Genomic DNA, 144,179 nt, shown 5'->3' with positions numbered 1-144,179 from the left:
TCACTTTCTTCGGTGAAACGGGGGCGACCTTTGTTTGATCCTTATTTGGAAGGATTTCGTTGACTATCTTCGTGTTAATCCCTGGGTTTACCAGAAAGGATTGAGGATAGTGAGGAAGGAAAGGTCAGTGCCTTTAAGCCATTCTGTTTCGTGAATTCTTCGTGGGAAGTTCGACGTCGGGGATCAAAGTCAAGCGACGTGAAAGAGAATTTAAATCGTCCTATAAAGTCTCTTCTTTTTAAATGGACCGTGAGCATATCGAACTTTTGGCAATACCACTTTAAAGAACTGTTTTTGGCAATGCCACTTTTAAGAACTGTTTGGGCTGCTGCTCAGCAGCTGTTTCCGGTTACGGTAGTGTTTGTTTACTTTTGGGGGGTTTGTTTTCGGTGTTTAATAAACGTGTTGTTTGTTATAAGAAACCCTTGCCGAACTCATATATTTATTGTTGCCTGAATACATAACAACAGTTTGTCATCTTCTGCACTCTGGTTGATCTTTCATTGATCCTGTTACTATTCTATAGATTTGCGAGTGTGCCTTCAGGAAAAAGAATCTCAGGGTTGTATGCGATGACATATATGTACTCTGATAATAATTTTTTTACTTTGAACCAGAAAGATCCAATGAGGTTATCTAATAAGCTAGCTGATCCCTGCAGAGATGGAGGACCCAAATTCTGACTTTAATATCAATAGTCTTCAGTTATGGTTAATTCATATCTCTGATGATCCCATAAACTATGAGTTTATGGTGGCTCTCAAAGCATTCTTGTAAGTCATTTCTTTTCTTTCACATTTTGACAACTCACCTCCAACTCACCTGTCACCCACTTATGGCCAGGGTTAATTTAAAGTAGTCAATTTAAAGGTTCACAGGGATGATTCTGGGAGTTAACATATGAGGAGTGTTTGGCAGCTTTGGCCCTGTACTCACTGGAATTTAGAAGAATGTGGGGGTGGGGGTATCTCATTGAAACCTACTGAATATTGAAAGGACTAAATAAGGTAGATTGTGGAGAGGATGTCTTCTGTGGTGGGGGTATCCAGAACTAGAGGGCACAGCCTCAAAATTGAGGGGCGACCTTTTAGAACAGAGCTAAGGAAGAATTTTTTTTAGCCAGAGATTAGTGAATCTGTGGAGTGCTCTGCCACAGACTGCAGTGGAGGCCAAGTCTGTTGGTATATTTAAAACAGACGTTGATAGTTTCCTAATTGGTCAGGGCATCAAAGAATATGGTGAGAAAGCAGGCGTATGGGGTTGAGAGGGATCTGTGATCAATCTGGGATAGGTTGGCGTAGCAGATTTGTTGGGCTGAATGGCCTATTTCTGCTCCTATGTCTCATCATCGAATTAACCTACCAGTACATCATCGGATGTGGAGGGAAAGTGAAAAACCGAAGGCAAGTCCAAACAGTCACAGGGAGAATGCATAGGCATCCCACAGACAGAACGTGAAAGCAGGATCAAACCTCGAGTATTATCTGCTGTGCACTGTGCAGCCTCCAAATGGATGTGGTCCTCACCAGCAAGAACAGCCTTTATTGCCCTCCCCATCATGGAGGACACCTGTGAGGAGAGCTGTCACAGGAAAGCAGCATCCATCATCAAGGAACCCTACCATTCAGGCCGTGCTCTTTTCTAGCTACTGTATCAGTAAGGTGGTACAGGAACCTCAGGATCCACACCACCAGGTTCAGGAATAGTTACTGGCCCTCAACCATCAGACTCTTGAACAGGAGTGGATAACTTCACTCCCCCCAACACTGAACTGTTCCCACAACCTGCGGACTCACTTTCAAGGACTTTTCATCTCTTGTTCTGTCTACAGTACTTATTGCTCATTTATTTATTATTATTTTGTTTTTTCTTTATGTATTTGCACAATTTGTTGTCTTTTGCACACTAGTTGTTTATCTGCCTTGTTGTTGCAGTTTTTCATTGTTTCTATTGTGTTTCTTTGTATTTGCTATGAATGCCTGAAAGAAAATGAATATATGTATATGAAAGTGACATAGATGTACTTTGATAATACATTTACTTTGAACTTTATCCCAAATTTTCCCTAACCTGAGTTGCTTTCTTGGTTATTTCTGAGTCAACTATATTGGTTGTTTTACAATCACACAAAAGTCAAGCTAGGTAAGGACAACTGTTCTGCTTCTCTATAAATCACAAGCATTTTTGATCTATGTAACTAACCAGCATTTAATCCCAGATGTACTTATTTATCTGAATCTGAGTTCTCCAGCTAAAGAAAGGGATTTGAACTCACATCTCTAACTCGGTAGTCCAGATCTCAAATATCAATAGAATAATTTCACCATGGTGCCACTCTCCCTTTCATTAAATTGGCTGTCATTACTGCATCCAATTGTTGTGCCAAGCAAATTTTTCACTCTCTGATGCAACTAATTCAGTAAGAACAGATATTTTTTCTTAAGCATACAGTTAAACAGTCTTTCTCTGCCTTTTTATCCTTATCCTTGTTACATATGTATGTATGGCATCTTTGCACATTATCCCAAAGAGTTTCACTTAAGTGCACATGAAAGACATTGAGACAAAAAACTGAACATCTGGACAAAGAAGTGGGTTTTAAGGAGTGTCTTAAAGCCCCACTGAAAGTCTTCCATTTTTATTGTATCTTTGGGAATGCCTTTCAGGCATCTATTTCAGAACGTCCTAGACCACCTTCTCAGTAGTACATTCCAGATCAAAGACTTTGCAGGGTGAAAGTGTTTTCCTTATATCATCCAAGGTTCTGGTGCTACATATCTTAAATCTGTTTTCACTGGTTACTGTCAATACTCCCACTAGACACTGTTTCCCTCTCATTTAATTTATCCAAACTCTTCATGATCTTGGAAACATTTTTTCAAATCTCCCTTAATTCCTCCAAAAGAAAGAATCACACTTTTTCTGTTATCTCCATAATGATTCATTTCTGATATCAATAAATCTTGACTGTACAATGTCTTCCAAATGTGTAGTGACCAGAAATGAACATAGTATGCCTGTTTTATAAAGGTTGACTTAATTGCCTTGCAATAGATTTTATACCTCCTGCACTCAATAAAGTGGCCACTGAGGGTATGTGTGTGGTATTCTGCTTCTGTAACCTATCCACTTCAAGGTTTAATGTGGTGTGCATTCAGAGATGCTCTTCTGCACATTACTGTTGTATTGTGTGGTTATTTGAATTACTTTTGCCTTCCTGTCAGCTTGAACCAGTCTGGCTATTCTCCTCTGACCTCTTTCATTAAAAAGGCCTTTTCGCCCACAGAACTGTTGCTCACAGGATGCTTTTTGTTTATTGTACCATCCTCTGTAAGCCCTAGAGACTGTTGTGACTGAAAATCCCATGACAGCAACAGTTTCTGAGATACTCAAACCAACCCATCTGGCACTAGCCATCACTTCATGGTCAAAGTCTTCTAGATCTCATATCTTCCCCATTTTGACGTTTGGTCTGAACAACTAGTGTATCTGATAAAGAGGCCACTGTGTGCATATTGCCAACAAACACTTCTGCCCCAAGATAAATTCTATTACTGTAACAGAGCCACCACAGTTATTAAATTGTGTATATTAGTGTTTGCACATGCAAACATTGAAATATCTACAAATAGTATTATTAGATCTACAAACCCACATGTTAACAACACAGAGAAACCTGCCTGCCGTTGATTATAAACTCAATAAATGCAAGTATGCACAAATGTCTGAGATATGTGAGCTCTTGGACAAGAAGGCACTTATTTCAAAGGTTCAAAGGTCCAATTTAATGTCACAGAAATGTATACAATACATCCAGAAATGATTTTTCTTTGCAAACATCCACGAAAACAGAGAACTGTCCCAAAGAATGAACAACAGATAAACGTAAGAACCCCAAAGTACTCCCTACACAGCTCCCCTCCCTCCTGCACATAAGCAGCAGCGAGCAACCATCCGCCCCTCCCCCCACCGGCAAAAAAAAAGCAAGCATTGGTGCCACCACCGAGCACTCAGCGTGAGCAGATTTCACACCTGTTGTTGTCCTCACGCTAGTATTGTATAATTCTGCCATGTCGCTTGCAAAGACATTCCTTTGGCTAGTTAAGAATTGACCAAATTGGTGCAGGAGAAATATGCCTCATATTTCAAAGTGAATGTATTATCAAAGTACATATGTGTCACCAAATACAACCCTGAGATTCATTTTCTTGCAAGTATACTCAATAAATCCAATAATAATAGTAGAATCAATGAATGATTGCACCAACATGGCGGACAGCTAGTGTGTGAATGTCAATATACTGTGGAAGAAAAGATGGGGAAGGGGAAGGAGAATGGAAGAAGGGGGAGAAGGGAAGATGGGGAATGGGAAAAGGGAAAAAGAGAAAAAGAAAGTAAGAAAGAACATGAGATGAAGAATCCTTGAAAGTGAGTCCAGAGGTTGTGGGAACAGTTCAGTGATGGGGCAAATGAAGTTGAGTGAAGTTATCCCCTCTGGTTCAAGAGCAGCCTGGGCGAGAACAACAGATTTCCTTCCCATAAAGATATTAGTGGGCCAGACGGTTTTGTACAACCATTCAATAATTTCATGATATCTGCTTTTCATTTCTACTTGGTGGGATTTGTCCACAAGGTAATTAAACCAGCGACAATCACAACACCACTGCACTCAGTACATAAATAATGTCTTTCTCTGAACTGCTATCAACATTATGTTCTGTAGTTAAACTCAATATAGTAAATGTAATTTGCAGCCAAAAGCACTCAGATTAGGCCAACTCATATTGCCTCAGACTAACAACCTAGCTGGTGCATACTACCACCTATTGTTCACATATCAATCATGCAGCTTGTGATGTCTGCAGCAATACCTTCTGACCTGCATATCAAACAAACAGGAATAGAGACATCGAAACCCTCTCAATGTCTTCAATGGGAGTTAACGCAAAGTTGATTCTTAATCACAGTTTATGTAACTGTAGAATGCTGCAAGAATGCATCATCTGAGGCAAGATAATTTGGTTGAAATATATTGCTAATAAACATTCTATTTGGGTTAACTTTTAGAAAGTTACTAGTAGTATAAAAAGGGTAACTAAGTTTTAACTTCTGGAGATACAAAGAAGATATATCTCCTCAGCTTTTCCTTGCAGGTTGGTCCATTATCCCGAAATTATGCCTCTTCAATCCAAATCTGGGAAACATTCTCATATGCCAAACCTTTTCAGAATCTTAAATGTTAACATGAACTTACCTAAACTCAACAGATTCTGCAAATGCTTGAATCCTGAGGAAGACACACATAAAATGCGGGAGAAATTCAGCGGAACAGGGCACACATCTTTCTTCACCAACCTTCCCCCTTCACCTGGTTGCATCTATCATTGGCCACCTTGTACTCATTACCACCCCCACCCCCCACTCCACTTCCTTATTCTGGCTTCTTCACCCTTCCTCTCCAGCCCTGATGAAGGTTCTCATCCCAAAACGTCATCTATTTATCCATAGACGCTGCTTAACCTGATGAATTCCACCTGCACATTGTACTGTATGTGTTCTATGCGATTAACTCTCATCCTTCTAATCTCCAGATTATATGAGCATTCCTTTATTATAGGACAACCATCTCATTCCAGGGTTGAAATTAATTTGTACCATCACTAGAGCAAATATATTCATCCTTAGAGAAGGTCCCCAGCAATGATCTTTCCAAAATCCTTCTACTCCATTCCTCTGGGAATAAAGGACAACATACCATTTGCCATCTTAATTATTTTCTGTATCTGTAAGCTAATCTTAATTATTTTCTGCATTTATCTTTTTCTGAACACTATAAATTACTACTTTCACACTATTTGAATGCTACACTGCATTTCTATTCTTCTTGCCAAAATAGATCAGATTTCCCTTAATTGTACTCCACCCATTATCTTGCTGGCTACTCATGTAACCCAACCATATCACACTGCACACTTTTTAGAAGAGAAATTTGTCCACACAGCTCCAAAACAACATTGTGCATTTGAAATTCAGGTTAACCTGGAATGGCACAACTATGTGAATGCCTTTGAGGCCTGTCAGAAAGTTCATCTCATTTTAGCAGGATTTTCACTCACCCAAACACTTCATTTTCCGGCATAATACTTTCCCAAACATTGTCAAAGTTGTCTAACTAATTCTACTACCATTAAATTAGTGCTATTTAAAGGACCCAACAATGAAATTGAACACTCCTCACCCAAGGTAAGCATCTTCTTTGAACCCAGCCTGCTAAACCCTGTAAACGACCTGCACTCGATGATTTAGAAACTGTTTCTTCCGCTCCGCCATCAGATTTCTGATCTACCCATGAACCCATGAGAACTAGCTCATTAATCCTTTCTTTTGAGAAGTAGAAAATGAAACAATACTGTAATTATTTTTTGTTGCTTCAAGAACAACCTTGGTTTTAAACATGCAGCACAATTGCTTTCTTGTTTCACAAAACATAATGTCTCCTATGCCTAAATTTTTAATTGTTAAGGCCAAGAACATTATTGCTTCATGTACTGTAAGAACTTTTCTTCATGCATATTGCTACTGCTTAGGAACTGAACACTGGAACTGTGAAATAATTTAGGAATAATACTTCTAGCGGTCAAAGAGCTGAGATTAGGAACAGCATGCTAGCACCTGACCCAGAGATCATCTTAGACCTCTGCCTTTTGCAGTGTGCACATGGACATCTGAGATGCCTGAAGTACTCTTGTCTAGAATACAAGAGCGGGGATGTGATGCTGAGGCTTTATAAGGCACTAGTGAGGCCTCACCTTGAGTATTGTGAACAGTTCTGGGCTTCTCATGAAAGAAAAGATGTGCTGGCATTGGAAAGGGTTCAGAGGAGGTTCACAAAGATGATTTCAGGAATAAAAGGGTTATCATATTAAAAGAAAGACTGCCATATACAGCGGCCATCATCGTAGCAGCCATTGTCAGAGTGGACTGAGTCGGAGTGGGACGGCTTTGGCTCAATCAGGCTTCGGTGAGAAACAGGCAGAGGCGAGGGTAGGTTCCGGTAAGTTTCTGTTTTTCTTTTTTGTTGTTGTTCAGACTAGAGAAAATGCCAGGCAGGATGTTGGAATGCTCCTCCTGCAGGATGTAGACACCGATACCTGCAAAGAAGTGCATCCAGCTGCAGCTCCTAACAGACCATGTTAGGGAACTGGAGCAGGAGCTGGATGACCTCCGGATCATTCGGGAGACTGAGCAGTTTATAGATATTAGCTTCCGGCAGGTAGTTACACCTAAGGAGCAGGGCACAGGTAATTGGGTTACCATCAGGCGAGGGAAGGGGAAAGGGCAGGTAGTGCAGGGTTCCCGTGTGGCCATTCCCCTCCAAAACAGGTATACCAATTTGGATACTTTTTTTTTGGGGGGAGGGCTTACCTGGGACAAGCTGAGGCAGCCGGATCTCTGACACTGAGTCTGGTTCTGCAGTGCAGAAAGGAAGGAGGAAGAAGAGAAGAGCGGTAGTGATAGGGGACTCCATAGTCAGGGGTACAGACAGGAGATTCTGTGGGCGTGACGGAGACTCCTGGATGGTTTGTTGCCTCCTGGGTGCCAGGGTCAGGGATGTCTCTGATCGCGTACACAGCATTCTGAAGTGGGAGGGTGAGCAGGCAAATGTCGTGGTACACATCGGTACCAATGAATTAGGTAGAAAGAGTCAGGAGGTCCTGAAGAGTGAGTACCGAGAGCTTGGTCGGAAGCTGAAAAACAGGACCTCGAGGGTAGTAATCTCTGGATTGCTGCCTATGCCACGTGCCAGTGAGGGTAAGAGTAGGATGTTCTGGCAGATGAACGCGTGGCTGAGAAACTGGTGTAGGGGGCAGGGTTTCAGATTTCTAGATCATTGGGACCTCTGGGGCAGGTGGGACCTGTACAAGAGAGACAGGTTACATCTGAACTACAAGGGGACCAATATACTTGCAGGGAGGTTTGCTAGTGTTATTGGGAAGGGGGGTTTAAACTAGATTTGCAGGGAGTGCCAGAGTAGTTAGTGGAACGGGGGTAAAAATAAATGATGTTAGTAGTTCATGCAAAGTCACAAATAGTAAGGTTGTGTGTGGTGGTAATAATCTTCTGACGTGTGTATATTTCAATGCGAGGAGTATTGTGGGAAAGGCAGACGAGGTGAGGGCCTGGATTGACCCGTGGAATTATGACATCATAGCCATTACTGAAACTTGGCTACAGGAGGGGCAGGATTGGCAGCTCAATGTTCCAGAATTCCGATGTTTCAGACGTGATAGAGGCAGAGGGATGAAGGGTGGGGAGGTGACTTTGCTAGTCAGGGAAAATATTACAGCAGTGCTTCGGCAGGACAGATTTGAACGCTTGTCTACTGAGGCCATATGGGTGGAGCTGAGAAACAGGGAAGGTATGACCACATTAATAGGGTTGTATTATAGACCACCCAATAGTCAGCAAGAATTAAAGGAGCAAATCTGCAGAGAGATAACAGACAACTGCAGGAGACAGAAAGTTGTGATTATAGGGGATTTTTATATTCCACACATTGATTGGGACTCCCATACTGTTAAAAGTCTAGATGGGTTAGAGTTTGTAAAATGTATTCAAGAAAGTTTTCTAAATCAATATATAGATGTACCAACTAGGGAGGATGCAATATTAGATCTCCTATTAGGAAATGAGTTAGGGCAGGTGACAGAAGTGTGTGTAGGGGAACACTTTGGTTCCAGTGATCATAATGTAGTTTGGTTCCAGTGATCATAATGTAGATGTAGTGGTCCATGTAGGGACCAACGATGTAGGTAAGGTGAGTGAGGGGGTCCTGCTTAGAGAGTTCAGGGAGTTAGGAGTGAAGCTGAAAGGCAGGACCTCCAGGGTGACAATCTCGGGATTGCTACCTGTGCCACGTGCGAGTGAGGCGATGAATAGAAAGATTATGCACATTAATCCGAGGCTGAGAGCATGGTGCAGGAAGGAAGGGTTCAGGTTTTTGGATAATTGGTCTTTGTTCCAGGGACATTGGGATCTGTTTCGAAGGGACGGTCTACATCTGAACCGGAGGGGTACTAACATTCTTGCAGGAGTGTTTGCCAGTGCTGCTCGGGGGGGTGGTTTAAACTAGATGTGCAGGGGGCAGGGATCCAGATCCAGAGGGTTGGTCAGAAGGAGCATGGGGTTAAATGTGTAGAAGGTTTGGGTGATCTTGAGAAGGTCATCAAAATTCAGGGTGCAATTAGCCTGATGGAAGTTCAAGGAGCTGGGTTAGGTACAGTAGACAGTGTTTTAAGCAAAGAGAGGAGGGATGGGCTAAGAATTCTATACTTGAATGCGCGTAGTGTCAGAAATAAGACAGATGAGCTTGAAGCTCAAATGAAAATGGGGAACTACGATATCGTTGGGATAACAGAGACATGGCTGCAAGGGGATCAGGCCTGGGAATTGAGTGTACCAGGGTATACGTGCTATCGTAGAGACAGAAATATGGGAAGAGGGGGTGGGGTGGCCCTGTTGGTGAGGAATGAGATTCAGTCCTTAGCAAGAGGTGACTTGGGAACAGGGGAAGTAGAGTCTTTGTGGATTGAGCTGAGGAACAGTAAGGGTAAAAAGACCCTAATGGGTGTTGTGTACAGGCCCCCAAACAGTAGCGTGGATATTGGGTACAAATTGATTAGGGAGTTAACATTGGCATGTGCTAAAGGTAATGCAGTCGTTATGGGAGATTTCAACATGCAGGTGAACTGGGAGAATCAGGTAGGTGCTGGACCCCAGGATAGGGAGTTTGTGGAGTGTCTAAGGGATGTATTTTTGGAATAGCTTGTGCTTGAGCCAACCAGGAATGAGGCTATTTTGGACTTGGTGATGTGTAATGAACAGGAATTGATAAGTGATCTTGAAGTAAAGGAGCCATTAGAAAGTAGTGATCATAACATGATAAGTTTTTATCCACAATTTGAGAGGATTAAGGGCAGATCAGAGGTGTCAGTGTTGCAATTAAATACAGGAGACTACGGAGCCATGAGAGAAGAGCTGGCCAAAGTTAAATGGGCGGATGCCCTGGCAGGAAAGACAGTGGATCAGCAGTGGCAGATATTCTTGGGCATAATACAAAAGATGCAAAAGCAGTTCATTCCAATGAGAAGGAAGGATTCAAAGAGAGGTAAGGGGCCGCAGTGGTTGACAAAGGAAGTCAGAGATTGTATAGCATTAAAGAAAAAGAAGTATGACAGGGCTAAGATGAGTGGGAATACAGATGATTGGGAAAGTTTTAAGGAACAGCAGATCTTAACTAAAAAAGCAATACGGAGAGAAAAAATCAGGTATGAGCTCAGTCTAGCCAGGAATATAAAAGGGGATAGCAAAAGCTTTTTTAGCTATGTGAAGAGAAAGAAGATAGTTAAGAACAACGTCGGCCCCTTGAAGAATGAATTGGGAGAAATTGTTATGGGAAACAGAGAAATGGCAACAGAATTTAATGCGTACTTTAGATCTGTCTTCACCAGGGAGGACACAAGCAATCTCCCAGATGTATGGATGGGCCAGGGTCATAAGATATCAGAGGAATTGAGACAGATTGACATTAGGAAAGAAACTGTGATGAGTAGACTGGTAGGACTGAAGGCTAATAAATCCCCGGGTCCAGATGGTCTGCATCCAAGGGTTCTAAAAGAGGTGGCTCAGGAAATTGCGGATGCATTGGTAATCATTTTCCAATGTTCCTTAGATTCAGGATCAGTTCCTGAAGATTGGAGAGTGGCTAATCTTATCCCACTTTTCAAGAAGGGAGGGAAGGAGAAAACGGAGGACTATCGCCCTGTTAGCCTAACGTCAGTCGTGGGGAAGATGCTTGAGTCCATTATTAAGGACGAAATAGTGGCACATCTTGATGGCAGTAATAGGATTAGGCTGAGCCAGCATGGATTTACCAAGGGCAAATCATGCTTGACTAATCTGTTGGAGTTTTTTGAGGGTGTAACAAGGATGTTAGACGAGGGTAAGCCAGTGGATGTTGTGTACCTAGATTTTCAGAAGGCATTCGATAAGGTGCCACATAGGAGATTGGTGAGTAAAATCAGAGCTCATGGCATTGGGGGCAGGGTTTCAACATGGATAGAAAACTAGTTGGCAGATAGAAAGCAAAGGGTAGCAGTGAATGGGTGTTTCTTGGACTGGCTAGAGGTGACTAGTGGGGTACCACAGGGCTCTGTATTGGGAGCACAGCTCTTTACGATTTATGTCAACGATTTAGATGAGGGCATTGAAAACTATATCAGCAAGTTTGCTGACGATACTAAACTGGGTGGCAGTGTGACATGCGAAGAGGACGTTAGGAGAATACAGGGAGACTTGGATAGGCTGGGTGAGTGGGCAGATACTTGGCAGATGTCATTCAATGTGAATAAATGTGAAGTTATCCACTTTGGAAGCAGGAACAAGAGGGCAGAGTATTGTCTGAATGGTGTAGAGTTAGGTAAGGGAGAAATGCAAAGAGACCTAGGAGTCCTAGTTCACCAGTCAATGAAGGTGAATGAGCAAGTCCAACAGGCAGTGAAGAGGGCAAATGGAATGTTGGCCTTTGTTACAAGGGGAATTGAGCACAAGAGCAAGGATGTCCTTTTGCATTTGTTCAGGGCCCTGGTGAGACCACACCTGGAATATTGTGTACAGTTTTGGTCTCCAGGTTTGAGGAAGGACATTCTGGCAATTGAGGAAGTGCAGCGTAGATTCACTAGGTTGATTCCTGGGATGGCAGGGCTGTCTTACGCAGAGAGATTGGAGAGATTGGGCTTGTACACGCTGGAATTGAGGAGATTGAGAGGGGATCTGATTGAAACGTTTAAGATAATTAAAGGATTTGATAGGATTGAGGCAGGAAATATGTTCCAGATGTTGGGAGAGTCCAGTACCAGAGGGCATGGATTGAGAATAAGAGGTCAGTTATTTAAAACAGAGTTGAGGAAGAGCTTCTTCTCCCAGAGAGTTGTGGAGGTGTGGAATGCACTGCCTCGGAAGACGGTGGAGGCCAATTCTCTGGATGCTTTCAAGAAGGAGCTAGATAGATATCTGATGGATAGGGGAATCAAGGGATATGGGGACAAGGCAGGGACTAGTTATTGATAGTGAATGATCAGCCATGATCTCAGAATGGCGGTGCAGACTCGAGGGGCTGAATGGTCTACTTCTGCACCTATTGTCTATTGTCTATAACACCATTAGTTTCAACTTGATCATGCATAAAGATAGATCTGGTCCTCGGGTTGAAGTTCTGAACTGGAAAAAGGCCAAATTTGAAGAAATGAGAAAATGTCTAAAAAGCGTAGATTGGGACAGGTTGTTCTCTGGCAAGGATGTGATTGGTAAGTGGGAGGCCTTCAAAGGAGAAATTTTGAGAGTGCAGAGTTTGTATGTTCCTGTCAGGGTTAAAGGCAAAATGAATAAGAATAAGGAACAACACACACAAAATGCTGGTGGAACATAGCAGGCCAGGCAACATCTATATGGAGAAGCACTGTCAACGTTTCGGGCAAAGACCCTTCGACTAGTCCTGATGAAGGGTCTCGGCCCTGTTACGAAATCCCGTAACTGGATCACTTACCAGCAAAGATAGAGAGGTCCGTTGAAGTCTGATGGTACTATTTTTAAAAGTCTTTATTTATGAAAAGGGCACAAAAATAAGATTAATACAAACATTCAGACAGCATAAGTTGTCACTACTCAATCTAAAAGTGCAGGTCTAATAATAACCATCAGTAAGAAACAGCTCGATCGTTTGTCTAGGGGATAATATATTGTCCGATGGAAATATAAAAGTCACTCAATTCCTGCAGACTTCAGCCTTTTGGGGGGGGGGGGGGACTGCTGGGTTTTCACTTGTTGGAGAGAGAGAGAGATTGGTGAGAAAAGAAACTTGCCCGGGTCTTTTATGAAGCAAATCCGTTGAATCAGGGGAGCGGGCTTCCCCGTTGTTAGCTAAAAGCTGGTTTCCGTGGTTCCAGCCACGGATTCCAGGCACGGAATCCAACACATGTGGCTTCCTTCAAATGGCTTCCTGCTACTACGGGATCGTTAGCGTTTCTTCTGGTGCGTCTGAAGGGGGTGTTCCCCCAGACCCTCTTTTATACTTCCTCACGGGGTCTCAGATGTCAATCAGGTTGGGATGATGCAATCTCTCTCTCAACCAGCCCACTTTGCCCGAGTGCTTGCACGTAGCATAGTCCCCAATCCACAATCGTGGTCTCCAGGAGACAATGATCAATGTCCAATTATTTTGCGAGGTATTTGGCACGTCTCTCTCTCCCATTTCCTGGGTCTACTGACCCCCCCCTCCCTCAACTAGTGCTCTTGCGATTCTCACAAAGGAGGGGGCTGCGGACATAACAGCCCAAAACATCGACAGTGCTTCTCCTTATAGATGCTGCCTGGCCTGCTGTGTTCCACCAGCATTTTGTGTGTGTTGTTGTTTAAATTTCCAGCATCTGCAGATTTCCTTGTGTTTGCTCTAAAAATAAGGAACCTTGGTACTTGAGGGATATTGGAACTCTGATAAAGAAGAAGAGAGAGATGTATAACATGTATAGGCAACAGGGAGGAAATAAAATGCTTGAGGAGTATGAAAAGAATAAGAAAATAATTAAAAAAGAAATCAAGAGGACTAAAAGAAGACATGAGGTTGCTTTGGCAGTCAGGGTGAAGGATAATCCTAAGAGCTTCTGCAGGTATGTTAAGAGCAAAAGGATAGTAAGGGATAAAATTGGTCCTTTGAAGATCAGAGTGGTCGGCTATGTATGGAACCAAAAGAAATGGGAGATATGTTAAATGGGTTTTTTGCATCTGTATTTACCAAGGAAACTGGAATGGAGTCTATGGAAACAAGGCAAACAAGTGGGGGGGGTCATTGAACTTATACAGATTAAAGAGGAGGAGGTGCTTGCTGTCTTGAGGCAAATCAGAGTAGATAAATCCCCAGGACCTGACAGGGTATTCCCTCAGACCTTGAAGGAGACTAGTGTTGAAATGGCAGGGGCCCTGGCAGAAATATTTAAAATGTTGATATCCATGGGTCCGGTGCCGGAGGATTGGAGGATAGCTCATGTAGTTCTGTTGTTTAAAAAAGGCTCAAAAAGTAAGCCAGGAAGTTATAGGCCAGTAAGTTTGACATCGGTAGTAGGTAAATTATTGGAAGGAATTCTAAGAGATAGGATCTACAAGTATTTGGATAGACAGGGACTTATTAGAAAAAGTCAGCATTGCTTTGTGTGTGGTAGGTCATGTTTAACCAATCTATTAGAGTTTTACCAGGAAGTTACCAGGAAAGTGGATGAAGGGAAGGCAGTGGATGTTGTCTACATGTACTTCAGTAAGGTCTTTGACATGGTCCCACATGGGAGGTTAGATTCAGTCGCTAGGTATACATGGAGAGGTAGTAAGTTGGATTAGACATTGGCTCAATGGGAGAAGCCAGAGAGTGGTAGTGGAGGATTGCTACTCTGAGTGGAGGCCTATGACTAGTGGTGTGCTACAGGGATCATTGCTGGGTCCTTTGTTATTTGTCATCTATATCAATGATCTGGATGATAATGTGGCAAATTAGATCAGCAAATTTGCTGATGATACAAAGACTGGAGGTGTAGTGGACTGTGAGGAAGGTTTTCAAAGCTTGCAGAGGGATTTGGACCCTCTGCAAGGGATTGGAGGAATGGGCTGAAAAATGGCAGATGGAGTTTAATGCGGAGAAGTGTGAGGTATTGCACTTCGGAAGGTCAAACCAAGGTAGAACATACAAGGTAAATGGTAGGACACTGAGGAGTGCAGTAGAGCAGAGGGATCTGGGAGTACAGATACATAATTCCCTAAAGGTGGCATCACAAGTAGATAGGGTCGTAAAGAGAGCTTTTGGTACATTGGCCTTTATAAATCAAAGTATTAAGTATAAGAGTTGGAATGTAATTGTGAGGTTATATAAGACATTGGTGAGACCGAATTTGTGCAGTTTCGGTCACCTAATTACAGGAAGGATATTAATAAGGTTGAAAGAGTGCAGAGAAGGTTTAGAAGGATGTTGCTGGGACTTGAAAAACTGAGTTACAGAGAAAGGTTGAATAGGTTAGGACTTTATTCCCTGGAGTGTAGAAGAATGAGGGGTGATTTGATAGAGGTATATAAAATTATGATGGGTATAGATAGAGTGAATGCAAGTAGGCTTTTTCCACTGAGGCCAGGGGAGAAAAAAACCAGAGGTCATGGGTTAAGGGTGAAGGGGAAAAGTTTAAAGGGAACATGGGCGGGGGGGGGCTTCTTCACACAGAGAGTGGTGGGAATGAGCTGTCAGATGAAGTGGTGAATGCAGGCTCACTTTTGAAATTTAAGAAAAACTTGGACAGGTACATGGATGAGAGGGGTTTGGAGGGATATGGTCCAGATGCAGGTCAGTGGGACTAGGCAGAAAAATGGTTCGGCACAGCCAAGAAGGGCCAAAAGGCCTGTTTCTGTGCTGTAATGTTTTATGGTTCTATGGTTCATATGATGAATGTTTGATCGCTCTGGGTCAATACTCGCTGGAATTTGGAAGGATGATGGGGGGGTGGAAGCTCATTGAAACCTTTCAAAAGTTGAAAAGCCCAGACAGAGTAGATGTGGAAAGGATATGTCCCATGGTGGGGAAGTCTAGGACAAGGGGGCACAGCCACAGGATAGAGGGGCGTCCATTTAAAACAGAGATGCGGAGAAATTTCTTTAGCCAGATTTGTGGAACTTATTACCACAGGCAGCTGAGGAGGCCACGTGGTTGGGTGTATTTAAGTCAGAGATTGATAGGTTCTCGATTGGACAAGGCATTAAAGGTTACAGAGAGGAGGCTGGGGAGTGGAGCTGAGGAGGGAGAAATAAAAGTATCAGCCATTATTAAATGATGGACCAGACTCGATGGGCCAAATGGCCTAATTCTACTCCTATGTCTTTTGGCCTTATGAAGTGATAATGGCTACTAGATGGTGATACATCTCAGAGCTATCAGCTCTCAGTTACCTCAACACTGAACTTTTCCACTATCTACGGACTCACTTCAAGGACACTACAGCTCATATTTTCAATATTATTTATTTGTTTGTTAGTATTTTTGGTAATTGCACAATTTATCTTTTTATGCGTGTTGGTTGTGCATCTATCTGAGTGCAGTTTTTCATTGCTTCTATTGTGCTTCTTTTTATCTATGGTGAGAAGGCAATGTCCATCATTATGGACCCCATTCATCCAGGACATGCCCTCTTCTCATTGCTACCATCAGGAGCCTGAAGGTACATGCTCAACGATTCAGGACCAGCTTCTTCCCCTCAAGTTCCCCTTCAAGCTGTTGAAGATGCCCTCAATAGTAGGGAAGGTTATGCCTGAGATGGCTCCAGCTGAGTCTACAACCCTCTGTGGCTTCTTTCAATCCTGCATATTGGAGCCTCTTTACCAGAAAGCTTCCCCATGTACATCTGTAGAAATTTGCAAGAGTCTTTTCTGACACACCAAATTTCCTTAGATTCCTGATGAAATGAGAAAAGCTGGCCTGCCCTCTTCATTATTGCAACAATGTACTGGGTGCAGGATAGATCCTCTGAGCTGTTGATGCCCAGGAACATGCAGCTGCTCACCCTTTCCACTGTTGACTCCTCAATGAGGACTGATGTATATTCACCCGATTCCCATTTCTGAAGGCCACAATCAATTCCTTGGTCTCGCTGATGCTGAGTACAAAGTTGTTCCTGCAAAACCATTCAACCAACTTACCCGTCTCTCCCCCGTACCACTTCTCAACGCCACTGAGATTCTGCCAACAGTAGTCAGACAAGTTTATAGACGGCATTTGAGCTGTGTCTAACCACACAGTCATGAGAAGTTAATTGTAGTTAAGATTAGTTGACATCTCAATGTTAATGCTTAAGTTTTATAGAAGGACTTCTGGAAGGGTAAGACAAAGGAATACATACTAATTCTCGGAGGGATCAGAGGTGAGACTGAGCAGTTTCAAGTTCCTGGGTGTACTGACCTGCTTCCAGGGTCAGTACAGTCAACAATGATGTCTTAATGCGTCTAAGTGAACTATCGCTGCTTAAATCTGACGGAAACAACACCGACTGTGGTCGTAAGTGCCCAAGTAGGATACCACAGTGGAAACGTGGCTGCAGGTCAGAGTTACAAGTGCGTTTAAGGAAACAGAGTTTTAAACTCCCAATACCGACTATCTTGCTGGCGAACGTGCGGTCTCTGGTGAATAAAATCGATGATCTCAGAGCCAGGGTGCTGAATCAGAGGGACACACCACGTGTGTCCTTTGTTTCACAGAATCCTGGTTAACCCCTTCTGTACCAGATGCAGCAATTCAGATCAATGGGTTTACTATACACTGTCAGGATAGATCTATAGTCTCTCAAAAGCAGAGGTTTGGAGGAGTATGCCTCATGATCAACTTTTCTTGGTGGACAAATATATCAATGCTGTCTCAGTTTTTCTCACTAGACCTGGAATATCTAGCAGTTAAGCACCTTCCTTCTTACCAACTGTGGGAGTCCTCCAGGGACATTTTGGTAGCAGTATACATTCCACCTCAGGGCAATGTCAATCAGACTTTAGATCATTGCTACACCAACATCAAGAAAGCCTACCGTGCTATTCCATGCCCTCACTTCAGGATGTCTGATCACCTAGCTGTTCTTCTGCTCATGGAGTATAGGCAGAGACTGAAGACTGCAGCACCAGTAGTAAGGACCAAGCAGGTATGGACAAGGGAAGCACAGGAGCACCTACAGGACCGACTTTGAATTAGTCGACTGGGCTGTATTCAGGGATTCATTTTCAAAGCCGAATGAGTATGCTGCAGTTGTTACCGACTTCATTAAAACCTATGTGGATGGGTGTGTGCCTACAAAGACTTATTGTACATTGTCAAGCTGTGGATGAACCAGGAGGTACGTCGTCTGCTGAAGTCTAGATCTGTGGCATTCAAGACCGGTGGCCCAGGCCTGAACCAAAAACCAGGTATGATTTGCAGACGGCTAACTCAAGGGTGAAGAGGCAATTTCAAATAAGGTTGGAGGTGACATTGGATGCATGGCAGCTCTGGCAGTGTCTGTAAGACATTACTTTCTACAAAAGCGAAACCCAATAGTATGAATGGCAGCGTTGCTTCATTACCAGATGAACTCACCACCTTCTATGTCTGCTTTGAAAGGGAGAACATAACTACAGCTGTGACAATCCCGGCTGCACCTGATGACCCTATGATCTCTGGCACAGAGGCTGACGCTAGGCTGTCTTTAAAGAGAGTGAACCCTTGCAAGGTGGAAGGTCCCGATGGAGTACCTGGTAAGCTCTGAAAACCTGTGCCAGCAAATTAGTGGGAGTATTCAAGGACATTTTCAACCTCTCACTGCTATGTGCGGAAGTTCCCACTTGCTTCAAAAAGGCAACAGTTATACCAGTGCCTAAGAAGAATAATGTGGGCTGCCTTAATGACCATCGTCCCGTAGCGCTCACATCAACAGTGATGAAATGCTTTGAGAGGTTGGTCATGACTAAACTGAACTCCTGCCTCAGCAAGGACCTGGATCCATTGCAATTTCTCTATAGCCACAATCTCAATGGCAGACACAATCTCAATGTCTCTCCACACAGCCTTAAACCACCTGGACAACACAAACACTTATTTCAGGATGCTATTCATCGACTATAGCTCAGAAGTTGCAGAACCTGAGCCTCTACCTCCCTATGCAATTGGGTCCTTGCCTTCCTAACTGGAAGACCATAATCTGTGCAGATTGTTGATAACACATCCCCCCACCCCCCCACTGACGGTCAACAGTGGCGCACCTCAGGGCTGTGTGCTTAGCTCTACTCTCAATATACTCATGACTGTGTGGCTATGCACAGCTTAAATACCATCTATAAATTTGCTGACGATACAACCATTGTTGGTAGAATCTCTGGTGGTGACGAGAGGGCATACAGGAGTGAGATATGCCAACAAGTGGAGTCGTTCCGCAGCAACAATCTGGCACTCAACGTCAGTAAGACGAAAGGGCTGATTGTGGACTTCAGGAAGGGTAAGATGAAGGAAAACATGCCAATCCTCATAGAGGGATCAGAAGTAGAGAGTGTGAGCAATTTCTAGTTCCTGGGTGTCAAGATCTCTGAGGATCTAACCTGGACACTACCTCACTTTTTTTAATATATACTATTTCTGTGTTTTGCACATTTTTAATCTATTCAATACACATATACTGTAATTGATTTACATATTTATTATTTTTTTTCTCTTCTGTATTATGTATGGCATTGAACTGCTGCTACTAAGTTAATAAATTTCACATCACATGCCGGTGATAATAAACCTGATTCTGATTCAAGATCTCTGAGGATCTAACCTGGGTCCCAACATATTGAAGCAGTTATAAAGAAGGCAAAACAGCAGCTAAACTTCATGAGGAGTTTGAGGAGATTTGGTATGTCAACAAATACACTCAGAAACTTCTGTGGGATTAGGTAAAAGATATTTACAGAAGGCAAGAAAGGAAGGTGGATTGGCATTGCCTAATTTTAGATTTTATTATTGGGCAATTAATATTCGATATTTGAAATGATGGTTAAGGGATTGGGATTTATCTCCTAGCCCTCATTGGGTAAATCTGGAAACTAAATCCGTACAAGGATTTTCATTGGGTTCTATTTTAGGGACTTCTCTTCCCTTTGCTCTTTCTAAATTGCATAAATGAATTGACAATCCGATAATCAAACACAATTTATTTATATGGTTTCAATTTCGGAAATTTTTTGGGTTGAATCAATTTGCCTTAACTATTCTTATTGTATCCAATTTCTTTTTCCATCCTTCTACTATGGACCAAGCTTATTCAGCTTGGAAGACTAAAGGAATACTAGGATTTTCTGATTTATTTTTGGATAATTGTTTTATGTCTTTTGAGCAATTATCTAATAAATATAATTTGCCTAGATCTTATTTTTTTTAGATATTTACAGATTAGGAATTTCTTAAACACTGTACTTCCTACCTTTCTAAATCTTGATTCTTCCAGTATTTTGGAGATATTGTTAGAACTAAATCCTTTTCAGAAAGGTGTAATATCAAATGTTTACAATATAATTATGAAAATACATTCAGAGGCCTTTTATAAGATTAAAAATGATTGGGAAAGAGAAGTTAACTTTACTATCCCTATTGAGAATTGGGATAAAATTTTTCAATTAGTTAATTTATCCTCTATATGTGCAAAACATTCATTGATACAGTTTAAAGTTGTGCACAGGGCTCATATGTCCAAGGATAAATTGACTCGTTTTTATTCCCATATAAATCCTATATGTGACAGATGTCATTCTGAGATAGCTTCTTTAACTCATATTGGTCATGTCCGCTTTTGAAAAAATATTGGAAAGACATTTTCGATATTATTTCCACGGTATTGAACATTGATTTACTACCTCATCCTATTACTGCAATTTTTGGTTTACCAATGATGGACTCAATCCATTTATCTTCTTCTGCTTGTTGGATGATTGCATTTCTTACATTAATGGCTAGAAGATCTATTTTGTTGAATTGGAAAGAAATTGATCCCCCTACTGTATTTCATTGGTTTTCTCGAACTATGTTATATCTAAATTTGGAGAAAATTAGAAGTGTCGTATATGACCCTTCTATTAAATTTGAAAAGATTTGGAGGCCATTTATTCAATATTTTCACATGATGTAATTTGACCCTGTTCCAATCCTATTTGTTTTACTGGTTTTGATTATATATATTTTGAGAGGATCGGAGTTGGGGACACTGATGATTTTGTATTTTTTTATAGATACTATAAACAGCCATTTTTTTTTCTTTTTTTTCTTTATTAGTTAGTGGTTAGTTTGTTAGATTAGTTTTTTTAGGGTAATAATATTTTTTTTCTTTTTCTCTTTTCTGTTTTTTTTTCAACATGATATACCTAGTTTTTTTTGTTTCATTTATATGATATTTGTATCATTCATGATTTGGGAAGACAACTATATTGTACTTATTGCTTGTGTATCCTTTTATGTTCATTTTAATTTTGTAAGTTTGTAATCCCATTATCTATGTACTAATCTTAACATGTTGATATTAATAAAAAGATTGAAAAAGAAAGAAACTTCTGTGGATGTATTGTGGAGAGCATTCTGACAGGCTGCATCACTGTCTGGTATGGGGGGTGGTGGGCTACTGCACAGGACCGAAAGAAGCTGCAGAGAGTTGTAAATTTAGTCGGACCGATCTTGGGTATTAGCCTACAAAGTACCCAGGACACCTTCAGGGAGTGGTGTCTCAGAAAGGCAGTGTCAATTATTAAAGTCCTCCAGCACCCAAGGCAAGCCCTTTTCTCACTGTTGCCTTCAGATAGGAGGTACAGAAGCCTGAAGGCACACACTCAGTGATTCAGGACCAGTTTCTTCTCCTCCGCCATCCGATTCCTGAATGGACATTGAATCTTTGGACACTATCTTTTTTAAGGTGTGTTATTTCTGTTTTTTGCACGATTTTTAAGCTATTCAATATCCGCATAATGTTTTGATTTGCTTATTTATTTATTATTATATTTAGTTTTTTTTCTACTGTGTTGTGTATTGCATTGAACTGCTGCTGCTAAGTTTACAGATTCCATGATACATGCCGGTGATAATAAATCTGATTCTGAGTAATTTATTATGGTTTGTAAACCAAGATTTAAAGTTTGGCACATAACTTGTTATGTGCTAAATAAATACACTGAACAAATTCCTGAGGCAGTAACTCAAAATCTCTCTCCCTGGAGAGAGAATGGATTGCAATCAGGTTCCAGGTCAAGTGGTCCAGATGATGCAGTATGTTTGGCTAAATTTAAATACTTCATCTGTTTTTGAAAATTATTGTGGCTACACAGCCAAATTGTGGCATGTTATATAACCAATGCCAAATAAGAACACTTCAGACTTGCCTATCAACAAAGACATAATTTATTGAATTTGGCCAAAACATTATTCCCCTGTAGATAATCTACAGGACACTGAGAAATTAACATCTTCAAATATTCTTTAATTCTTTATCACAAGCAATTCGAAACATATGAAATGTGTCGTTTACATTAACAGACATCCCACCTCCCCCAGAAGTTCCGGGAGTCTCCCGCATATTGATAGCAGCTCTCTGATGCCTGTAAATTATATACAATATCCTGGAAATCCATTTTTTTTGAGAGGGAGAGGAGAGGAAGAGTGAGAGGGAGCATCCTGATTGGTCTCTCTTTGTGTTAAGTAGACCTATCAGTTTTCTCTGTGGGCGGGCTTTACAGTCGACCTCGCTCTCTCTCTCTCTTTCATTGTCCATCAGTTCAGTTTAGTGTCCTGCTGCGCCATGGCAGAGTGTTCCAGAAAAAGAAAATATAAAACATACTTCACCCCAGACTACACTAAAGTGTACCCCTGCCTAATAGGGGTCAAAAATAATGGCAGTGTTGTTCGCTGCACTGTTTGCAACAGTGACTATTGCCCGTGGTGGGTTAAATGACTGTAAAAGACATGTTCAGGTGAGTTTAACAGGTGTTATTCATTCATTAGCATAGCTAACGTTATTTAAACTAGCTGGCTAGCTACTAAGGAGCTACTCTATTGATGTGCTATGTGAGGAGGTCAAACTCCCTGTAGACTTGCTTAAAGTTGTACTAGAATAAAAAAAACTCCATGATGATATAAGTAAATATTTTAATGTCACATTTTCTGCATATACCCAACTTGGTTTACAGATTAGACAAAATCACTAAACGAAGTATTATATACACCCCTGGAGGTCGACGGGGTGTGGGGGGGGGGGGGGGTGGAGTATGGGATATGGGGTTGTGGAGGTGCTACCTCCCCGAAATAAGTTCTTGCACGGGGGGGGGGGGGATGTCTGCATTAACAACCAACAGACAGGAGGATATACTGGGGGCAGCCCGCAAGTAATTTTCCATTTTGGTAATTTGGTAGTTTCCCAACAGCTTGGTTTACTCTTCACTCTAGATTTCAGTGTCTCCAATCAATACTTGTAAAATCAATATCCTCAGTCTCCAATCAATATTTTAAGTCCTATTCAATTCAGCAATCGGCTTTCTGATCAATCTGTGTAGGTAAATTGTAAATTGTAGGCAAATATTCTCTATTAAGTTTGAAGAGTATTTTATATTTCCGGCAAATACAGTGTTTTGCATTTGTGCCTCTATTCAATCCAGCCCTTTGGTTTAGTTCCCTTCCCTCCACCCTAACTCAATAACCTGGGCAATTCGGCAGCAGTGTTGACAAGCTTTGCTTGGGGAGCGCGTATTCCGGCGTTGCTTGTGACGCCGGTTCCGGGTCCGAAGCGATGGCAGTGTGCGCTGGTTCTGCAGGCGCAGCCAAGTTGCTGCAGTTCATCAGGTTTATCGGGCAGTTGAAGGTTGGTGCGGGTCCCGGGAGGGGGTAGCTGCAACCCCACGCTTTGCTTCCCGTTCTCATTGCGTCCCACGGTGTCACCCCCACTCCCCGTTCACGTGGCGGTCCGAAGCAGTTGTTCACCCACAACCCAGCCCTTTCGCACGGCGTCCCAGATCAGCGTTCAACCCGCCCCCCTCACGGTTTACGTAGCCTTGCGAGGCACCGGTAACCCTCCTGTGCACTTGGCATTCCCACGCCCGCGGCACCAGTGCCACCCTGTCGGTACTCAGCCAAGTGGTTAAGGGGTTGGTCTGGTGATCTGAAGGTCGGTAGTTCGAGCCTCGGCTAAAGCAGTGTGTTCTATCCTTGAGCAAGGCACTTAACCACACATTGCTCTGCTAGACACCGGTGCCAAGCTGTATCGGCCCTTGCTCTTGGACAACATCGGTGGCGTGGAGAGGGGAGACTTGTAACATGGGCAACTGCTGGTCTTCCATAAAACCACACCCAGGCCTGCATGGTCGCTCCAGACTAATAGATGCCTATCTATTCGTACTCAACCTGTGGTGTATATTCACTCCTACCGAAGGGTCATTTGGTCATTTGGCCCAGCTATTACCACGGTAATAGGAGCTTAAACGATCTCCCCATGGCTGCATGGGTTTCCAAAGACCTACCGGTTGGTAGGTTAAATACGGATGGACAGTTTGGCGAAGATTAAATTGGTGATGCTGAGCTCTGTGGCAGGAGAGGTCCATTCCGTGCTGCATCTCAATACACAAACAGTAAGAAAGAAGCCAAACTCAGTAGATCATTTCATGATAGTGACAGTGTGTTACTCTTGCTAACTCTTTGCCAGCTGACACTTTACGCCTGAGGCACAGTCCTTTCATTTTGTAGGTCCTCTTTTAAGCTACTACCCTGTTGAAAGTAACATTTTGGTGTTTTAACTGGTGAGACTGGGGCAATGCTGTCGGTCAGAAATGTATAGTGTAGGACAGTAAAGCAGGTACCACATTCTAAAGTATCCATGAGTTCACCTGCTGGATTAACATTGGGTGAAGTGAAGTCCCTGCGGAGGCTTTTCCTTTATCTGAGGAACTTGGAGTATCAAGAGCATTTAGAGTAAATTGTAGATGTGTGTTGAATATAATATACTGAAATTAATCTGAAGAAAGTAATAATCTGTTTGTTTCTGCAGAGAGTATCTCGAACAGGTTGGGTTTATAGAAATGTGAAAAACCCAGAGAGTGTGTCAGACCACATGTACCGGATGGCTATTATGGCATTCTTAATTGAAGATCCAAACCTCAACAAAGAAAGGTGTAGTACCTCAGAATCATGTCTTCAAAGCATAAGTTTATTTAAATTCTAACGTTGAAATGAAGTTTTGCTATTTAAAGATTTACTGGTAATAGTCAGCCATTTTCAGTTCTTTTAAGTGTATATCAAATAGATGATACACATTCCAATTACATTAATTTTTAAAAGACTAATATCATAAATTCTCTGAATTTTAGAACAACTTTTTTTCACAGTAGCCCATTCTGGTGATTCTGTCATTGTTGTTGCTTAAGATTCAGGCCACAGTAACCCTTGTTTGTTTGGATATGAAGCGGTTGGAGATGTGTGAAGCAATGGCACTTTATAATGAAACCGTTTTCCTTGGATGGTTTTTCAATTACTAATTTATTTTCTAGTTCTTTGTTGATATACTAAATCTTCATAAAATCTGTTTTGTATTGGAGATGGTAAAGTTTTGGAGCCTCTTCAAGGGACCTGTTTATTTGTATGGAAAATAACTCCAACAGATTATGGTTATTTTTTGTTCAGAGGAATTTAAGGATGACATCAGACTGAAAAAGGCATAGAGTGTCAATCGCATTAGTGACATCCTTATCAAAGGATTGGGAAATTTTTAGAAATCAGTAAAGGGTGACTAAATTATTTAAAAAATGATATGACTGTCAACCAGCAAATAATAAAAACAGCGAAAACATCCAGCAGTTATAAAAGAATAACTAAATGTCAGTCACTTTGATAATAAGACTGAGAAATTAATAATGGGAAGTAGAGAAATGGCAGCGGTTCTGAAAATATTTTGCTTTGAGTTTGTTTTCATGCTGGAAGATACTAAAAAAATCTGATCATGGGAACTCCAGAGGGAGAATATAAAATATTCTCTATTGCTATCTAACCTGCACAAAATGCTAGAGGAACTCAGCATGCCAGACTAAGTTCCTCCAGCATTTTGTGTGTGTGTTGCTTGGATTTCCAACATCTGCAGATTTTCTCTCGTTTCTTTTGCTATATAATAACATACAGGCAAGATAATGTTAGTAGGTCAACAATTACCCCCAGTCCAATGGTCTATAAAGGTGCCAAAAGTCTTAAAAATTTTTTGACCTGCAGAGATAGAGATTTCATATTGGGTGATTAACCAAAATTCCTTAGATTCTGGAGTGGCCGGGTGGCCTCTTTCTGTACCCCAGGGAGGATGGGTTTTGAAAACCATTAATGCAATGCCTCTAATCAGAGTCCATAAGCAGGAAGCTTTAGGCTGGTTAGCCTAATGTCTGTCATTGGGAAAACCGGAACTCATTATTAAGCATATCTAAACTATTAAAAGATAATTGATCACTCTGCACAGTGTTATGATAAGGCAGTCATATTTGGCAGATGCTTGATTTGTAAAATCCGTGTGTTATGAGGATGAAAGGGAACTAGAAAATCCAGCGTGTCTGGATTTCCAGAAGGCACTTGATTAGTTGCCACAAAATAGTATATTGTGCATACAAAATAACACAGGCTTGGGAATAATCGATTGGCCTGGCAATGGGGTGACTAAAAACAAGCTGTGTCAGGATGAATAGATCAGTGTGAATTGGCAATCATAACTATTATAATGCTTGAGGGCCTCGGCTATTAATAATCTATATTAGAGAGTTAGGATGCTGGTGAATATTGGAGACTTGATTGCAGTCAAGCAATCTTGATGACTTGATGATACAAGGGTAGGGTAGGAAGTTCGTGAGGAGGTCACAAAGAATCTAAATGTAGTGATATGGCAAAAAGCTGTCAGATGTCATAAGGGAAAAAGTGAGGTCATCAACTGTGGAGGCAAGCATGAAATGAACAAAGTTGTTATTTAAATAGGGTGAGAACACAAAATCCTGCAGTTCAAAGCGATCTGGGATCTTGTCACACAAAGCACAAGCAGTTAGCTTGTTTGTACAGCATTTACAAGGGAAAGTTACTGAAATGTTGGTCTTTTTCCAAGAAGTATGAGGGATACAACTTTACAAGGAGTTGTTGAGACTGCAGCTGGAGCTCCGGATGTAATTCTGGTCTCCAGGTTTAAGGATACGCTCCCATTGGTAGTAGTGCAGAGAAATTTTGCAGTGTTAATTTCTGGGATGACTGGATTTATGGATGAAGTATAGAAGAATGAGAAACGATGATCACATTAAAACATGCCAGATCTAAAGAGTGGCTGAGGAGGGGATTCCTCACAGTATGACCCCCCTATGCAATATCTAGAACTTCAGGCAGAGTTTCAGAATACTTCAGGCAAGAGAGGAGGTCATGGACCTTTGGAATTGTTCAGTCCAAAGAGCTGTGAGGCAGGCTTTTTGAATATATTCAGTGTAGAGACTGACAGATATTTGTACCGCTCTATGGTAATGTAGCAGTTAGCACTACACTATTAAAGCTCGTGGCGTATCAGAGTTCAAGTCCGGATGCTGTTCTGTTGGAATCTCTGTACGTCCTCCCTGTGGAATGCGTAGGTTGTCCGCAGGTGCTGCAGTTTCCTCCCACAGTCTAAATACATGTCGAGCAGGTTAATCGGTCAGTGTAAGTCGTGACGTGATTAGGTTAGGGTTAATTGGGGCTGTGGAGTTGCTGGGGCAACGTGGCTCAAAGGGCCAGAAGGGCCTACTCCGTGCTATATCACTAAATAAATTAAAACTAACTAACTAAATAAATAAATACAAAGGAGTTAAAGCATTTGGGGAGAGATTGGAAAGTGACATTGAGACAGGAAAAGATCAGTTAGGATTGCATTGAATAGTGGAACAGTCTGGAGATTCAAATTCAGATGTATTTATCATGTGTACATTGAAACATACAGTGAAATGTATTATTCACATTAACAAATAACACGCAAGGACTTGCTGGGGGCAAGTGTTGAGCAGATTCCAGCACCAACATAGCACACCCATAATATCCAGTAGAACAACACAAACACTTACTTGATCACTTACTTCTCTCTTGTCTCTTATGTTCTTCTATCTATTATTTTGCAGGTGCATTAAATTAGCCCTCGTTCACGATATGGCAGAATGTATTGTGGGTGACATAGCGCCAGCAGACAATATTAGTAAAGAAGAAAAATATAGAAGAGAAGAAGTAGGTTCCAATGGAGACTTCACTGGTTGAACTTCCCAAGTGGATGGTTTTGGGGACTGCTGGGATTTTTTATTTTAGGGTTCGTGTTTTCAATACAGTGTGTTTCTACATTTCAAATCAAATGTTAACAGAAAGCAGCTACAAATGTTGGGATATTTTTCAAAACCCACTGTGACTTTATTTCATATTCTTCCCTCTTTGCCTTCTGAATAAAGTAAGGTTTGGATCATTAAGGTGATTTTTGTAAGGAATGGGAAATTTGTTGGGAGAGGACCCATTTTGCAGGACCAATCAAAGACAGAGCTCTCCATTAATGAAGTCATTTTGTTTTACCAATACTGTTGAAAGGACATTATAGAGGATTACTGTGTGCATTGGTTCATGTATACCTTGAAGGCTAGTTTGATCATAAACTATCCAAGTTTACATTGTGCTTAATTAAACATTGTATCACAAATTAAGTATGTAGTTTCATATGTACATGATGCCTGGGTATGTCTAGTCCAGTGGTATTTATACCCCCATAGTTTGTCCCTCCTGATTGGTTAGTCCTCATCCAATCAGCTTTCCGCTCTCCCAATTTGTTTACAGTCAAATTCCAGTTCTTACTTAGAGTGAAACTTTCATCTTTGTTAAAATTCTTTTCTTCTAGTTTTCTTTCAATGGCTTCCTTTACCCAAAGGCCATTGCGAATACAGTGTTCTGCTACTGCTGATTTTTCCAGATAACCCAAATGGATACACATCCTGTGCTCGCTGATGCTGGTTTCCACTGTGCATCCTGCCTGGCTGCTCTGCATTCACAGGGAATCTTGTAAACACTTGCCGTCCTGAGTCCCAGATCATCTTTGACCCGCATAAGCTGTGACTTGAGCTTCCTTATGGGTTTGTGGATGGTATTAATCCGATATTTCTTCAGGATCCTGGTGATCCTTCCAGAAGCCATAGAAATATAGGGAAGATAGGTGGTAGCAAAGGGTTCCTCTTCGTTGTCAGGTGACCTGGTTTTACTGTCAGCCCTCTTAAGGGCCCGATTGATGTCCTTAATCTTGTAGTCATTCTGTAGGAACGTCATGCAAAATTGTATTATTTCCTTGGGTAGACTTGCTGGTTCCCAAATAGTTTTTGCACAGTTAATCAAAATAAAAAGAACTGCTCTACGTTGGGAGGTGTGAATGTGGCTGTTATTGTTGAGGCATAAGCCTGTGTGAGTGGATTTCTGATAGACACCATGTCTGAGGCTACTGACCGGTTTGTGTCATATTAGAATGTTCAGGAATGGGAGACAACCATTTTTCTCCATCTCCATTGTAAATTGAATGTTTGAATGTACTGTATACTGTTGAGATGGGCATGGAACTGTTGGGAGTACCTGGAGTCCATGAAGCCACGCTACAAAGGTGTCATCGACATGTTTGAAGAAGCGCTAGGGGCATAAGAAAGATTAACTCAGAGCCCTCTCCAATAGTCCTCAATGTAGAAATTAGCAATAGTCGGCAACAAGGGTGATCCCATGGCCACTTGGTCATATACACGGGGAAAGCAATAGATCCTTTTTCATGGTATAATCAAGCTTCATATTACTTTAAATAGACCCGTTTTCCTGTAACTAATTGGAGTATGGTATTTCTTAGCTGGGCAATTCGTCCACAGGTGTTACTGCAACCCAGCATTTTTCTTTCATTGATACTACTGTATCCAGCAATATCCTAGTTTAATTAAGCGCTCCCTGTGATCTTTGAAAGCAAGTTTTGCTACATCTTCCAGCTTCTCTCTTTAGTTCTCCCACATTTCTTGCATTAGCTGGTTAAAAATTATCTTGACAACGATCTGGCTTGAGTAAAACAGAAAAGCTTCAAATGTTGAAACAAAATTCTTGAAAATGTAGCATCCAAAGGTATTTTTTATATTTTGAGCTTGGATCCTCTTCTTGAGTTTAAAGGTAAAATATAAATAGTGATGCTTAAGTTTGAAAACTGAAAAGGACAAAAAATAATCAAAAGGGAATGAATGACCTATAGACTATGGGGAAAACAGAATGTAAAAGGTCATCAGGGGATGATAAGAGGATAATAAGAATTTCCTGATACTGAAAGAACAAAATGATTCACAAATGTGAAAATGAGGAAAAACTGTAATTTATAAAGATGAAAAAACAGCTGGCAATACTCTGTGCTTCCCATTTTCAAAAAGAAAATAATCAGACTGTGGGCTCACTGCCCAGTGCACATTAAATATCATTGCATATAAGTTATGTTATTGCTTCCTTTGGATAATATGCATTAATGAAAAATTTATATGTTTTTATGGTAGGAGGCTATGAAATGTTTAACAGCACTCTTAAACAATGATGCAAGTAAAGAGATCTTGGAGCTTTGGCAGGTGAGTTACTCACTGACTATTTGTTTTTGCAGATTACAACAGGAATATTCTCTTGTTCTTCATTGTTTTATTAGAGTGTAGGATTTCTCAAATTTGTTGTTACGTACCCCGTAACTGGGTGTCTAACCAGCAGAGAAAGAAGAATCTGTTGGAGTCTGGTGGTACCAAACTAAAGGTGTTTATTAATAAAAATAAGCAAAACCATATCAATAATGCAAATATACATATAAAACCAGTTAGCAGTAATAAACCTAAAAATGTAGGAATAATAATAATAAACAATAATAAACAAGCTCTATCGATGTCTAGGGGTAAATAAATTGTCATAGTAAAGTATAAAGTTCAGTTCAGTTCATGAGTGCTGATGTAGTTATGGTTGTTGTAATCGTTGGAGAGAGAGCGAGCGAGCGAGATGTAACAGCTACAGCAGCCAAACCTTCCTTTGCTTTCTTAATCTGTCATATTGTTGTTATGGTGGTCATTCAGTTATGACCCCTCTGGTCTTCAGCCAGACCATTCTTCTGTGGTGGACTCATCACTCTGGCATGAGTGGACACACACACGTCCCCACCGGCCCTGCTGTAACACTGTGAGTTTTACTGAACGATCTCCTGGTTCGGTCTCCGAAGCCCCACCTTTCTTGTGGGTTCCAACACTCAATCAGTGTCCACTGGCGTGTCTGGAGGGTGTCTCTCCAGACCTGTCTTTTATCCCTACTCACGGGGACTCAGCTATCCATCACTCCTGAATGACTGTGTCCATCAAATAAGGCCATACCTTAAGTCCACTGAGGAATGCTATTGAGCAAACTACTGTCCTTGCAGCGAAACAGTAAATAATTCAAAAAAAGGAGTCACAATACAGTTAATCAGCAATTTCCCTCTCTTTCTTATCTGTCGCAGATGTTCTTGCCTGTTTTTCGTCTCTCTTTCTCATGGTCAACATAACAACAGTAATAGTTCGTGGTTCTCAGGAGGGGGGTTGGGAATGGTTAACCCATCACCCCATTGTCCATCAGGTCTGTTCATCACTCATAACATTGTAAATGTTGAACTTTATTACTTTCCCATCATTTTATCTTTAAAATTAACATCCAGCGGAAATATTGATTTCTATCAAAGATACCTACAGATCAAACACGAGGAAATCTGCAGTTGCTGGAAATTCAAACAACAACACACACAAAATGCTGGTAGAACACAGCAGGCTAGGCAGCATCTATAGGGAGAAGTGATGTCGACGTTTCGGGCCGAGACCCTTCGTCAGGACTAACCAAAAGGAAAGATAGTAAGAGATTTGAAAGTAGAGGGGGGAGGAGGAAATGCGAAATGATAGGAGTAGACCGGAGGGGGTGGGATGAAGCTAAGAGCTGGAAAGGTGATTGGCGAAAGTGATACAGAGCAGGAGAAGGGAAAGGATCATGGGACGGGAGGCCTCAGGAGAAAGAAGGGGGGGGGGGAGCACCAGAGGGAGATGGAGAACAGGCAAACAACTAAATATGTCAGGGATGGGGTAAGAAGGGGAGGAGGGGCATTAACGAAATGTTCATGCCATCAGGTTGGAGGCTATCCAGCCGGTATATAAGGTGGTGTTCCTTCAAACTGAGTTTGGATTCATTTTGACAATAGAGGAGGCCATGGATAGACATGTCAGAATGGGAATGGGACGTGGAATTAAAATGTGTGGCCACTGGGAGATCCTGCTTTTTCTGGCGGACCGAGCGTAGGTGTTCCACGAAACAGTCTCCCAGTCGAGTCTCGCCTACAGATACTGCTTCTTATGAATCCTTCAGTGAATGCTAGGATTCTGGGTGATGCAACAAAGGCCTAAGACAGTGAAGTTCTGGCAAAAGGCACATGATGTGAAAATCGGGAGCGTGGAACAAAGTTATGTCCAAAGAGGCAAGAATTTAACTTTCAGTCTTGTATTTTTTAAGTTCAGATGGGAACAGTTTGCTGATGTGGGATTGTGTCTGTTCAGGAATTGAGATTACAGGGTTTGTACAATTACGCTGATAAAGCAAACCAGCCAGTCTGTTATATTTCTATTATTACTAGGATAATAGTTAAGACTCTTTGCGTCATTGCCTTTTTAAATTTACTCTCACTTTTAAATTTCCATTATGTATATTGCTTGAGTTCAGTATCATTTGCTACTGTAGATCATACAAACCATAATGTGCTGTAAAGTTAGACAGGGTGGATACTGAGGTTGTTTCATTTGGTAGAATGAAATATTCTCAGGCTGAGGTTTTTCTGTTAAAGGTTGCAATGAGGGAGGGATCCTTTCTCTCAGGCTTGCAATTCTTTATTTCAGAATGTTGTGAGTATTGAGTACAGGCAGTCCCTGGGTTACGTACGAGTTCCATTCCTGAGTCTGTTTTAAGTCGGATTTGTACGTAAGTCGGAACTGGTACATCCGGTATTATTTAGTGTCAGTTAGTCAAACATTTGTCTTAGTATATAGTATATATTTTTACCTTTCAATGCATATAAAACACTTAAGAAATATATGTATTCCAATAATTAAACTACTGTGTTGCTTAGTAATAATTGTAGCCTTTCACATGCTAAATTATTCTCACTTTATCCTTTAAAATTGTTCCAATCGTTGACCGACTGTAGCCTAATGCTTTTCCAATGACTGATGGCGTTTCAACTCTTTCCAGTTGCTTTATTATTTCCACTTTATTTTCAATCGCAATCGCTTCCCGTCAATAGAACAGAAACACTGCGGGCGGTGGATCCCGAAGTCCGCTGGGTCCTAAGGACCACCGCACTGAGACAGGTTAAATGAGACAAGTGGGGGCTGTGCTGGGTTTGGGTATTTGATCCTCCACAATATTCCGCATGGGAATTTAAACTAGAGGTGGCAGTGTTTTTTTTTACGAGGTCGAGTTGCGAACTTGAGATCAACCCAGCACGGATGGTACAGGAGTCACTGGATCGACATCAACCCGGCACGGGAGTGGTCTGTCACTAGATCGAACTCGGGAAACTCCATTCTCCAGCCCAGCGCTGATCTCACTGCGCCACCAGCTGACTGGATCAGGGGTGGGGTCAGGGTGAATCTTACTAAGAAAAATTTAAGCCAAATACAAAGTTACACACTCAACACAGTGTCAACAGCAACGACTTAAAATAGTGGACGGTGTTGTGATCCGACTTAAAATGGCGGACAACATTCTCCTTCCTCGGTTCATAATTATGAGTTGTCTGTAAGTCGGACGTTCGTAACTCAGGGACTATCTGTATACTGTAGTTAAAAAAAAATTCCAGATTCATTAGGGATGAGTATGATAAGACCAAAGATCAGGTCTGCTGTCATTTAATGCAGGAATAGAACTGAGATTTGTATAGCCTATGAACCCTTTGAGAAGAAGATGGAGAAAATGGTTTTGGGGTGCGCTTGCTCTTTTGGTTAGGCTGGTGGTGGAATTTTTCGAATTGGAGATGGTTTTCCAAATATGATAGTTGAGTAACCAATTTTACATCATGGTTGCAGCTTCTAACTTTCAGACTCAAAGATGAGGAACGAAATTACATATAGAAGTGTTAATGGATCAATAACTATATTGGAATCATCTTACAAGTGAAACAACCAGGGAAAAAAAGTGAAATTTGAGGGAGTTTGTGAGGCTGCTCGAGGACAGGTTTGGTTTATAGGTTATTAGAATGTGAGCATTCAAGGAAATGGCAATGGCCTCATCAGAGATTAAGTTCATGACAGATGGTGGGCTTGAAAAAATGACAATGGTAAAAAAATGTTCTCTTGCATCCACATGACAGGCTAAGAACATGGTCTCAGTTAGAAGGCGGTGCAGTGCTCCCTCAGGTGTCTACTGTCTATATTGAGTTCAACTGCACTGGTGCTTGAGCCAAGCGTGAATTCTGAAGCAAGATGAAAAAAAATAATAAATTTAGATTTTAAAAACATCTTGCTAGCTAGTTTGCTTCAAAATTTTACAAATTTTATAGAGAAAAGAGTGGGTTCCAGAGATAATCTCATCTTTAAAGTTACCATTGCAGGAATGCAGACCTTGTTCGAAGGAGCAATAACATAAACCACTAAATGGCAAGAATTCTGGATAATTTAATATTACCATTTAATATTAATATTAAATTTATAACTGTTCTTGTGATATAAGAGGCTATTTAGCCCATTGAGTGTAGGCCAACTGTTAGAGCATTTCACCCACATACTTCCTTGTAACCTATTCTCTTTAATATGATACACCCACCCCACCCCGTCAGCAGTAACTCTTCCATCACTATGCCATATCCAGGATTTGCATGTCTTAAAAACTGAAAATGAGAGATCTGCCCATATAAACAAGCTCGCTTAGTGATGCTCAAGCGTGGAAATGGTGATGGGACTGCAGGACCTGCATCACTTTCGTTTAGACAGTATAATCTACATTTTTTATAAATTCAAGGTATATTTCTATTTATGTACATCCTTTGTCACCAATGTACCAATGTAGTAGATACCATGCAGAAAGTAAAATATATTTTTGTTTGAATGTATCTTTCTACAGGAATATGAAAACCAGTCAAGTAATGAAGCCACATATGTGAAAGAACTGGATCGGTTTGAAATGATTGCACAGGCATTTGAATATGAAGAGATGGAAGAAAAACCTGGGCACTTACAGGAATTTTTTGATTCAACAAAAGGTTAATCTTATTGTCTTGTGTTAAGTAAGGCATTATTGTCATATCATTTAGTGACATAAGAAATACGAGTAAGAGTAGGACATTTGCCTGAGCCACCTTGGTTAGGTATGTTATGTAGGACTAGATGTTAATATCCTGTATTTCCACTCCTGAGACATGCTGCCTAGACTCTGCGGGGTAGGCGAGTGAGTGGTGGCATCTTCTGGGTTATCAAGTGATCTCTTTGTGGCGTCGGTTGTCTGTGTAGAACTTTTCCAGGTGTTTCTCCAGTTCTGCCTTTGACACTGAGAGACTTCCACTCTTCTCCCCTGTGAAGAGACCCTTCACAAACTTGAAGGGATCTTTATAGAAGCTTGTTCTTGTCCACTCCTGCTTCCTGCGCTTCCTTACCAGGTTCTCAGCTCTCCTCAGTGATCTGATTGTTGGTTTCAATGCTACTTTCCAATCATATAACCATAACAATTGATGTTATGAATAAACTCCTCTCAGGCTTCCAGCTGGGTGCAGGTATCTATTATAACTAACATTTCGATGACAAACTCTTCCATCTTCATCAGAGATGATGCCTGGATATGTCTAGTCCAGCGGCATTTAGAAACATAGAAACCCTATAGCACAATAAGGCCCTTCAGCCCACAAAGCTGTGCCGAACATATCTTTACTTTAGAACTACCTAGGCTTACCCATAGCCCGCTGTTTTTCTAAGCTCCATACATCCATCCAGGAGTCTCTTAAAAGACCCTATCGTTTCCACCTCTGCCAGCAGCCCATTCCACGCACTCAGCACTCCCTGCGTAAAAAAAAACTTACCGCTGACAGCTCCTCCCTACCTACTTCCAAGCACCTTAAAACTATGCCCTCTTGTGCTAACCATTTCAGCCCTGGGAAAAAGCCTCTGACTATCCACACAAAGAATGCCTCTCATTATCTTGTACACCTCTATCAGGTCAGCTCTCATCCTCCGTTGCTCCAAGGAGAAAAGGCTGAGTTCACTCAACCTGTTCTCATAAGGCATGCTCCCTAATCCAGGCAACATCCTTGTAAATCTCCTCTGCACCCTTTCTAAGGTTTCCACATCCTTCCTATAGTGTGGCTACCAGAATTGAGCACAGTGCTCCAAGTAGGTTCTGACCAGGGTCCTGTATAGCTGCAACATTAACTCTCGGCTCTTAAACTCAATCTCACGATTGATGAAGGCCAATGCACTGTATGCCTTCTTAACCACAGAGTCGACCTGCGTAGTAGCTTTGAGTGTCCTATGGACTCGGACCCCAAGATCCCTCTGATCCACCACACAGCCAAGAGTCTTGCCATTAATGCTGTATTCTGCTGTCCTATTTGACCTAACAAAATGAACCACCTCACATTTATCTGGGTTGAACTCCATCTGCCACTTCTCAGCCCAGTTTTGCATCCTACCAATGTTCCACTGTAACCTCTGACAGCCCCCCACACTATCCACAAAACCCCCAACCTTTGTGTCATCAGAAAATTTACTAACCCATCCCTCCACTTCCTCATCCAGGTCATTTATAAAAATCACAAAGACTTGGGGTCCCAGAACAGAGCCCCGAGGGACACCACTGGTCACCAGCCTCCATGCAGAATATGACCCTTCTACAACCAATCTTTGTCCTCTGTGGGCAAGCCAGCTCTGGATCCACAAAGCAATGTCCCCTTGGATCCCATGCCGCCTCACTTTCTCAATAAGCCTTGCATGGGGTACCTTGTCAAATGCCTTGCTGAAATCCATGTACACTACATTTATTGCTCTTCCTTCTTCAATGTGTTTAGTCACATCCTCAAAAAATTCAATCAGGCTCATAAGGCACAACCTGCCTTTCACAAAGCTATGCTGACTATTCCTAATCATATTATACCTCCCCAAATGTGCATAAATCCTGCCTCTCAGGATCTTCTTCATCAGCTTACCAACCACTGAAGTAAGACTCACTGGTCTATAATTTCTTGGGCTATCCCTACTCCCCTTCTTGAATAAGGGAACAACATCTGCAATCCTCCTGAACCTCTCCCGTCCTTATTGCTGATACAAAGATCATTGCCAAAGGCTCAGCAATCTCCTCCCTCACATCCCACAGTAGCCCGGGGTACATCCCCTTTGGTCCCGGTGACTTATCTAACTTGATGCTTTCTGAAAGCTGCAGCACATCCTCTTCCTTAATATCTACATGCTCAAGCTTTTCAGTCTGCTGCAGGTCATCCCTACAATCACCAAGATCCTTTTCTGTAGTGAATACTGAAGCAAAGTATTCATTAAGTACCTTTGCCATCTTCTCTGGTTTCATACACTTTTCCACTGTCACACTTGATTAGTCCTATTCTCTCATACCTTATCCTCTTGCTCTTCACGTAAAATGCCTTGGGGTTTTCCTTAATCCTGTCTGCCAAGGCCCTTCTGGCTCTCCTAATTTCATTCTTAAACTCCTTCCTGCTAGCCTTATAATCTTCTAGATCTCTATCATTACCTAGCTTTTTGAACCTTTGGTAAGCTCTTTTTGACTAGATTTATAACAGCCTTTGTACACCATGGTTCCTGTACCCTACCATCCTTTCCATCTCATTGGAACGTATCTACGCAGAACCCCATGCAAATACCCCCTGAATGTTTGCCACACTTCTTCCTCATATTTCCCCTTACTCCATTTAAACGTCTCCCTAACTTGTCTGTTCCTATGTCTCTCCAATGCTGTGGTAAAGGGGATAGAACTGTGATCACTATCTCCAAAATACTCTCCCACTGAGAGATCTGACACCTGACCAGGTTCATTTCCCAATACCAAATCAAGTATAGTCTCTCCTCTTGTAGGCTTATCTTCATATTGTGTCAAGAAACCTTCCTGAACACACCTAACAAATTCCACCTCATCTAAACCCCTCACTCTAGGGAGATGTCAATCAATATTTGAGAAATTAAAATCTCCCACCATGACAATCCTGTTATCATTACACCTTTCCAGAATCTGTCTCCCTATCTGCTCCTCGATGTCCCTGTTACTATTGGGTAGTCTATAAAAAAACACCCAGTAGAGTTATTGACCCCCTCCTGTTTCTACTTCTACCCACTAACTCTGTAAATGACCCTTCCAACACTTCCTCCTTTTCTGCAGCTGTGACACTTATCTCTGATCAACAGTGCCACGCCCCCCTCTTTTGCCTCCGTCCCTCTCCTTTCTAAAACGTCTAAAGCCTGGCACTTGAAGTAGCCATTTCTGCCCCTGCACCATCCAAGTCTCTGAAATGGCCACATCATAGCTCCAAGTGCTAATCCATGCTGTAAGCTCATCCGCTTTGTTCATAATACTCCCCACATTAAAATAGACATATCTCAAACCATCGGTCTTAGTGCATCCATTCTCTATCACCTACCTATCCTCCCTTTCACACTGTCTCCAAACTTTCTCTATATGTGAGCCAACCTTCCTTTCCACCATCACTTCAGTTCAGTTCCCACCCCCCAGCAATTCTAGTTTAAACTCTCCCCAATAGCCTTTGCAAACCTCCCCGCCAGGATATTGGTCCCCCTCAGATTCAAGTGCAACCTGTCATTTTTGTACAGGTCACACCTACCCCAGAAGAGGTCCCAATGATCCAGAAATCTGAATCCCCGTCCCCTGCTCCGATCCCTTAGTCATGTACCGGTATTTATCCTCCACCCCATTCTATTCCTATACTTGCTATCATGTGGCACAGGCAGTAAACCCAAGATTTCTACCTTTGAGGTCCTGCTCAACTTCCTAACTCCCTGTAGTCTGCTTTAAGAAACTCCTCCTTTTTCCTACCTATGTCTTTGGTACAAATATGTACCACAGCCTCTGGCTGTTCTCCTTCCCACTTCAAGATACTGCAGATGCAGTCTGAAACATCCTGGATCCTGGCACCTGGGATGCAAACTATAATCTGCTTTTCTTTCCTGCATCCACGGAATTGCCTATCTGACCCCCTAGATTCCCCTATCACTGCTGCCATCCTTTTCCCTTCCTACCCTTCTGAGCCACAGGGTCAGACTCTGTGCCAGAGGCGCGACCATTTTTGCTACCCCCAGGTAGGCCGTCTCCCCCAACAGTACTCACACAGTACTTATTGTTAAGGGGGACAGCCACTGGGGTACTCATTAGATCTGCTTCTTGCTCTGCGCTCTCCCGACTGTTACCCACTTCTCTGTCTCCTGTGGCCCCGGGGTGACTATCTGCGAATAGCTCCTATCACCTCCTCACCCTCCCTGACCAGATGAAGGTCATCGAGCTCATCTCCAGTTCCCTAACACGGTCCCTAAGGAGCTGCAGCTCAATGCACCTGGTGCAGATGTGGGCGGCTGGGAGGCTGCAAGTCTCCTGGACCTCCCACATCTGACACCGAGCACAGAAAACCGGCCTCAGACACATACTTTCTGTCTGTATTCTAAACAGATAACATATTTTGCCTCGACCCGTTGTGCCAAAGTCTTCTTACTCTGTCTCCCTCTACTCAGATGCCCACTCTGTAAAGCTGTCTTCTTTTTGCTGTTCTCCACGTGCTTGTGCAGTCGTGCCCCATTCAAATTGCTGAAGAAGTAACTGTCACCTTCTCAACTCTGCTCGCTGTTCTCACTGCCTGTCCTCCACCCTCTTGCGCAGTCACGCCCTTTTCAAATCGCTGAAGAAATAATTGTCACCTTTTATAACCCCGTAGTCTATCCCTCCTGATTGGTTAGTCCTCATCCGGTTTCCACTATCCCACCTTATTTACAATCAAATTCTAATTCTTACTTGGAGCGAGACCTTCATCTTTATTAAGATTCTTTTCCTCCAGCTTTATTTCAATGGTTTCCTTTACAGGTGATCCCAAAAGCCACTGGCCTGGCACAGTAGTTTTGTGCTGTTGAAGTAATTCCTATGGCCATTATGAATTCAATGTTCTACTACCATTGATTTCTCCCAGAAACCCGAATGGATACATTACCTGTGCTCCTTGTAGTTGGTATATCTGGCTGATATACACAGCTCCACATTCACAGGGAATCCTGTAAACACCAGCTGACCTGAGTCCCAGGTCATCTTTGACCTGCATAAGCTGTGATTTTGAGCTTCCTCAATTGATGTTAATCTTGCAGATAATCAATGTTTAAAATGTGTGTCTTAGTCTTAAAATAGATGTTGCTTGAGAATTTGATAGAAACATTAATTCTCTTCCATAATTGCTACTTGACCCACTGCGTGCTTTGTCTTTTGTGTTATAGAAAAATGCATTGGATAGCATCATGGCAGTAAAACTTGGTAAACTGCTGCTTCTCTTGGTACAGAGTATTTTAAATTTATAGTTATAGGGAAAAGTGCACCTTTGCTGATGATAAACTCTTCTGAATTTATGCTATACCATCTGGTACCTTGAAAAAAACTTTGTTTCCATTATTTGCCCATACTAACTTAAAACTTCTACTTCATAAATCTTTGATTGTCCTGCAGGAAAATTTAATCACCCTGAAATTCTGCAACTGGTGACAACTTTGAATACGGAAAGGGATGCTAAAATGAAAAAAAGCTAGCCGCAAAGTTTTGTCGAACGTGAGTTGATGCACTGAGAATACAAAATCCAACGACTTCATTGACCTCAGAGCTTAAAATACACCAATGTTTTTTTAAAATATAATTTTACCACTGTTCCTTCTGAATAAGGAAATTCAAATGTTAGAGAAAAGAAGGCCTCAGATCAGTTTCCTCGTGTTCTCCAATTATACTGAAAGGGATATATAATAATACAAAATTAATCTCAGGGTTGTATATGGTGATGTACAATAAAATAAACAATTTCTGGAATGACTCCATTTGATCTTTTTATTTAAGGCACCAATATTATCTTGGTAATTTAACTTTTAGTGCACGAAGTAGTGTTGCTAGATGTTGAGTGATTCTACATATAAAGTTTTCAGCATTAAAGTTATACAGCACAGAAACAAAATTCTGACCAAGATCTCATTTACAGTACATTAACAGAACTAGAGTTATTGTTACTGCACAGCAACTAATTGAGTGCCTTATTATTAAATTTCTCTAACAATATTAGAATAATTTATATTCATTAAGTCAAGTCAAATAACACATTAGAAACACTGGGTAACTGGACATTTCTTTTGTACAACACCAAATCCTTTGGTCAGAGAAGCTGCTGTGAACTTAAGATTCTGTTCTAATGTTAATTATAAATAATGTTTACAATAATATTTTATAAATAAGTTATTCACCTAAACAACATTGAGTAGAATTTCTACTTATTACTTCGAGTAGTTGCAGCTTATTCCCAAATTTACTTAGTATAATCCTACACCATCAAAATTGACACATTCAAACGTAAGTAATGGTAAGATTTAAAAAGCTCCAAAGTCTTTCGCTTGCTGACATCCCGGGCTTGATTCCTGAACACTGGCATTAGCGGCAGAACTCAACACATCTTCAAAACTTCCGCTGCTGCGGGTAGGTACACCGACTTTACACTATAAATGGCAGAAATGTGGTTAAGATGAGGGCCAATTCTTGAGAAACAACCAAGTTGATGTATCGGGGCTGCTTCTTGTTCCCATTGTCATATAACATATCTCTTAGCTCTCATCTTCACTTTGCTGTGTAGAATAGGTTAGCACCCAAGTATGCAAAACAGAGTCTATCTACTTTCATTTACCACACCCCTTACCACCCTGCATCTTCTGACTATTTGCCTGTTTTCTACCCACTGAATTTGTTCTTTCCAATTTTCACGGCCATTCAACTCGGTCAAGAGTATGTAAAATTAGAAATGAGGTCATTCTTATTTTTTAAGAGAATGTGAATTCTTAGTCAAGATTAATTAATGACATTATGGAATTTCAAATATGCAAAGGTAGAGTTAAAATATTTTTTATATAATAACAGCAATACTAAATGCAGTTTAATTAGATCAAGTCACTATGATCGAGTAGGTTGGAGTGGTTCAGCAACATTTGACAGTAAGACTTACCTTTAAACTACTGACAGTAGTTTCCACCCGTTCTTCAAAGGATTTTAAAGTGGGAGAATTTCTACAACAGGAAAAGATTGATTTATACTCTTAGTCATTTTTCAGCAAGAAAATAGGTTAAGAATCATTTTACATCAACTATTCTGCCACATACATTTACTAATTGATTATTAATGTAATGTTGAATTCACTTTAATCTAATTCCATACTACCGATACCAGACCAAGTCACTTCCCATCCAAAAGGCTCAAGAACAATACTCTTAAAATTAAGCTTAATAAAATTTACATACAAGAGTTACAACATTACAAAGATCAGAATGCAAATTTATCAACTAATAGGTACATGAAATGGTATTGCAGTGAACGTTTGCCAGCAATGACACCAGCGTGGACAGAACTCATGGCAACTGCCAAATCAAATGCTGATACCACATTGAATAAATCACTTTTTGAATCACAAATTAAAATTGTACCTATACTGAGCTAATATATTGAGAGATATAGTGTAATGGGCCAGTTGGTGGTGTGGTGGCATCACATTGATTTCAAGGGAGGTGGTTTTGAGTTCAAACCCAGCCAGGTCCCAACCTGGGCAGCAGCAGTATCTGCATGGAAGAAAGGCCTAGCATTCTACTTCCATATCTTGCCCTATGGACCATGAGGTTACGAAGAGTCGGACTCGACTAAAACAACTAAACAATTAGTTTAAATACTTCGGCAATACCAGTATTACTAGATGAATATCTACAAGACTATGTATATTTTGTCCATTATTTCAGTGGAACTAATAATATATTTAATTGTTTCAATTACAATAGAACAAGAATTATCCAATGAATCTGTCTGTTAGATTTGTCAGTTAATATCACTTAAAAAATCACGAGTTAATGTTTCTAGATACATTTTATTATCCTGGAATAAACACTAAACGAATACAAATGATATAAGTAGATGGGTTCCAAAACAAATTACAAGGAGGATCAGAGGAGAAGCTATCAGATTAATCAAACATTGTTTCTGATGGATGTTTTTGCATTCATCCTAAATGAATCAGTATATTTCCAAATTATCTTAAAGCTGGTTTTTAAATTTGTGCCTTTGATTTATGATATGCACAATGACAATTTAGAGGAAATAAATAATATTTACAAAGAAAGCTGCAAATATCTGCAAGTAGTAACTTAGCTCTCAAATATTGCTGGGATCAGTAATTCTGAGCAAGTGGACTGACTGTGTCCGTAATTCCAATAACCATAAACAGGGTACTGAAGGTAATTTCATTTGTTCAGCTGGGCACAGTAATGAACATTAAAATGCACTTGTACTGAACTTGAACAAAATTAGCCATATATCAAAATATTAACAGATTTTGCAGGAAGATTTATTATACCTAATTTTTTCCTAAAATTGTAAATATACACTTATAAAATGGTTAACAAGGTATAGGCAAGTATCAAAACTATTAATTAATTAAGCTTTATCAATACAAGACACATTACCTCACAGCTGGCATACTAATTGCATGCAGGACAGGATAACTGGCATGAAAGCATTAAATTAAAACAATAAATATATTTCAGTCAAGCAGTAAGTGAAGAAATAAGCCACCTGTACAACATTAATTAAAAATACTACTAAAGCATAATGTTTAGTCAACACCAAAAATGTTAGTGAACCACAGATTCCAGGGCACATTCAACAATTAAGTCCCGTGGTGTTAGAGCAACTCAAAACTGATCTCAATGCACTGAGGTTTCCCACAGCGCCCTGATTCTACATACGCTTAACTGGTTAATCAGTCATGTCAAAATTACCAAGCAGAGGTAGTAGACAAGATAGAGATCACCAAAATGACACAGCTCACAGCTGACCTTGAAGATGCATAGACCTTCCTCCTTTTCCACTTTTGGATACTTAAGACTTCATTTCTAGAGGATTCCTGACATCCAGCCACAATGAATGTCTTCAAGTTGGCTCAGCAGCCAATCAGAATAGAGGATAAGTGCAGACAACATACCAGGTAAATAAGCATTGTTGACTAAACATTATGCCCAATCTTACACAAGCATTTTAATGTTTCCTAGAATTCCTTCATAGTGTAACCTGCCTGAACAGGCCACCTACCTCCTAGATAGCACACAGTCAAAATGGATCTTTTAACAAAATTGGTTTCAATCTACTTGACAAAGTTCCGAGTTTCACAAAGCTTTGGAGTTGTAAACTGCATTAAGTGGTGGGCCTGAACAAGCCCTGACTACAAAAATACTTAGTCACACACTCCAGGTTTAAGCAGTTATGTGAAAGATACAATTAATTATATTGAAGTTAACTGGATTAATACATTACATACACATCACACCCCTCTTCACTAATCCATGTCTATCTGGAAGACTTTCATAGCTCACCTCATACAACTGATCTCGCTCTTGACTTCCTAACCATGTTTCAAATATTACTTTTAGACTATAGACTGGAACATATCTAAAAGCAGCACATCACTACAAGCTATAGTCAAACACATCAGTCAGTGGTCCTTGACCTTACTGAAATATAGTCTGACTTGTTCTCAAACATTAAACCAAGTGCCTCCTGTAAACATCTCATGTCATCATGGGATGTCCCATTTATGGTGCTGGGCTATCCCACTGATTCTCAAAATCTGTTATCACCTATTAAGTTTTGAGTAACTAATGTGTGGATATTATTTTTACCTTACTGTCAAATTTATGCTTGGATTACCTTACTATTAAGGCCATACAGATGGATTGAGAGGAAATAAACTAACAACTTCAAAAGAAATCACTTTGTGTTCAATATTTCCTTGCAACAAAATCTTGTTAAAATAATGCAGTTTTAAGCACACAATGTAAACTCAAAGAACTGCCTTTTTTTTTACCTGTAATCATTTGGGAAACAGTAGCTATCAGTGTTATATGAGAATGGAAAGGGAGTATATAATCTTTTGATCAAGAGGTCCATCTTCATGGTTGTTATGATGGCACCAATATTTGGTATGTTTAGAATTTTATTCTGTACATTGGCAATTTGGAACACATAGCTTTTTATAATTAAATGTGTTTTCAAAAATCTGGAAACCAATATTTTGCAAAAATATTAACAGGTTTCAAAAACAGCAAATGATATTAAAAGGAGACAAAATAAAATTAAAGTATGTTATTTCCTCAGTAGAATAAATTGAAAATAAAATTCTAATAGTTTTTGTGATTTTCTTTGCATAAAATAAAAGACAAACTCTAGTGAAAAGAATGCTTTCTGTTCCACAATTTGGCCCTAATTTTGCTTATCTTCTCCCCAATTATCTTGAAAAATCAAGGCCAACTCAGTTGCAATAATCATCTGACTCTCTTCCCGCCATTACGGACATTTACACTACACTCTGCATCCGCAAAGCAAACAGCATTATGAAGGACCCCATGCACCCCTCATACAAACTCTTCTCCCTCCTGCAATCTGGGAAAAGGCACCATAGCATTCGGGCTCTCACAACCAGACTATGTAACAGTTTCTTCCCCCAAGCTATCAGACTCCTCAATATCCAGAGTCTGGACTGACCCCAACTTACTGCCCTATTGTCTTGTTTATTATTTATTGTAATGCCTGCACTGTTTTGTGCACTTTATGCAGTCCTGGGTAGGTCTGTAGTCTAGTGTAGTTTTCTTCTGTGTTGTTTTTTTTACATAGTTCAGTGTAGTTTTTGTACTGTTTCATGTAATACCATGGTCCTGAAAAACGCTGTCTCGTTTTTACTGTGTACTGTACCAGCAGTTATGATCAAAATGACAATAAAAAGTGACTTGACTTTACTGACACAATGGGACAGTGTTGGGCAATAAAAGAGTAATGTCTTTTTTTGGTCAGGCATTTACCAAGAATGTAAAATTAGCAAAGGAACACAGGAACAGAAGGTCCTTCCATCATTAATAAGATCATGGCTGACGTCTGATCCAACACAACATACTTATTTTGGGACCATGGCCTTAATGGTTAACAAAAAAGAATAATTTATCTGGGTCAGTTGCATTTTTCAGAACAGTATTGCGAATTTCAGTGTATTAAATGTTGTTCTGAAGTTTGAAGTGTTTTCTAACTTATCTGAAAGACTTACCTGCCACATTTAGCAGATTTAATTACCTAATGACAAGTGAACACCTTTCTTCGAAACTATTCAGGATGGGTTCATGTTATCTGAATCTTCTCAAATATTTTTAACCTTCATGTTAAGCTTGACTGCTTTCACTTCAGTTACATTTACTCTCAGGGGCTGAGGAAGCTAATGTGGGATCCACAGATCCTCCTTGAGAACCCCAGTGCCAGCTTAGTTGCTCCTTTCACACAAAGATCAACAATGATCTGGGGATTCTCAGAAGTTTTTGGTGTAGACTTTTTCCAAGATGGATTTGAGAACATTCTTGAAGGATTTTGTGGTCTTCCTAATCTCCTCTATACAGCTCATAGTGTATCTTTATTGGAAACTGGTGTCTGGCAAGGGAATAAGATCACCCCTTCAAAACCTTGATGTTGAGTATATTGGCCTAGGAGAGCTTGCTGACATTGGTTCACTTATCTGATTGGTGAACTGTAACATTTTCCCAGTACAATATTGGTGGTACCCTTCTAGTGCTGGTGAAGTGTACAAGTGCTTTGATCTTCTGCAATAGGAAACAATTATGAACAGTGCAGAATGAAGATCACTCAACAGTCCAGCTGCAATCTGCAGACAATGTTGTATTTGTGTGCTTAGAGGTCAAACTTCAAGATAAAAATGACAGTCATCAGAATTATGCTGGAGGATGGAGATGGAGGCCCTTTACCAACCTGTTCCTGCTGCACTACACTATCTTTGACAGTAAAAGGGTATGCTGAATCCAAGGAAATCACAGACCACTTCCCACATCCTGGCTGCAAAAACGGTCACTGATGTTGAAATTCGCCATTGCCTTTGATGGACTGAGGAAAAGGATATTTAAAGATCAAAACCTTAGATCTGGCAGAAAAACTGCCCCTCCTAAATAGTGATGAAACATGATTGCCCATTGCAGGCATTTCAAAGCATAGGAAAGAAAATACTCCCAACACCATGTCCCAAAATTCTCATTGGAAGGATATGCAAACCAATGGCAGTATTCTCTCCAAGACAAAATTACTTTCAATCAATTCTGTTAAATTGCTGGCACATTCAAGATTGGACTCCTGTCATAGAAAGGCATGAACTGATTATTTACATTATTAAGAACATAGTTGGGTTATAAAATAATCCTGTGCCAGATTGCTAAATAGAAACTATTATACTAGAAAAAGAAATCTTAGGAAGAATCCTTTTATTAAAGAAATGCACACTCAGAATTAATTGCAGTCGACCATTTATATATGAATAAACACATTATCCAAAATGAAAATGTAGAACCTTAAGTTAAACTACATTGATATTTTAAAAACAAAGATCTATTTTAATCTCACCTGTTTGGGAGCAGTAGCCTTAGGTAATGCAAGCTACAGCAAAACAGTTAATTAGTTGTAAATATCATACAGAACAGCAAATTAAAGAATGCATTATCAATACATTTGAAAACACGGAAGTCAATATATTTACAGATACTAAAAACATTTTCATAGTCCTACTTTTGGAATAGCATAAACATACAGAAACAACCTAATAGGGGATAAAACCTAAGATAATTTAAGTGGAATAAAAAGTCCAATGTACTTTATAAGACTGGTGTAAAATTGTATCCATTCACAATTATTAGAATTTTTTTTTAACTTACTTCATCTCTCCTAGCTTCTTAGTAAGCGTTGAGCTTACATTATTTAAAGCTGCTGATGCCTTCTGTCCAGTGTTATTGAGCGTCTCCTGTGTTTTCTTGTATCTTTTAAAAAAAAATAGTTTAGATTTGACAATGATTTACAGAGAGAGTTTAGTCTCTATTTAATTGTACTTCAATGAACAGTATAAGAACATAGAGGAAAACACCAGCTGTTCAATTCATCTGACCCTGTCAAGTCCTTTCCTCCATCCTGGTAAAGCTAATATGATGAATTTCTTTATAAAAAAAAATCCAAAGCAATTCACTGCATAGGAAGCAGGAAGGGAGGAGGGCAGGAATTCTCATAAATTACTCAAAGCTTCCTGGACGTAACAGTAACAATACAGTCCTTATCCACAGGTTCCGCATGCGCGGATTCAGCCAACCATGGATCGGGAAAACCCAGAAGTTCTCTCTCCAGCACTTGTTGTTTGAGCACTTAAACTTTTTTTTCTTATCATTATTCCCTAAACAATACAGTATAACTATTTACATAGCATTTACATTATATTAGGAATTATAAGTAATCTAGAGATGATTTAAAGAATATGGGAGGATGTTCATAGGTTGCTGCGGATCAGGAATCGATAAAAACACGTAACTTCTCTAAGTTGGAACAGGTACATCCAGTATTATTTAGCGTCAGTTAGTCAAACTTTTGTCTTAGTATATAGTATATATTTTACCCTTCTATGCATATAAAACACTTACGAAACATATGTATTTCAATAATTAAACCACTGCATTGCTTAGTAATAATTGTAGCTTTCATCGGGGCAGGGCCTTCACATGCTCCATTATTCTCACTTTATTCTTTAAGATTGTTCTGATCATTGACCGACTGTAGCCTAACGCTTTTCCAATGACCGATGGCGTTTCACCTCTTTCCGATCGCTTTATTATTTCCACTTATTTTCAATCATGATCGTTTTCTGGAACAGCAACACTGAGGATGGCCAGTCCCGAGCTCTGTTGGGTCCTAAAGTCCACTGCACAGAGACAGGTTAAATAAGGGACTTGAGTATCCGCGTTTTTTGGTATCCGCGGGGGGGGGGGGGTGGGGGGGGGGGGTCCCGGAACCAATCCCCCGCAGATAAGGAGGGCCAACTGTACACCAAATATCATTTATTTTTTGTATGAAATGGTGTCAGTCATCACTAAGAAAAAGGACAGCCCTATTTGAAAGCATTTTTCTGCAAGAGAGAAACACCTATTATACGTCCAATGACTCAGAACAAATTCATTTCATTTATTCCTTATTAATGGGATAGATGGGATAGGGACAGCATTCACTTACATTAAAAAAAATAGCCTAGAAAATGTTTCCAAAACTGCAGTTCTTTCAAAAACAATTGTACAACATATACCTGAAAAAAAATAACCCTTTCCAGTTTGACCTTTTTAATAGGATTAAGCAAGTGACCAGGTCAATATCTGAACTATAGACTCGGAGACCAGAATGGTTGATCTGCTTACTCTCTCTGGGTCAGTGTTCTTGCATCTTAGTATTCACTTTAAACTTAGTCACATTTAAATACAGCGCCTTGCAAGAGTATTCAGCCCCCAACCCTTTGTTCACATAAATTAGTAGGACGCCCAGAGATTTTGATTAGACCATAAAACACAGGAGCAGAATTAGGCCATCTGACCCATTCAGTCTGCTCTGCCATTCAAACATGGCTAATCCTTTTTTCTATCTCCTCCTCAACCCCATTTCCTGGCCTTCTCCCTGTAACCTTTGATGCCATGTCCAATCAAGTACCTATCAATCTCTGCCATAAATACACCTGGCCTCCACAGCTGCATGTGGCAACAAATTACACAAATACACCCTTTGGTTAAAGAAATTTCTCCACATCTCTGTTTAGAAAGGGTGCGCTTCTATCCTGAGGCTGTGCCCTCTTATCCTAGACTCTTCCAGCATGGGAAACATGCTTTCCACATCTACCCTCTCTAGGCCTTTCAACATTCAGAAGGTTTCAATGAGCCTCCCCCTCCCCTCCCAAGCCTTCTGAATCACACATTCCTCATATGGTAACCCTTTCATTCCTGGAATCATCCTTGTGAACCTCTTCTGGATCCTCTCCAATGACAGCACATCTTTTCTAAGATGAGGGGCACAAAACTCTTCATAACACTCAAGGTGTGGCCTCACCGGTACCTTCTAAAGCCTCAGTATCATGTCCTTGCTCTTGTATTTTAGACCTCTTAAAATTAATGCTAACGTAGTATTTGCCTTCCTCACCATCCACTCAACCTGCAAATGAACCTTCAGGGTGTTCTGCATAAGGACTACAAAATCCCTCTGCATCTCAGATTCCTGGATTTTCTCCCCATTTAGAAAATAGTCCACACTTTCATTTCTACTACCAAAGTGCATGACCATGTATTTTCCAACACTGTACAGGTTTCCCCGCTATCTGAAGGTACAGCGTTCCTATGAACCCGTTTGTAAGCTGAAATGTCAGAAAGTGAAGAAGCAATTACCATTAATTTATATGGGAAAAATTTTTGAGTATTCCCAGACCCAAAAGATAACCTACCAAATCAAGCCAAATAACACATAAAATGTAAAATAGCACTAACATAAAGTAAAAGCAGGAATGATATGATAAATATACAGCCTATATAAAGTAGAAATATTGTATGTACGGTGTAGTTTCACTTATCAAAATTGGGAAGACAGTGAGCCAAAATCGATTTGGAGAAAAAAAAAACAGCACGTACACGCAGGCACACACAACCGCCTGTACAAGGCTTCACGGTCATGGTAGTCTTTCTTGGGGTAAACACACATATAAAACAGGCATCTTTTTTTCCTAAAAGCGAAAATCCTCTTTGGTTAGAGAGGACAGGTACTAATGTAGGTCTTTCGTAACAGTGAGATGTCATAAAGCGAACGTTCGAAAAACAGGGGCCACCTGTAGTTCCTTTGTCATTTTCTTGCCCATTCTCCTAATCTAAGTCCTTCTGCATCCTACCCGTTTCCTCAACACTACCTGCCCCTCCACCAATCTTCACATCATCTGCAAACTTGAAATCAAAGCCATCTTTTCCTTCATCTAAATCATTTATATACAGTATAAAAAGTAGTCCCAACACTAACCCCTGGCAAATACCACTAGCCACTGGCAGCCAACCAGAAAAAGATCTTTTTATTCCCACTCACTTCCTCCTACCAATCAGCCAATTCTCTAACCATTTTAGTAACTTTCTTGTAATACCATGGGCTCTTAACTTGGTAAGCAGCCTCATATATGGCAGCTTGTCAAAGGCCTTCTGAAAGTCCAACTATACAACATCCATTGCATCTATCCTACTTGTAATCTCCTCAAAGAATTCCAACAGGTTCACAGGCAGGATTTTCCCTGAAGGAAACCATGCTGACCTTGTACTATCTTGTCCTGTGTCACCAGGTACTCCATCACCTCATCATTAACAACTGACTCCAACATCTTCCCAACCACTGAGATCAGACTAACTGGTCTATAAATTCCTTTCTGTTGCCTTTCTCTTTCTTAAAGAGTGGAGTAACGTTTGCAACTTTCCAGTCCTCTGGTATCATGCCAGAGTCCAATGATTTTTGAAAGATCATTTCTAATGCCATTACAATCTCTAACACTACCTCTTTCAGAACCCTAGGGTGCCGTTCATCTGATCAAGGTGACTTATGTACCTTTAGGTCTTTAATTTAACTGAGGAGTTTTATTTCTAAATCACATGTTCCTTTTTACCACAGTAGAGCCCAAAACAAACAATTGTAAAGCATGATAAACTAAAAATTCAAAAACTGCTATGTCAGCAGTTCAGAAGTATTCATCCCCTTTGCTCAGTTCTTAGTTGAACCACTTCTCATAGCTACAGGTATTACAGTCTTTTTGGATAAGTCCCTATTAGCTTTGAACAATATGATGAAGCAAAAATTTGCCCATTCCTCCTTGCAAGATTGCTCAAGTTGTGCCAGTTTAGTTTGGGAGCGGCGGTGGACAGCAAACTTGAGGTCTTGCCAGAGATGTTTGGTCAGGTACAGGTACAGGTCAGGGTTCTTGACTGGATCACTCAAGGACATCAATTTTCTTCACATGAAGCCACTCCATAGTTGCTCTGGCGGTGTGCTTTAGGTTGTTGCCTTGCTGAAAAATGAATTTCCTCCCTCGTTTAAGTTTTCTGGCAAAGGCAAGCAGGTTTTTATCCAGGTTCTTTCTGTATTTAGCAGCATTCATCTTCCCATTAATCCTAATCACATTTCCAGTCCCTGATGCTGGTAAGCATCCCTATACTTGACAGCAGGGATGGTGTTTCCTGGCTGATGTGCATTATTAGATTTACGCCACACATAGAGCTGAGGCCAAAAAGTTCCACCTTAGTGTCATCAATATCAATATCAATGCGTCTCAATATCACCAAGACCAAGGAGATGGTAGTGGACTTTAGGAGATTTAGGCCTCATATGGAGCCAGTGATCATTAATGGAGAATGTGTGGAGCAGGTTAAGACCTACAAGTATCTGGGAGTGCAGTTAGACGAGAAGCTAGACTGGACTGCTAAAACAGATGTCCTGTGCAGGAAAGCACAGAGTCGACTGTACTTCCTCAGAAGGATGGCGTCATTCAATGTTTGTAGTGAGATGCTGAAGATGTTCTATCGGTCAGTTGTGGAGAGCGCCCTCTTCTTTGTGGTGGCGTGCTGGGGAGGCAGCATTAAGAAGAGGGACGCCTCACGTCTTAATAAGCTGGTAAGGAAGGCGGGCTCTGTCGTGGGCACAGAACTGGAGAGTATGACATCGGTGGCAGAGCGGAGGGTGCTGAGTAGGCTATGGTCAATCATGGAAAACCCTGAACATCCTCTGCACAGCACCATCCAGAGACAGAGAAGCAGCTTCAGCGGTAGGTTGCTGTCAATGCAATGCTCCTCAGACAGGATGAAGAGATCAATACTCCCCAACACCATTCGGTTCTACAATTCAATCACCAGGGGCAAGACATGTTCTAAAGTGCCGGGGTTAGGACTGAGCTTAAGTTACCACTCAATGCACTTTAGTAAACTATTTAAGAACTTTTTAAAAGCTATTTATTAATGCTTTTTGGGAGGGTGATTTTAGATGCATATCATATTTATACTGAGTTAAATACTGTATGTAATTAGTTTTGCTACAATAAGTGTATGGGACTCTGGAAAAATGTTGAATTTCCCCTTGGGGATGAATAAAGTATCTATCTATCTATCATCCGACCACAAGACTTTCCTCCACATCTTTACCATATTTCCAAAGTGACACTTTTTTTTAATCTTAGCCAGAGCTTCTTCCTTGCCAGTCTTCCATTAATAACCTTTTCATGCAAAGCCTTAAGAGATTGTGAAGCCATAAACCATCTCCAGTTGCAGCCAGCGACTTCTGCAGCTCACTCAGAGTGACTGCTGGCGTCACTGTAACCTCTTTTATAAATGCCATTCCTCTCTGGTGACTAAGTTTGGACAGGTGGCTTGACCTAAGCAGTGTGGCTGTGGTTTCATTTTCTTTTCCACTTTTTCCATTATGCACTGAGCTCCAAGGTATGTGCAGAGCCTTTGAGATGGTTTAGTACAATACCACAGATCTGTGCTTCTCTGTTATAAGTTCCCTGTCTTGTCTTGAATAATCTGTTGTTTTCATTTTGGTTTGCTCTGTTGGAAATCTACCATACTGTTGGACCTTACAGATAGAAGGGGAACTTATTCATTGAAATCAGATGATCCTCCAATTTTCTACATCAACAAATTGGATGATTTGGTACTGTAATTTGGCACATTGCACCTGAGGAAAGTTAGCTCAGTAATTACAAAGATGATGAATACTTTTTCAGCCTCACAAATTTGCTTTTTAATTTGTTTTTTGTAAATTGTTGACAGGTTTTGGAATTTTTCTTTTGATTTGACATAATGCACAATGTTTTGTAGATTAGCTCAATAATCCAACCAATATATTTTAAATTTAGAAAATGAGACAGTAAAATGTGAAAATAGTTCTAGGGTGAATACTTTGTCTAGGCACTGTATGTTTCCCTGGCAGCAATAATCTACAATGGGTTATATCTGTACTCTGAGAGAACAGTATCTGACTATATCGTGCAACATTAAGTCTGTTTCAGGGATATCGAGGAGCAGATAGGGAGACAGATTTTGGAATAGTGCAATAATATCAGGGTTGTCATGATGGGAGATTTTAATTTCCCCAATTGGCATCTCCCAATAGCAAGGGGTTTAGATGGGGTAGAGTTTGTCAGGTGTGTTCAGAAAGGTTTTCTGACACAATATGTAGATATGGCTAGCACGAGAGGGCACAGGTTTAAGCTGCTTGGAAGTAGGTACAGAGGAGATGTCAGGGGTAAGGATTTTACGCAGAAAGTGGTAAGTGTGTGGAATAGGCTGCCGGTGATTGTAGACTCCTGGACAGGTACATGCAGCTCAGAAAATTAGAGGGCTATGGGTAACCCTAGGTAATTTCTAAGGTAAGGACATGTTCGGCACCACTTTGTGGGCCGAAGGGCCTGTATTGTGCTTTAGGTTTTCTATTTTCCTAAGCCTACAAGATGAGAGGCTATATTTGATCTGGTACTGGGAAATGAACCTGGTCAGGTGTCAGTTCTCTCAGTGGGAGAGCATTTTGGAGATAGTGATCACAATTTTATCTCCTTTACCATAACATTGGAGGGATAGGAGCAGACAAGTTAGGAAAATGTTTAAATGGAGAAAGGGGAAATATGAAGCTATCGGGCAGGAACTGGGAGACATAAATTGGGAGCAAATGTTCTCAGGGAAATGTATGGCAGAAATGTGACAAACGTTCGGGGATATTTGCGTGGCATTCTGCATAGGTATGTTCCAATGAGACAGAGAAAGAATGGTAGGGTACAGGAACCATGATGTACGAAGAAATTAAAAGCTTACGAAAGGTTCGAAAAACTAGGTAATGACAGAGATCTATAAAATTATAAGACTAGCAGAAAGGAGCTTAAGAATGAAATTAGGAGAGCCAGAAGGGGCCATGAGAAGGCTTTGGTAAGCTGGATTAAGGAAAACCCCAAGGCATTCTATAAGTATGTGAAGAGCAAGACATGAGAGAACGGGACCAATCCAGTGTGACAGTGGGAAAGTGTGTATGGAACCAGAGGAGACAGCAGAGATACTTAATACTTTGCTTCAGCATTCACTACGGAAAAGGACCTTGGTGCTTGTAGGGATGACTTACATCAGACTGAAAAGTTTGAGCATACAGACATTAAGAAAGAGGATGTACTGGAGCTTTTGGAAAGCATTAAGTTGGATAAGTCACCAGGACAGGACATGATAAACCCCATGCTACTGTGAGACACAAGGGAGGAAATTGCTGAACCTCTGGCAATGATCTCTGCATCTTCAATGGGGATAGCAGAGGTTCCGGTGGATTGGAGGGTTGCAGATGCTGTTCCCATATTCAAGAAAGGGAGTAGAGATAGCCCAGGAAATTATAGACCAGTGAGTCTTACTTCAGTGGTTGGTAAGTTGATGGAGAAGACTCTGAGAGGCAGGATTTATGAACATTCAGAGAGGAATAATAGGAATAGTCAGCATGGCTTTGTCAAAGGCAGGTCATGCCTTACAAGCCTGATTGAATTTTTTGAGGACGTGACTAAACACATTGATAAATGTAGAGCAGCAGATGTAGATTTCAGCAAGGCATTTGATAAGGTACACCATGCCAGGCTTATTGAAAAATGTAAGGAAGCATGGGATCTAAGGGGACATTGCTTTGTGGATCCAGAATTGGCTTGCACACTGAACGCAAAGAGTGGCTGTAGATGGGTCATATTCTGCAAGGAGGTCAGTTAACCAGTAGAGTGCCTCAGGGATTTGCTCTTGGACCCCTTCTCTTTGTGAATTTTATAAATGACCTGGATGAGGAAGTGGAGGCATGGATTAGTAAATTTGCTGATGACACGAAGGTTGGGGGTGTTGTGGATAGTGTGGATAGCTATCAGAGGTTACAGTGGGACATCGATAGGATGCAAAACTGGGCCAAGAAGTGGCAGATGGAGTTCAACCCAGGTAAGTAAGAAATGGTTCACTTTGGTAGGTCAAGTATGATGGTAGAATATAGTATTAATGGTAAGACTCTTGGCAGTGTGGAGGATCAGAGGGATCTTGGGGTCCAAGTCCACAGGACACTCAAAGCTGCTGTGCAAGTTGACTGTGTGGTTAAGAACGCATATGGTGCATTGGCCTTCCATCAACTGTGGGATTGAGTTCAGGAGCCAAGCTGTAATGTTACAGCTATATAGAACCCTGGTCAGATCCCACTTGGCGTACTATGCTCAGTTCTGGTCTCCTCACTGCAGGAAGGATGTGGAAACTATAGAGAGGGTTCAGAGGAGATTTACAAGAATGTTGCTCAAATTGGGGAGCATGCCTTAGGTTGAGTGAACTTGCCCTTTTCTTCTTGGAGCGATAGAGGATGAGAGGTGACCTGATAGAGGTGTATAAGATGATGAGAGGCATTGATTGTGTGGATAGTCAAAGGTTTTTTCTCCAGGGCTGAAATGGCTAACACAAGACGGCACAGTTGTAAGGTGCATGAAAGTAGATAGAGAGGAGATGTCAGGATTTAACCAGAGAGCAGTGAGTGCATGGAATGGGCTGCTGGCAGAGATGGATTTGATAGGGTCTTTTAAGAGACTCTTAGATAGGTACATGGAGTTTAGAATAATAGGACTACGGGTAACCCTAGGTAATTTGTAAAGTAAGTACACGTTCGACACAGCATTGTGGGCTGAAGGGCCTGTGTTGTGCTGTAAGTTTTCAATGTTCTATGACTTACTAAAGGGACAACAAACCACCTGCAGCGTTGCCACACAGAAGAACAGTAATCAGCTTATAACATGGATTGTTAAGTGGAACGCCTAGAATTTCAGATTTGAAATCTATGATATTACATGACGTTTCATCTTATCATTGTCATGTTTCAAAAATTTCAATATTTTGGTATTAAAATGAAGTTTGGTTTAAAAAAAACAATCAGTTTCACGGTCCGGGTAATTGTTGAAAACACCAAAACGTCAGATGAAAGATCCATTCAGACGGTCTTAGTCAATGGAGGCCTTATTCCAAATTATCCTGAAAGCAATGTATTGTAGGAATGGGAATATCCTCAAGGCAACTTGCACTACAAAATCAACATCCCAACCTCATTAGTTAAACATGCAGGCTATGCTTACATTTACAAGCTTCGAAGGCAAAGCTTTAAAATTAATGTCAGTGTGTTCTAATACTGGAAGTGAGGACAACCACATTCTATTTCAAAATTAAAAATATCTCTTTTCATAATGCAAAAGAGTATTAACGCGGGTTGAGAATAATTATCAGAACAATTCAAAAAAAAAGAAGTGAGGATAATGACGCTAATTTCGTTCTCAGCTGCAATCTGGAGTTGTTTTTACAATTTTTATTCCATTCCAATGAGCAAAGGTATGTTTGGAGATAAAAGGGTGTAGAATTTCATGAAAAGACCACCTCTCCAACTGTTAAGCAGGAGGTGGATCGATCCTGCTCTGGGCTTGTGTTGCAGCCAGTGATACAGGGAACATTTCACTGGTAGAGGGAAGAATGAATTCAATTAAATTCCAGCAAATTCTGGAAGCAAACATCACACCATCTGTAGAAAAGCTGAAGATGAAAAGAGGATGGCTTCTACAACATTCTACAATCCTAAACACACCTCAAAATCCACAATGGACTACCTCAAGAGGCACAAGCTGAAGGTTTTGCCATGGCCCTCATAGTCAACCGACCTAAACATCATCAAAAATCTGTTGATAGACCTCAAAAGAGCAGTGCATGCAAGATGGCCCAAGGATCTCTCAGAACTAGAAGCCTTTTGCAAGGAAGAATGGGTGAAAATCCCCCAAACAAGAATTGAAAGACTCTTAGCTGGCTACAGAAAGCATTTACAAGTTGTGATACTTGCCAAAGGGGGTGTTACTAAGTACTGACCATGCAGGGTGCCCAAACTTTTGCTTCGGACCCTTTTCCTTTTCTGTTATTTTGAAAATGCAAAAGATGGAAATAAAAATAGTAATCTTGCTTAAAATATTAAAGAAATGTGTCATCTTTAACTTTATGCCTTTTGGAAATCAGGTCATCTCTCACTTAGCTATTCACAGTTACAAAAATTTTGACCAGGGTTGCCCGCCCAAACCTTTGCATGCCACTGTATATCCCAAAATAAAGTTCACATTAATTAGCTGCTGATTTTCAAACATTCAAATGCTTCAAATCAGAGAACGTATACAGTATACAACCTGAAATTCATACTCCACACACATCCATGAAACAAAAACAAAAATGCAAAATGAGCATTCGATTTTAGAAAGCTTTTTGGTACTATAACACAACTAATATTTTGACCATTAAAGGTAATAAGCATCTGTTAAAGCTCAATTCAAAACCATTCTCACCCAACACACATTGTACAGCTTCTAACTTCTCTATACAGTCGGCCCTCCTCATCTGTGGATTCTGCATGCATGAATTCAATCAACTGCGAATCGCGAAAAACCGGAAGTGCTCTTCCAGCACCTGTTGTTTGAGCATTTGCAAACATTTTTTTGTCATCATTCCCTAAACAATGCAGTATAACAACCATTTTACATAGGATTTACATTGTATTAGGTATTATAAGTAATCTAGAGATGATTTAAAGTATACCAAAGGATGTGCGTGCGTCATTGTGGATCGGGATTGAAAAAAACCAGAAGTTCTCTTACTAAGTAAGTCAGAACAGGTACATCCGGTATTATTTAGTGGCAGTTAGTCAAATGTTTGATTTAGTATATAGTATATATTTTACCTTTCTATGCATATAAAACACTTAAGAACGTATGTTTCAGCGCCGGGCTCGGGAAGATCCCGAGTTCGATCTCGTGACAGACCACTTTCAAGTGCGCTCTCCACCGTGCCGGGTTGATGTGGAGGATCAAAAACCCAAAACCCAATAATTAAACACTGCATTGCTTAGTAATAATTGTAGCTTTCATTGGGGCACAACCTTTCTCACTTTATCCTATAAAATTGTTCTGATCGTTGACCAATGTAGCCTAACGCTTTTCCAAAGACCGACGGCGTTTCACCTCTTTCCGATCGCTTTATTATTTCCACTTTATTTTCAATCGTGATTGTGATTATTTTCGTGACAGAAATACTGTGCATTCAGAGCCCTGGCACCGGGTCCTAATGTCCACCGCACTGAGTCAGGTTAAATAAGGTCTGGGGTTCTGCTGGGTCCTAAGGTCCACTGCATTGAGCCAGGTTGAATAAGGGACTTGAGCATCTGCGAATTTTGGTATCCGCAAGAGGTCCCGGAACCAATCTCCCGCGGATAAGGAGGGCCAACTGTACATTTGAAGACCACTTACCTGAGTGGCCTATGGGCATTATCCTTTTATCCATTAGAGTTTATTCAGTATCCAATAATAACGTATGAAATCTATTAATGCAGTTATAATTTAGTATGAAATTTTGTTAAAATTCAAGTCAAGTATTTCAGCATATGAAACAGAAAGACGACTCTAAGGTTACATCATAAAGTAGCAAGCTCCATTACTCAAAAACTTACATCACAGAAGTCTGCATTTCATGCCAACTTTTGCTTAAGTTATGCTTTATTTCATTAAGTGGAGTAATACCCATCTTCTGTTTTATTTCAATTAGATGTTTCTCCTTGGCAATCAGTGTCTGCCGCAATGCTGCTATTTCATCTTCCAGCTGGTATTAAAAAGAACAATTTACATATACTAAAAAAAATTTCAGTAATATGTATTGTTTCATCTGGGTTACTTAAATGTTATCAATTTATTTAGGTAGACCACTAAATAAAGTTAATGCAATCAGTTTACAATTCAACATCATTACTTTTTTGCCTCCAAAATGTTAATGGTTAAAGTTCTATATTTTTAGAAATATAGTTAGAAAAGCTTTTTGCTTTCTTTTGATCTTGCCTAGCAATGTTAGTTCAACAAACACAATTTGTTACATATGAAAAGAAAATGGCTCTCTATTTAATAAATGTAATAATTTGAAAGTAATTTTACACAATATGTGGATCTAGGCATGAAACTTGGATCGTGATCATTGTACCTTTTTTAAAGTAATATTACTCTTTTCTCAAGCAGAAGTGAAAAATTCAGAGTTCATCGATCCACAAATGTGTAAAGAAAGATATTTCAGGCCTGATGTCAATAGGAAACCTTTCATTGAGCTCTCATGCATGACAGCTGGATAAGTGCAGCACCTGATTTTCTAGTCAATATTTTGCACAATTGAGATATATACTCAACAGGAAATGGAGAACAAGTGTACTTGATTTTCCTTTTTTTCCTATCCGCTCAGTTCATTTCCAATATATCATCAGCATGAGAATTTCAACCTCAAGGAACACTTACATGAAAATACTCCTACAACATGTTAACCTTTCCTGCATAGTTGTAATTTGAAATCTTTTTTTTCAATTATTTAAAAAAGTGATCATTTTTATTTCATTTTACATTTTACATGTAGCTGAACAATCCAATAAATATAATATTCAAAGGTTACTCATATGGGAACTAAAGAATAGAGTTGTCGACATGTTCTCATAGACTGATGTAGAAGGAAGATGATAAGATAGTTAGGGAAAAAATGGATTTCAAACACTTAATAAATAACTCAATTCTCTTTGTGCCTATGATGATGAAACAGAGTTGAACTGATAGCGTTTTCAGAACATTAGAAAGAACTTACTAAGTATATTCACCAGTTGAGGACTAAAAGACACAGTCAAAAAAATTAAAACAACTCTCTCAGGAATAAACAATGCAACACACAGAGACATAAATTCTCTTTCAATAACCATTAATGTCAATCAACAATCAGTTTTAAATCTGAAATCACAGATATTTATGAACAAAACGATTTAAGGGTAAGGGAGAAAATGGGGTTAAATGGAGGTGGATCACATTTCAGTCATAGTCCCAATTAAGGTTGGACTGGATTTGATAAATTATATTTTTGCCTCCTGTTTCTATGTTCTGAGGGGTCAGACAAGAATTTATCGTTATTTATGGATCTTTGCAGTGCCCCCCCTCCGCCTTATCTGTAACTGCATTTCTTGAAGAAATAACTTATATAATTTACCAATGTTTTGTTTTCCCCAAAGGAGGTGACTTAACATAATAAATCAGATATTTATCTTAGCTTACCTTGGCCAATTCTACATGAAGTTCTTCCTTTTTTATTTCAGGGTTTGTGCCAATATCAACATTGGCATCTAGATCACTCAAACATCCAGTTTCAAGAAGAGCTGAGAAAACAAGAATACTGTGACAGACCATATTAATCAGCTCCTTAGTAATTGGATCAAAGTTTGATTACCACCGTCATACTTGGACTACAGTCTATAAGAAACGAATTAAATGTTAGCATTTCCACTTAACAAGTAATCTTATAAACCAGCAAGTCATGTCTCATTATCAGATGAGTTTTAAATGAGACTGAACTCTGAAATCATTCAAACATAAATAATTTAACTTATTGAATATTCCACGTTCAAGTTAGAAGTATTGAATGAATGACTTTTTGAATGATAATTTAAATACAAAGAACATTAATAATTATCATTAACATGATTTCCAGGCCATGATAATAGATTGTGTGATAGAGAGCTGCCAGAATAGAGGATAATATCAATGCACGAGTAATTAAATGCCTAATTAAACCAATCCCTTCTGCCTACACAATGTTTACAGAGGCCAGAAGAACAGTATTCAGACCCCACAACTATTTTCACTTTTTATTGTCTCATTTTCTACACTTAAAATATATTTAAGTAGGATTGTTTTGCTAATCATTGTATATCAAATCAAAAGAATAATTCCAAAGCCTGTCAACAATTTACTAAAAATTAAAAACCAAAATTATGAGGATGAAAACATATTCATCCCCTTTGTAATTACTAAGGTAACTTTCCTCAGGTGCAATACTGAATATTACTTTACCAACTCACCCAGTTTGTTGATGTAGAAAATTGGATGATCACCTGTTTCCAGTGAATTCATAAGAATAAATACCCTGTGGCGACCCACTTTCTGCACAGGTGAACCAGCTCACAAATAGCCATCGCGCGGGGGGAGACTTTGGTAATGCACCTCTGACGTCATTTCCGCCCAGAGAGGGCGGACGTTAGGGATTTAAATGCCAGCGCCGCGAAGTTTGAATAAACTAGTCTCGAAATGACTTACCGACTGCGTGTCGTTATTTCAGTGCTGTGTGCAGCACATCGCTACATTGGTGATGTCGACGGTCCAAACGGGATTTGGACCAAAGATGACCGACTCTTCACCTGTTCACGCAGTTTCGTTAAAACTGCCGACTTTCTGGGCACTGCGACCACGCATGTGGTTTAGCCAAGCAGAAGCCCAGTTTGCAGATTTCATACAGTCGCCCCCAGAAGAAGGCAAATATGAAGCATTCAAGGCGCTGCTCATTGGGACCTTCAGCATCTCACGGCGTGAGCGAGGTGCCTGCCTGCTTCAGCTGGACGGTTTGGGAGACAGACTGCTGTCAGCATTGTTGAACGAGATGCTGTCCCTGGCTGATGGACACAAGCCCTGCCTCATGTTTGAGCAAGCATTCCTGGAGGGACTGCCCGAGGACTGTTGCTGGCCGATGCAGATTTCAGCAACCCCCGGAAGGTGGCGGCCCGGGCAGACGTGCTGTGGAAAGCCAAGAGGGAGAGCGTGGCGTCCATCCATCAGGTTACCAGGCCACGTGCCCAACAGTAGACCAGACCAGGCCCGGCAGGGGGGCGCACACAACACAGAGGCAGGAGTGAGGAAGCCAGTGAACAGTGGTGTTTCTACCACCAGCGGTGGGGCACAAAAGCCCACTGTTGTCGCCCGCCCTGCAAGGGCCAGGGACAACTGCCGCTGATAACTATGGCGGCTGGCCACCAGGACAGCCTCTTGTACGTCTGGGACCAACAGTCGGGACGCTGCTTCTTGGTTGACACCGGAGCAGAGATCAGCATCTTGCCCCCGATGGGGTACGACACCCGCACAGTGCAGCTGCAGTTCGGCGCCAGCCGGTTCACGTGGGACTTCACACTGCCCGCTATGGCCCAACCACTCCTGGGGGTGGACTTCTTGCGAGCTCACAGCCTGCTGGTCAACTTGCAAGGGAAAAGACTGGTACATGCCGAGACTTTCCAGACATTCTCCCTGGGTGAAGCCAAGTTGCCAGCCCCACACCTGGACTCCATCACGCTGTCGGACAACGAATTCACCAGAATCGTGACGGACTTTCCATCGATTCTGGCATGGCAGTTCACAGCAGCCATGCCTAGACAGGGGGTACAGCACCACATTCTGATCCAGGGACCACCCCTCCACACCCACGCATGAAGACTCCCCCCCGGAAAAGCTCCACCTGGCGAAGGAGGAGTTCAAGAGGATGGAGGAGTTGGGGATCGCACGGAGGTCCGACAGCCCATGGGCCTCCCCCCTGCAGACGGTGCCCAAAGCAGCTGGGGGTTGGAGACCATGCTGCGACTACTGCAGACTGAACGAGGCTACCACTCCAGACCGCTACCCCGTGCCGCACATACAGGACTTTGCAGCAAACCTGCACGGGGCAAGAATCTTTTCCAAAGTAGACCTCGTTCGGGGATACCTTCAAGTCCCGATGCACCCTGAAGACATCCCCAAAGTAGCACTCATCACCCTGTTTGGCCTGTTCGAGTTCCTCCGAATGCCGTTCGGCCTGAAGAATGCAGGACAGACGTTCCAGCGGCTAATGGACACGTTGGGATGCAACCTGGACTTTGCGTTCATCTATTTGGACGACATCCTTATAGACAGCAGTTGTCGTCAGGAGCATCTGTCCCACCTCCGCCAGCTCTACTCCTGCCTGAGTGATTTCGGCCTCACGATCAACCCGGCCAATTGTCAGTTCGGTCTTGACACCATCGACTTCCTGGGCCACAGGATTACCAAAGACGGGGCAACACCTCTGCCCGCCAAGATAAACACGATCTGCCACTTTGCCGGGCCCAACACGGTCAAAGGCCTGCAGGAGTTCGTTGGTATGGTGAACTTCTACCACCGTTTCCTCCCCTCAGCAGCCCATATCATGCGCCCTTTGTACACCCTGACGTCGGGTAAAGGCAAGGACATTACTTGGGATGAGGAGGCCGCGGCCGCTTTCGTTAAAGCCATGGAAGCCTCGGCAGATGCCGAGATGCTGGTGCACCCCAGAATGGACGTTCCAACCGCCCTTACAGTGGACGCATCCGACACAGCAGTTGGTGGGGTGCTGGAGCAGCTCATCGAGGGGCGCTGGCAACCCCTGGCATTCTTCAGCAAGCACCCACGACCACCTGAACTCAAGTACAGTGTTTTCGACCGGGAGCTGTTGGCACTGTATCTGGCAATCCGGCATTTCAAGTACTTCTTAGAAGGCAGGACATTCACGGACCACAAATTGTTGACCTCCGCGTTAATGAAGGTGTCCGATCGCTGGTCGGCTCGCCAGCAGTGACATCTGTCCTACATCTCCGAGTACACGATGGACATCCAGCATGTCTCGGGAAAGGACAACATCGTGGCGGATGCACTCTACAGACCAGCTGTCCAGGCCCTGTCCCTGGGGGTGGACTATGCAGCACTGGCGGAGGCGGAGGCGCAGCAGGCAGACGACGAGATGCCCAGCTACAAGACCACAGTCTCGGGTTTGCAGCTGCAGGACTTTCTCGTAGGCCCAGGTGATAGGACCCTTCTGTGCGATGTGGCTACCGGCCAACCTCGCCCCATCATTCGGCAGCGGGTTTTTGACTCCATACTCAGTTTGGCGCACCCATCTATCAGGACAACCGTCCGGCTGGTCTCCAGCAAGTTCGCGTGGCACGGACTTCGCAAACAGGTCAGTGAATGGGCCAGAACGTTCACGCAGTGCCAAACAGCCGAGGTGCAGCGGCACACTAAAGCCCCACCGCAGCAGTTCGAACCCACACACCGGGGGTTCGACCACATTCATGTGGATATCGTGGGCCCCCTACCAGTGTCCCAAGGAGCGCGGTTCCTCCTAACTATGGTAGACCGTTTCACGAGGTGGCCAGAGGCAGTCCTGCTCACCGACACATCTGCCGATTCCTGCGCCCGAGCGCTGATTGCAACCTGGGTAGCACGCTTCGGGGTACCGGCCCACATTACCTCCGACAGACGTGCCCAGTTCACCTCCAGCCTGTGGTCAGTTGTGGCCAGCCTGTTGGGAACGCAGCTGCACCACACAACTGCCTACCACCCACAGTCGAACGGACTGGTGGACGCTTCCACCGTCACTTGAAGTCAGCTCTCATGGCCCGCCTGAGAGGACCTAACTGGGTCCTGCTTGGAATTCATACAGCGCCCTAAGAGGATCTGCACTCCTTGTCGGCTGAGTTGGTGTACAGCGCGCCCCAGCCGTCCCGGGAGAGTTCATACCAGCCCGAAGGGGGCAAGGGGAAGAACCCGCAGCAGTCCTGGACAGGCTATGCGAAAGGCTCGGCAACCTGGCCCCCGTACCAACTTCACAGCATGGATGGACCCCGACCCATGTACCCAAAGACCTGCAGAACTGTAAGTTTGTGTTTGTACGAAGGGGCGGACACCGGCCACCGCTACAGTGGCCATACGAGGGGCCGTTCAAGGTGATCAACAACAACGGGTCCACGTACGTTCTGGACATTGGGGGGGAGAGAGGAGGTTTTCACGGTGGACCGACTCAAACCAGCCCATGTGGACTTGGCGCAGTTGGTCGAGGTTCACGCACCGCGGCGCAGAGGCAGACCTCCCAAACAGAGGCTGATCCAGACTGTGGACATTGGGGGGTGTACCGCCGGTTCTCGGGGGGGGGGGGGGGGTATGTGGCGACCCACTTTCTGCGCAGGCGAACAAGCTCACAAATAGCCAGCGTGCAGGGGGAGACTCTGGTAATGCACCTCTGACGTCATTTCCGCCCGGAGAGGGCGGGCACTAGGGATTTAAATGCCAGCGCCACGAAGTTTGAATAGTCTCGAAACGACTTACCGACTGCGTGTTGTTATTTCATCGCTGTGTGTAGCACATTGCTACAACCCCCTCTATCTGTAAGGTTCAACAGTATGGTAGATTTACAAACAGACCAAACCAAAATGAAGACAAAAGAGCATTCAAGACAAGTCAGAGAAGCACAAATCTGGGGAAGGATACTAAACCATGTCAAAGGCCCAGCACATACCTTGGAGCTCAGTGCAGTCCATCAAATGTGGAAAGAATATGAATCCACAACTACACTGCCTCGGTCAGGCCCCCTCTAAACTTAGTCATCAGAGAGGAATTTCACTTGTAAAAGAGGTTACTGTGCCGTCAGCAGTCACTCTGGGTGAGCTGCAGAAGACAGTGACTGCAATTGGAGATGAAGTTCATGGCTCCACAATCTCTAAGGCCTTGCACAAAAGGGTATTTATGGAAGACTGGCAAGGAAGAAGCCCTGCTAAGAAAAAAGCATATGCTTGCCAGTAAAGACTTTGCAAAGTGCCACTTAGAAGATACTGTAAAGTTATGCAAAAAGGTCTTGTGATTGGATGAGACTAAAGTGGAACTTATTGTCCTCAGTACTAAGCAGTACATGTGGCGTAAACCAAATACTGTGCATCAGGAAGGTAATACTATCCCTGCTGTCAAATATGGTGCATCATGCTCTGGGGATGCTTTTCAGCTGCAGGGTCTGGAAATCTGGTCAGGATCGACGGGAAAATGATTGCTGCTAAATACAGAGAGATCCTGGATAACCTCAGATAACCTGCTAGCCTCTGCCAGAAACTGAAGAGAAAATTCATTTCTCAGCAGAACAATGACACTAAGCACAACTGATGTCCTTGAGTGGTCCAGTCAGAGTCCTAACCTTAGCCTGATCAAGTATCTCTGGCAAGACACCAAAATTGCTGTCCACTACCACTCCCCAACTAAGCTGGGACAGCTTGAGCAATTTTGCAAGGAGGAATGGGCAAATCTTGCTTTGTCACATTGGACTTATCTAAAAAGGCTGTAATACCTGTAGTTGCAAGAGGTGGTTCAACCAGTCCATGCTGAACTGTTATTCCGCCTAGACCCATCAAGCACACCTGGGCATAACCCGCATACCCCTCCTGTCCATGTATTTATCCAAAATTCTGCTGGCAGCACTTACACCACTGAATTAAGTTGTTCCCTCTCGGTTCTTTTTGAATATTTCACCTTTCGCCCTTAACCTATGACTTCTAGTTCGAGCTTCACCCAGCCTGCCAGTGGAAAATACCTGCTTGCATTTACCCTATCTATGTATACCCTCATATGTTTCAGAGATTTAAAAAAATATTTATCGATAACACCAAAACTAATATTATGCCAGTCAGGAAACAGTGCAAAGATTGGGCCTCCTTTCCCTACTATGTAAAGGTTCAGAAGAAACCCAGTGGTGAACATATTTACTGGTTATCGTACCAGAAATAATGACTTTGGGAATTCCTGTAATGGTAGGACTATGGAATGTACAATTAACTGAAGTAATACCAAATTATGTGAACAGATGTTAGATAAACACTGCTTGGACAGGGGTAAAGGAAGGAATGTTGACAGCGGGAAGAGAATAATGATCCCATGTATACTGATATAGTGAAATGTGTTGTTTAACCCAGTCCAAGGATGTACTGGGGGGGCAGCCCATTAGTGTTGCCATGCTTCTGGCATCAACATAACATGCTCACAATTTACTAACGCTAACCTGTACGTCTTTGGATTCTAGGTGGAAACCAGAGAACTCAGAGAAACCCACACAGTCACCAGGACAACACACAAACTCCCTATAGACAGCAGTGGGAATTGAAACTTGATCTCTGACACTATAAAGTGTGCATGCTAACTGTGCCACGTAGCAGGAGAGAGAACTCATGAGGAGCATAAATTATTTCTCAGAGATTTTATAACTTAAACTTAAAAACTGGCCACTCAATCTCTGATGCCAGCTAAAATGGGAGGTTAAATAACTCACTGAACAGGAAATGTGCTTATGCCGTAGCTTACAACACATTTTCATACATCAGTATGTTGGAAAGGTGAAGGGAAACATGTTTTGTATACATGGTATTTTAACTGGAAAATAAAACATCACTTTGTGGACTGTTCAGTTCTAACAGTTGGTACAAGTTTTCTACCAAGCCGCATTGACATATTCATCTTAATCACAAATTATTTTTCCGAATCCTAGGTTTAATTGCATTCTAAGTGCAAAGCTCTGAGGCATCAGATAAATACAAAGGACAAGTCATTGGGTATGTTTAAAGCAGACACTGGTTAGTAAGGACATCAAAGGTTATAGGAACAATGCAGAAGAATGGGGTTGAGTGAAATCAGCCATGATCGAATGGCAGAACAGATTCGCAGGGCCAAACAGCCTAATTCCTTTCCTATAGTCTAAATCAGAGAGAATTATATGAGAATGAAGTGATTTATTATGAAAAAAAACACGAAATGTTGGCAGAACTCAGCAGGCCAGACAGCATCTATGGGAGGAGGTAATAACGACGTTTCGGGTCGAAACCCTTCATCAGGAGTGAAGTAACATGGGATGGTCAAAGGGGGATAAGAAGTGGGGGGAGGGATGAAGTAGAGAGCTGGGAAGTGATAGACTGGAGGGAAATGGGCTGGGGGGAAGGTGGAGAATTATGGGAAATAAAAGAGAAAGAAAGGTAGGGCTGGGGGGAGAGATTATAGTGAGGGGGGAAAGAGAGAGAGAAAGAGAACCAGACTAAAATAATAGATAGGGATGGGGGTAAGGGTGGGGGGCAGGGGTATCAACAGAGGTCAGTGAGTTGGATGTTCATGCCGGCAGGAAGGAGGCTACCTAGGTGGGAGATAAGGTATTGCTCCATTGACCTGCATGTGGCCTCATCTTGACAGTAGAGGAGGCCATGGACAGATATATCAGAGTGGGAGTGGTCTGTGGAATTGAAGTGTGTGGCCACAGGGAGATCCCGCCACTGCTGGAGGACCAAGCACCGGTGTTCCGCGAAATGGTCTCCCAGTCTGCGACAGGTCTCCCCAATGTATAAATGGCCACATCAGGAGCACCGGATACAGTATATCACCCCAGTTGACTTGCAGGTGAAGTGGTGCCTCACCTGAAAGGACTGTCTGGGGCCTGGGATGGTGGCGAGGGAAGAAGTGTGGGGGCAGGTGTAGCACTTCTTCCATTTGCAGGGATGAGTGCCCGGAGGGAGGTCCGTGGGGAGGGATGGGGGGATGAACGGACAAGGGAGTCGCGTAGGGAGTGATCGGGGGGAGGGGAAGATGTGGTTGGTGGTGGGATCACGTAGGAGGTGGCGGAAGTTACGGAGGATTATGCGTTGGATCTGTAGGCTGGTAGGGTGATAGGTGAGGACCAGGGGGACTCTATCCCTGGTGGGCTGGCGGGGGGATGGGGTGAGGGCAGAGGTGCATGAAATATGGGAGACGCGATGGAGGGCAGAGTTGATAGTGGATGAAGGGAAGCCCCTTTCTTTAAAAAAGGAAGACATCTCCTTTGTCTTAGAATGAAAGGCCTCATCCTGAGAGCAGATGCAGTGGAGGCGGAAGAATTGAGAGAAAGGGATAGCATTTTTGCAGGAGACAGGATGGGAGGAGGAATAGTCTAGGTGATTTATTATGGCATATTTAAATCCCCACCCTTTACAAAATAATCATGAAATTGCAATAGCATGATTAAAGCTATAGAATAGATCCTTAAAATCTGCACTGTAACTGAAATATTTACTACAATGTCAAAAGTATTTATCAAATCCATGCTAATTTGCTTCAGAGATTTAAAAAACATTTATTGATGACACCAAAACTAATATTATGCTAGTCAGAAAACAGTGCAAAGATTGGGCCTCCTTTCCCTACTATGTAAAGGTTCAGAAGAAATCCAGTGGTGAACATATTTACTGGTTATTGTACCTGAAATAATGACCTGAAATGCTTCAATATTGCAACAAAGTTAATGCTTGATATTGTCTTCAAAATAAATGGAATTAGGAAATGTTCTTTATCACTGTTTTCAATATCACTGATTAGTTGATTAGGTTGTGATTAACTGTTAGCATACGAACAAAGGTTAGACCTTCTGAATAGTAACACTGGGACCACACACAAGAATCCAACTTTATCCCAAAACAGCACCTCCTGATATCTTATTCTACCACTCCAATGGTATTTACTTCCTTTCCGAATCTACAACTTCCCATTTTATCCCCAAAATTCATAGCCAGGCACCTATCTATTTCTTTAATGATAGCAGCAAACTCAGCCTTTTTGTTGCCACTTATAGCAATGCTTAACCCCATCCTTTCCCGGCATCTAGAACACTCCTCCGCTTTCACATTGACACCCAACACAGTCTTCCCTCCTCCTGCTTCTCCAATGAGGGACTTGGCCCAAAATGTTGACTGTTTACATGGCGTGGCATCCTGATGCAGTGGCCACTCTGGCTAAACCAACGGTATAATTGTTCGTACCTTTACGCCTTTCTTATGGAAATTAAAAACACAAAATATTGCAAGTCTAGCAAGTTGTTGTATAGCAGATGAGCTCCACAACATGAGCTTATTGTGCACTGTGTTGCCATCTGCTACAACCATCCAGGGGAGGCGCTGTTGGAAGTGGTGCACGAGGCAATGAGAGAGAGGAAAGCACGGAGGTATTCGTGCGAGACCAAAGGTGAGACCCTTCAGGCCAGCTCTCCTGCTGATTCTACTTTCAAACGTTTAATTGCTCAAAAAATAAACACAATTACCTGAGGCTGAGACTGAATCAGCGCAAGATGAAGGGCTGCTGCGTGCTCATTCTGACTGAAACATGGCTCCAGGATATCATCTCTGCAGTGGCCATCCAGTTAAAGGGTTCCTTCCATCTTTCTTTGAGCTGACAGAATTCCTGCCATCTCTGGCAAGCCCCACGGTGAAGGTGCATGCATCTACGTTAATAAGAACTGGTGTGTGTATGCTTTGGTAGAGACGACCCACTGCTCAGCTATGGTAGAGTTCATAATGGAGAAATTCAGGCTCTTTTATTTACCAAGGGAGTTCACTGCTATTGTGATTGTGGCTGTATACATACTGCCCCCCCCCCCACTTCTGCTAATGCTGGGGAAGCAGTGTGAGCTCTACAGGGCCACCAGTGACTTGCAAACCACATACCCCAATGGTTTCTTGCTACTGGTGACTTCAACCATGCTAACTCAAAAACAGTCCTGCCTGAATTCTATCAGACTTTCTTACCAGAGGTGAGAACACATTAGACTTGGCTTATACCAACATCCCCTAGTGTAGATAAAGTTGCTCCTCATCCCCACTTCAAATTCTCTGACCACTTATTTGTTATGCTAATTCCTGCAACCACTGACTGATTAAACATGTCAAACCAGTTCAAAGTGAGATAAGACCTGGCTCAAAGAAGCAACCTCAGTGTTACAGGAGTGTTCCGAAAACAACTAGAACATGTTCTGGCAGGTGGTTACCTAAGACCATCACATTAATGTTGATGAATACTCAAACACTGAGGACATCACTGTTATTAATTATTAAAGACATCTCTGTGAGGGCAAAGCAGAAGCCTGGTTAACAGCAGAGGTCTGAGCACAGCTGAGAGATTGGGATATTGTCTTCAAATCAGGATAAAGATAGCTCTCAGGTCAGTAATTGCCAGCAGGAAGGCAAAACTGGATTACTCACAGAAAATATTATGTGAGTATTATTATCATTTATGTGACACCAGAAACGCAAGGTGCAGGGCATTCAGACCATAACCGACTACAAGTCCACCCCACACGTCAACGACAGTAACGCTTCTCTTCCAATAGGCTAGATGCCTTTTACGCTTGGTTTGATGTGCTGGCAAAGAAAGCAGCTATTTCCCCTGAGGAACAGGCACCCTAGTAGCAACTGATGTAAGGAAGACCCCAGTCAGGGTCATCCCATGTAAAGCAGCGGGGCTTCATAACATATCTGGTCAGGTGGTGAAGCCCAGTTAACTGAGGTTCTAACAGACATCTTCAACATCTCTCTGGAAGAGTCCACTGTCCCCTCAGACTTCAAGGTGCCACCATCATCCTGGTGCCCAAAAGGCAACAATAACCAGCCTCAGTGACCACTGTCCAGTCACTGACCTTAACAATAATGAAGTGCTTTGAGTGGCTGGTTATGGATTACATTAAATCCCATCTTTTTGCTACAGTGGACACTTTTCCAATTTGCTTATTGCTCAAATTAGTCCACCAATGACGCTGTAGCCTCCGCACTCCATCCTGTTCCATCTGGAAAATGGTGCCTCACATGTCAAGATACTATTTATTGACTTCAGCTCAGCATTCAACATGATCATACCTCAAAAACTGGTGGGTAAATGATCCTTGTTAGGTCTCAGTACCTCTCCCTGTAACTGGATCCTGGACTTCTTGACAGAAAGGCCATAGCCAGCCCATGTTGGTAGAAACATCTGAAGCTCCATCATGCTGAGCATCAGCTCTCCCAAGGGTTACGTGTTCGGCCTGCTGCTGCTTATGCTGTTATGTGACTGCATCGCTAGATTCAGTATTCAGTTTAAACAGTATCATCAAGTTCACTGATAACACAGCAATAGTGGACCTCATCAACAATGCTGAGACAGCGTACAAAGGAGAGGTAGAGCAGCTGGTAGAATGCTGCAAGCACAACAACCTGAGTCTCAACGTGGTCAAGACCAAAGAGAAAACTGTGGACTTTTGGTCCCTCTACACCACCACTTTGGTCAAAAAAGTACAGAAGTGTCTCCACATCTTGAGGAGATTGAGGTGAGTGAGGCTCCCCACCCCCTCCCATTTTAACTAATTTTCCAGGAGCACCATTGAGAGTGTTCTGACCAACTGTATCACCATCTGGCATGGGAATTGCAAGGCATCTGACCTCAAGTCCTAACAAAGTATTGCAAAAATTGCTGAAAGGGTCCCAGGATCATTCCACCAATTAGAGTGTTCATGAGGAGTGTTGTGCATGCAGGACCCTTAGCAATGTCAGTTGTCCTTCCCATCTGTCCAATAATCTCTTTGACTCCCCTACCATAGAGTACCTTAGCATTAGGACAAGAACTGTTAGGATGGGAAATAGCTACTGTACTGATCTCCCTGCCACCAACCAGGTCTCATCACTCACGAAGCACCAGCATTATACTGTTTACTTTTTAAACGTGTATCATATATGAACCTTATTACTTGTTCATTCATTTGCGGTAATTGTACTTTGTGTTTGTGAGTATGTAGTGTGATGCACCTTGGTCCGGGGGAACGTTCTCTCATTTAGCGTATACAGTCGAATGGCAATAAGCTTGAATTTGACTCTCATACTAGCACTCGACAGCCCCTTTACCTCCTCCCGGCAACTAATCTTCACCGCTACCCAACTCCGCCCTACTACAGGCTCCAACATCAACTGTACTGCACAACTCCCCCGGCACTCCAGTGCTCCGGTCCGGTAGGGTATTCGGTGACCCAGGCCGGCGAACGTCGGGCCGCAAGATGTCGGAGCCTCGGACACAAACCGACCGACCCCTCGTCTGTTCGCGGAAACTTACTGCGCCGACAGCCGGTGTCGTCCCAGCGGCTGATCCATCCTCGCTCGGTGACGTCCATTGCCCTCTCCGTCCAGAGCAACGGGGTTTTTCTTTGTGCCACACCACTCCCGCTGAGCTGGGTTCCGTGCACCGGAGCTCGGCCACTGCTGGACTCGACTCACACCTGGCACGCGCAGCAGCGACTTCGCCGCTCGGACCCGCGCCGGAGAGACGAAACAGCGCCGCCGCCGCTCGGAGGACCCGCGCCGGAGAGACGAAACAGCGCCGCCGCCGCTCGGAGGACCCGCGCCGGAGAGACGAAACAGCGCCGCCGCCGCTCGGAGGACCCGCGCCGGAGAGACGAAACAGCGCCGCCGCCGCTCGGAGGACCTGCGTCTGAGGGGCAAAACAGCGCTCTAACCACCCGGAGTACCTGCGTCTGAGGGGCAAAACAGCGCCGCCACTTGGAGGACCTGCGTCTGAGGGGCAAAACAGCGCCGCCACTTGGAGGACCTGCGTCTGAGGGGCAAAACAGCGCCAACGCCATTTGGAGGACCTGCGTCTGAGGGGCAAAACAGCACTCTAACCACCTGGAGCACCTGCGTCTGAGGGGCAAAACAGCGCCAACGCCATTTGGAGGACCTGCGTCTGAGGGGCAAAACAGCGCTGCCGCCGCTCGGAGGACCTGCATCTGAGGGGCAAAACAGCGCTCTAACCACCCGGAGTACCTGCGTCTGAGGGGCAAAACAGCGCTCTAACCACCCAGAGTACCTGCGTCGGAGGGGCAAAACAGCGCTCTAACCACCCGGAGTACCTGCGTCTGAGGGGCAAAACAGCACTCTAACCACCTGGAGGACCTGCGTCTGAGGGGCAAAACAGCGCCGCCACTTGAAGGACCTGCGTCTGAGGGGCAAAACAATGCTGCTCTGATCGGAGGACTTCAAAGCAGCGCCGCTGAGCCTCATCTGAAACGAGCCTCACCTTTGGTTTTGGTAGCAATGGATACAAAATGCTGGAGGAACTCAGCAGATCAGGCAGCATCTATGGAAATGAATAGATAGCCGATGTTTCGGGCCAAGACCCTTCTGTTAGGAAGTAGACAGCTGAGAGATCATCGTCGACTGTTCCTCCATAGATGCTGCCTGATCTCCAGCATTGTGTGTGTGTGTTGTTTTTTGTGTACGGTACTTAACCAAGTCATTATTTCATTACTCTTCATCTATATTTTTGCACCTCTGCTCTTACCCCTTCATAGAAGGTTGTGAAATATTGAATAGGATATGCATTATAAAAGAGGAAATATCAAGGAACTGTAGATAAATAAATCAGTAGATCTGGATAAGTTAGATCACGGTGGTAAATTGGTTTATTATTGTGAAAACCTTGCCTGGCATACTATTAATACAGATCAATCCATTACCACAGTGCATTGAGGTAGTACAAGGTAAAACAAGAACAGAATGCAGAATTGAGTGTTGCAGTTACAGAGAAAGTGCAGTGCAGGCAGAAAGTAATGTGCCTAAGTAGATTATGAGGTTAAGAGTCCATCTTACTGTATTAGGGATCTGTTCAATTGCCTTATTATAGGCGTTGTCCTTGAGCCTAATGGTATGTGCTTTCAGGTTTTTGTATATTCAGCCTGCCAGGGTGGGGAGAAGACAGAATGGCCCCAGGGAGTGAGATCTTTGATTATGTGTTACTGAGGCAGCAAGAAGTGTAAATGGAATCCATAGAGGGGAGGCTGGTTTCTGTGATGTGCTGACCTGTGTGCACAGCTCTCTGCAATTTCTTGCAGTCATGGGTTGACAAACGGCAGATAGAGTTTAATACAGACAAGGGTGAGGTAACGCACTTTGGAAGGACAAACCAAGGTAGAACATACAAGGTAAATGGTAGGACACTGAGGAGTGCAGTAGAACAGATGGATCTGGGAATACAGATACATAATTCCCTAAAAGTGCTCTCATGGGTAGATTAGGTTATAAAGAGAGCTTTCGGTACATTGGACTTTATAAATCAAAGTATTGAGCATAAGAGTCGGAATGTTATGGTGAGGTTGTATAAGACATTGGTGACGCCAGATTTTAGTACTGTGTGCAGTTTTGGTCACCTAATTACAGGAAGGATATTAATAAGGTTGAAAGAGTGCAGAGAAGGTTTACAAGGATGTTGCCAGGACTTGAGAAACTGAGTTACAGAGAAAGGTTGAATAGGTTAGGACTTTATTCCCTGGAGCGTAGGAGAATGAGGGGAGATTTGATAGAGGTGTATAAAATTATGATGGGTATCGATAGAGTGAATGCAAGCAGGCTTTTCCCATTGAGGCTAGTGGAGAAAAAAAAAACAGAGGACATGGTTTAAGGTTGAAAGGGGGAAAGTTTAAAGGGAACATTGGGGGGGGGGGCTTCTTAACACAGAGAGTGGTGGGAGTGTGGAATGAGCTGCCAGTTGAAGTGGTGAATGCAGGCTCACTTTTAACATTTAAGAAAAACTTGGACAGGTACATGGATGAGAGGGGTATGGAGATGCAGGTCAGTGGGACTAGGCAGAAAAATTGTTTGGCACAGCCAAGAAGGGCCAAAAGGCCTGTTTCTGTGCTGTAATGTTCTACGGTACTACAAGCGGAACAGTTGCCATACCAAGCTGGGATGCATCTGGATATGATGCTTTCTCGGGCGCCTCAATGGAAATTGGTGAGAATGAAAGGGATGTCAATTTTCTTTAGCTGCTTGAGACACGAAAGGTTTTGGTGAGCTTTCCTGACCAGGGCATCGGTGTGGTTAGACTAAGATATGCTCTCAACCCTCTCACCCTCTGAACCGCTGATATAACTCAGGAGTATAGCACCCCTCCTCCACTATTCTTGATTTCAATGAACAGCCCTTCTGTTTTATTGACATTAAAGGGAAGGATAGTTGTCATGACACTTTGTCACTAAGTTCACTGTCTTCCTCCTGTACTCCCATTCATCATTATTTGCAATACAGCCCACTACAGTGGTATTACTTGCAAACCTGTAGATGAGGTTACAGCAGAATCTGTCCATGTGGTTGTGAGTGATAAGAGAGTAGGGGGCCAGGGCCACAACTTTGTGGGACACCAGCATACAGGATAATCATGGTGGAGGTGTTTCCGTTTAGGCTTACTAATTGTGTCCTTTTGGACAGGAAGTCAAGATTCCAGCTGCAAAGAGTGGCTTGGAGTCCTAGGACTAGGAGTTTGCTTGGAATTATTAAAAAGTACCGAGAAACAAAGGAGGAAATTTCTGATGCTCTGACTATCAGGTTTCAATCATCCCTGGCTAGTGTGATGATGCTGGAGTACTGAAGGACGATTATTTAGAAATACAGTATATTTATTATGGTTTGAAATTAGAGGAAAGGACAAGCTCTGCAACTACATGCTATTTGTCCTTCAGAGGCTGGCTGGCTGTGACTAAAGTTGAAAGTAAATTTTGTTAACAAAGTACATGTATGTCACCATATATAACCCTGAGAGTCATTTTCTTGTGGGCATACTCAGGAAATCCAAGAATCATAAGAGAATGAATAAAAGACTGCACCCAACGGGACGGACAAACAACCAATGTGCAAAAGACAACAAACTGCAAATACAAAAGAGAAAAACAAGTAATAATCATAAATAAGTAAGCAATAATTATCATGAGCATGAGATGAAAAGTCCTTGAAGGTGAATCCATTGGCTGTGGGAACCTATGTGTGGGATGAATGAAGTTATCCCCTCTGGTTCAAGAACCTGATGGTTGAGGGATAACTGTTCCTGAACCAGGTGGTGTGAGTCCTGAGGATCCTGTACCTTCTTCCTGGTGGCAGCAGCAACAAGAGAGTATGACCTGGGTGGTAGGTGTCCCTAATTGATGGATGTTGCTTTCCTGCGAAAACACTCTGTGTAGATGGCTGGGAGGGCTTTACCCATGATGTACTGGACCATATGCATTACTTCTTGTAGGATTTTCCATTCAAGGGCATTGGTGTTTCCATACTTTGGTAGTGTTTGAACTGTCTACCACACATCCATAGAACCTACTCCAGCTTTGATCCCTCAATAAGGACTGGCTCATGGAAGTCTGGTTTCCTTCTCCTAAAGTCAATAATCAGCTCTTTGGTCTTGCTGACATTGAGTGAGAAGCTGTTGCTGTTGCTGTGGATCTACTCAGTCAGCCAGATGTTGTGACTATGTGCTGGATTGTAACTGTGTGTGGTGTGTGTGACTGTGTTTTGCACTTTTACCTCAGAGAACAATGTTTAGCAGTATACATGTGTACAATTGAATGACAATAAACTTGAACTTGACTTGAAGATGATTAAAATAAAAAAAAACACAGACATGCAATGTGCAAGTCTAAAGACATTTTTTGAAGGTCTTCCATTATGATTGGGCAATGTTAATAGACAATAGGTGCAGGAGTAGGCCATTCGGCCCCTCGAGCCAGCACCGCCATTCACTATGATCATGGCTGATCATCCATAATCAGTACCCCGTTCCTGCCTTCTCCCCATATCCCTTGATTCCGCTATCTTTAAGAGCTCTATCTAACTCTTTCTTGAAAGCATCCACAGAATTGGCCCCCACTGCCTTCTGAGGCAAAGCATCCCATAGATCCACAACTCTCTGGGTGAAAAAAGTTTTTCCTGAACTCCATTCTAAATGGCCTACCCCTTATTCTTAAACTGTGGCCTCTGGTTCTAGACTCCCCCAACATTAGGAACATGTTTCCTGCCTCTAGCATGTACAATCCCTTAATAATCTGTTTCAATCAGATCCCCTCTCATCCTTCTAACAAGCCCAGTCGCTCCAATCTTTCAACATATGACAGTTCCGCCATCTCAGGAATTAACCTTGTGAACCTACGCTGCACTCCCTCAATAGCAAGATTGTCCTTCCTCAAATTTGGAGACCAAAACTGAGCACAATACTCCCCGTGTGGTGTCACCAGGGCCCTGTACAGCTGCAGAAGGACCTCTTTGCTCCTATACTCAACTCCCCTTGTTATGAAGGCCAACATGCCATCAGCTTTCTTCACTGTCATATCATCCTCTGTGCAGCGGTAGGAGTCTCCTAATGTGTATTTAAGATTAGCCACATTAATCAAGAGATATCAAAGGCACATTCACTTAAAAAAGAAATTGCATTTAAAAGTCTCAGCAGAATAAAATGCACTTCATTTCACATAAGGATGTAAGATCACAGATTCATAACATAGAAGAAGGACATTGTGTCAAAAACAGGCATTTAAATTATGTCTACTTCCCTTTAACTTTCTGTTGAAGGTAGCTAGCTATTGAAGATTGTTCTATCGTCTTCCTAATTATTTATTTATTTATTTAGTGAAATGGCATGGAATAGGCCCTTCCGAGCCACACTGGCCCACAACTCTGATTTAACCCTAACCTATTCATGGGACAATTTACAATGATCAATTAACCTTTTCAGTATGACTTTGGACTGTAGAAGGAAACACAGGTGGCTGTGGAAGCCAGGTCATTGAAGCAGAGGTTGATAGGTTCTTGATAAACCAGGGTGTGAAAGGTTATGGGGAGAAGGTAGGAGAATGGGGTTGAGAGGGAAATGGATCAGCTGTGATGAAATAGCAGAGCAGACTCAATGGGCCAAATGGCCTAACTCTGCTTCAGTGTCTTACAGACATCCCACCTCTCCCAGAAGTTCTGGGAGCCTTCCGCATATTGACAGTGGCTCCCTGACGCCAGCAAATTATATACAATATCCCAGAAATTGATTTTTTTGAAAGCAAGCGAGAGAGAGTGAGAGACAGAGAGAGCAAGTGACAGATGTAGCGAGAGAGCATTCTGATTGGTCTCTCTTCATGCTAAGTAGACCTATTAGTTTTCTCTGTGGGCGGGCTTTACAGTCAACCTCTCTCTTTCATTGTCCATCAGTTCAGTTTAGTGTTCTGCAGCACCATGGCACAGCGTTCCAAAAAACAGAAAATATAAAACGTACTTCACCCCAGACTAAAGAGTACCCCTGCCTAATAGGGGTCAAAAAAAATGTCAGTGTTGCTCTCTGCACTGTTTGCAACAGTGACTTTTCTATTGCCCATGGTGGGTTAAATGACAGTTGAGATGAACTTAACAGGTGTCATTCATTCATTAGCATAGCTAACGTTATTTAAACTAGCTGGCTGGGCTGCTCAGGAGCTACTCTATTGATGTCCTATGTGATGTGGCCAAACTCCCTGTAGACTTGCAAAATGCTCAAATCTGCCAAGCAAGCCACATGACAGTACAAGGAAAGTTCTCAAAGAAATAGAAAAGCTACTTGCATTATCATTTAGCTATTAGCATTGAGGCTGCCAACAAAATACTCAACAAGGAATATACACAGTTCGTAGTTTCAATATGTGATCAAATACATTTTGTGTTCTTTCATAATCAAATGTCCTTTATACATACACCCTTGGAGGTCAACCAGGTGGGGGGGGGGGGTGGATGGTGGTGCTACCTCCCTGAAATGAGTTTTTGCAGGGTGGGATGTTTGGTCTTATGGAAACTGGAGCACTGGGGGAAAACCCACACATTCCAAGGCAGAATGTACCAACTCCTTACAAGCGAGGCTGGAATTTGACTCTGAACTCCAATACCCTGAGCTGTAACAGAGTCGTGCAACTGTCTGCACTACTATGCCCTGGTCCTTACAACAGATCGTAGTTGTTGGATTGGTGTATTGTTCCCAGTGATTAAGAGGAATATTTTCTTTCCTCGTTTTTTTGGATGCAGTCTTCAATCTCCGTGTTAGCAATAACCCCTAGATAGTGCATATGGTTTCAATATATTCAGATCTTTTGAGGAATATCTTTAAAATTGGCAGGGTACAGCAACCCTACCATCTTTATCTATTAGCCAAAGCTCTCAGTTTTTCCTATCATCTATCTCCCTCAAAAAGTCATTTTTTCAAAATTTAACTTAAAACTATTAGATTGAGGAAAGAAACTGTCTTTAATATTTTTCTCTCTTCATCTTTGTCACAGTCATTAGGAATTAGAACATGAGATTCATAAAGAATAACACCTGCTGAAATAATTCAGATCAGAGACAAATCCAATTAAACTTTAAAAACTGAATCTGTTTGGAGGACCTTTGCTGTGCTCTGCTTTTCTTCCACTGACTGAACACATTTGCAAACTTTTAGAAAGCAAAGCTACAAGAGGCTTAATAGCAGAACTTTGTCTTCTGTGCAAAAGCTATTTTTCACCTACCTTTGAATATAACTGCTTCCTGGTCAATAGATTCCACCATGGTAGATTTTGATCCTGCTAACTCATTAAAAATAACTTTGTGGTCCTAATTACATTACATGCACCTTATATAAATCAATGCCGTAATTCAAGTAACACTTCTAGTAATTAAAAAATGCCAAAACAGCTTATGGCTTGGCTTTTTCAACAACTTCCATCCACCTATTTTAACAGTGCCATGAAATGCAATAATATTATTTCAAACGTGTTAACACTTATCAATAAATTTGAACATGTACAAAGGCTCTATATCAGCTGAGTAGGTCATTGTTAACATAAAGCATGTGATGAAATTGTATCCATGGGAATAAAACAGGCAACTGATTAGCTATCAGACTTTACATTACTGCTGATCGAAAATGACCTCTGTTGTGAGAAGGGCGACGGCCTCTGATACAACATCTTAAATTTACTAGTGCAGATATTCTGAAACAGCAACAACTTACTTGTTACAGAACTTTTAAAGTGCTAAATCTTTCCAAGATGTTTTACAGGCTAATTGCCAAAGAAGACTTGCTGGAGCCACATAGCCATAATTAGGTCAAATTAGCTATAATCTATAGCAGTTGTAAAGCAGGAATGGGACTTAAATCAGTCATGATCGAATGGTGGAGCAGACTCGATTGACCGAATGGCCTAATTCTGCTTCTATATCTTATGGTCTTAGAGGGGCAGAATGGGGAAAAAATTATCTTGGGGTCTGGGCATAGAAGGAATGTCTGCCAATCATAGTAATTAAATTCAAGATGTTCAAGGGCTCAGGATGGAAGAAATATTGCAGATATTTCATCATAGAGCTGATATTCAGAGACAGGAGAGGGTGAGACCATAGAAGGATTTGACAAAAGGGTGGGAACTTTACAATCACAGGGTTTTTTAAAAATCAGTAGTTCGTCAAAAACAGGATGGTGAGTGAATGGGTTGAGGTATGTTTTTTTTACAGAGAGTAGGATGTGGAAGTCTGTTCAGATGTACATCAATTTGGCTGAAACTGACATCACAGAACTCATCCGTGGAGTGTTGGCACCAATCAAATGTAATACCTTCACCACAACATTTATGTAGCCATCTTCAAATAAGACCATAAGACATAGGAGCAGAATTAGGCCACTTAGACAATGGAGTCTACTCTACCATTCTGTCATGGCTGATTTATTATCCCTCTCAACACCATTCTCCTGTTTTTCCACTGTAACCTTTAACTCCCTGATTAATCAAGAACCTATCGACCCCCACTTTAAATATGCCCAATGACTTGACCTCTACAGTTGTCTGTGGCAATGCATTTCACAGATTCACCACACTCTGGCTAAAGAAATTCCTCCTCAGTTCTGATGTAAATGTATGTCCCTCTATTCCAGGGGTTTCCAACCTTTTTTATGCCATGGAGCCTTACCATTAACTGAGGGGTGCATAGACACCAGGTTGTGAACCCCTGTCTATTCTGAGACCATGCCCTCTGGTCCCAGATTCACCCACTATATGCTCTCCACATCCACTCTACTTAGGACTTTCAATAGAGCCTTCAATCACTGATCATTTAATAACCCTTTCAATCCCAGAATCATTTAAGTGAATCCCCTTTGAACCCTCTCCAATGTCAGCACATCCTTTCTTCAATAGGGGGCCCAAAGCTATTCACCCTACTCCAAGCGAGACCTCAACCATGCTTTATAAAGCCTCAGCATTACATCCTTACTTTTATATTCTAGTCCTCTTGAAATGGACAACAACATTGCATTTGCCTTCTTCACCACCAACTCAACCTGCAAGTTAACCATCAGATAATCCTGCATGAGGACTCATAAGTCCCTTTACACCTCAGATATTTGAATTTATTCCTTGTTTAGCAAATAAACTACACATTTATTCTTTCTAACAAAGTGCATGACAGTACACTTCCCGGCATTCTATTCCATCTGCTACTTTTTTTGCCCATTCTCCTAATCTGTCTAAGCCCTTCTACAGACTCCCTGCTTCCTCAACACTACCTGCCTCTCCACCCATCTTCCTATAATCCACAAACTACGCCTCAAGATCATCCATTTTATTCTGTATACCGCATGCATTCAAATGTAACACCTTTAGTCCCGTATTCATCAGCCTTTACGATTTTGCCCCAATGTTACACTTCAACTCATCGCACCGACTGGAGTTTTGCTCATCATCTTCCTGTCCCTTCCTCACAGTCTCACTACACTCTGCATTGACTTGTACATCAACTGCCCCATCCTTATCCCTACCATTCCAGTTCCATTCCCCCGCCAAATTAGTTTAAATACTCTCCAACAGCTCTAGCCAACCTGCCTGCAAGGATATTGGTCCCTACTAACTGAAGGTAAATAAATTGTAATTCCTTTAGTTCAACATGCTATCATAGAAACTGTTTGATTCTAAAATACCAGTTAGGAACAAAGATGGGAAAGTAGCTAGAAACAAAAAAGTGGGTGCATAATTAACAGTATAAGTCTAAATGTGAGGACGATGATGAGTAAGGCCTCTGAGTTGAGGGGACATATAAGAACATGGAAGTTTGATCATTCAATTATTACTGAAACTTATCTCAAATAGCCACAGCAATGCTAGATCATAATTCCCAATTACAGACAGCAGAGTGGAATCAGAGGAGGAGTGAGGAAGCAACATTGGCTGAAGAGAGAAATACAACTTTTCAATGAAATGGTTGGAAGATCATCAAATGAGGCGACTTTGGTTAATTTAAGAACAAAGCCGGGAATGTACAGAGGACCTCCAAACCACTGGAGGGCGGGAGAAGAGTAACTAACACATAGACCTGATGAAGGGCCTCGGCCCGAAACATCGACTGTTCATTCCTTTCCATGGATGATGCCTGACCTGCTAAGTTCCACCAGCATTTTGCAGGTGTTACTCTGGATTTCAAGCATCTGCTGAGTCTCTTATGTTTAAGAAGAGCAAATTTCTAGGCACATTTCTGACAAGCGCAAAAAACAACAGGACAGTTGCACCAGGGGATTTCTGTAAATTTTTATTTCCATTATCAACCCGGCAAAAGACCAGAGGTGGTGACGCTGCTGGTAGGGAAGAAACTGAGGATTATCGGTACGTAAAAATCTGGATTTAGATTTACGGAATAAAGCTGGGTGGCTTGGAAGAAAGTTGACTTGAAATTAGTCACTTTACTTGTCTGCTTTAAACCAACATTCTTTATAACTCTAATGGTCAGTCAGCTGACTTGCAAAACCCTCCCCCACAAAAGAGCAAGTTGAACATTTTTAGGACAGTTGTCACTTTGAGCCATGTACCGATGCATTACCTGAGTTCCCAATGACATACAGTATGTCAGCAGAACTTACTGCTTCTCTATCATTGCTGTGCTGATAGCTGGGAAGTGAATCAGACTTCAAGGAGTATTCTCCATTGCATCCACGGAACAGAGTAAAATTGGGAGTAAAGTTGGGAACCTGGTACTTTTCTCCACATCTGCCTTTCTTCCTTTACAATGGACTGACCTAAGCCTTTCCTGTGGTGTGAGGCCCCCAGCTGCAGGTTGTTCAAAGGTCAATGACTGACCTAAGCAGATTACAAGTAATTTCAAAGCAAATCTGTGGCCACTGCAGGGAGCTCCAGGGAATTATCAAATGTGAAGCTGCAGAATGTGTACCGGGTGGAAGATTTAATTGATGTCATCCCTTCCCAATTGAGTGCTCCTATTTTTTCTTGAGAGTAAATGACTAAAGGTGTAGGTTTCTGCCAGCAGATCCAACTCCTATCAGCAGTGAACCACGAAGACAATAAGACATAGGAGCAGAATTAGGCGATTTCGCCCATCAAGTTTGCTCTGCCATTCCATCACAGCTGATTTATTATCTCCCTCAACCCCATTCTTCTGCCTTTTCTCTGTATCCTTTGACTCCCTGATTAATCAAGAACATATTAATCTTTGCTTTAAATATAGTCCATAACTTGGCCTGCACAGCTGTCTATGGAGTGACATTTGCAATTTTCCAGTCCTTGGGAATCATTCCACAATTTCTTGAGCAATGTCTTACAGCTCGAATTTTCTTTTATGTAATGTTAACATAAAGTGGCATGCAGTTTTTAGGCTGTGTAAAAATTTCCTACTCAGAACAATGGTTAGTTCTTGCAGCTGTAAAGAAAAAAATTAGAGAGAACACTACCAATTAGTTTAAATTGAGAGGAAACATAAGAGACTCTGGATGCTGGGATCTGGAGCAAAAAAAAACATTTGGAGTTCAGAGGATCAAGCACTAGTAATGGGGAATTGTTGAAGGAATTGTTGCTGTTTTGGGTCAAGACCGTGCCTCGACCCATTGAGATTCTCTCACAGATCTATACTCCAATTTGAATTTAGGCAAATTATGCTGGTGTTTGACCTCGTTCTGCTTAGCCCTATTTAATTATGCACCCTAGTTGCAAATACTAGGCAATGCAACACAAGGTGACCAATTATTCCTGTGGTACACAAGCCCCATAGAACTGCAGCAATATTCCTTTTGATAGAGTTCTACGAGGGAACGTAGTCTGGTTAGATGTTTGATCTTATTTCTGCCTGGAAAGTCAGGCATTATTCTGTGTATATCATATGCATGATGCACTGAGGGAGCTCAGGCACTTGACAAGAACATCCCTAGAAATAGATGTTTGGGCAGGTTGTTCTTCTATTCCTGTTCCTCGGAGTTTGGCACCTACCCACTGGCTTAATGGAGACAAATTAGATTGAGAACAGCTTTGCATGATTTGGACAAACAAGTCAGCATAAGATCTAATTGATGCTACATTTGTTTGTGGTATGAACATCTCGGTGAAACCTCAGTGCCATTTTGTTTTCAATGTACAAGATTAAATACGTTCAATGTATAATGCAGTATATTGTCAACTACTGCCACGAGATATTCTGTTGCACAACGTACCATTACAGAGGTAGTGTGGAACAATTGGAGATAATATGTACCATCTTCTTTATTAAATTAGTTTTATTTCCACAAATGTACATGCATACATACATAATTGGTTCAAGGTATTTTGCTCCATTACGTCTATATAAAGCTATAAATTCCAATGTGGGCCAAGGTCTGGCAGATGGAATACAATGCTGGTAAATGTGAGATCATCCACTTTGGAAGGAATAACAGAAGAACAGATTATTATTTAAATGGTGAATGATTGCAGCATGCTGTTGTGCAGAGGGACTTGGGAGTTCTTGTTCATGAATTGCAAAAAGCTGGCTTGCAGGTACAACAGGTTATTAAGAAGGCAAACGGAATGTTGGCCTTCATTGCTAGAGGGATCGAATTCAGGAGCAGGGAAGTCATGCTGCAACTATACAGGGTACTGGTGAGGCCGCAACTGGAGTATTGTGCGCAGTTCTGGTCTCCATACTTGAGGAAGGATATATTGGCTTTGGAGGCAGTGCAAAGGAGGTTCACCAGGTTGATTCCAGAGATGAAGGGGTTAACCTATGAGGAGAGATTGAGTCACCTGGGACTATAATCTCTGGAATTCAGAAGAATGTGAGAGGATCTTACAGAAACATACAAAATTTTGAAAGGGGTAGATAAGATAGAAGTAGGAACGTTGTTTCCATTGGTAGGTGAGACTAGAACTAGGGGACATTGCCTCAAGATTCGGAGAGAAGATTTAGGATGGAGATGAGGAGAAACCGTTTTTCTCAGAGAGTGGTGAATCTGTGGAATTCTGCCCAGGGAAGCAGTTGAGGCTTCCTCACTAAATATATTTAAGAAACGGTTAGATAGATTTTTACATAGTAGGGGAATTAAGGGTTATGGGGGAAAGGCAGGGGGTGGAGCTGAGTTTACAGACAGATCAGCCATGACCTTATTGAATGGCAGGGCAGGCTCAATAGGCCTCATGGCCAACTCCTGCTCCTATTTCTTATGTTCAATATGCTTTGCAGATTAGCTAAGCAATTATTCAAATTATTTGTGGAGAGTTCATGAAGTAAGTGATCTCAGCTGTATAACAAAATAGATGATAGTGAATTATCAGACTGATTTATACATACTGTAGAAAAACGTGAAATGTAAAATGGTGACTGATTCATGACTCTTCAGTCTACCAAAATAATGACATTGTCTTAAATGATTAGTCTCAAAGAGTACCTTGTGTCCTGTCTTATAAGTAACACCTGATCTATACTGCTACAATGGCTACATATAGGCAGATGTACTCACCTTTGGTCACTCCTGCTGAGTGTCTGAGTATTGGCTCCTGGTTGCACTCACCTCCTGAATAACTGATCCACTGATCTACTGGACTGAATTTGAAGACCTTATGTTTACTACCAGTGACCAAAGATGAGCCTACACACAAATTAAATCAAGCTTAACTATCATTCAATCATACATGCGTACAACTGAACTCTGGGACCAAAGTGCAAAACATACACAGCACAATCAAAACAGTGAGGGACAAAAAAAAACATAGTCACATAAGAAAAGGCATATATAGTCCAACACCCTGAATGGCGTGTCCCACAAATTGATGGTACAGTTCCTGTCAATCCACAGGTCAAACACTGGAGGGCAGCACCAGCAGGAGATCAGTCCTAACTGAGAAGGGATGCCAGACTACATCATCTCCGGCGTCTCCTCACCTGGGCTGCAGCAGCTGGCAAGCCCCCGGTTTTAGGCCTAGTCCTTGCTACAACTGAGTCCACGCTACTGCCTCACTGTCTGTTGAGTCACCAAGGGAAACAGGCCTGCTGTATCTTACATAATCAGTGTCCAACAGGGTCTTGCGATTCCAAGAGAAACGCCTTAGACAGTCACTCACGGTTACAGCGCAAGCTGCTTTCGTGCACCAACTCCAATGCCTTCTAGTAGCTGGCAGCAGCATGGTCTGGACCCAGGTCAGCTCCTCTGAACCCAATTTGGTTCCTCTGACTCACCGGCTGGCTCCTTCTCTGGCCTGCAGACCAGCTCCCCCTACTCTGGCCCGCCAGCTGACCTCTGCTTCTCTGTCCCGTTGGCCGGCTTCTCTTTCTCCAACTTGCCAGCGGGCTCCTACGACACCCCGGCCGGCTACTCCAAAACAACGAGCAGCTCCCTAATGTGGTAGACATATGCACCCATAGTTCTTGGAGTCCAGTACAGTCTGACAATAATAAGAAGCACATTTAACAATGAAAAGAACACCTTTGGGACTGCTGCATCCAAACGTGCTGCCATCTTACCAGAAGTATATACATGTCCTGATGCAATTATCATTTGAAAAGGTGTGAACTCTGATCACTTTGCTGCAAACCTAACAATACTTTTACTGGTAATCTAGAACTTTTAGTCAGGAGTGAGCCCTACAACTGTGATTGGCTTACAATTTCCCTAGGGGAGCTGGCTCAACGAAGGGGCAAAGTCCGAGTCTCATCTGCACAGTCCCATGAAATAGCCCCGACACAAAATGCTGAAAGCAAGTTTGACATAAGCTAAGCCTCATCCCCAAGTTAGCGGATTGCCATAGCATTCAACAAATATTAGAACACAACCAAACCATTAAACATATTGAAATATCATATTTTGTTACACAATTAAATATGTAAATTTACTTCAAATTCAATAATTTATATGAACAAAAATAATTCAAAACATTAAATTACCTTGGTTTCTTATAGCCAATCATCTCAATTCGAGTATGCAAAGCCATTGCTGCACTAATCTAACCTGGCATAGATTGTTCATCTGAATTCCCCATCCTGAGTAATGGGGGACGGTCATAACTTTGTTTCCTCACTTTGCACTGCAAAGCTGAAGCACAGCCTGAAACACTCTGGTAAACAGTAGAAAGGAACTTAGTTAATTGTACAAGTATTTCCCTGCTAAATCCTGGATTTGAGATGAAGGGTCCTTGATGGGGAGGAGATAGACGGGATTGTCTTTTTCCAAAATACTACCATGTTCCTTAGCATTTTGCATGTTCCTTTCCCAAAACTCTACCATTTGATCTTTCAGATCTTCACAAGTGTGCAGAGGAGAACTTGTTATATGTCGTTTTCGACATAATGAGTAGAATTTTGTTTTCACTGCCTGGAGCTGTGCATCACCCAGTCTGTACAATATGAACATGATTTTTGTGAAGATGAAATGTTAGCCAATGTGCCATTTTTCAATTAACAATAAATAGAATTTGGAATTTTTGGAAAAAATCAGGATCAGAATCAGGTTTAATATCTTTGGCATATGTCATCAAATTTGTTGTTTTGTGGCAGCGATACATTGCAATGCATAATAATAAAAAACTGCAAATTAAAAAGGCAATTATTTATTTATCTTTAGTAATAAGTTTAATTAGAATATGCATTTTTCAACATATCAAGTATTTGGCAGAATATAGGAAAAAGTTTGAATTTCTAAAACAAGATTTTGGTCAAAGATCACCTTGTGATGTGAAAATGGTTACAACTTACCACAACGTGTGGTCACAGAAAAGTAACAAAAATAAAGAAGAATGTGTTGGGGAGTTTTACTGAAATGTCGACCGTACTCTTATCCATAGATGCTGCCTGACCTGCTGAGTTCCTCTAGCGTTTTGGGTGAGTCGGTTGGATTTTCAGCATCTGCAGATTTTCTTTTGTTTGTGCAGATTCCACAGTATATTTAAAGGAGTAAACAGTCAATGTTTTGGGCTGAGACCCTTCATCAGGACTGGGGAGGAAGAAGTACAAGGTGGCAGGTGAGAGGTGAAACCGAGAGAATGGGAGGGGTGAAGTAAATTAAGGGACATTTTCATTAAGGGATGGATCAAGGACTGGAGTAAAAGTCTTAAAACTTTAGAAAAGAGATACTACAAAAAGTGTAGTAATTAACTAAAATCCACTGCCTCTAGGGATAGCAGAAATAGAATCAATTAATGCTAATTTGCAGGGCTCTGGGAAAAATGTGGGATAATTTGACTGATGGTATAGACTTGATGGGCTGCAGCCATAGGATGATTTGCTTCTATGAAGTGATCCTCGTGTATGATATGCATGCAGAGAGTAGAGGAAAAATTAGCCAGCAGCGTTCAGAATTAAAGCTAGTTCTGTAAAATGTGTTGGACTGGATGGGCAATAGGAAAGGAAGGAGAGCAAATAGATAACAACTAACTCGTGGACGGAAAAAAAATGAGAATTTAGCACTGAAAAGTTGAGGGTGATTTGATTTGAGTTGAGAGATGGATTGTCTTGGGGCAAAGATTTTCTATAATTTCTAAAATGGTTTTTCTAGAGTTACACTCTGCCCTGATATAATGCTGGACATTGGAACTAGCTGGGTGCCAAAAAAACTTGAGTTTGTTCATGGAAACAAACACAGCAATGTTCTTTGTTCATAGCATTTGTTGCAAAGTAGAATTTTATAGTGTTATGTGAAACAAAACACAAGTTTTTTACAAATTGCACATCAAATCTAAAGAAAAATACACATTTTCTAGCTTAATTATTTCATCCACTGTATATAAAGCTATAAATTATACTACACAATGACTAAAACATTATTGAGCATATTTTCTATCATTCCTGCTTATTGACCCAGTTAATTTTGCCAAACCAGACACTCTGGAGAGTTCCTGCCATTTTTCAGACTGAACGGACTGTTCCAGTGCATTCTGGGATTTCAGAGTGGAAATGTCTTCATCAATTAAATGTATCTCAGAGTAGACGCGAGAGAGCTCTTCTTCCTTACTTGAAAACTGTGATAAAGAGTTGATATTTGTGCTTCGTAAATATCGATTCATGTTAGGTTTGCTTTTCAATAAATAACAATGTGACTGGTCAGGAATGAACCCTCCAGTTCAAAATTTCAGTAAATCAATTTAACCCACCTATCCACCATGTTTTCACTCTCTTTATTAAATTACCCTCCCCAAATTGATTCCATCTGCCCATCATCTAATAGTCCACACGAGTTTCTTCTGTTTACAGTTACTGTTCTATAGATTTGCTAAGTATGCCCACAGAGGAAGAATCTCAGGGTTGTATAGAACATAGAACAATACAGCACAGTGCAGGCCCTTCGGCCCACAATGTTGTGCCGACCCTTAAACCCTGCCTCCCATTTAACGCCCCACCTTAAATTCCTCCATATAACTGTCTAGTAGTCTCTTAAACTTCACTCATGTATCTGCCTCCACCACTGACTCAGGTAGTGCATTCCACGCACCAACCACTCTCTGAGTAAAAAACCTTCCTCTAATATCCCCCTTAACTTCCCACCCCTATCCTTAAAGCCATGTCCTCTTGTATTGAGCAGTGGTGCCCTGGGGAGAGGCGCTGGCTGTCCACTCTATCTATTCCTCTTAATATCTTGTACACCTCTATCATGTCTCCTCTCATCCTCCTTCTCTCCAAAGAGTAAAGCCGTAGCTCCCTTAATCTCTGATCATAATCCATACTCTCTAAACCAGGCAGCATCCTGGTAAATCTCCTCTGTACCATTTTCAATGCTTCCACATCCTTCCTATAGTGAGGCGACCAGTACTGGACATCCTTAATATAGTATTATAAACATTTAAGAGATTTTTTGATACGGAGAACATTTTCAACTTTTACTTCTATTTTAACTGTCAATATTTTTTTAGGAATAACCCTTGATCTCCGAGTTTGCCATTTATTTGTGGGGTATGTGTTGACTTTGTGTATGTGGTGACTTTTTACTTTCTCCCTTTCCTACCTCCTAACCCTCCCTTGGCTGGTTTCATCTGTCTATCATCCCTCCCTTCCTATTTATTTCCACCAGCAAGGTTGTGTCTCACTCCACCCTCTTATGCTAACTACCTTCTGTCTACTCTCTCATTCCTGATGCAAGGGCTTGGTCTGAAATGTTGACCATTCCTTTGCCCCCAAAGAAGCTGTTTGAGCCCATTGAGTTCTTCCTGCAGCTTGTGGTTTTTATCTTAGCTCCGGATTCAAGCATCTGCAGTTTCTTGTGTCTCCATTAAATTAAGTTTGGTTCAAAATGCAATAGATTAGCAGTAAGGTTTCCAGTCTTAACAGGTGGGGGGGGGGGGGGGGGGGGCAGATGCTGTTTTGCTGAAGTGGGTGGCAGGGGGGTGGTTGATGTGTTGATACTTGCAGCTGCCTGCCTAGGGTAGAGGTTTTTTGGGTTTTTTATCATTTTTCTATCACTCATTCTTTGGCGGTTCTGCTTTTCATGGAAGTCTGCAAAGACTAAGTACTTCAGATTGTATACTGTGTACATTCTAATAATAAACGGAACCATTTGAACCATTTAACAATTAACATTTTCAACAAGCTGATTTATCTTACAGATCAGGCATCTGGCAGAGAATACGGCAACTGCTAAAGTTTCACCCTCAAATTACACTGTGACTTGAATTCAAGATTTTTGACCAAAAGGCAAGAATGATGTCATCTTGCCAAACTGGTATGAACCGCTGTACAGTATATGGTAACTGCTTTTAGTGATAGATGTTCTTAAAGCTCCAGATGCAGTTAAAAATACTAATGTGTCAGGATAATTTTAAATAAGATTGCAATATCAGTACATAGCAGTATATCAGTACATCAGCAGGTAGAAATAGATAAACTGCTGTTTGGTTTATTGTTGCCCTCTAGTGTTTCTTGTGCTGTCAACACTGAGCCAATTGAATTATCCATATTATAATGTTTTGCTGGAACTGACTAATTCCTGACCAAATCTAATAGTTGAACTGATGAAAACTAATTTCACACATCAAACAGGTTGCATTTTCAGATTCAGACCATAAGGCATAAGAGCAGAATTAGGCCATTCAGTCCATCGAGTCTGCTCCACTGGTCCTGGATACCACTCTACCCCACACACCTGCCTTCTTGCCATATCCTCTGATGCCCTGACTGATCAGGAAATAATCAACTTTTGCCTTAAATATGCCCACAGACTTGGCCTTCAACGCAGTCTGTGGCAGAACATTTCACAGATTCACTACTCTCTAGTTAAAAAAATTCTTCCTTTCCTCTGTTCTAAAAGGTTACCCTCAATTTTGAGGCTGTGCCCTCTAGTTCTGGATACCTCCACCATAGGAAACATCCTCTTCGCCTCCACCCTATCTAATCCTTTCAACATTCAGAAGGTTTCAATGAGATCCCCACACATTCTTCTAAATTCCAGTGAGTACAGGCCCAAAGCTGCCAAATGCACCTTATTGTTAATCCCTTCATTCCCGGAATCATCCTTGTGAACCTCCTCTGGAATAATTAAAATATTATTCTTTAAAACATCCTATTGTCCTCCATTAAAATGATCAAAACCTTAAGACCCCTTAAGACATAGGGGCACAATAAGGCCATTTCGCCCATCAAGTCAGCTCTGCCATTTCATCATGGCTGATCCACTTCCCTCTCAAACCCATTAAACTGTCTTCTCCCAATAACCTTGCACGCTCTGACTAATCAAGAACTAATCAACCTCCGCCTTAAATATACCCAATAACTTGGCCTCCACAGCCACCTAAGGCACCAAATTCCACAGATTCACCACCTCTGACTAAAGAAGTTCCTCCTCAGCTCTGTTCAAATAGACATCCCTCTATTTTGAGTCTGTGTCCTCGGGTCCCAGACTCCCCAACCAAAGGAAACACCCTCTTCATGTCCACTCTATCTAGGTCTTACAACATTCGATAGGTTTCAATGAGATCCCTCCCCCCGCAACCATTATTCTAAATTTCAGCGAGTACAGGCCTGATAACCTTGCCATCGCTGCTCATATGATAAATCTTTAGCAGATTGTTGCTGCAAACCGCAAAGTGCTCCTGCACAAACAATATGAACAAGAAAATCAATTGTAGCAGATTGATTATATTGAGAGAGGCATGCAAGGGTTGGCAATCTGATCGTGCCCATTTCACACCAAGGCCAAAAGTTCAAATTACTCCTAGAGGCATTGAAAAGTGCACTGAGTGCATAACATTAATATCTCTTCCAACCAATTAAAGAATTCGATGACATAGGACTTCCCAGAATTTGATCTCCATTAATGAATATGGAGCAGGGCATTGAATTTTTAATCTCAGGCTTAAAATTCACTGATATTTGGCAGATGTACTATATTCTGCCCTGGCATTGAAGCTGTCTCAAATTCCAGGATGGGGACAAGTCAGCACCAGGAACAAGTGGATATGTAGAAATAGAATAGTACAGCAGAGAAACAGGTCACTTGGCCCACAATATTTTGCTGAAGTAATTGAGCTAATGACATTTTCATCCCTTCTACCTTCACATGGTCCACATCTCTCCATTCAGGCCATTGCACTGTACTGCTGCCACTAAACACCAATTTTCATGACACATGTCAGTCACTGATCTGATTCTTTGCAATATTCATGTACCTATCTAAAAGCCTCTACGATATCCACCACACCCTAGGCAATGCACTCTCCAGTGTCTGCAAAAACATACCTCACACACCTCCTTTGAACTTTCCCCTCTTAGCTTAACTGCACGCCCACTACTATTAGACATTTTGACCCTGTCTACCCTATCTATGATTCTTGTAATTTTATAAATATCTGTCAGGTCTCCCCTCAGCCTCCACAAAAAAAAAAAACCCTAGTTTGAACAACATCTCCTTACAGCAGATGACTCTGATCAATGCAGTCTCTTGCCAAGCTTCTTCTGCACTCTCTCCACGTCCTCCATTCCTTCCTATAATGGGATGACCAGTACTGAATACAATACTCCAGATCCCGTCTAAATTGGGTTCTATTCATTCATTCATTCATTCATTCATTAGCACAGTAACTGGCCCTTCCGGCCCAATTCCCCCATGTGACTAACTAACCTACCCTATGTCTTTGGAATGTGGGAGGACACTGAAGCATCTGGATGAAACCCACAAGATCACGGGGAGACTGTAGAAACTCCTTGCAGACAATAGTGAGAATTGAGCACAGGTTGCTAGTGCTGTAATAATGTCATGCTAACTGATATTTATAAAGCAGCAGTGATAGGCAACTCTATAGTTAGGGGGTCAGTCAGGCGATTCTGTGGACGCAGGAAAAATGCACGGACGGTGGTTTGACTCCCAGCAGGTCCAGGATGTTTCTGATTGAGTCTATGATATCCTGAAGCGGGAAGGAGAACAGCCATAGGTCGTGGAACATATTGGTACCAATGACATAGGTAGGAAAAGGGAGGAGGTCCTGAAAGTAGACTACAGGGAGTTAGGAAGGAAATTGAGAAGCAGGACCACAAAGGTAGTAACCTCGGGATTACTGCCTGTGGCACATGACACATTGTGTACAGTTCTGGTCACCGAATTATAGGAAATATGTCAACAAAATAGAGAGAGTACAGAGAAGATTTACCAGAATGTTACCTGGGTTTCAGCACCTAAGTTACAGAGAAAGGTTGAACAAGTTAGGTCTTTATTCTTTGGAGTGTAGAAGGTTGAGGGGGGACTTGATAGAGGTATTTAAAATTATGAGCGGGATAGATAGAGTTGATGTGGATAGGCTTTTTCCATTGAGAGTAGGGGAGATTCAAACTTAACAAGAGGACATGATAAAAAAACACAAAATGCTGGCAGAACTCAGCAAGCCAGACAGCATCTATGGGAGGAGGTAGTGACAACGTTTCGGGCCGAAACCCTTCAACAGGAGTGAAGTAACATGGGATGGTCGAGAGGGGATAAGAAGTGGGGGGAGGGATAAAGTGATAGGCTGGAGGGAAATGGGCTAGGGGGAAGGTGGAGAATTATGGGAAATAAAAGAGAAAGAAAGGTAGGGCTGGGGGGAGATTATAGTGAGGGGGGAAAAGAGAGAGAAAGAGAACCAGACTAAAATAATAGATAGGGTTGGGGGTAAGGGGTATCAACGGAGGTCAGTGAGTTGGATGTTCATGCTGGCAGGAAGGAGACTACCTAGGCGGGAGATAAGGTATTGCTCCATCGACCTGCGTGTGGCCTCATCTTGATGGTAGAGGAGGCCATGGACGGACATGTCGGAGTGGGAGTGGTCTGTGGAATTGAAGTGTGTGGCCACAGGGAGATCCTGCCACTGCTGGAGGACCGAGCACTGGACATGAGTTGAGAGCTAAGGGGCACAAGTTTAGAGGTAACACGAGGGGGAATTTCTTCACTCAGAGAGTGGTAGCTGTGTGGAACGAGCTTCTAGTAGAAGTGGTAGAGGCAGGTTCGATTTTGTCATTTAAAAAAAAATTGGATAGGTATATGGACAGAAAAGGAATGGAGGGTTATGGGCTGAGTGCAGGTAGGTGGGACTAGGTGAGAACAGGCGTTTGGCATGGACTAGGAGGGCCAAGATGGCCTGTTTCCATGCTGTAATTGTTATATAGCTATATGACAGTGAGTATAGGAATATAGTAAGTTAGAGGATAAATGCGTGGCTGAGGGATTGAAGCAGGGGGCAGGGATTCAGATTTCTGGATCATTCGGACCTCTTTTGGGGCAGGAGTTACCCATACAAAAAGGATGGGTTGCACTTGAATCCCAGGGGGACCAATATCCTGGTGGGGAGGTTTGCTACTGGGGTGAGTTTAAACTAGAATGACTAGAACAAACTGAAGAGACAGAGGAAGAGGCGATTGGCTCACAAATGGAGAAAGATTGGAGACAGTGCGAGAGGGATAAGCAGGTGATAGAGATGGGATGTGCTCAGACCTATGGTTTGAGATGTATCTATTTTAATGCAAGGACTATTATGAACAAAGCAGATAAGTTTAGAGCATGGACTAGTACTTGGGGCCATGATGTTGTGGCCATTACAGAGACTTGGATGGCTCAGGATAAGTAATTGTTACTTCTAGTGCCAGGCTTTAGATGTTTCAAAAAGGACAGGGAGGGAGGCAAAAGAGGTGGGGGCGTGGCACTGCTGATCAGAGATAGTGTCACGGCTGCAGAAAAGGAGGAAGACATGGAGGGATTGTCTATGGAGTTTCTGTGGGTGGAAGTTAGGAACAGGAAGGGGTCAATAACTCTACTGGGTGTTTTTTATAGACCACCCAATATTAAAGGGACATCGAGGAGCAGATAGGGAGACAGACCCCAAATATCGATTGGCATGTCCCTAGAATGAGGGGTTTAAATGGGGTGCAATTTGTTAGGTGTGTTCGGGAAGGTATCTTGACACAGTATGAAGATAGGCCTACAAGAGGAGAGGCTGTATTTGATCTTGTATTGGGAAATGAACCTGTTCAGGTGTCAGATCTCTCTGTGGGAGAGCATTTTGGAGATAGTGATTCTAACTCCTTTACCATAGCATTGGAGAGGGATAGGAACAGACAAGTTAGGAAAGTGTTTAATTGGAGTAAGGGGAAATATGAGGCTATCAGGCAGGAGCTTGGAAGCATAAATTGGGAACAGATGTTCTCAGGGAAATGTACAGAAGAAATGTGGGAAATCTTCAGGGGTTATTTGCATGGGGATCTGCGAAGATATGTTCCAATGAGACAGGGAAAGGATGGTAGGGTATAGGAACCATGTTGTACAAAGGCTGTTGTAAATCTAGTCAAGAAGAAAAGAACAGCTTATGAAAGGTTCAAAAAACTAGCTAATGATAGAGATCTAGAAGATTATAAGGCTAACAGGAAGGAGCTCAAGAAAGAAATTAGGAGCGCCAGAAGGGGCCATGAGAAGGCCTTAGTGGACAGGATTAAGGAAAACCCCAAGGCATCCTACTACAAGTATCAGAAATGCAAGAGGATAAGATGTGTGAGAAAAGGACCAATCGTGTAACAGTGGAAAAGTGTGTATGGAACTGGAGGAGATAGCAGAGGTACGTAATGAATACTTTGTTCCAGTATTCACTATGGAAAAGGATCTTGGCGATTGTAGGGATGACTTACAGCAGACTGAAAAGCTTGAGCATGTAGATATTAAGAAAGAGGATGTGTTGGAGCTTTTGGAAAGCAGCAAGCTGGATAAGTCATTGGGACCGAGTGAGATGTACCCCAGGGCTACTGTTGGAGGCAAGGGAGGAGATTGCTGAGCCTCCAGCGATGATCTTTGCATCATCAATGGGGACGCAGAGGTTCTGGAGGACTGGAGGGTTGTAGATGTTATTCCATTATTGAAGAAAGAGAGTAGAGATAGCCCAGGAAATTATAGACTTGTGAGTCTTACTTCAGTGGTTGGTAAGTTGATGGAGAAGATCCTGAGGGGCAGGACTTATGAACATTTGGAGAGGCATAATATGATTAGGAATAGTCAGAATGGCTTTGTCAAGGGCAGGTTGTGCCTTACGAGCCTGATTGAATTTTTTGAGGATGTGATTAAACACATTGATGAAGGTAGAGCAGTAGATGTAGTGTATATGGATTTCTGCAAGGCATTTGATAAGGTACCCCAAGCAAAGCTTATTGAGAAAGTAAGGAGACATGGGATCCAAGGGAACATTGCTTTGTGGATCCAGAACTGACTTGCCCGTAGAAGGCAAAGAGTGGTTGTAGATGGGTCATATTCTGCATGGAGGTCGGTGACCAGTGGTGTGCCTCAGGGATCTGTTCTGGGACCCCTTCTTTTCGTGAATTTTATACATGATCTGGATGGGTTTGTAAATTTGCTGATGACACAAAGGTTGGGGGTGTTGTGGGTAGTGTGGAAGGCTGTCGGAGGTTACAACGGGACATCGATAGAATGCAAAACTGGGCTGAGGAGTGGCATATGGAGTTCGACCCAGATAAGTGTGAGGTGGTTCATTTTGGTAGGTCAAGTATGATGGCAGAATATAGTATTAATGGTAAGACTCTTGGCAGTGTGGAGGATCAGAGGGATCTTGGGGTCCGAATCCATAGGATACTTAAAGCTGCTGTGCAGGTTGACTGTGTGGTTAAGAAAGCATATGGTGCATTGGCCTTCATCAATCGTGGGATTGAGTTTAGGAGCCGAGAGGTTATGTTGCAGCTATATAGGACCCTGGTCAGACCGCACTTGAAATTCTGTGCTCAGTTCTGGTCGCCTCACTGCAGGAAGGATGTGGAAACCATTGAAAGAGTGCAGAGGAGAGTTACAAGGATGTTGCCTAGATTGGGAAGCATGCCTTATGAAAATAGGCTGAGTGAACTTGGCTTTATTTCCTTGGAGCAATGGAGGATGAGGGGTGACCTGACAGAGGTTTATAAGATGATGAGAGACATTGATCATATAGATAGACAGAGGCTTTTTCCCAGGACTGAAATGGCTAGAACAAGAGGGTACAGTTTTAAGGTGCTTGGAAGTAGGTACAGAGGAGAAGTTAGGGGTAATTTTTTTACGCAGAGAGTGGTGAGTGTGTGGAATGGGCTGCCGACGACGGTGGTGGAGGCGGATACGATACGGTCTTTTAACAGACTCCTGGACAGGTACATGGAGCTCAGAAAAATAGAGGATTATTGGTAACCCTTGGTAATTTCTATGGTAAGGGCATGTTCGGCACAGCCTTGTGGGCTGAAGGGCCTGTATTTTGCTGTAGGTTTTCTACGTTTCTACAACCTCCTGTCAATGTTTTAGGCATTTCTGGAGAGGAAGGCAGTAAGACAATGCTGAGGCGCACTTAATTTCATTGGGCAAAGTTGCTGGATTTCAGTTTGGACAGGAGGAATGTCAAAGGGATCTGAAATCAGTTTCAAAAGTTGTGACCATTTAGGAATTTGAACCAAATTTCTAAGCAGTCCTGCATCTGTGATTAACAAAGTATTCCTGGTAAGCAAAATGGACCTTTTCTGCCTTTGACTCGTTAGACTGGATCAACATCTGATCAGTGCTCAGACAGTGAAAATGCAGAAGACTTCCTGAGAGCTGAATTACATATGCATCTTTGTTTTTCCAGTCAAGATAGTGTAAACTATTTAAGAAAAGCAATGAAAATCTTCCTTGCTGGATCATGTAGCACCATGTTTCGGTACACTATATGTTTTGCTTTCAAATAAGGATGAACTGTAATGGAAAATAAGGAACCCGAACTGTCTAATTTTGTGGATAATTTTCCCTTGTAGTCCTTTATGCATCTGACTTACACAGAGGATGCTAAACATATAGAGCAACAGCAGAAAAGAATGTGCAACACTCATCTTGTTATAACTGTGAGGGCCTTGGTATAACACTTTATCCAAGGTATAGCACACCAACAGTGCAGCACCATCTCATTTTCATTGCACAATAACACTCCTCAGCCTTTTTTCTCCAGTCCTGCCGAAGGGTTTCGACCTGAAATATCGTCTGCACTTTTTTCCTCATAGATGCTGGCTGGCCCGCTGAGTTCCTCCAGCATTTTGTATGTGGGTTGCTTGGATTTCCAGCATCTGCAGATTTTCTCTTGTTTGTGATTTTACTGCACTGAAACGTTAGCCTGGATTGCTGCGTTTTGTTGTATTGTAAAGAACTTCAATCCAATTAGCTCTGCGATCAGAAGGTGTGAAATAAAAAGCTTGTTTTTCCCCATATTGTCCTTCCTTTCCATTGAACGCTCCAAGGAATATTTAAAAATTTACATTAGAAATACATATGATAACTCAATGTTATTTTAAATTTGTTATCTATAAATTTGAATTTGTTTTATATATATCTCTTCTATAAAAAGAATGAATTAGTATTTTGAATTATCATAAACCCAGTAAGCTTTTCTTCCAATCCACCTGTGTAGAGTTAAAAAGTTCAATGAAAGTATCTATTCTGATGCATGTTCAGGCTGCACTAGTTTTGATTCAGATTCATTTCTTTATCACACCTACATTAAAAATGCAGTGAAATGTGTCATTTTGCATTAAGAATCAACACATGCATACGCTGGGGCCAGCCTGTTAGTGTTGCCGAATGTTCAGGCGCAAGCGGGAGAGGGTCAATGTTTCTGCCGCTAATTGTGCATGGGGGGAGGGGTCTTTGGGGTTCTGAGCTTCCTGTTTCGTGGATGTCTGTAAAGAGCAAGAATTTCAGGTTGTATACTGTATACATTCTCAGATATTAAATTAAACTATTTGAACAACACATGCCCATGATGTTTCAGTCGCCTCCTTTTAAATAGCTGAGCCACGTCACAATTTTTCCATTTTTAAACTTCGATTCACTGCTAAATAATTGCTTAAATAACTTACAATCTTAGGCCACTAGATATTTTCCAGTATTGTGGGATAAAAACTTCATATACTGTAGGCAAATGTATTTTGGTTGAAACCTGTTGGCATCGTAAATCCCCATTGGCAGTAATAATAGAATTCACTCTTGATACACTCAGTGGGCACTTTATTAGGTACCTCCTATACCTAATAAAGGGTATGTTCATGATCTTTTGCTGCTGTAGCCCATCCACTTCAAGGTTCAAGGTGTGGTTATTTGTGTTACTCTTGCCTTTCCTGTCAGCTTGAACCAGTCTGGCCATTCTCCTCCGACTTCTCTCAGCGACAAGGCATTTTCACCCACAGAACTGCTGCTCGCTAGATTTTTTTTCATCAGTTGTACTATTCTATGTAAACTTTAGAGTCTTTTGTACGTGAAAACATCAGGAGATCAGCAGTTTCTGAGATACTCAAAGCAGCCCGTCGGCACCAACAATTATTCCATGGTCAAAGTCACTTAGATCACATTTCTTCCCCAGTCTGAGGTTTGTTCTGAACAATAACTGAATCTCTCAACCTTGCCTGCATGTTTTTATGGACTGAGTTGCTGCCACATAATTGGCTGATTTGATATTTGCATTAATAAGCTGCTGTAAAGGTGTATCTAATAAAATGGCCACTGAGTGTCTGTCACACATGGGGTTAAATTATCTTTCTTCACCCATTCGAGAGCCTTCCTTAATTATTGATGCTAATGGCCAAGTTGTTTAACCAAGCACAAAATTCTCTTAATTGACTTGTCTCAATTGAAGTCTGCCCTTTCAAGTGGATGTCAAATGGATGCTAACATTTTAAACACATTAGCATTAAGATTTGCATGGACTTTAAGAAAGTTATTGAAAGGGTTCCATGTTGCAGAATGGAGAGTGAAAACGCCTGAGGGAAAGAGAGAAGTTGGATTCAGAATTGCCTCGGGCACAGGAAGCAGCAGGTAATTGTCAGAAGAGGGAAAGCTCAAAACACATGTCAGGCAGCATCTGTGGAGAGGGTAACAGAATTAACCACTGACTTTTATCAATGCTCCACAGAAAGCATCCTATCTGGATGCACCACAGCTTGGAATGAGAACCGCTCCACCTAGGGCCACAGCAAACTGCAGGGAGTTGCGAACAGTTGACAGCACATCACAGAAACCAACCACCCCTCCATGGATTCGATCTATACTTCCAGTTATCATAGCAGCCAACATAATCAAAGACCCCACCCAATCCAGATATTCTCTCTTCTCCCACCTTCCATACACTCAGAGACAGCTTCTAACCCGCTGCTATAAGACCATTGGACTCTCGACCTATGTCATTATGGCCTTGCATCTTATTGTCTGCCAGAACTGTACTTTCTCTGTAACTGCAACACTTCTATCATCCATTCTGATGTTGCTTTCCCTCGTCCTACCTCAATGCACTGACGTGATGACATCACCTGTATGGATGGCGTGTTAAACAAAGTTTCTCACTATACCCCAGTGCATGTGGCAATAATCAAACAATTCACTTCCTGGCGATTCTCCTCGACACGGTCTCCAGTGCAATCACATTTGTCCTATATCATCATTCCCACAACTGCCCACAGTAGACTAGCTGCAAGGGAACTGATTTTTAAAATATTGTACCATAGCATCTCCACTCTCATATTCAATGCTATGAACCCAAAATTCCTCTAATCACCTTGCGTACTCTGCTGCCAGCTCCAGGGATTCTTGGGTTGGTATTCCAGGGTTCCTCCGTTCCTCAATAGTACTTTACCATTCATTTTGTACATTCCAAGGTTTATTATTTCTCGAAGACTTAAAAGGACTAACTTCCATCTGTCATTGCTCTTACCAACACAGTGCTACCATTCTTTAGCCCAAGTCTACGATATCACCACTTTTCACTTCAGCATAATCCAATAGTCTTATTAACAGCTGCTCCTAGAAAAGCTTCCAGATTGTTACTCTACATTACAAGCTGCAAAGATCCCACGTCCATTCCTATGGTCACAGGCCTCCAAACACAAGAATAATCGTTCACCATCACGACGGAACAAGTACAAAGTGGTACGTGATAGGTGAAACTGGAAGAGGGGGAAGGGTGAAGTAAAGAGCTAGGAAGTTGATAGGTGAAAGAGATAAAAGGCTCAAGAAGGGGGAATCTGATAGTAGAGGGTAGAAAACCATGGAATATAAAGAATGTAAAAGGAATCTTAAGAAAGAGATTAGAAAAGCTAAAAGAAGATACGAGGTTGGTTTGGCAAATAAGGTGAAAGTAAGTCTGAAAGGTTTCTACAGTTATATTAAAAGCAAGAGGATAGTGAGGGATAAAATTGGCCCCTTAGAGAATTAGAGTGGTCAGCTATGTGTGGAGCTAAGGGAGATGGGAGAGATTTTGAACGATTTCTTCTCTTCAGTATTCACTAAGAAGGATATTGAATTGTGTAAGGTGTGGGAAACAAGTAAGGAAGTTATGGAACCTATGACAATTAAAGAGGTGGAAGTACTGGCGCTTTTAAGAAATTTAAAAGTGGATAAATTTCCGGATCCTGACAGGATATTCCCCAGGACCTTGAGGGAAGTTTGTGTAGAGATAGCAGGAGCTCTGACGGAGATCTTTAAGATGTCATTAGAAATGGGGATTGTGCTGGAGGATTGGCGTATTGCTCATGTGGTTCCATTGTTTAAAAAGGGTTCTAGAAGTAAGCCTAGCAATTATAGACCTGTCAGTTTGACATCAGTGATGGGTAAATTAATGGAAAGTATTCTTAGAGATAGTATTAATAATTATCTGGATAGACAGGATCTGATTAGGAGTAGCCAGCATGGATTTGTGCGTGGAAGGTCATGTTTGACAAACCTTATTGAATTTTTTGAAGAAGTTACGAGGAATGTTGACGAGGGTAAGGCAGTGGATGTAGTCTATATGGACTTCAGCAAAGCCTTTGACAAAGTTCCACATGGAAGGTTAGTTAAGAAGGTTCAGTCGTTAGGTATTAATGCTGGAGTAATAAAATGGAATTCAACAGTGGCTAGATGGGAGATGCCAGAGAGTAGTGGTGGTTAATTGTTTATCGGGATGGAGGCCGGTGACTAGCGGGGTGCCTCAGGGATCTGTTTTGGGCCCAATGTTGTTTGTAATATACATAAATGATCTGGATGATGGGGTGGTAGATTGGATTAGTAAGTATGCCGATGATACTAAGATAGGAGGTGTTGTGGATAATGAGGTGGGTTTTCAAAGCTTGCAGGGAGATTTATGCCGGTTAGAAGAATGGGCTGAACATTGGCAGATGGAGTTTAATGCTGAGAAGTGTGAGGTTCTACATTTTGGCAGGAATAATCCAAATAGAACATACAGGGTAAATGGTAGGGCATTGAAGAATGCAGAGGAACAGAGAGATCTAGGAATAACAGTGCATAGTTCCCTGAAGGTGGAGTCTCATGTAGATAGGGTGGTGAAGAAGGCTTTTGGAATGCTGGCCTTTATAAATCAAAGCATTGAGTACAGAAGTTGGGATGTAATGTTAAAATTGTACAAGGCATTGGTAAGGCCAAATTTGGAATATTGTGTGCAGTTCTGGTCACCGAATTATAGGAAAGATATCAATAAATTAGAGTGAGTGCAGAGACGATTTACTAGGATGTTACCTGGGTTTCAGCACTTAAGTTACAGAGAAAGGTTGAACAAGTTAGGTCTCTATTCATTGGAGCGTAGAAGGTTGAGGGGGGATTTGATCGAGGTATTTAAAATTTTGAGAGGGATAGATAGAGTTGACGTGAATAGGCTGTTTCCATTGAGAGTAGGGGAGATTCAAACGAGAGGACATGATTGGAGAGTTAGGGGGCAGAAGTTTAAGGGAAACACGAGGGGGTATTTCTTTACTCAGTGAGTGATAGCTGTGTGGAATGAGCTTCCTGTAGAAGTAGTAGAGGCCAGTTCAGTTGTGTCATTTAAGGTAAAATTGGATAGGTATATGGACAGGAAAGGAGTGGAGGGTTATGGGCTGAGTGCGTGTAGGTGAGACTAGGTGAGATTAAGAGTTCAGCACGGATTAGGAGGGCCGAGATGGCCTGTTTCCGTGCTGTGATTGTTATATGGAAGAAAGGGAAGGGGGTGGAGCACCAAAGGGAGGTGATAGGCAAGTAAGGAAGTAAGGTGAGAGTGAAACGTGAATGGTGAATGGTGAAGGAGGCAGTGGGAGGTGGGGGGGGGACACAATTACCAGAAGTTTGAGAAATCGATATTCATGCCGTCAGATGGAATACAAGGTGTTGCTCTTCCAACTTGAGTAGTGGAGGCCATGGACTGTTAATTAGTATTGATTGGTAGATACTACAGACTCAAAACACACTGGACCATGAGAGCTGGCAGACTACAAAATGTTGCAATAGAGAATTCCAAGCAATATCGTGAAAACCAAGCAATATCTTTGTGATCTGCGTTGCAAACACCTACAACTATGCATTCTTTATTTCTACATTAAAAAAAAATTCTTCCCAACTGCCATCAGCAATGATAGAGGGTGTAACTGAACTAATAACATTTCTTTACAACCTGAAGGGGCGTGTGGGTTTACAGTACAAGCAACTCAGGTTCAATTCCTGCCACTGCCTGTAAGGAGTTTGTACGTTCTCCCCATGATTGCATAGGTTTTCTCTGGGTGCTGGGTTAAATCAGGGGTTGTTGGGCATTGCAGTTTGAAGGGCCGAAAGGACCTATTACATGCCATATCTCAATAAATAAATGCAGTTAGCCTCTGTAATATGAAGGGAGAGAGTTTTTTAGTTTATGACTAATAATGGAGAATGACTCTTTAGATTAAGAATAAGATACCTGCTTCTGTAAATCAGTAATGAGTTCGATTAGCAGAACCTTGTCTCTTTGCAACTGAAGGTTCTCTTCTTCGATATTTGCAATTCTGCTTTGCATCTCAGCTATACGACAGTGCAGAGTGTCTTTGTTCAGTTCCAGCGAGGTCTTCCCCTGTTCAAGGAGCAGAATCTGTGGGAAGCCATATAAAGCGATGTTAGAATTATTTCAGACATTGCCCTCTACCTATCTCATGAATAAGGAAAATACATATTTCAATTTAACTAGAATGGATGAAGATTTTGTCTTGAATAAGCCAACAGAAAAGAAAGAATTCATCACTTTCTCGTCATATTTCAATAATGTTTGTCAATCTGTTTGTAAAAAAGAAATAACACACATCAGCTTCAGATGAGTTTTCAGGCCACTACTTCCTACAAAGTGAAATCGAATTTCATGAATGGCTGCGATGCTTCACTTCCAGATGAGTTCAAAGCTTTTTATGCAGACTTGGAAAGTGAGAATAAAACTACACCTGTGCAAATCCCTGCAGTATCTGATCTCTGTCTCGGAGGCTGAGGTTGGAACATCTTTCAAGAGGGTGAATCCTTGCAAATCATCAGGCCCTGATGGTGAACCTGGTAGGTTCTGAAAACTCGTGCAAATCAACTGGAGGAAGTGTTCAAGGACATCTTCAATCTTTCTCACTGCTGCAATTAGAGGCTCCTTCTTGCTTGAAAAGGGCAACAAAAAAGATCAAGGGGAGCTGCCTTAATGACTATCACCCAGCTGCACTCACATCTACTGTGACGAAGTGCTTCCAGAGGTTGGTCATGGCCTGAATCAACTCCCGAAAGGATCTGGACCCAATGTAATTTGCATATCACCACAACAGGTCTACAGTTGATGCAATCTCACTAGCTCTCTGCTCAGCCTCGGATCACCTGGACAATAGCAATATCTACCTCAGGCTCCTGTTTATTCATTATAGATCAGCGTTCAACACAATCATACTGTTAGTTCTAATCAACAAGCTCCAAAACCTGGGCCTCTGTATCTCCATCTGCAACTGGATCCTTGACTTCCTCTCAGGGAGACCACAGTCAGTGTGGATCGGAAATAACACTCTCACTGACAATCAACACAGGCGCTCCTCAAGGATGCATGCCTAACTCACTGCTCGACTCTCTCTATGCCCATGACTCCATGGCTAGGCAGAGCTCAAACCCCATTTATAAATTTGCTGACGGCACAACCATTATCGGCAGAATTTCTGATGTTGTTGAGGAGGCATACAGAAGTGAGAGTCAACAAACTCATTTGTAAGGCCAGTGATGAACTGGACTCTCTGACGGTGGTGTCTGAAAAGAGGATGCTGTCCAAGTTGCATGCCATCTTGGACAATGTCTCCCATCCACTCCATAATGTACTGGTTAGACACAGGATTACATTCAGCCAGAGACTCATTCCACCGAGATGTAACACTGAGCATCATAGGAAGTCATTCCTGCCTGTGGCCATCAAACTTTATAACTCCTTCCTCAGAATGTCAGACACCCTGAGCCAATAGGCTGGTCCTGGACTTATTTCCACTTGGCATAATTTACTTATTATCATTAATTATTTCTGGTTTTATTTTGCTATATTTCTACTCTATTGTTGGTTAGTGCAACTGTAATGAAACCCAATTTCCCTCGGGATCAATAAAGTATGTCTGTCTGTCTGAGATAGATCAGCTGGTTGAGTGGGGTCACAATGACAACCTGTCACTCAATGTCGCTAAGTTCAAGAAACTGATTATAGACTTTGAGAAGAGGAAGTTGAAGGAACACATCAGTCCTTATTGAGGGATCAGCAGTGGAAAGAGTGAGCAATTAAAAGCTCCTGAGTATCAACATCTCTGAAGATCTATCCTGAGGCCAACATTTGAATCCAATTACTACGAAGGTATGAGAGCAGCTATATTTCATTAGGAGTTTGAGAAACTTGGTATGTCACCAAACACCCTTGCAACTTTCTACAGATGTACCGTGGAGAGCATTTTAGCTGGTATGAAGGGGCTACTGCACGGGATCGGAAAAAGCTGCAGACAGCCAGCTCCATCAGGCCCTCCCAAGCATCAAGGACACCTTCAAAAGGCAATGTTGCATCCTTCAAGGACCGAGCACAGCTAAGCACAGCTCGAATGCTATATTCAGGTTCGCTGATGACACTGCTGTCTTAGGCCGAATCAAAGATAGTAATGAAACAGCATATATGACGGGGATTGAAAATTTGGCTGAGTGGTGTCATTTTAACAACCTCTTACTGCAGCAAGACCAAGGAGATGATTATAGACTTCAGGAGAAGGAAACCAGAAGTCAATGAGCCAGTCCTCATTTGAGAATCAGAGGTGGAGAGGATTAGCAACTTTAAATTTAGTCGGCTCCATCTTGGGTACTAGCTGGCAAAGTACCCAGGACATCTGCAAGGAGCGGTGTCTCAGAAAGGCAGCGATCATTATTAAGGACCTCCAGCACCCAGGGCATGTCCTATTCTCACTGTTACCATCAGGTAGGAGGTGCAGAAGCCTGAAGGCACACACTCAATGACTCAGGAACAGCTTCTTTCCCCCCGCCATCTGATTTCTTTTTTTTTGTAATTTATTTTTTTTTAATTAAAGTTCATCAAACAAACATTTCCATAAGATGTATTTCAGACATTGTACATATATATCACAAAATCTCCACAAAGTATTTATCTGGGGTATACACTTATAGAAAAGAGTTGAAAGAAAAAACAAGCAAGAGGAAAGAACTATGTACAAGTAGGGAGTGATCTTTTTTTTACAACAGATTCATTGAGAATAAAATCAGGCCTATGAGACATTATGTAGTTAAACCATTTTTCCCAGTATGAATCAAATTGTTCCAGCTTATGATTAACAGATGCTGTTATCTTCTCCATTTTGTAAATGTCCATTGTAATTTCCATCCATGTATTTAAAGTTGGGTTCTCCAGTGATAACCATTTCCTAGTAAGAGTCTTTTTACCAGCCACCAACAGTATATTCATTAAATATTTATCTCTTTTCAACCATTCTTGAGGTATATAACCAAAATATATGGTCTTACTCTCCAAGGGTATTTCACATTTAAAGATGTCTTGGTAGGGCATTGTGTATCCCTCTCCAATAGTTTTTGATAACAGGGCAGTCCCAAAAAATATGATAATGATTTGCATTTTGATTTCCACAATTTCTCCAGCAAAACAGGGAGGTTACCATCTTAATGGGATTTCTGAGAAGGTGTAATAAAGTATCTTATCAAGTTTTTCCATCCAAACTCCCTCCATTTCTGTGAATTGGTACACTTCCATTGATATCTCCATATTGTTGTCCATTCTTCCTCAGATATAATTATCCCTCCTTCCTTCTCCCATTTTGTTTTAATGTATGAAGTCGAATGTGTTTTAAGATTTGACAACCCCTTATACATGCTTGAAATGATTCTACTACCATTATCTGAATTATATGCTTTTTTAAAGAGCTCTATCAAGCATGTATTTGCCTTGGTTACATTTTTAAGTGTCTTATTAACATATTGTCACATCTGTAAATACCAATAAAAATCTTGTTTTTCTAATAAGTGTTTCTCTTTAAGCATTTCAAAACTGGACAGTGTTCCTTCTTTCATTATGTTGCAAAGAACTGTTATTCCTTTAGCTGTCCAGTCCTTAAATCTAGCATCCATTTACACCATTTATTTGGTGTAAAATCAGAGTCATATGCACACCATTTAAGAATTGCAATATCTCCCTCTAGATTATACTCTTTTACAATAGTTTTCCATATTTTAAGAGGCAATTTCACCCGTGGGTTATCAAGAGTATTTATGTACCTTTGCAGGTTGTTATCAGCCAAAATTGCTTGTATGGGGATGGGAAGCACCCGCTCCTCAATGTTTTTCCATTGAGCGTCATATGATGGGTTGCACCAACATATCACAGCTCTCAACTGTGCTGCAAAATAATAATCTCTAAGAGAAGGCAAGCCCCATCCCCCCTTTTCCTTTGCTAATTGCAAAGTTTTGAGACGAACTCTAGGCCTTTTACCCTGCCAAATGTACCTTGATTGCATCTTGTTCCATTCATTGAATTGATTTTGATTAATCTCTATTGGTAGGGTCTGAACGAGATATAACGGTCTGGGCAGTATATTCATTTTAGTAGACTCAATCCTTGAACTGAGACTGAAAAAAGGAATCAGGCTCCATCTTGCCACATCTTCCTTAATTTTTTTATATAAAGGCTGATAATTACATTCTGATAATTTTGCCAAATCTTTTGGCATAATGATGCCCAAATATTTGAAAGACTCTGTGTGCCATGCCTAGGGGTATCGACTTTCAATTTCTCTTGGTGGGCTATAGTAATATGAAAGTAATTGGGTTTTATCTATGTTGATCTTGTATCCTGATAATTGACCATATTGTTCCAAGTATTGCATCAATTTAGGTAAAGAGCATATTGGTTGCCCTATAGATCAAAATGTCATCCGCATAACAAGCCAATTTATGGTCTGTCCCTTTAATAGTAATTCCCCTAATATCTTCATTTTGTCTGATGTATTGAGCTAATGGTTCCAGATATAATGCAAAGAGTAGTGGTGACCATGCACAACCCTGTCTCGTGCCCCTTTCTAGGGTAAGACTATTTGATAAATATCCATTGATTTTAATCCTAGCAGTAGGATTGTCTTATAGTGTCCGTATAGTGTTAATAATTGTGTCTTGGAAACCAAATCTATGTAAAACACTGTAAAGAAAATTCCAATTAACCAAATCAAATGCTTTTTCAGCATCCATGCTTATCACTATTGCTTTGATTTTATTTTTTTGTATACGATCCATAATGTGAAGTGTCCTTCATATATTGTCTTGAGTCTGGCATTGTCATATAAAACCTGTCTGATCATTACGTATCAGTATGGGTAGAAACTCCTCTAATTGTTTGGCCATGATGGAGGTAAATAACCTATAATCTACATTAAGAACAGATATTGGTCTAAATGACCCGCATTCCATTTTATCCTTGCTTTCTTTCCGTATAGCTAAAATTATCGTTTCCTTCCAACTGGGTGACATTTGTGCCTTTTTTAGAGCCCAGTTTAGTGTGGGGAGTAAAACAGGAATTAACTCATTTTTAAGTTCTTTGTACCACTCTGCCGTATACCCATCTGATCCTGGTGACTTGCTTAATTTAAGCCTACTAATTGCAGCTTTTAATTCAACTTCAGTTATGTCAGCAGTCATCCTTCTACTTTGTTCTTCGCTTAAAGTGGGTAACTCTAGAGAATTCAAGAAGGTGTCAATTTGGATTATGCTTCCCCCTGGAACTTTGGAACATAGTGTTTTGTAAAACACTTCAAAAGCTTCTTGAATTTCACTTAGCTTATTTTTTATCATTTTCGTTCTTGGGTCCCTAATTCTATGAATTGTATTTTCTGTTATCTTTTTTTTTCAGTTCCCACACCAATATTTTCATAGATTTCAATCCACTTTCATAATGTCTTTGTTTCAGAAACATTAAGTTTTTCCTGATTTCTTGCGTAGCCAAATTATTTATTTCATTCCTAATTCTTCTAATTTCCCCTAATGTATCCTGCACCAAATTCAATTTGTGTTTTTTCTCTAGTTCCTTCAGCCCATTTTGTAATTCCTCTAATGTTTTATTCCTTATCTTTTTCTTATATGCAGATATTGCTATAATTTTCCCTTTTAAGACCGCCTTCAGAGTATCCCATAAAATGGGAGGTGAAACCTCTCCATTATCATTAAATTCTAAGCAGAGACCAAATTCTTTTTTAATTTGTTCCTTAAAGTACAGATCATTCAGTAAACTTGAATTTAGTTTCCAAATAGTGTTCTTTGGTTGTAGGTCAAAATCAACAGATAAATATATAGGTGCATGTTCACTTACATCTATTGTCCCAATTCCACAGGAGTTTATTTTGTCTTTGTCTTTTTCAAATGTTATGAAATAGTCTATTCTTGTATGTACAGAATGTGGAGCAGAATAATGAGTGTAATCCCTTCTGTCACGGAAAAGGTCCCTCCATATATCAATTAAACCAACATCCTTAAAAAGTATATTAACTTTCTTATGTAAAGATTTTGTTTCATAGATTTTTCTATTGGAAGAGTCTAAGTTTGGTTGTAATTGTAAATTTAAGTCTCCCACACATATCAGGAGACCTTCTGTTTCCGTTGCCATAATATCAGTAATTTTCTGAAAGAAACCAATATCACTTCCTGGGGGTGTGTATATATTCAATAGAGTAACTGAATTGCCGTCTATATTCCCCCTTACCAGAATACATCTGCCTTCTCTCATTTCGAATATTTTTTTCAAAATTTAGCTGACTTGAGATAAGAATAGCAACTCCTCTCCTATGCCCTGATTTATATGAGGAGAAAAACAGATTAGTGAAGCCCATGCTCTTTAGTTTTTTATGCTCATTATCTTTTGTTTCTTGAGTTTCTTGTAAATATACAACATGGGCTTGTTCTTTTTTCATTTTGGATAAAATTCTCTTGCGTTTGATTGGATTTAATAGCCCATTTGCATTAAAAGAAATAAATTTTACCTTGTCCTAAGCCATCTGTATATATCTGTCAATGTATCATTGAAATTAGAATAAAACTTACTCGATCTACTCCCTGAACAAATAAAAAACAAGAAACTCAAATAATAACAAAAAGGGCAACGAACGTGTGATTCCAAGGCTGAGGTCTCTAGTAAATGACCCCGCGTTGAGCTAGAGGAAATGTCTAGCTGTGGGGGATAACCCCTCCTACTTGTGAGTTGAGGGCCCCCATTGCAGTATTCATAAAAGCCAGTGAACAAATCCATTACACAGAAAAGATTTCCCTGTGTACTCCTCCTATATATATGCACACACACAAATATATATATATACACACATACATACATACACACATATAGATATATAAACACACACACACACACACACACACACACACACACACACACATATATATACTCATTTTGGTGGGGAAAAAGGAGTAAGTGAGCGAATAAAGAATAACAACTAAGTAATATAAAATCCGCATTATAATAAGTATTTCTCGAGATAGGTATATCACCGTGTACTTTTGCTTCTGTTTAGCTTCTCAACATTTTTAAAGTTAGCCAAAGGAAATAACTTCACTCACCCCATCATTGAAATGTTCCCACAACTGATAGACTGACTTTCAAGGACTCTTCTTTTCATGCTCTTAATATTTACTGTTTATTTATTTATTGTTATTATTTCATCTTTTTGTAGTTGCAGTTTTTGTCTTCTGCACTCTGATTGAATGCCGTAGATGGGCGGTCTTTTGTTGATTCAGTTATGGTTATTATTCTATAGATTTATTGAGTATGCCCACAAGTAAATGAATCTCAGGGTTATATATGGTGATGTATATGTATTTTGATAATAAGATTTACTTTGAACATCACCCAGAACAGACTCTCCTCTCACTGTTACCATCAGGAAGGAGATACGGAAACCTGAAGTCACACCCTCAACGTTTCAGGAACAGCTTCTTCCCCTCTGCCATCCGATTTCTGAATGGACATTGAACCCATGTTCACTACCTCACTATCTGTTTTGCTCTCTTTTCACTCTACTTAGTTAATTATTTTTTAAAATCTATATATTTCTTATAGTAACTTATTTTTTATAATTATTATGTATTGCAAAGTACTGCTGCCTCAAAACAACAAATTTCACGACATATGCCAGTGAAATTAAACCTGGTTCTGATTCTGATATCAGTACTGAATAGGAGAGTAGCATGAACATAACACAACTCAGAATTACTTAGAACATCTGACTACAATTATAAATCGAAATCTGAATTTATTTATTTCCTGATATATTCCATTTTCCATACATTTTTCACCAATTACCTTTTCCATAAGTTCCTTAAATTTGTTTTTCTTAATTTCCAGGAGCTCCTTGTGTCTCTTCAACTCATATTCCAGTTGCTGCTTATGATCCTTTACAGTAATCAATTGAACCACACTTGAGGTACGGCAAAGATCAGTCTCCTCTTTCACTATCCTCTCCTGCAATGCATTGTGCAGCAAAGTCATCAATACAAAGTACCAATGTTCAAAAGTTCTAAATAAATTTTATTATAAGATTACATTTACAGATCACATACAGCCCTAAGATTCTTTTTCCTGCAGGCATACTCAGCCTGTGTATAAAATAGTAACTATAACAAGATTCAAAGAAAGATCAAGTAGAGTGCAGAAGACAACAGTGAGTGCAAATGCAAATATAAATAAATAGCAATAAATAATGAGAATATGAAATAACAAGCTAAAGTGAGATCATTGGTAGGTGAGTGTAATTATCCCCTTTTATTCAAAGGCCTGATGGTTGAGGGGTAGTAACTGTTCTTGAACCTGGTGGTGCAAGTCCTGATGCTCTTGCACCTTCTACCTGATGGAAGCAGCGAGAAAAGAGCATGGCCTGGGTGGAAGAGAATGAAACATAACTAAAGGTACAAGATTAGAAAGGGAACAAGAGACAATAATCAGGGGTTAATTTGCTGGATTAATTTCTATAATGGAACACATCAATTTTTTTTACATGGGACAACCCTGGACGATTAATTTTGGTACAATCACAGCCTACCAAATTGCAGTTACAGACTTCTCGAAAACATTGACTGGGAATATTATGTGGGCATGGAGCAATCGTTTTGTTCTATGATTTTCAAAAGGAGAGCTGGTCTGCAGGATCACTCATTCTTGCTGTGTTTTTAAGGTCATGTAATTTCTTCCTTTCCTGGTGTCCCATGGGAAGTCTCTGCCACTCCGACAATGTGGCACGGCCAGTTGAATTCATTGGTTTTCTGTAACCTACTTCAAATTGCATTGCTATTTTTAGACAGCCAAGTTAAAACTTGAAAAATACGTATTCAGAAAACTGCAACATTTCATTTGGCCCTCCTTTTATGTGTTAACACTTTAGAATGATGTTATCGCTTCCTTTCTACTGATTGAAATTCTCATTTGATCGGAAATTACTACATTTCTCTTCCTTTCAAAGAATTTTCCAGACCTCCCATTATATTCCACTGACTCCCGCATTACCAATACTCAGTGAAATTGATAAAGTAAGATAAAGATAAAGTAATGTTTCTGGATTAGAATCTGGAGCGCTGGATTATTGATCTGGGCTGCTGGGAAATTTAAATTCATTGAATTAAATAAAATCTGTAATGAAAAAAAAATACCAACAATTGTGACTATTAAAATACCTAATTTTTGCAAAAATACCTATGTAGTTCTCTAATATTCTTCAAAGAAGGAAATCTTCCATCCTTCACATCTCTCATCTGTCTTCTGAGGCTAAGCTGACTATTTTGGTTGTCTTTTAATTTCTTCCGAAGATGTTAGTGCATGATTAGAGATGGCCAATAAATGCCAGCAATTAAAAAATATTGACCTTGTAATACGTGAATCTAAGTTATAGTAATTTATACCTACATTTGATCATGTAAATCACTTTTTAAAATCTTTGCCATACTTTAAAGCTGAAGTAACCACTACAGATGAAGCATCTTTCTTTTACATTTACCATTGAATATTGCAGATCATCAACCTATGTATTGCTGATCCAAATTTTCCTTCATTCTATCAAAAAAACTACAGTTGTCAAAAACATTAACCCAAATCTAACCTTATTCAAATAATCAGCACAGGGTACTCAACCTAGTTTTAAACACAGAAAGATTTTCTACATACCCTGTCTAACTGTTTTTTGAGCTCAAGAATCTGTGAATGTAGCTGGGCATTTTCCTTGATCAAAGAAGCACAATTATCAGTCATGTTACTTCTGAGGCAGCGGTCCTGTTCTCTCATCATCTCTTTCTCACGCAGCTGTTGATGAAGGAGACGGATCTCATCTCTGGTGGGGGAAGAGGATGTCACAATATCTTATGCTTTATTCTCCAAATTTTAATATCTATTACAATGGAAAATTGAAAATGACATTAAGACTGCAAGGCAGAGGAGCACAATCATGCCATTGAGTTTGCTCTGCTATTTCATCCATTTCTCTCTCAGCCTCGTTCTCCAGCCTTCTCCCCATATCCCTTCATGCCCTGATTAATCAAGAACCTATCAGCATCTGCCTTAAATGTACCCAGTGACTTGGTCTCCACTGCTGCCTGTGACGATGAATTCCACAAACCCACCACCCTCTGGCTGAAGAAATTCCTCCTCATCTCCATTCTAAACAGATGTCCCTCTATACTGAGGCTGCACCCAATGAAGGAAATAACCTCTTCACATCCACTCCATCAAGGCTTATCACGTTCAATAGGTTTGAAAGAGATTGTCCCTCATTTTTCAGCGAGTACAGGTCCAGGGCCTTCAATCGCTGCTCATATATTGACCCTCTTATTTCTGCAATCATTCTCATGAATTTCCTTTGAACCCTCTCCAATATCAGCACATTGTTTCTTAGATAAGTGGCCCAAAACTACTCACAGAACTCCAAGAGAGACTTCACCAGTACTTTATACAGCCTCAGCATTAAATTCTTGCTTTTACATTGAAATAAATGTTAACATTGCATCTACCTTCTTCACCACTGATTCAACTGCAAAGTAATCCTTTAGGAAATCTTACACGGTGACTTCAAAATCCCTTTGCGTCTCGAATTAGGATATTGAATCCTAAATGCAGTGAAAGAGGTACTTCAAAATGAAGTGGGGGAGGGGAAGGTCGTGGCAGGGGTGGTACACAGAAATTCAATCTGAATCACAAACTTCACTGCTCAGGTGCCAATGAAGATGCACAAGGTGTGAGATGTAGCACTTTGGAAAGTTAAATCAGGGCAAGACAGGGAGACAGGTAGGTTTCCCTGAAAGTGGTGACACAAGTAGACGGGCTGGCAAAGAATGTGTGTGGAACGTTTGCCTCCACCAGTCTGAGCACTAAGTACAGAAATCGGGATGCATGTTGCCACTGTACAAAATGACTTTTGCATCATTGCACAGTTTAGTTGACCATCCTAATGATGTTCTCGGCTTGAAATATTGATTATTTATTCCCCTCTATAGATACTGCCTGACTTGCTGAGCTCCCCCAGCATTTGTTTTTGTGTGTTGCTAAAGATTTGCAACATCTACAGAATCTCTTGCGCAGACCTGATCACTCTATTTTAGAATGGATGTAAGGATGCAGAAGATTCCGGATGTTGCCAAGACTGGAAGGCTTGAATTATAAGGAGAAGTTGAATAGTTGGGGACACTTTTCCCTGGAATGTAGGAGGCTGAGGGGTGGCCATATAAAGGTATGTAAATGCATGAAAAGCATGGGCAAGGTGGATGGTCACAGTAATTCTTCCCAGGCCAGGGAAGGCTAAAACTGGAGGACAGAGACTTAAGGACAATGGGAAAATATCTAAAAGGGAACAGAGGGGATTTTTTTCCCGCCCAGATGGTGGTGGATACATGGAATGAACTAAAGAGAAAGCTGTAGAGATTAAGTGAATTGAATTGACTTTATTACCCACATCCTTCTTTATGTTACATCTCCATCTGAATGTGCAATATGCAATTTATGGTAATTTGTAATAAATGGTATGTACAATATAGCATAGTACAGTACAATTGTATCAGCGTGAATTAATCAGTCTGATGGCCTGCTAGAAGAAGCTGTCCCGGAGCCTGTTGGTCCTGGCTTTTATGTTGTAGTACTGTTTCCCGGATGGTAGCAGCTGGTACATTTTGCGGTTGGGGTGACTCGGATCCCCAATGATCCTTCAGGCCCTTTTTACACACCTGTCTCTGTAAATATCCTGATAGTGGGAAGTTCACATCTACAGATGAGCTGGGCTGTCCACACCACTCTCTGCAGAGTCTTGTGATTGAGGGAAGTACAATTCCCACACAGTGATGCAGCCAGTCAGGATGTTTCCAATTCTGCCCCTGTAGAAAGTTCTTAGGATTTGGGGGCCCATCCCAAACTTCTTCAACCGTCTGAGGTGAAAGAGGCACTGTTGTGCATTTTTCACCACATAGCTGGTATGTACAGACCACGAGATCCTCTGTGGTGTTTATGCCGAGGAACTTAAAGCTGTTCACCCTCTCAACCCCAGATCCATTGATGTCAATAGGGGTTAGCCTGTCTCCATTCCTCCTGTAGTCCACAACAAGCTACTTTGTCTTTGTAACTTTGAAGGAGAGGTTGTTTTCTTGACAACACTGTGCGAGGGTGAGAACAATTACAAAGTGCAAAAGATATTTAGACAGGGACATGAATAGAAAAGGTTCAGAGATAGGTGAGCCAATTGTGACCAGCTTGGAGAGATACTTTGGTCACATGGCCAAAGGGACTAGTCATGCACCATGTCCACAAGCATTGCTTTCCAAAGAAAGAATCTTTACTTTTTGTGAACTGCAAGACATTGTTGATTTCCAAGCTCAGCTGCCGTTTGGTAATAAATAAATGGATGACTTTGAAAAACAAAGAACAAATTTAAAAGAACACTTAGTTATTGGACTGAAAGGAAGATAGTAGACTTTTCTTCTATAGACTGTATGCCAGCAATTATATAGAGAATATTAGGATATCATATCATCATTCACGTTAAGGGAATTAAAGAAACATTATTGCCGGTGGAGGAGAGTGATGGGAAGTGGCTCATGAAACACTCAATGCAGATGAAGAGGAGCATGTTTAGACTGCTGGGCTCCACCTTTGTACTTGCATTAATTATCATTATTGTCAAAAATAATCTGCACGTTGCTATTTGAAAGCCAATAGCTATGCATATGGGGCCTGACGGTTGTATATTTGCCAGCATGCATTTGCTCTCATTGTGAGCTACTCACTGCCAGGAAAATGTGGAAAATTACTCACCTATGTTGTATGTTATATTTCCACATTTTCCTGGTGTGCATCAGCTTACACGTTAAAATGTTGAATGTTGAAAGGAGTTTTTAAGGGGGTAGTAAAGTGCAGATTATTAATAAAGTAGTCTTGGGGTAGCAAAAGCAACTAAATCCAGCGTCTTTGACTAGCCAGCTCCTAGCTCACCAATTTTCTGTGTCTGAGACAGTACCTGTAATCACGTGTGATTTTATCCTGCATGGCAGCTGTGTTGGCACTGTGCTTCCCCTCCATTTCCTGGAGAGCTGACTGCACTTTTAAAAGCATGAGGCGTTTTTCCTCTAGTTGCGTCACAATCACTTTCTCTTGATCTGATCTTTGTCCGATCTGGAAAGAGCCAATTTTAACAAATGAATGACACGGCTCTTCAAAATCAACTAACCACTTGTGTCTAAAATTTTGTAGTTGTTGCAGTTAGCGTGGCATTTTGACAGATTGGAGCATCCCAGAGTTCAGAGTTCAATTCCAGTGATGCAGTAAAGAGTTTGTACGTTCTCTCCATTTGTACGTTCTGGGTTTCTTCCAGATACTCTGCTTTTGTCCCATAGTCCAAACACATACTGATTAGTTGGTTCATTGCTCATTGTAAATTGTCCTGTGATCAGGTTAGAGGGTTTCTCGGTAGTGTGGCTCATTGAGCATGAAGGGCCTGTTTTGTGCTGTATCTCTAAATAAATAAATGTAACCCCAAATAACTAATTATATTATTGGTGTGATTTTGAAGACGATTTTGCACTTCCCGCACATTGCTTACTATTCCCTGTGCTTTTAGATTGTGCTTTGGAAGTCGGCAGAAGACCAACCACTAGTGTTTCAAGAGACTGTAATTTCTCCAAGCATATGTTTTGAGAGACCTTTAAGGGCCATTGACTAGATGAAGTTTACGTGTAGGTCACATTTGAAATCAGCACCCCACAATCAGGAGGTGAAGCCACATCTGCAAATTTATCTGACGCTGGAAACAATCAAACATATCGCTTCTTGCTTTACACAGATTTATCCTCCATTCAGATGCCTCTCCCTGTAATTTGAATGATCAGCGATTTAAACCTGTCTACTGCAGACTTGCTGAACTTACTCGCTCATTTAACGTTATAACCTTGTGATCAGTGTTCTTTAGGTCAGAGATCTGCCGTTCCAGTTCCTGCTTGCTCTGTAGTATTTCTGTTTCCTTGTGTGAGAGCTCCCTGTCTGTAAGCTCCTTCATTTTCTTTAGCTGTATAATCTCCTCCACAAGGGATTGCTTTTCCTTTGAATGGGAATCTGTGGTTTGTAAATAAGCAACATTCTTAAATATTACTGAGGAAACCTATCTATGTCAGACTACTGCAGGATGAATTGGCATACCTCTCATAATAATTTATATTGCTAAAGGCTTTACGGGCTGGATCATGTTCACCACTTGCATGGGTTTAGATTATGAGGAGAGATTGAGTCACCTGGGACTGTATTCGCTGGAATTCAGAAAGATGAGAGATCTTATAGAAACAGATAAATTATGAAAGGGATAGATAAGATAAAGGCAGGAAAGTTGTTTCTACAGGTAGGTGAGTCCAGAACTAGGGTATATAGCCTCAATATTCATGGGGGTAAATTTAGGTCAGAGATGAGGAGGAAATGCTTTTCCCAAAGAGTGGTGAATCTGTGGAATTCTCCGCCCAGTGAAGCAGTGAATATATTAAAGACATTTATTATTATATTATTTAGTATTATATTGTAATTTGTCCTCTACTGTGCCTATTGTCTTGTTTATTAATTATTGTATTGCCCTGCACTGTTTTGTGCACTTTATGTAGTCCCGTGCAGGTCTGTAGTCTAGTGCAGTTTGTATGTTTTTTTATGTAGTCTAGTGTAGCCTTGTGCTGCCTCACATAGTCTAGTGTAGTTTTGTGTTGTTTCATGTAGCACCAGGGTCCTGGAGGAGCGTTGTTTCATTTTTACTGTGTACTATACCAGCAGTCTATGGTCGAAATGACAATAAACTTGACTTGACTTGACAAGATTGGATAGATTTTTGCATAGTAGGGGAATTAAGGGTTATGGGGAAAAGGCAGGTAGGGGAGATGAGTCCATGGTCAGATCAGCCATGATCTTATTGAATGGCAGAGCAGGCTTGATGGGTCAAATGGCCTACTCCTACAACACACACAAGATACTGGAGGAACTCAGCAGGCCAGTCAGTTTGGAGGCTACCCAAACGGAATAAGGAGGAATAATCCCCAATAAGGAGTTATTCCTCCAACCGAAGTGTGGCCTTATCATGACAGTGGTGGAGGCTATGAATAGACATATCGGGATGGGAATGGGAGTGGAATTAAAACGGGTGGCCACTGGGGGTTCCCGCTTTTTCAGGTGAACGTAGGTGCTCGGCGAAGAAGACTCCCAATCTATTTTATGTCTCACTAATTTATAGGAGGCTACACCAGGAGCACAGGACACAGTCTATGACTCACATGTGAAGTGTTGCCTCACCTGGAAAAACTGTTTAGGGCCCTGAATGAGGGAGGAGGTGTAGGGGCAGGTGTAGCACTTGTTCTGCTTGCAAGGGTAGGTACTAGGAGGGAGATCAGTGGGAGGGACGAGTGAACAAGGGAGTCATGTAGGGACCGATCCCTGGGGAAAGCAGAAAGGGGGGGGGGGGTAGGGAAAGTTGTGCTTGATGCTGGGATCCTGTTGGAGAAGGTGGAAGTTACGGAGAATTACGTAGTGGACATGGAAGCTAGTGGGGTGGTACGCAATAATGGTCCCATGACAATGATTGTTCTTGGTAAATTTTTCTAGAGAAATCATTTGCCATTGCCTTCTTCTGGTCAGTATCTTTATAGGACAGGGGGCCCCAGCCATTATAAATACTCTTCAGAGATCGTTTGCCCGTCATCAGTGGTTGCATAACCAGGACTTGTGATATGCACTAGTTGCTCATACGACCATCCACCACCTGCTTCCCTGGCTTCACATGACCCTGATCGGGGGTCTAAGCAGGGGCTAGCGGAGGGAAGGAGCGCCTTACACCTCCTTTGGTAGGGACGTATATTCATCCCTCCACCCTACTGTATAATAGAATTTATGAACAATTATACAGAAAGGCTGACAAACACCAATGTACAAAAGAAGACAAAATATGCAAAAAAAATACAGAGAACATGAGCTGTAGACTCATAAGTTATTGAGTCCAGGGAAAGCAAACTGAAAACAAGAGACCCCTTCAGGGCTATAGAAAGTGATGTGGGTACTTAATAAGTGATCAGTAGAGTAAAGAGATGGCATGGAACATCACAACAGGCAGAATTAAGGAAAATCTCAGATTATTTTATAAGTATATTAAGGGCAAGTGAGTTACCAGGGAAAGAGTGGAGCTCATTAGTGGCTAAAATGCAAGTATGCGTGGAGCCAGAGTATGAGGAAGGTCCTAAATGAACGGTCTTCACCTGCATTCACTGAGGTGAAATATATTATAGGTGGAAAATTCAGGAAGAGGACACAGTGGAATTCTAGAACACAATAGCATGGAAATGGAGGTATTAGGCAGTTTAAAAATGGAAAAAGTGAACTAGTGGGTGCAAAGGCAGGATGGTGGCTAGCTTAACATGTGTGAGTGCCAGCGATTGGAGTTCAGTTCCCACTGCGTTTACCCCATGACTCCATTGGCTTCCTCTGGGTGTTCCAGTTTCCTTCCACTTTCCAGAGACGTATGGGCATGCTTCACTGGTGCCAGAAACATGGCGAAGCTCGCGGGCCGCACCCGGCACATCCCTGGATTATGTTGGTCATTTCAATACATTTTGCTGGCTGCTTGAATGAACAGGTAACAAATGAAGCTAATGTTTATGTACAGGGCTTAATGAAGTATGGGCCAGGCTGCTACAGGAAGCAAGGCATATTGGCACTCTGACAAAGAGTTTTAAATATGATTTGAGGACAGAAGAAGTGGTAACTCTATCCAAAAAGCAGAACAAGGATAAGCCTGGTAACTAACTTGAGAGTGGTTGTGGAGTTATTAGGAAAAAGTCCAGAAGGGCATTATTAATTTACATTGCAAAGGCAATGATCAATCAAAGACAGTCAGCATAGCTTTATTAGGGGAGATCCCACCTGACCAATTTGAAAATGATGGAATATGTTGAAGAGGGCAGTTGTAGTTAATGTAGTCTTCCAGATCTTCAGAGAGGCTGTTGACAAGGTTGCATGTGGGAGACTGGTTCAAAATAATTAGAACCCACGGAACTCAAGGCAAATTGGCAAACTGGATCTCAAACCGGCTTAGTGAAACAGTGGGTGATTATTTTCGGAATGGAAACCCTTGACAAATGGCATACCACTGCAATTTCTTGCTATTCATCACATACATTAATAATTTTGATATGAATCTAGGAGCTGTGATCAAGAAGGCTTCCATCATCGAGAGGAGTCATTAATTGGTGATGCTGTGCAAGGTTTAAAAAGAGCTGGAGATCTTTCAGAACATTTTGGCAGACTGCAATCATTTGTTAGTGAGGCCACGCAAGGTTTTAAAGGAGCTTGGGACCTTTTGGAACATTTTTTGCACACTGCAATCGTGATCTTTTAGGCACAAAGCAAGGTATAAGTGGAGGAGCAATTTTTGGAGGGGGCCAGGATTAGAGTGGTCAGGCTTACATGAGAACAGGCACTGGCCAAAGCTTAAGCTTGAGCAGTCAGAGGTATAACAAGTGTTGGCAGGATGGTAGTTCAGATGAAGGACTATGCCTCCTGTGAGATGTTGGATTTCAATTTCCCTGATGACTGTATTTGTAGGAAGTGTTTCCAGCTGTAGCTCCTAACTGGCAATGATCCAGAAATCTGAAACCCTAATCCCTGTACTCTCATCCTACTCCTGCCCTGACTAGCGTGTGGTGCTGCGAGTAATCCAGACATTACTACCTTGGAGGTCCTGCTCTTCGACCTCTTCCCTCACTCCCTATGCTCACTACACAGAACCACTTTCCCTTTTCTGCCTATGTAATTGGTGCCAATGTGCACTATGACCTCTGGCTACTTACCCTCTTGAGAATACTCTGCTACTGTACTGAGATGTCCTTGACCCTAGTCAAGTCTCCTATCTCTATTGTTTTACCTGATTTTACGTCCCCTTCTGAGCCTCAGGGCCAGCCTGGCTGCTGTTGCTGTGCCCTGAAAGTTCACCTGCCCCCTGGTTTCCAAAGGGGTATACTTATTGCTGAGGGGAATGGCCACAGAGGAACCCAGTGCTGACTGCTTATTCCCTTATTTCTCCTGCTTGGTCACCCATCTACTACCTGAAGCCACTCCATAACATTCTCATCTATGAGGTTTTCAGTATCTTTTGATGTTGGACTCAGTGTTGTCCTCTGCAGGCAGACGAGGTAAAGAAGACCCAGTGATTCTAATATTCCCTGAGTATCCCAGTTTCTGTGCCATTTCAGATCAGGTTGTAGAAAAGGTCCTGACCACCATTTCAATGAACGCACCGAAGATCCCAAGGTTCTTTCATCCATCTCTCCTCTCCTGTGCCTTACTTGGGTAAAGTCCCACAGGCTTTGAGGCCTGAATAAGCAGCCTCTTAACACACATTCTGTACTGAAAAGAGCTTTTGAAAATTTGCTTTTCACATGAAGCTCTCCAGACCATCTAGCATCGAGTCAAGGCTGCTTCACCTATTACTTGTGAGTCACCTCCACCTAAAGTACCTTCACCATTTCCTTCCACTCCTTTCTCCCTCTGATTCTTGAAGGGTCTCACTTCTGATGGCCAAGTCATTGGGTATATTTAAATAGGAGGTAGATAGGTTCTTGATTAGTAAGGGCCTCAAAGGTTACAGGGAGAAGTCGGAAGAATTGTTTGAGAGGAAAATAAATCAATCACGATGGAATTGTGGAGTAGACTTGATGGGCTGAATGGCCTAATTCTGCTTTGATGTCTTATGTCTTATGATATAAAAATTGATGGTGCAAGTTGGACACAGTAATAGGAGACAGAATTTAATCCTGATTAATAAGAAATGATATGCTTTGTGCAGGGTGGGACATACACAACAAATGGACCATGGACTCATCTCCACCTACCTGACTTTTCCATATAACTCTCAAATTCCTTACTATGCAAAAATCTATCCAACCCTGTCTTAAATATATTTACTGAGGAAACCTCCACTGCTTCATTGGACAGAGAATTCCACAGACTCACTACACTTTGGGAAAAGCAGTTCCTCCTCATCTCCATCCTAAATCTACTCCCCAGAACCTTGAGGCTATGTCCCCTAGTTCCAATCTCATCTACCAGTGCAAACAACTTTCCTGCCTCTATCTTATAATTTTATTTGTTTCTATCAGATCTCCTCTCATCTTTCTGAATACCAGTGAGTGCAGTCCCAGGCGACTCAATCTCTCCTCACAGTCTAAACCCCTCATCTCTGGAATCAACCTGGTGAACCTCCTCTGCATCACCTCCTAAGCCAGTATATCCTTCCTCAAGTAAGGAGACCAGAACTGCACACAGTACTCCAGGTGAGGCCTCATGGATTTTGGTGTACAAATCCAAGGATCCTTATAGGTGGCAGCAAAAGTAGTTAAGGTGTTGAAGGCTTATGGGATACCTGGTTTTATATCCATGACGCAGAATGCAAGAGCAAGGAGTTTATGATACACCTTTATAAAACGTCAGGTAGGCCCCTGCAGAACTATGTGCAGTTGTTGTGACTGCCATGCAGGAAAGACATGAGTTTCCTCTGCACTTAATGATGTCATTCTGCTTTTGACAAATGAAAAGGCTGAAATGTTAATACTTGAATATTAAGTACCTTTGGTGTTAACCTGGTTGTTTACAGGGTTAAGATACTTCTCTACTAAAGGAGATTACCCTTGGGCAAGGTGTACCATCTACCTTGTTCCCCCCCCCCCAACCCACCCTTCTACCGATCAGGGTACCGTAAAACCATGGGAGCAGGTGGTGGATGGTTGTATGAGCAGTTGTTGCATATCACAAGTCCTGGTTATGTAGCCACAGACCTCAGACAGACAATCTCTGAAGAGTATTGATAATGGCTGGGGTCATCCATCTTGGAAAGACACTGCCCAGAAGAACCCAGCAAACCAATTCTGTAGAAAAATTTGCCAAGAACAATCATGCTCATGGAAAGACCATGATCACCCATGTTATTCAATACCAGACATAATAATGATGATTAACACCTGTGTACTAATTAGAGGCTTTCTCCAGACAAAAACAAACCACCCCAGCAAAATGGTATTGGTGTACACATGTCAATCACAGAACTTGCCATCTGATTGTTTAAGCTGCTTGCTGAGTCTCTCCTTTTCAGTCTGCAGTGTGTTTAAATAGGCGTCCTTCCGCTTCAGTTCCAAGCGCAAACCATCAGCTTGACAATGTAGCTCCTGCAAAAGGTCAAACAGATGGAGAACAGAAGTGAATGCTTATATACGTTACTTTAACCCCTACAACCGTAATTTTACTGACAAACAAAAAAACATGCATTCAAAAAAGTTTCTTCTACAATGTGAAGATGTACAAAGAATAGTTTGTGTACAGCAAAACTCCAGCAATGGAACAAATTCCTGATCATTTGTTTCCTTTATTCTCTACTCTGATCTTTCACTTCTTCTCACCTCCCTATTACTTCCCTCTGTGTCCCCTCCTCCTTCTCTTTCTCCTGTTGTCTACCGTCCTCTCCCATCAGATTCTCTCTACTCCAGCCCTTGACCTTTCCCATTTACCTGGCTTCACCCATCACCTTCCAACAAGCCTCCTTTCCCTCCTCCCACCTTTTCCCTCTTCCTTCTCAGTCCTGAAGAAGACTCTCGACCCAAATCGTTGACTGTTTATACTTTTCCGTAGATGCTGCCTGATCTGCTGAGTTCCTCCAGCATTGTGTGTGTGTGTGTGTGTGTGTGTGTGTGTGTGTGTGTGTGTGTGTGTGTGTGTGTGTGTGTGTGTGTGTGTGTTGAGTGAGAAATAATATTTGACTAGGACCCTAAAAAATCCCATGTTCTTATTAACAACATGTGCTCAATTGTGCTATGTACATTGGAGGGAGGAGACAGGTCTCTAAGTCTCATTCAGACAGTACCACTTCCAACTTGAAGTGTAGATGTCTTAACAACACAAGAAATGGGAGCAGGTGTAGGCCCTCTGGCCCATTGAGGCTGTTTCACCATTCACTAAGACCATGCCCAATTTGGCCATGGACTCCGATCCACCTACGTGCCTTTTCCCCATTATGTTTAATTCCCCAGCTATGCATAAATCTATCCAACTATGCCTGAAATATATTTAATGAGGTAGCCTCATGAAGCATTAATGCGGTGTAAATCAATGGGTTAAGGCTTGAAAGCATATGCTTCCAGTTCAAAAATAAAACTTTACCAGAGTTGCAATGAAAGCCCGAACATACAACTTCGGAGTAAATGCTATAGTAACAGATTGAAGGCATAAATGAAAGACGTAATTGTGATGGATAGTGCTTCATGAAAGTGTACATAATATTAACAATATTATGTTTCTTCATTAAAATGCAGGATTGATTCCCTTATGTCTTTATACCCAAACCCACTCAGGTCTCATTCAATGTTGAACTATACTGTCTAAGCAATTTAGCCCTGCCTTTGCAAAACACCCTTTGCTCTCCAATATCTTTTAATTTGTTATTCTGAAAGTTTCTCTTCTGATTCTTCTCAAAGTAAAATAAACAATGTGACTTTACTTTAAATTCTGTCCTACCTGGCATTCTGGATTCCACGCTCCAGGATGCTAGGAGAGACTAAGGCTAAACATCTGCAGTGAGGTGTTTCCAAATTTTCAATACTGCTGGACGTTGAGAAATGTTCCTTTATTTAGATCATAAGACACGGGATCAGAATTAGGCCATTTGACCCAATGAGCCTGCTCCACCATTTGATCAAAGCTGATTTATTTTCCCTCTCAAACTATCCTCCTCCCTTCTCCCCGTAAGCTTACGAATCAAGAACCTTTCAACTTCCACTTTTGGAAAGCGGCCAGTGAAGGAGTGGAGATTTGAGGGTTTGACGAGAAGAGGCGGAGGACGAGCTTGTTCCCAGTTAGTCTTTACAATGCCTCCTGAGACAGTGATTTGCCTCTCCTGTGAGATGCAGCAGTCTTGGGGGAAGTCCCCTCTTCCGCAGGGTCACATCTGCCAGAAGTGCTTGTGGCTGGGCGATCTGGAAGACCGTGTGAGGAATCTGGAGCAGCAGCTGGTTGACCTTCGACTCATGAGGGAGAATGAGGCAGTCATAGATGAGAGCTACAGGGAGGTAGTCACACCTAGGCTGCCGGAAGCAGGTCGTTGGGTGACAGTCCAAGGGGGGAAAGCAAAGGAGAGTAGACAGGTAGTGCAGAGCACCCCTGCAGCCATTCCCCAGAATAATAAGTTTACAGTCCTGGATGCTGTTGGCAAGGACGACCGACCAGGTTGAGTCTGACCCTGTGGTGCAGAAGGATGGGATGGAGAAGAGGAGAGCTGTTGTCATTGGAGACTCTATAGTCAGGGGAGCAGACAGGAGATCTTGTGGACGTGAGAAGGAAACCCGCATGGTTTGTTGCCTCCTGGGTGCCAGGGTCCAGGATGTCTCTGACTGGGTGCATGACATCCTGGTATGAGAGGGAAAGCAACCAGAAGTCGTGATGCATGTTGGTACCAATGACATAGGCAGGAAGAGGGATGAGGTCCTGAAGTGTGAGTTTCGGGAACTAGGCAGAAGGCTGAAGAACAGGACCTCAAGGGTGGAGTTCTCAGGATTGCTGCCAGTGCTACGTGATAGTGACGGTAAGAATTGGAGGAGATGGCAGTTGAATGCGTGGCTGAGGAGTTGGTGCAGGGGGCAGGGTTTTAGATTTTTGGACCATTGGGATCTCTTCTGGGGAAGGTGGGACCTGTACAGATTGGATGGGTTGCACCTGAACTCGTGGGGAGCAATATCCTTGCAGGTAAGTTTGCTAGCATGGTTCGGGAGGGTTTAAACTAATTTGCAAGGGGGATGGGATCTGGAGCAATAGAGCAGTGAAAGAAGTGCATGGAGTAAAGCGAGATCTAACATATAGAGAGGCTTTGAGGAAAGAGCAGCAGAATAAAGGGTATAAAGGTAGTAAGGTAGAAGGGCTAAAGTGTGTGTACTTCAATGCAAGAAGCATCAGGAACAAAGGTGATGAACTGAGAGCTTGGATACATAAATGGAATTATGATGTAGTGGCCATTATGGAGACTTGGCTGGCAACAGGGCAGGAATGGATTCTCAATATTCTTGGATTTCAGTGCTTTAAAAGGGATAGAGAGGGGGGAAGATGGGGAAGAAGGTTGGCATCACTGGTCAGGGATATGATTACAGCTGCAGAAAGGGTGGGTAGTGTAGTGGAGCCTCTTTTGAGTCAGTATGGGTAGAAGTCAGGAACAGGAAGGGAGCAGTTACTCTACGGGGGGTATTCTATAGGCCCCCTGGTAGCAGCAGAGATACCGAGGAGCAGATTGGGAGGCAGATTTTGGAAAGGTGCAAAAATAACAGGGTTGTTATCATGGGTGACTTTAACTTCCCAAATATTGATTGGCACTTGATTAGTTCCAAGGGTTTAGATGGGGCAGAGTTTGTTAAGTGTGTCCAGGATGGATTCCTGTCACAGTATGTTGACAGGCCGACTAGGGGGAAACGAACCCCTAGATCTAGTATTAGGTAACGAACCGGGTCAGGTCACAGATCTGTCAGTGGGTGAGCATCTGGGGGACAGTGATCACCGCTCCCTGGCCTTTAGCATTATCATGGAAAAGGATAGAATCAGAGAGGACAGGAAAATTTTTAATTGGGGAAGGGCAAATTATGAGGCTATAAGGCTAGAACTTGCGGGTGTGAATTGGGATGATGTTTTTGCAGGGAAATGTACTATGGACATGTGGTTGATGTTTAAGGATCTCTTGCAGGATGCTAGGGATAAATTTGTCCCGGTGAGGAAGATAATGAATGGTAGGATGAAGGAACCAAGGGTGACAAGTGAAGTGGAAAATCTAGTCAGGTGGAAGAAGGCAGCATACATGAGGTTTAGGAAGCAAGGATCAGATGGGTCTATTGAGGAATATAGCATAGCAAGAAAGGAGCTTAAGAAAGGGCTGAGAAGAGCAAGAAGGGGGCATGAGAAGGCCTTGGCGAGTAGGGTAAAGGAAAACCCCAAGGCATTCTTCAATTATGTGAAGAACAAAAGGATGACAGGAGTGAAGGTAGGACCAATTAGAGATAAAAGTGGGAAGATGTGCCTGGAGGCTGTGGAAGTGAGAGAGGCCCTCAATGAATACTTCTCTTCAGTATTCACCAACAAGAGGGAACTTGATGAAGGTGAGGACAATATGAGCGAGGTTGATGTTCTGGAGCATGTTGATATTAAGGGAGAGGAGGTGTTGGAGTTGTTAAGATATATTAGGAAGGATAAGTCCCTGGGGCCTGACAGAATATTACCCAGGCTGCTCCACAAGGCAAAGGAAGAGATTGCTGAACCTCTTTATGTCCTCGTTATCCATGGGAATGGGACTGGAGGATTGGAGGGAGGCGAATGTTGTCCCCTCGTTCAAAAAAGGTAGTAGGGATAGTCCAGGTAATTAGAGACCAGTGAGCCTTACGTCTGTGGTGGGAAAGCTGTTGGAAAAGATTCCAAGAGATAGGATCTATGGGCATTTAGAGAATTATGGTCTGATCAGGGACAGTCAGCATGGCTTTGTGAAGGGCAGATTGTGCCTAACAAGCCTGAGAGTTCTTTGAGGAGGTGACCAGGCATATAGATGAGGGTAGTGTAGTGGATGTGATCTACATCTAGTAAGGCATTTGACAAGGTTCCACTTGGTAGGCTTATTCAGAAAGTCAGAAGGCATGGGATCCAGGGAAGTTTGGCCAGGTGGATTCAGAATTGGCTTGCTTGCAGAAGGCAGAGGGTTATGGTGGAGGGAGCACATTCAGATTGGAGGGTTGTGACTAGCGGTGTCCCACAAGGATCTGTTCTGGGACCTCTACTTTTTGTTGTAATTTTTATTAATGACCTGGATGTGGCGGTAGAAGGGTGGGTTGACAAGTTTGCAGACGGCACAAAGGTTGGTGGTGTTGTAGGTAGTGTAGAGGATTGTGGAAGATTGCAAAGAGACATTGACAGGATGCAGAAGTGGGCTGAGAAGTGGCAGATGGAGTTCAACCCGGAGAAGTGTGAGGTGGTTCACTTTGGAAGGACAAACTCCAAGGCAGAGTACAAAGTAAACGGCAGGATACTTGGTAGTGTGGAGAAGCAAAGGGATCTGGGGGTACATGTCCACAGATCCCTGAAAGTTGCCTCACAGGTAGATAGGGTAGTTAAGAAAGCTTATGGGTTGTTAGCTTTCATAAGTCGAGGGATAGAGTTTAAGAGACGTGATGTAATGATGCAACTCTATAAAACTCTAGTTAGGCCACACTTGGAGTACTGTGTCCAGTTCTGGTCGCCTCACTATAGGAAGGATGTGGAAGCATTGGAAAGGGTACAGAGGAGATTTACCAAGATGCTGCCTGGTTTAGAGAGTATGGATTATGATCAGAGATTAAGGGAGCTAGGGCTTTACTCTTTGGAGAGAAGGAGGATGAGAGGAGACATGATAGAGGTGTACAAGATATAAGAGGAATAGAAAGAGTGGACAGCCAGCGACTCTTCCCCAGGGCACCACTGCTTAGTACAAGAGGACATGGCTTTAAGTTAAGGGGAAAGAAGTTCAAGGGGGATATTAGAGGAAGGTTTTTCACTCAGAGAGTGGTTGGTGCCTGGAATGCACTGCCTGAGTCAGTGGTGGAGGCAGATACACTAGTGAAGTTTAAGAGACTACTAGACAGGTATATGGAGGAATTTAAGGTGGGGGGTTATATGGGAGGCAGGGTTTGAGGGTCGGCATAACATTGTGGGCCAAAGGGCCTGTAATGTGCTGCACTATTCTATGTTCTATGTTCCACTTTAAATATACTCAATGACCAGCTTCCATTCCGTGGCAAAGAATTTAACAGATTCACTGCCCTCTGGCATTCCTCTTCATGTCTGTTCTACAGGGGCGGCTTTCTATTTTGATGCTGTGCTTTTTGATCCAGGTCTCCCCCACTATAAGAAACATCTTCTCCATGTCCACTCCATCTAGGCCTTTCAATATTCAATAGGATTCAAAGAGATCCCCACTGATTCTTCCAAACTCCAGCAAGTACAGGACTGGAGCCTTCAAATGTTCCTCCATATTTAACACCTTCATTCCTAGAGTTATGCTCATAAACCTCCTCTGGACTCTCTCCAATACCAGCACATTCTTTCTTAATATGGGGCCCAAAGCTGCTCACAATTTTCCAAATATGGTCTGATCAATACCTTACAGAACCACATCACATCAAAATCAGGATAATATCATCAACATTGTGGTGGCAGTGCAATGTGATACATACTAATACAGAAAAAAAACCTGTGATCTACTGTAAGTATATTTATATTAAATAGTTAAATTAAATAAGTAGTGCAAAAATAGAAATAAAAAACTAGTGAGGTAGTGTTCTTGAGTTCAATGTCCATTCAGAAATCAGATGGCAGAGGGGAGAAAGCTGTCCTGAATCATCGAGTGTGTGCCTTCAGGCTTCTGTACCTCCTTGGGGGTCCTTGATGGATGCTGCTTTCTTGAGGCTTCACACTTGAAGATGTGCTCGGAGCTATGGAGACAAGTGCCCCTGATGGAGCTGACTTATTTTACAACTGTCTGCAGCTTATTTTGGTCCTGTGCAGTAGCAACCCCCTACCCCCATATGAGACAGCCATGCAGACAGTTAGAAGGATCTCCATGGTACATCTGTACAAATTTTCAAGTGTTCTTGGTGACATACCAATTCATCTCAAACATATAATGAAATATAGCTGCTGTCATGTCTTCTTTGTAGCTGCATCAATATGTGGGTCCAGGTGAGTACTTTAGAGCTATTGACACCCAGGAACTTGAAATTGCTCACTCTTTCCACTTCTGGTCCCTCTACGAGGACTGGTGTATGTTCACTCATATTCACTTTTCTGTTCTAAGTTGTTGTTCCGATACCACTCAAATAGCTGATATATCTCGCTCCTTTACGCCATCTCATCGCCATCTGAAATTCTGCCAACAATGGTTGTGCCATCAGCAAATTTATAGATGGCTCTTGAGTTCTGCCTTGCCACATAGTCATGGGTGTAGAAAGAGTAGAGCAGAGGGCTAAACACACGCCCCTGAGGTGCGCCAATGTTGATTGTCACCGAGGTGGACATGTTGTTTCCAATCTCCACAGATTACGGTCTTCTGGTGAGCAAGTCGAGGATCCTGTTGAAGAGGGAGGTACTGAAGCCAAATTTATGGAGCTTTTTGATCAAAAATACAGGAATGATTGTGTTAAATGCTGAGCTAGAGTCAAGAAACAGCTTCCTGTATTTGTATTGGCAGGGTGAGCCAAGGCCGTGTGAAGAGCCAATGAGATCACATCTGGCATAGACCTGTTGTGGTGATAGGTAAGTTGCAGAGGTTCTGGTCCTTGCTGAGTCAGGAGTTGATTCTAGCCGTAATAAACCTCTCAAAGCATTTCATCGTCTCGATGCAAGTGCTACTGGATGATAGTCGTTAAGGCAGCTTATCCTGCTCTTTAGTTAATCAAGGATAAATAAATCAAGAAAAAGTAGGAACAAGCTACTAATGAAATCCTAATGAAGGGTCTCCGCTTGAAACATTGATTATTTATTGCTTTCTATAGATGCTGCCTGTCCTCCTGAATTCCTCCAGCACTTTGTGTGTGTTAAACTAAATTAGGATGCAAAAGCTGTGATTTTATTGAACAATAGTAGGGTAATTGATTAAACCTGTGATTAGTTTCTATGCTTCTATACAGATTCCATAGTGGTAGTTCTACAGACACCCCCCAACTCACTTTGCTAAAAGGCTGGCTTTATAAAGGTAGAATTTGATTCATAACCCTTTTAGCTCAATTCCATCTATTATCACTGCACATTTTCTTAGTGTTTTTTTTAAACAGAGCTTTTGAAGCACCCTACTGACACAGCCAGGATATTCTAGGAGCCTCTTACTCACTGCTACTAGAGGAAGGTTTCTGCATGTAACATCTCGCTTGCTCCTCCCAGAGGAAGGTCCCTGCATTCAAATGATCTCTCTCTCTCCCTCAGTGTGTTGGAGGATGGAGCTGGAGTTCTGGGTCTTGGGCAAGGCTTAATCGAGAGTTTGCGGATCGCGCTCTGTAGCTCACGTTATGATGTGCTTCTCGTTTCTGGTCACTCCTTTCTTTTCTGTTGCTATTTTGTGCGACTTTTGATTGGGGAAGCCTGCATATAATGAATATAATGCAAGACTGAACTGAACTGAGCTGAACTGAATATGCCCGGACACTCTTTCAACGATGACTTTGTGGGTTGGTTTTTCATATTCTGTGTTTTCCTTTTTTTTTTGCTTTTTGTGTGATTTGTATTTTTTTTTTTTTAGCATGGCAGTCGGGGAGACGGGGGTTGATGCCTTTCTTTGTACGGGCTCCATATTTTCCTTTGTTTCATGGCTGTCCATGGGAAGATGAACCCCAGGGATGTACACTGCATACATGTTTTAATAATAAATGGACTTTGTATCTTAGAAACATAGAAAATAGGTGCAGGAGTAGGCCATTCGGCCCTTTGAGCTTGCACCGCCATTCAGTATGATCATGGCTGATCATCCAACTCAGAACCCTGTACCTGTTTTCTCTCCATACCCCCTGATCCCTTTAGCCACAAGGGCCATATCTAACTTTCTCTTAAATATAGCCAATGAACCGGCCTCAACTGTTTCCTGTGGCAGAGAATTCCACAGATTCACCACTCTCTGTGTGAAGAAGTTTTTCCTCATCTCGGTCCTAAAAGGCTTCCCCTTTATCCTTAAACTGTGACCCCTCGTTCTGGACTTCCCCAACATTGGAAACAATCTTCCTGCATCTAACCTGCCCAATCCCTTTAGAATTTTATACATTTCTGACTGAGGTGTGCAGAGGAAAAGAAATGCAATCACCTCACATCATATTTCTAATCATGAAAATATCAGCTTTATCCATTTTCCTCTCTGCAGTTTCACCAACACTACATTTGAAATTATGCACAGCAACAATGATTTAAATTCATTTCTAAACAATTTTAACTTTACCCGCAGTTTCCGTGACATTGTCTCTGCTTCTGACTCCACCTTCGGCTGAAGGATGATGGACTTTCTCGTTTGCTCACGAGTATATTTAGTTAAGGTATTAAAAGAAGCACTTTGTATATTTATTAGATATTAATATAATAATGGGACAATCGTGCCAAGAAAAGGATATAGGAAATTGGCTTCTAGCTCCAGATAGTAGATCTGTTGCTGGAGATTCTTTATAAATTCAGCCTCAACACAAGCTAAAGAGCTTTCTGTAGAACTAGAGGAAAGGAGCTCATTTATACAACATATAAATCACACCAACAAGTCATTAAACAAAGAACCCACTATATTATTTTGACAACATGAAGAAAAGCTATTGGAATATTCATGAAATAAAGGGGTGACCTCATTGAAACCTACCAAATGTTGAAATGCCTCAATAGAGTTGATGTGGAGAGCATGTTTCCTATGGTGAGGGAGTTTAAGACCAGAGGACACAGTCTGAGAATAGAGGGACGTCCTTTTAGAACGCAAATGAGGAGGAATTTCTTTGGCCAGAGTGTGTTGAATCCATTGAATTCTTTGCCACAGGTGGCTGTGGAGGCCAAGTCATTGGGTATATTTAAGGCAGAAGTGGATAAATTCTTGTCAGCACATGAAAGGATATGGGGAGAAGAAAGGAGATTGGGGCTGGGAGGGCAAATGGATCTGTCATGATGAAATGGCTGAACAGATTCAATGGGCCAAATGGTATAATCCTGCTCATATATCTTATGGTCTAAAATCTTTTACTTCCAGTGATAAGAGAAGTAGTTTCTGTCTTGCAACATTATCAACGATGGGTTATACAACCAACTTCACAAATGAACATTCACTGAACACTCTCACAGCAAGATACGGATAAATACAAACCAAAACCCAACATTTACTGTATAATTCTACAATCTTACATGAATTTATTTGGAAAAGTGCTCATGTTGATTGGGAGTCAATTTGTTTTCCACCTAAACCATTGAAGAACAGAAATAAAAAAACATAGGCAGATTAGAAATGGGTCTACTCAATCACAATTCCACAATGATCAGAATCAGATTAATATCACCTGCATATGCTGCAAAATTTCTTAACTTTATGGTAGTAATACAATGCAAGCATGAACAAAACCATGAATTATAGTGAGTGGGTGTATGTGTATATACACACATATATGGGGCTCATTAGATGTGATTGGCAGCTCATCTAGGAGAAAGAAACTCCAGTTTCCAAACCTCCACTGCCTTACAACTATACCCACTCATGAAGAAGTAAACCCCGAGGGAAAAAAATCAGAGCTGGAGCCCCTAAGGCAGTCCTTCATTGAGTTCAACGCTGACTGGTGACTCCTGCAATGCTGCTGGTACCAACCTGTATCAGTCTCTGCCGTTTCGTTGACTTCATCCTCAATAGGCCTCCGTTAGTCTCGACAGACCATGGAGTTGCACCTCGGAAAGTTTCCTGGGCACAAGCCTGGGCAAGGTTTTTTTTAATGGAAGACCAGCAGTTGCCCAAGCTGCAAGTCTCCCCTCTCCATGCCGCCGATGTTGTCCAAGGGAAGGGCATTAGTAACCCCAAAAAGGAAAGCCCGGCATTCAATCACAATTTCAATAGTGTCAGCATTATGAAATATTACACCAAACGCATCATAGGGGTCATCAGTAATCCATTGCTGAACCCGAACTCCAAATTTAATGACCAAGAAATGATGCCTTTGATGCACCATCAATAACTCACTCTGAGATGTGAAGGCGAGATATCGGCTTTTATTGACTGGAAGAAGGAACCAGCAGTGAGTGACCACCATACTACATCCTGGAGACTGAGAGGCCGGGCTCAGGCCTCGATCGCCTTTATACAGGGGTCTGTGGGAGGAGCCACAGGAGTAGTCAGCAGGGGGCGTGTCTAGACAGGCACACGTAGTTCACCACAGCCTTATAATGAAGGAGATGACTTGGGTGAAAAAAAAATTAAAGAGGGAGGACATTAGCTGGGACTAAATGAAAAGTCAACCTGGGAATCTGATTGTGGAGTCTTACTAATAGAAATAAAACATAGCAGCCTGTTTACTTGAGATCAGGCAATACTTCTAATGATGAATGTTGCCTGTTTCTCAGTTACTACCTTTCCCCGTACCAGGGCTCTGGAAAGTTTGGGAAGCTCACCACAGCAGCTCGCAGAAGCAGTCTTCTGCCTCAGTGCATCCTATCCTTGTGTTCCTTTTAGAGAAACATGGAAAAGTCATTATGTAGAAAGCCAAACAACACACACAAAACGCTGGTAGAACTCAGCAGCATCTATGTAAAGGAGTACAGTCAGCATTTTGACCCAAATCCCTTTCTCGGGACCCATTTAGGCCATCATGTATGCTGGTCAAAACATTGCAATGTAACATCAACTCTGTGGCCTGCAGGTCACCACAGTTTAAGTTCAAGCACTTCTTAAATTATGTTGAGGATTCCTGCTTCTACCACCCTTTCAGGCAGCAAAATCTAGACTCCTTCCACCCTCTGAGTGAAAGTTCATCTCCTTTCTACTCTATCACCTGGCTTTTGATGCTTCTGCCAAGGGAAACTAAGTACAAAGGATTTACCACAGCCCTTTGTAAATCTTATGCACTTCAATTGTTTCCTCTCAGTTTTTTCTGTTCCCTAGAAAATAACCATAGGTTATCCAATCCTGACAGTATTCTCAACAGTGTCCTCTTCATCTTCAGTGCAGTGACAATGTAGGGAGCAGGATGATAGTCATGATCAAGACCATAGAGACTATAAAATCTGGGAGCAGAATTAGGCCATTTGGTCTTTCGAGTTTGCAACACCATTTCATCATGGCTAGTCCATTTTTCTCTCAGCTCCAATCTCCTGCATTCTCCCAAAAATCCTTCATGCCCTGACTAATGGAGAATCTATCAACCGCTGCCTTAAATATAGCCAACGACTTGGCCTCCATAGCCACCTGTGGCAATTAATTCCACAGATTCACCAATCTCTGGTTAAAGAAATTCCTCCTCATTTCCATTCTAATTGGATGTTCCTCTATTCTGAGGTTGTGCCCTTTGGTCCAGTATAGGAAACTCTATTGAGATATTTCAACATTCAACAGGTCTTAATGAGATCTTCACTCATGCTTCTGAATTCTATGGAGTACAGGCAGCAGGCACAGAGCCATCAATTGGTCCTCATATGGTAACCCTTTCATTCCCAGAATCATTCTCGTGAACTTCCTCTGAACGCCTCTCCTATGTCAGTACATCCTTTCTCAGATAAAACTACTCACAGCACTCCAAGTGAGGCCTTACCAGTGTCTTATAAGGCTTAACATTACATCCTCACTTTTATATTCTGGTCCTCTCAAAATAAATCTAACATTGCATTTGTCTTCCTCCCTACCAACTCAACCTGCCAATTAACCTTTAAGGAACCTGATTGGTAGAGCATGTTATGATCTAAATATTAAGGTAACGTAACGTCTTTGCTCTTACATTCTGTGCCTTGGCTGTTTAAATAAAATAAACATCCCAAGTGCCTTCTTAAATCATCATATTAAATTACTCTACTACCTCTACCAGTGTTGTGGCTACATACAGAATGTGTGCTTTTTTATTCAATCCCTTCAGAGTGTTCCAGGGCAGTTTTCAGAAAATCCAATTCTGTATATTCTCTAACCCATGAATGTACCACTGGTCATGGAACAAAATACTTAAAATACTGCACCTCTATTGTTTGTCTTCCACTCCAGAAAGTTGAGTATTCCTCACTTGTTGTAAGAAGATTTTTTTTGCTTTTAATACAGGACTCACACCATCTTTCCTCTCTCATAGATAGGTACCATTGAGAATCACAAATATGGATGGCAAACTGTCAGCACAGACCTGAAACTCTGGATGATGAGCAAGCCTTGAAGGTCCTTTTGTGCTATTTGGTCAGAAGCTTGTCAGGTTGGAGATTTTGAATAGTAGAAGTCCCTTGGGATTTGGTTGCCCACCTAAATCTTTCTCATTGGAAGTCCTACTAAAAGTGGTGGGTATGGCCCAGTCCATCATGAAGTAAAACCCTACCCACCATTGAGCAGATCTACACAGAGTGTGGTTGCACTTATCATCACCACCACCCAGGGCATGCTCTCTTCTCACTGCTGTGATCAGAAAGAAGGTAGAGTGCCTCAGGATTCACACTACCAGGTTCAGGAATAGTTATTACCCCTCAACCATCAGACTCCCAAACCAGAGGGGATAACTTCACTTGCCCCTTCACTGAATTATTCCCACAAGCTATGGACTCACCTTCCAGGATTTTTCATTACGGTTTCTCAATATTTATTGCTATTTCTTTCTTTCATTTTGAATCTGCACAGTTAGTTGTCTTTTGCACCCTGATTGAGCACCCAAGGTGGTACAGTTTTTCATTGGTTGTTATTCTATTATGGAATTATTGAGTATTCCCACAAGAAAATGAATCTCAGTGTTGTATATGGTGATATATATGTACTTTGATAATAAACTCACTTTGAACTTTGATCTCGGAGTGCCAGAGAAGACCCAGCCTGTTCAATATTTTCAGATTAGTATAACCTCTCAGTTCTATTATTACAATGTTTACAGTAGAGTAGCAAAATGTTTAGGGATTAGCATCCAGAGGCCTAAACTATTGATCTAAAATTGAATTTCACCATAACACTAGGCAAGTATTAATGAACCTTGAATGGAAAAAACCTATCAAACAAAAAACTATTGGATTCAAAAACCCATTTGGCTCATAACTGACTTGTAGGAAAGGAAATCTGCCATCCCTATTAAAAAGATTGTGACTCCAGTAAATTTGACTGACAATTGTTCTCTAAAACTGTCGAGAAAACAATCGTTTCAAACATCAGGGGTTGACAATAAATACTTGCCTTATGAATGGTGACCATATCTTGCAAATTAATTATGTTCTTTGAATTTTCTTAAATTATGATATATTCTGTTTATAACATGGAGATCAGAATTGTACAGAAGACTTTCTTTTTAGGAATTCCAATGGAGAATACTTTGTGAGTTCTAAAGAAGATTTCCAACAATTTCAAGACATTTTTTGTGCTTAAGGTTCTAGTCCTCACAAAATAAATTTGCTTATTTATGTCTTTACTAACCTGAACTGTTACATTTCATTTCCCTTGTCTTTTTTCCTCTCCCCCCCCCCCTCCATTTTAACGGACAATTAGTGGCCAATTTATTAGGTACCCCCTGTACCTATTACAGTTGAGTCTATGTTCGTGCTTTTCTGCCATTGGGACCCACTCACATGAAGGTTCAATGTGTTGTGTGTTGAGAGATGCTTTTCTGCACTCCACTGTTGTAATGCACGGTTATTTGATTTACCGTCACTTTCCAGTAGCTTGAACCAGCCTGGCCGTTCTCCTCTGACCTCTCTCATTAACAAGGCATTTTTGGCCACAGAACTGACACTCACTGGATTTTTTTTTTTCATTTCTCGCACCATTCTCTATAAACTCCAGAGGCTGTTGTCTGTGAAAATCCCAGGAGATCAGCAGCTTCTGAGATACTCAAACCACCCCATCTGGCACCAAAAATCAAAGTGACTTAGATCACATTTCTTCCCCATTCTGATGTTTGGTCTGAATGTCAATGAACCTCTTGATCATGCCAACATACTTTCATGCACTGAGTTGCTGCCACATGATTAGCTGATTAGATATTTGCCTTAAAGAGTGGGTGTAACTAATAAAGAGTCCCCAGAATATATATTCCAATTCTTGTACAGTCTTTTCTCCTTATTTATCTATATTAAAGCTCATTAGCCAATGACAAAAATGTCTTTTTTATACTTTTTCTACACTGTCCTTAATAGAAATAAATATAACCTAATTATGTTGTTTGCACATTTTGCTGTTGGACCAGTTCTGAGCTTTAACCTCATTTGCAGGCTTCCAACAGCTACTCACTTATTAACTTGATCTGAAACATCTGATATACATCTTTTAAATATTTAAATACAACCTTAAGGTCATTTATCAGTATCAAAAATACTGCTTTAAAATCAGCTTACAGATTGAAATGATAATGATTTTCTAAGATATTCCTGTACTGTTATAGACCAGAAAACACAGGTGAATCCTTGCGGTTATTGTAATAAACGAATCAATTGCCCTACTCCCCTTGAAAGCACACGTACCTGCAAATTCCGGATTGTCCGCAGAGTATCGTTACCAAGGAGAATGCAAACTTCCGTCTGACTTATGAACTTCTGTTGTTCTTTGTGGTCCCGGTCGTTGTGTAGGTAAATGGACTCAGTATCCAAGTGATTGAACGAGGATATGACAAACGTACTTCCCTGGCACTGTCGATGTTTACTTGAATTTCTTTTCCGCTTTGATCTTTAACAACCCTCAAGTCCTAAGCTGCTGGGTACTGCCTGAGTTCCGCTCTCATTACTTTCGGAACTTTCCACGTATGCGATTCAGGTTTCGTCCCTTCGCTTCCAGTTATAAAATAAATGAACCGCAATTTTCCGTTCCGATACCAATGTACAGATCGGTTTCTTGTCTATTTTATTTCAGGTGCAGATTCTGCGGATAGAAGTCCAAATGTGCGTCGATATATTTCCCCCGATCACATGAGATTTAGGGAAACAGGAACTAAGCTATTTTTTTCTCTCCGCAACACAGACAAAATGCTGTCGGAACTCAGCGCGTCAGGCAACATCTATATAAAGGATAAACATTGGACATTTTGGGCGGAGAAGTCTGGAAAGGAAGCGGGAAGAAGTCCGAATTGGGAGGGGGAGGAGGCCGTCAGAAATCTTGGTGATCGGTGAAGCCAGGTGGGTGGGGAAGGAGGATGAAGTGGAAAAGGCAAAGAGCTGGAAAAGAAGGGATCGAATAGGAGAGGAGAGAAAGGAAAGGAGGAGAGTCACCAGGGGGCGATGAGAAGCCGGTGAGGAGAACATGTAAGAAGACAGAATGAGGAAAGACGAGGGGTCACAGTTTAAGGATAAAGGGGAAGCCTTTTAGGACCGAGATGAGGAAAAAGCTTCTTCACACAGAGAGTGGTGAATCTGTGGTATTCTCTGCCACAGGAAACAGTTGAGGCCAGTTCATTGGCTATATTTAAGAGGAAGTTAGATATGGCCCTCGTGGCTAAAGGGATCAGTGGGTATGGAGAGAAAGCAGGTACAGGGTTCTGAGTTGGATGATCAGCCATGATCATACTGAATGGAGGTGCAGGCTCGAAGGGCCGAATGGCCTACTCTTGCACCTATTTTCTATGTTTCTAAATGAAGAAGTTGGGGGTGGGGGGGGGGGGATGTACCAGAAATTGGAGAAATTGATGTCTGTGCCATCAGATTTGAAGGGTACCTAGATGGAATATGAGGTGTGCATCCTCCAACCTGAGAATGGCCTCATTGTGGCAGAAGAGGACGACATGGACCAACATGTCGGAGCGGGAGTGGGGATAGGAATTAAAATGGTTGGCCTCCGGGAAATTATATTTTTTTGCAGATGGAGCTGAGGTGCTCGACAAAGCGGCCCCTCAGTCTGCGTTAGGTCTCACCAGTGCAGAGGAGGCTGCAATGGGAGCATCACATACGGAAGAAGACCCCTAAAGATTGGCATGTGAAGTGTTGCCTCACCTGGAAGACCCTGAATGGAGGTGAGGGAGGAGGTGAATAGGTAGGTGTGGAACTTCTGCCACTGTCAGGGTTATGAGCTAGGAGGAAGATAAGTGGGGAGGTACAAAAGACAAGGGGAAACTAGAGGGAGTGTTCCCTGTGGAAGGAGATAAAGATATGTTTGGTGGTAGGGTCCTGTTGAAGATAACAGAAGTTGCAGAGTGTGATGTGTTAGACATGAAGGCTCATGGGCTGCTAAGTGAGGACAAGCGGAACTCTATCCCAGTTCAGGCAGCGAGAAGATTTTTTTCTCTCACTCCCAAGCAACTCTCCACTTTGTATGTCACCTTTGCCATTCATGGCTTATAAATGCTAATCACACTGCAGGAAGAAGCTCTGGTAGCAAATTAGAGTTTACCCTTTCCCTATTTAAATATGTGTTTCAAAGTGTGTAATCCTTACTGTTTAATTTAAAATAGTATCATGTATGAACACTTTCCATAGCATTTATCATCTTATGTTCACTATGACATTTCCTTTACAGGCCATAGCGGAGTCTCCTGATACAAGGGGATAAAAACTTACAGGTCTCTCTAATAACCTCACTTATAACAGAGAGAGATAAGGAGATGTGCACTGCAACTCCCATTAAATTAACCATCCTGTAACAAGAGCACACAGATTATAAGAACACAAAACATAACCAGACGAATCCTAGAACAAATTCAGCGGAGTATTCTATCCACTTATAGAACTTATTGCTAACTCACAAAACACATATACAATCTGCTCAATTTAAAGGTCAAGTCTCTCTGGCACTGACTGTTACAGAATAAAATGAGGGCAGATAACCATTAACGTGTAAAAGGTTCTCCCACAATTTCAGAAGGAGTACATTTGTAAATGAGCATGACTTTATCTGGAAACCATTTACTAATGGTGTCAAAATATGCCTATTTTTGAATTTTATATTGCAGCTCAAAGGTCCCTTATACTTCATGACAGCTTCAGAAACTCTGGATCGTCACCTCATTTCCAACATGAAATATTTGGGCAGGCCTGGTCATCTCATCTGTCAGTTACTGCAATTATTGCTTGAACTAGTGGGGATCAAGTTAGGCTTGAGGGAGTCCGGTTGAGTGTGAAGTTGATGTTGCAAAAACAACTTGACTGGTATCCTTTCGGTCACAGTACGAGCTGTCTTCTGATGCACCACTGACACGGTGGGAGCAAAATATGGTCGATCCTACTTCATTTCAGGAAGAGCTCTAAGTTATGTGCAAAATACAGAGGACTGTTGTCTGGTATAAGCCCTCTGTAATGCATCTTGATACTGTGCAAACCAATTACTGTATAGTGACTGTAACAAGGGTTAATGGATGGGCAAAGAAGCATGTTATAATTCAGTAAGTTCAAGAATGATCTGAGCTCTGCCACAGTTCTTGTATTTACTGAATACACCTGCAAGAAAACAAATCTCCGGGTTCTATATGATGACATATATGTACTTTGATAATAAATTTACCTTGAACTTTGAACTTCAGAATGGTCTGACCTTGGCTCAACAGGCTTGGACAAGTATAGATGTGGGCTCTAAGTAAGTTTCTAATGCTTTTTTTTGTTAGTACATAGGTAGTGCACTGAAAATAGGTCCAGAGTTGGTGGTATGTTCCCTGTGTGAAATGTGGGAACTTCCTGATAACTGCATCTGCCCAGAGTGCACTGAGCTTCTTAGAGACTGCGTTAAAGAACTGGAATTGCAGCTCAATGACTTTTGGCTCATAGGAGAGAATGAGGAGGTGATAGATAGGAGCTACAGGGATGTTGTCAATGCTAAGTTGCAGGAGGAAGGTACTCGGGTGACTGTCAGGAAAGGGAAAGGGAACAGCCAGCCAGTGCAGAGTACCCAGTGG

At 41.8% G+C, this 144,179-nt stretch overlaps 3 protein-coding genes across 7 annotated transcripts; 1 reads left to right on the top strand and 2 right to left on the bottom strand.

Moving 5' to 3' along the window:
* Positions 1-23,320: 23,320 nt before the first annotated feature.
* hddc2 (HD domain containing 2) lies at positions 23,321-41,148 on the top strand. Its single transcript, XM_059981501.1, has 6 exons — positions 23,321-23,468; positions 24,648-24,769; positions 27,754-27,856; positions 30,169-30,237; positions 34,775-34,913; positions 40,376-41,148. The coding sequence occupies exons 1-6, from the start codon at positions 23,397-23,399 to the stop codon at positions 40,453-40,455; spliced, it is 585 nt and encodes a 194-aa protein (XP_059837484.1). The 5' UTR covers positions 23,321-23,396; the 3' UTR covers positions 40,456-41,148.
* LOC132400497 (tumor protein D53 homolog) lies at positions 40,731-73,642 on the bottom strand. 3 transcript variants are annotated; one of them, XM_059981499.1, is made up of 7 exons: positions 73,407-73,642; positions 60,975-61,092; positions 59,354-59,502; positions 47,689-47,790; positions 47,381-47,413; positions 41,901-41,961; positions 40,731-41,400 (listed from the first exon to the last, which is right to left on the bottom strand). In XM_059981499.1, exons 1-7 carry the CDS (start codon positions 73,442-73,444, stop codon positions 41,275-41,277), a joined length of 627 nt encoding a protein of 208 aa, XP_059837482.1. In that variant the 5' UTR covers positions 73,445-73,642; the 3' UTR covers positions 40,731-41,274. The 3 variants fall into 3 exon arrangements, with proteins under 3 accessions (XP_059837482.1, XP_059837481.1, XP_059837483.1); XM_059981498.1 differs by having other exon boundaries at positions 60,975-61,075; positions 73,407-73,615; XM_059981500.1 differs by lacking the exon at positions 47,381-47,413 and having other exon boundaries at positions 60,975-61,075; positions 73,407-73,612.
* A 12,047-nt stretch (positions 73,643-85,689) lies between these two features.
* LOC132400496 (myosin-11-like) lies at positions 85,690-141,222 on the bottom strand. Of its 3 annotated transcripts, XM_059981495.1 has the most exons (11): positions 140,830-141,222; positions 135,571-135,624; positions 134,805-134,897; positions 134,636-134,714; positions 125,720-125,834; positions 119,525-119,709; positions 118,619-118,773; positions 115,291-115,453; positions 113,440-113,598; positions 105,508-105,675; positions 85,690-90,345 (listed from the first exon to the last, which is right to left on the bottom strand). In XM_059981495.1, the coding sequence occupies exons 2-11, from the start codon at positions 135,594-135,596 to the stop codon at positions 90,148-90,150; spliced, it is 1,341 nt and encodes a 446-aa protein (XP_059837478.1). In that variant the 5' UTR covers positions 135,597-135,624; positions 140,830-141,222; the 3' UTR covers positions 85,690-90,147. The 3 variants fall into 3 exon arrangements, with proteins under 3 accessions (XP_059837478.1, XP_059837479.1, XP_059837480.1); XM_059981496.1 differs by lacking the exon at positions 113,440-113,598; XM_059981497.1 differs by lacking the exon at positions 135,571-135,624.
* Between the last annotated feature and the right edge of the window lie 2,957 nt (positions 141,223-144,179).

This window comes from Hypanus sabinus, chromosome 10, assembly GCF_030144855.1.
Source record: "Hypanus sabinus isolate sHypSab1 chromosome 10, sHypSab1.hap1, whole genome shotgun sequence".
Lineage (NCBI taxonomy): Eukaryota > Metazoa > Chordata > Chondrichthyes > Myliobatiformes > Dasyatidae > Hypanus > Hypanus sabinus.
This window is presented reverse-complemented; position numbering and strand designations above follow the sequence as displayed.

Excerpts from the sequence above, each read along its gene's own strand:
- hddc2 (XM_059981501.1), top strand. The coding sequence starts at position 23,397 with ATGGCAGTGTGCGCTGGTTCTGCAGGCGCAGCCAAGTTGCTGCAGTTC. Across the intron at positions 24,770-27,753 it reads CCAAACCTCAACAAAGAAAG|GTGCATTAAATTAGCCCTCG; the intron begins GTGTAGTACCTC and ends ATTATTTTGCAG. Across the intron at positions 30,238-34,774 it reads AGATCTTGGAGCTTTGGCAG|GAATATGAAAACCAGTCAAG; the intron begins GTGAGTTACTCA and ends ATCTTTCTACAG.
- LOC132400497 (XM_059981498.1), bottom strand. The coding sequence starts at position 73,464 with ATGGACGTCACCGAGCGAGGATGGATCAGCCGCTGGGACGACACCGGC. Across the intron at positions 47,791-59,353 it reads GAAATGCAGACTTCTGTGAT|ATACAAGAAAACACAGGAGA; the intron begins GTAAGTTTTTGA and ends TTTTTTTAAAAG. Across the intron at positions 41,401-41,900 it reads CTACTGTCAGTAGTTTAAAG|TGTAAAGTCGGTGTACCTAC; the intron begins GTAAGTCTTACT and ends TGCCATTTATAG.
- LOC132400496 (XM_059981495.1), bottom strand. The coding sequence starts at position 135,596 with ATGAGCACTTTTCCAAATAAATTCAT. Across the intron at positions 134,898-135,570 it reads ACTTTTCCAAATAAATTCAT|TTCTACAGAAAGCTCTTTAG; the intron begins GTAAGATTGTAG and ends CCTTTCCTCTAG. Across the intron at positions 118,774-119,524 it reads TTATAACGTTAAATGAGCGA|ATCGGACAAAGATCAGATCA; the intron begins GTAAGTTCAGCA and ends GGCTCTTTCCAG.